The sequence below is a fragment of the Rhodamnia argentea genome, chromosome 8, assembly GCF_020921035.1.
Source record: "Rhodamnia argentea isolate NSW1041297 chromosome 8, ASM2092103v1, whole genome shotgun sequence".
NCBI lineage: Eukaryota > Viridiplantae > Streptophyta > Magnoliopsida > Myrtales > Myrtaceae > Rhodamnia > Rhodamnia argentea.
In genome coordinates, this window is record NC_063157.1 from 14,336,711 (window position 1) to 14,476,979 (window position 140,269).

General features: G+C 41.2%; 6 protein-coding genes, 1 long non-coding RNA gene and 1 pseudogene across 11 annotated transcripts; 2 read left to right on the forward strand and 6 right to left on the reverse strand.

Annotated features, from left to right (window-relative positions):
- Positions 1-39,140: 39,140 nt before the first annotated feature.
- Positions 39,141-40,393, reverse strand: LOC125316291. The gene is made up of 2 exons (XM_048284301.1): positions 39,587-40,393; positions 39,141-39,224 (listed from the first exon to the last, which is right to left on the reverse strand). Exons 1-2 carry the CDS (start codon positions 40,391-40,393, stop codon positions 39,141-39,143), a joined length of 891 nt encoding a protein of 296 aa, XP_048140258.1.
- A 6,964-nt stretch (positions 40,394-47,357) lies between these two features.
- Positions 47,358-48,735, reverse strand: LOC125316292. The gene is made up of 4 exons (XM_048284302.1): positions 48,678-48,735; positions 48,219-48,558; positions 47,775-48,078; positions 47,358-47,441 (listed from the first exon to the last, which is right to left on the reverse strand). The coding sequence occupies exons 1-4, from the start codon at positions 48,733-48,735 to the stop codon at positions 47,358-47,360; spliced, it is 786 nt and encodes a 261-aa protein (XP_048140259.1).
- Positions 48,736-53,733: 4,998 nt separating this feature from the next.
- Positions 53,734-102,372, reverse strand: LOC115756742. 4 transcript variants are annotated; one of them, XM_048283416.1, is made up of 4 exons: positions 102,252-102,372; positions 58,243-58,906; positions 53,963-54,059; positions 53,734-53,905 (listed from the first exon to the last, which is right to left on the reverse strand). In XM_048283416.1, exons 2-3 carry the CDS (start codon positions 58,891-58,893, stop codon positions 53,982-53,984), a joined length of 729 nt encoding a protein of 242 aa, XP_048139373.1. In that variant the 5' UTR covers positions 58,894-58,906; positions 102,252-102,372; the 3' UTR covers positions 53,734-53,905; positions 53,963-53,981. The 4 variants fall into 4 exon arrangements, with proteins under 4 accessions (XP_048139373.1, XP_048139375.1, XP_048139376.1 ...); XM_048283418.1 differs by lacking the exon at positions 58,243-58,906 and adding an exon at positions 54,354-55,011 and having other exon boundaries at positions 53,734-54,059; positions 102,252-102,363; XM_048283419.1 differs by lacking the exons at positions 58,243-58,906; positions 102,252-102,372 and adding exons at positions 54,354-55,011; positions 59,889-60,016 and having other exon boundaries at positions 53,734-54,059.
- Positions 78,171-86,045, reverse strand: LOC125316293. Its single transcript, XM_048284304.1, has 4 exons — positions 85,797-86,045; positions 85,347-85,555; positions 78,951-79,593; positions 78,171-78,254 (listed from the first exon to the last, which is right to left on the reverse strand). Exons 1-4 carry the CDS (start codon positions 86,010-86,012, stop codon positions 78,171-78,173), a joined length of 1,152 nt encoding a protein of 383 aa, XP_048140261.1. The 5' UTR covers positions 86,013-86,045.
- On the forward strand, positions 88,296-89,008 carry LOC125316120 (probable NAD(P)H dehydrogenase (quinone) FQR1-like 1). Its single transcript, XM_048283421.1, has 2 exons — positions 88,296-88,565; positions 88,671-89,008. Exons 1-2 carry the CDS (start codon positions 88,339-88,341, stop codon positions 88,900-88,902), a joined length of 459 nt encoding a protein of 152 aa, XP_048139378.1. The 5' UTR covers positions 88,296-88,338; the 3' UTR covers positions 88,903-89,008.
- On the reverse strand, positions 100,267-101,358 carry LOC125316125. Of its 2 annotated transcripts, none has more exons than XM_048283426.1 (2): positions 101,087-101,358; positions 100,267-100,389 (listed from the first exon to the last, which is right to left on the reverse strand). In XM_048283426.1, exons 1-2 carry the CDS (start codon positions 101,309-101,311, stop codon positions 100,306-100,308), a joined length of 309 nt encoding a protein of 102 aa, XP_048139383.1. In that variant the 5' UTR covers positions 101,312-101,358; the 3' UTR covers positions 100,267-100,305. The 2 variants fall into 2 exon arrangements, with proteins under 2 accessions (XP_048139383.1, XP_048139384.1); XM_048283427.1 differs by lacking the exon at positions 100,267-100,389 and adding an exon at positions 100,913-100,990.
- A 5,169-nt stretch (positions 102,373-107,541) lies between the features above and the next one.
- Positions 107,542-112,760, forward strand: LOC115733615 (annotated as a pseudogene).
- Positions 112,761-113,126: 366 nt separating this feature from the next.
- LOC125316126 lies at positions 113,127-113,710 on the reverse strand. Its single transcript, XR_007199443.1, has 3 exons — positions 113,414-113,710; positions 113,262-113,323; positions 113,127-113,213 (listed from the first exon to the last, which is right to left on the reverse strand). It is a non-coding gene; the product is annotated as an uncharacterized LOC125316126 (long non-coding RNA).
- Between the last annotated feature and the right edge of the window lie 26,559 nt (positions 113,711-140,269).

The following is a 140,269-nucleotide window of genomic DNA, read 5'->3' on the forward strand; positions in this document are numbered from 1 at the left end:
CACTTGCCTTGTTTTTGGCGTTGCCAACCTCCGTGACTTCGGCGGCTGCTTTGGCCTCGCTCTGGCCACTCTAGACCACTCCCAACTATCATCCTCAATCCCTTGTCATCCCTCGAAACCATTGGAAGCCGATCGATGCTTGTGGAGCTCGAAATCGGCCCCGGCCGAACCACTCTTGCTCTAACCCAACTCCCTTGTTTCGTGCCTCGGCTCAGGCCAGGGCCGCTCTAGAGCCTTTCGCCTCCCACCACCGCGGTGGTCGCTACCCTCGACCACCCCTAAAAACCCCTCGACCTTGGCCAACCCTTCCCTCGGCCTTGGATCGCCCAAGACCTCTCAAATCTTCGTCTGATTCCACTGTCCTATTCTATTTTTCCTCTACCCTGCTTTGGCCGCCATTGTTTCGGTCACCGAAGACCACCAACTACCACCCATGAACCCGGTGCCACTATTCCGAGGTGTCACCACATCCTCGCCTAGTCCTTGACCAAGCTTGAAGCTCGAGGAGCTCACGGATTCGAGTGGGTAGCGAGTCGCCATTCATCGTCGTCGCACGTGTTGTGACCGCCCAAGCTAATTCAATTCTAAGTTAGCCCCTAATTCTTGGTTATGATGTTAATTGGATTCAGAGTTAGATTAATTAGTTCATGAGGGTGTTTAATTAAGGTTGAATTAGCTCGAGACTTGGTTTAGGATAAATGACCTTAATTAGTTAAGTTAGTTGATTAGCTAGGCCGTCTGTGGCTAATTGTTGGTTAAAATTAATTGATTGTGGTCGATTGATATCGAGTGAGCGATAGGTTAAAGACGAGCGCACGATTGATTGTTGTTTGAATTTGAAATTGATATCGAAATCGATCGGCTTCAATTGAGTAATCGACTCTTGAACTGTTAGGTTTGAATGTTGGAATTGACTATTAATTATCATGGGTGTCTGATTGGGTGTTAATCACCTCAAATTGCTTGAAATGTTAGTCAATAGAATTGTGCATTCATGTGACCACGTTTGAGATCAATTTGCATGTTTTAGCATAAAAACGGCCTTGAGCCAAGTATTTGAGCATGCGTATATGAGCATTCGACTAAATTCAAAGAAATAAAGTGGCTTGATGTCAAAGTGGTTGAGTGCTCAACTAATCGGGAATTCCAACAATTATTATCTTTGATTGGTCATTCCTAGCAATCATTGTCTTACGTTTGTTCATTTACCGGTTGTAGCTTGTGAATGAATGAAATCATTGGAAAGCGATGGACGCTTGTGGAGCTTGAAACTAGCTTCGGCCGAACCTCTCTTGCTCTGACCCCATTCCTTTGTTTCACGCCCCGGCTCGGCCTAGCGCCGTTCTACGCGCTTTCGCCTCCCACCATTGCGATGGCCGCCACCCTCGACCTTGGCCAAACTTCCCTCGGCCTTGGACCACCCAAGACCTCTCAAATCTTCGTCTGATGCCACTGTCCTGTTCTATTTTTCCTTTGCCTTGCTCCGGCCGCCAGCGACAGGAGACCACCGGCTACCACTCACGAGCCCGGTGCTGCTGTTTCGAGGTGTCGCCACATCCTTGGCTAGTCATTGACCAAGCTTGAAGAACGAGGAGCCCAAGGATTTGAGTAGGTAGCGAATCGCCATTCATCATCGCCACACGTGTTGTGACCGCCCAAGCTAATTCAATTGTGAGTTAGCCCCTAACTATCGGTTAGGATGCTAATTGTGTATGGAATTAGATTAATTAGTTCATTAGGATGTTTAGGTAGTTTAATTACGGTCGGATTAGCTCGAGACTTGGTTTAGGGTAAATGACCTTAATTAGTTAAGTTGGTTAATTAGCTAGGCTGTACGTGGCTAATTGTTGGTTAGAATTGATTGATTGTAGTTGATTGATCGCGAGCGAGCGATAGGTTAGAGACGAGCGTACGATTGATTGTCGTTTGAATTTGAAATTGATATCGAAATCGGCTGGCTTCAATTGAGTAATCGACTCTTGAATTGTTAGGTTTGAATACCGGAATTGACTATTGATTGTCTTGGGTGTCCGATTGGGTGTTAATCACCTCAAATTGTTTGAAATGTCGGTCGATAGAATTGTGCATTCATGTGACCACATATGAGATCAATTTGCATGTTTTAGCATGAAAACGGCCTTAGGCCAAGTATTTGAGCATGCGTGTATGAGCATTCGACTAAATTCAAAGAAATGAAGTGGCTAGATGTCGAAGTGGTTGAGTACTCACATAATCAAGAATTCTAACAATTATTGTCTTCTGATTGGTCATTCCTAGCAATCATTGTCTTCTGATTGCTAGATGCACGTTAGTCATTATCTTATGGCTATTCGTTTCTTGGTTGTAGCTTGTGAAGGATCAAAGCCTTTATAAGGATTATTGTTAGCTTCATGCTGTATCGACAATCATTGTCTTCTAGTTGATCGAGCGGTGTCACGTGGACTATCAAAAGCCGTCGCCGGAAATAAGGGACAATACTTGGTCCTGCCGGGAGAGTACTACCTGACTAGCTTGCTAGACCCGTGGGTCATTTCTAATAATAAATGGACTACGTGTAGTGTCCTGTGAATGAAAGTGATGTGATGCTTTGCCTTTGGATTGGTTGGTTTGATTGTTATGTCGCATTTGCATTGCATTTCGCATGGCTTCTAGAGGGTAAGCATGCATGTGGTTGAGATATCTACTCTATGATGTCGTGAATGCTTGCTAGGATGTTCTAAACGAATCAACGCCCTAGCTAGGCTTAGGCGTTGACTCACCGAGATTTATTTCTCATCCCATTGTTTAATCATTTTAGGTCCCAAATGATGGAGCGTCCGGTCCGATTCAGCGTCCCTCTTGACCAATGGTTCTATATTATCCACCATGAGGAAGTGCTCTCAAGGTGGGTTGGGGAGCGACATGTTACCGAGATATGTGTCGATAAAAGGTTACCGCACCTAGTGCTACATCTCCTCAAGGCCTAGATTACGAATGACCATAGTGTCCCGCATGACCCGTTATGGGGATTTTAGGAATCGCCTAACACGCGCCCTTACGTCTCCTCTTGGGATCCCATGGACTTGGATATGCTGGATGGGGAGGTGGTGGACCCCGAGTCCGATATGGAGGCGAATCCCTCTTTTGATCGGGGTTCTAGGGCTTATATGTGACAGCCCTCTTTTTGGAGCCCCGTAGATGCTAGTGCATGGATGCTAGTATAGTCTTTTGAGAGTAGATGTGAGTTTAACTTTACCCGACCGGTTATCTTTTTGAGATTCTAGTTAGCCGCCTCGAAGAATGGGGTTGTCTATGTCTTTTGTAGCTCCGTAGGGTTAAAACTCATATGCTTTTGTTTAATGAATAAAATTGTCTTTTATGAATGACTATTGTGTTTATCCCCGCTGATCTTGTTGTTTGGGAGAGTTGCACATTCCGCATGCGCCATAAGTTCGTAGGTCGATAGCGCACCTAGAACTCTATCCTTCGTGACCTATGGCGATTTGATAGGGATGTTGTGAGCTTGAGAGTCCGGGCATGACAAAAATCTTCTAGCATTTTATTTTTGAATAGTCATTACTTGGCGCCTCTTTGTCCATAGAGAACTCTTGTTCATGTTGGTATTGTTGAATTAGTCAAAAAGCATGTGTTTGACTTTTTCAATAAAGCCTAATAAGTAGAGTTGTCCTAGTTCATAGGAATCTATTGCAACCGCATACACGTTCAGCATGGTGGGTCAAAAGTAGATGCTATTTTTTGGGTTACCCATTGGCGTAAGGCCCATTTAAAGGCTAAGTTGTTAGTTCACTAAAGGATGAATGCGATAAGCAATTTTCATTGTCGTATACTCTATTTTCTTAACTTTTAGTGCTTGCAAAGCACAGCTAGCTTTCACGGGTTTTCTATAATAGTGATATCAAAGCCACTAAAGGAGGAAGAGCAAGTTTTTTGAGTGTTCTAAGAAGACAAAAGTGAGTCTAAAGTGTTGTTTAAGCACAAGAGGAAAAAATGAAAGTGAAAGGTGGTAGCCAAAATTGAGTTTAAGAGTTGAGACTTAAAACACATGAGGAAAGAGTCTCATTTGCAGTAGTAGTAGGTCACCTCAGTAGTGGTTCTACTTTTACAACAACTGTACGTGAGTTTTTCCTTTATATGCAGCATCGATAATGGCTTCAGAAGCCTTTATCCAACCAGCTATTCCATGCTTTGATGGTCATTATGATCATTGGAGCATGCTGATGGAGAACTTTATGAAGTCGAAGGAATATTGGGATGTTGTTATCTCTGGAATTGCCAAACTAGAAGTAGCAGCTATGTTGACACACACAACAAACGACTCTAAAAGCAACAAGATTGAAGGATCTTAAGGCCAAAAACTATCTTTTTTAGGCTAATGACAAATCTATCTTGGAGACAATTCTCTGCAAGGATACCTCCAAGCATATATGGGATTTCATGAAGGAAAAATATCAAGGCACCGCAACAGCAAAAAGGTAGCAACTTCAAATGCTTCATCGAATCACTAAGAATGAAGTCGGGATAGTCAATCACGGTTTCTTCTCCTGAAAATGGCAATTATCAATAAGATACTGATTCATGGCAACAAGAGTGAGGATGTTAAGAAGATTCTTTGATCTTTGACACCAAAGTTTAACTTTGTTGTTTATTCCATACAAGAAGCCAAGGACATTGAAGAACTCTCAGTTGATGAGTTACAAGGATCACTATTGGTTCATGAATAAAATTTTCTGCAGCAAGAGCCAGAAGAGAAGGCATTGAAGGCAACTACGGACCACTTTTCGTCAATAGCAAGAACGAATAGTCGCAAAGGTAGAGAAAGGGAAACTAATGAATGCTGCAATTTCAATAAAAAATTTGATGGCTTCTTTTCTCGGGGAAAAGTACACTAGAAGTGCTATAACTTTTGTACGGCGTTCACTTGAGTGCCATAACTTTCAAAACGTTCACTTAAGTGCCATAACTTTTAAAAATTGTTCACTTGAGTGCCATGTTGACGTGGCAGCCGGAAAAGCTAATGTGGCAGCCTGAAATGCTACTGTAGATGTTGGAAAAGTTACTGTAGCACACTAGAAAAGTTACTGTAGACGCCGGAAAGATAGCATGGCACACTGGAAAGGCGACGTGGCACGCACGGAAAAGTTACTGTAGCACTCAAGTGAACGATTTTGCTCCGACGTAGCGCTCAAGTGAATGATTTTTGAAAGTTATGGCACTTAAGTAAACATTTTGAAAGTTATAGCACTCAAGTGAACGCCGTATACAAGTTATGGCACTTCTAGTGCACTTTTCCCTCTTTTCTCATGATGGTCAAAGCACGAGGAGGTAGAGGTCGGGACTCAAGTGGTTTGAAACCAAGGTCGGTAGACAAATCTAAGTAGAGTGCTTTAAATGCCACAAGCGGAGGCATTACAATTCTGAATGTCGAACAAATTTAAGTACACAATTTATGGAAAGGACTTACTTTTAGCATAAAAAGAAGAAGCGGTATCTCTCCTAATGGTGCATTAGGAAATGAAGAAAATTTCATCAAAATTCTGGTATGTCCATACTAGTTGTAGTAACCACATGTGAAGAAGGCATTCTCTGCATTAGAAGAGTTGTTTCACACCACGGTAAAATTTGGAGATGACTCAACTATGTCAATCAAGGGTAAAGGGATGGTTGCAATTGTTCCTAAAGGAACTTCAATTCAAACCATCAAAGAAGTGTTCTATGTTCCTGAGTTAAAGACCGACCTCCTAAGTGTTGGACAATTGCAAGAGAAGGTAAATAAATTACAATCAAAAGAGGTGTTTGCAGAATCCGGATGAGAAACAGTGTCGTTTGCTCAAGTTAATGTGATCGCCAATCGAATGTTCCGATCAAAGAATGTAAAGCGGAAGAGATAATTCTTGTATATTTTGATGTGAATAGAAAAGAATAAATGAGCCTATTTATAGGCTTTATTATATGACTATTTAAGGTAATAAATTAAGCATGATATGTACTATCAAATGAAATATATGCACAATCCTAAAAGATATGCGGGAGCGTGTAAAGATCCTAATATGATATCTAAATATCTCTAACATCCTCCCTCAAACTCATGGTGACTAAGTTACTTTGAGTTTGAATCAATGTCTAATAGTGCACCAATATGCCACATGGCATCAAGCTTGGTGGATCTGCAGTGGGGCGGTGTGTGAGGCGATATCTACCAGATTTGGCTCATTTGAGGGTGGCGAATCTAGGGTGATGTTGGTTTCTCAAAACGTGAAGTGAAAAATTGAGAATAAGAGGGATTTGAGCTGAATAACATGGGTTTTTTTTTGCGTTTGACTTTCTGTTGGGACAAGTAATTTAACAATGGTGGCCGATACATCTAGCATGGCTACACTAAGAGGAATATGCTAGGCACCGCTAAGCAAAAGTTATCGTACAAATACACATTTTCGTTGCATAAAAAAGTACGTCCGTGAAAAAGAAAAGCTCAACTTAGCAACACGTTGCCAATGTTGTAACACGACCACCATGGAACTTGATTAGTCGTTAATAAGGCACTCGGGTGAACACCGATGGTGGGAAGGATATATTTTGCTAGGGAATGCATGGGGTGCGGTGGTGCAAGGTGCACTAGGATCTCGGGGTTCACGGGTGCTCATAGTACTGAATGCACAGGGGTTGCATCAAGAACGAATGCTGTGATACCAAGTTAAAGAATGTAAAGCGAAAGAGATAACTCCTGTATATTTTGATGTGAATAGAAAAGAGTACATGTGCATATTTATAGGCTTTATTACGTGACTATCTAAGGTAATAAATTAAGCATGATATCAAATATAATCAATCGATGATATGCACTATCAAACTAGATATATGCACAATCCTGAAAGACATGTAGGATCATGTAAAGATCCTAATATGTTATCTAAATATTTTTAAGAGTTCCTTTTGTCTCTTCATAGCACCTCTAACTCGTGCTTCTCTACAAGATTGAAAGAGGAACCTTGGGTATGGCATTTCAGATATGAACACCTCTACTTCGATGGATTGTGGACACTACATCAAAAGAAAATGGTGGAGGGACATCCCCCAATCACGGCACCACGCGACATATGTGAAGAATGTGTTGTTAGCAAACAACGCCGAGCTCATTTTCCACGAAGCATGGAGAGCTAAGAAGCGCCCGGAACTGGTCCATTCATATATTTGCAAATCAATTTCTCCAATTTCCAATCGAGGTAAAAGATATATCATAACCTTCATCGATGATTTCGGTTGAAAGGTTTGGGTTTATTTTTTGCATGAAAAATATGAAGCCTTTGAGCCTTCGAGAGCTTTGTCACGACCCTCCGTCCGTCCGGCGAAGAGGTTAACGAGCCGATCCTCCTCTTTTATAAATTTTATAGGACCCCCGGTTGTCGGCGGGGTATTTTTTAAGGATCGCGGGTCTCTCCCAAGACCCATTACTCGAATCGCGATGTCGGGTAAAATTTATCAAATATCGAAATTGACCTTGTGTAGTCGGGTGGCATGTGCGAGATGTACATGCAATTTGGAGTCGCCATCGATCGATTTATTGGAAGGTACGATCGGAAAACCTTACCGAGCGGTCGGGAGAAACCGTTCGGTTCCGCGAAAACCAGAGATTTTGGGTCCGGGGACTTGGTTACGCCAAATTTCATATTTGATGCCCTTTCGGTTACCGATGTTGATTGTTTTTCTAACCTAAGAATTCATACGGATGTAATGTCGGGTGAGGTAGGCCCTAACAATTCTAAGTTTTCATGCAGATGGGATTTTACTATTCCTAACAATCACAATCATGAAAATTAAATGCGCAATCAAAATAATCACAAGCAAACAAATCAATCAATCAAGGTTTGATATGTCTAAAATGGCCCTATCGACCCACACAAAAAATCAAATTCGGGTTCCGGGGTGATTTGGTGAAAATTTGGGGCGGAAGGCCCCGGAAGGGTAGAATGGTCATTTTTGGGGGTTCGGGACCCGAAAATCACAAAATCGGGATCGGGCCAGTTGAATGTGGCCATTTCCCATTTTTTGTGATTTTATGGAATTTTTCTAATTTTTTCTATTTTTTTTGGAATTTTTATTTATTTTTCAAAAATATTGGAAATTTTCCGGATCGAAATTAATCGACCCTCGAAGTCTCAAAATTTTCGATTCGGACTTTATGAGTCCCGAATCGATCTAGGAATTTTTTAGAAATTTTTTTGTGAAAATTTGGGAATTTTTATGAATTTTTTAGGTATTTTTACAATTTTTTTGAATTTTTGGAAATTTATTTTTATTTTTTTATTTTTTTTTATTATAAACCGGACCGGGTCAACCCGGTCAACGATCGGTCAACCCGGTCAGACCCAACTCGCAAACCCCCTTGACCTCGAAACGGCACCATATGCTATTTATCTATTTATTTTTGAAATTTCTAAAATTGATTTTCTAATATTTGAATATAAAAGAAAAAGATGGACTAGTGAGATCAATCATGGATCAATCTCGGCCGTCGGGCCTCTACTAAACAAAACGACACTGTATCGCCTTATTCAAAGGGACGGTCAAGATCTACTCTGGAATTCATCTCGACCGCCGACTCGATCTTACTAAAAACGACGCCGCTTCTCAACATCAAATGGGCGGTCGGGATTAAATCTCAAGACTTCATCTCGGCCGTCGAAGCCCACTAATCTAAACGACGCCGCATCCACTAATATATGGACGGCTGCGATTAAACCTGCAGCACGATCCGGACCGTTCATTCCCTCATATGCCTAAACGACGACGCATTTATGTCTTATAATGCAAACGACGCCGTATCAACTATCACTATGGACGGCTACGATTGATCCTGGATTCCATCTAAACCGTCCGTTCCTATTAACCCTAAACGACGACGCTTCTTCAAACAAAAACGGCACCGTTTCACCTGTTTTCGAAATTCTATCTAATATACTAATATCTAAAAATACAAAAATCGGATCCGACGGCCCTAAATCAAATTCATCTATTTTTCCTGGCCGTCGAATCAAAGGCGACTCAGCCTATTCGCGCGCTCGTCCGGGCTGAGTCGGCGACAGCGTGGACCAATCACGGTGTGCCACGTCGGACCTTGACTTTTTGACCGAGCCACGTCGGTCATCTTCTTCCTCGCGACGACACGGGAATGGACGGCCAGAAACGTTCCGGCGCGATCCAATGGCGAGATCTCGCCGGAATGACACCAAACCAACGCCAATACACTCGCCTCTCCTTCTAGATTGACATATCCAAGAATCAAACATTTTCATCCACCAAATCGCAAGAATCGAACTAAGCACAGTCACGGCATCTCGGAGCTTGATCAAGCAAACACTGAGCACGATAACCTAATTCTATCACATGAAGCTCAAAAAGGAGTTGAGGAAACTTACCTCGAGTCCCGATTGGACTCGCGATGGCTAGAAAGGTCGGCCGGTGTTCGGCCCGGACCGAGCTGCAATGGAGGTTCGACTCGGGGTTTCGGGGAAATCGATGCGAAAAAAAGGTACGATCAAGGTTAGAAGTGTTATAGGAGCAAAAGGCACAAATCAATTGCACAAATGAAGTTCGGGAACTCAAGATGCCATGATCGTGCGGTGATGAAGCTCAAGGTTCAACTTACCGTTTTTGGCGGTTGTAGTCCGGTTGAGCTGTGCCGATCGACTCGTCGAGCTTGGAGGAAGTTCCGGTGACGATCCGCCGCGCCGATTTGGCCTAGGCGGCCGAACCGGGCAGTAGCGAAACTCGGTGCCGCAGCTTGAGTTCGGACCTCGCACGGGAGATTCTCTCTCTTCCTCTCTCACTTTCTCTCTCTATTCTGGTGTGTGATGAACCGAATGAGCCTCTTTTTCGTTCGCGAATCTTCTTGGCTTTTATACTTGGTTTTTGAAAAAATGGCGCGTCGGGTGTGAGCTGGCCGGGGGTAATTCACGTGCCACCCACGTGATTTCAGGCCCGCCGGACGGTGACGGAATCACTAGGATTCTGTCCAAGTCCATTAGACGTCCGTTGAGTCCAAACGAGTGTCAATTGCACGCGTTTTTGCCAAGTTTGACTTTTCTATGCAGCCGTGACTTTGACCGGCCATTACGGCGTACGCCGGCGGCCATTGATCGCGCCGCCGGTGGCAATCAATTCCTCTCGACACGCACAACAAAAGCCCCATGTCAATTGCATCAATTACACACGAATTAACCTTCGATTTGGTCGTTGAATCTCAATGTCCAAAGCTGCAACTCGCGGGGTTGATTTGGGGAAGATGACCTTTGTCTTTGGGCCAGGTTCGACCGATTCGGCCGGCGGTTAGACCGGCCTGAATCGGTTCAGGCAGTGCAATTTTCATAAATTTCAAAATTAACTTCAATTTCCTGGGAATTTTTGCAATTAAACTTCAAAATTGCACTTAGGACCCTGAATATTATCTAAGAAAGTGGTTTTGCCCAAAATTTCCCATCAATTTATACAAAAACCCCAAATTTTTCTAAATTGCCAATTTGGGGAAAATTTCAATTGAGTATCAACTTGATAAAATTGGACTATGAGACCCATCCCAATCGATTCAGAATGTGTGAAAACACTAGGGATGGTCGAATTGTATATAGAAAGTTCCTCAATTGAAAGTAATTTCAAAAATTGCAAAATTGAGGGACTTAATTGCAAAATTTTTAAGAATTTCTGTGCAATTCGCGCAATTAAGGGTGCAATCGATCAAATTGAAGTTCAAAGGGACCACAATTGAATGTCTAGACTCTAAATGTGCAAAAATTGCAAATAAAAAGACTCAATTGGTATTTTTCGTGCAAATTCAACCTTAGGTATTATGAAGAAACACCTAAAATTGAACTCAATTTTTGATTTTTCTTGAGGTCAATATGAAAAAGGAATTAAAAGAAAAATATTGAACAATTTTGTATATTTTTGCGACCTCAAAAAGTATTTTTTATGAATTTTGAAGTATTTTCCTATTTTCTGAAAATATTAAAAAAATGTGAAAAATATGAAAAATTATTTTTTGTTCCAAATTGGTTCCTTAAGCTTGGCCAAGGCTTCCAATGTTGATTTTTTAATTTTTTGATTTTTTGTGAATTTTTGGTGAATTTTGGAAAATAAAAATAAAAGAAAAATGATTAAAAATCGAGTGTCAGCATTTGTCCCTCTTTGAAAGTAATCTCGATTAGAGGTTGCTTTCAAAGACAAGGTGACACCTGAATCCTTAATTGACTCTGCTATGGAAAAATCTAAAGAAAATAAGTCTTGACATTCGATTGCTTTACCTCTGTCGTTAAAGCTCGACTACGTGGGAATTATTTCAGTTCATGCTCATTTATATGAAAGAGAGATAAGAAGAGAGACTTACCTGTGGCTCACCTGTATATGGTTTGAGATTTGTTGATCTGAGGTTGAAAGATTCGGTGTATGGAATTACCTTTGGATGAACGGCGAGATTTGCAATGGTCGGCGTTCGTCCAGTGTCGAGTGGTGATTTGAAGACTTAGGAGGGAGGTTCACCCTTGTAACAAAGGGGTTTCACCTATTCAAAATGGGTTTGACTATCCACTGGGGACTCAACATTTTAAAAAAAAAAAGGGGCAGATCGGCTTTCATCTAGGAAGCTACTCACCGTCTAGAAGGGGAGGTTCACCCTTGTAACAAAGAGGTTTCACCTATTTAAAAGAGATTGGCTATCCTCCATGCGGGGACTCACCATCTAAAAAGCAGGTTGGCTTTCGTCTATCCAGCTACTCACCGCCTGAGAGGGGAGGTTCACCCTTGTAACAAAGGGGTTTCACCTATTTAAAAGAGATCGGCTATCCTCCATGCGGGGACTCACCATCTAAAAAGCAGATCGGCTTTCGTCTCTCCAATCTACTCACCGTTCGAGGGGGAGGTTCACCCTTGTAACAAAGGGGTTTCACCTATTTAAAAGAGATTGGCTATCCTCCAAGCGGGGACTCACCATCTAAAAAGCAGATCGGCTTTCGTCTCTCCAGCTACTCACCGTCTGAGGGGGAAGTTCACCCTTGTAACAAAGGGGTTTCACCTATTTAAAAGAGATCGGCTATCCTCTCATGTGTGGGGACTCACCATCTAAAAAGCGGATCGGCTTTCGTCTCTCCAGCTACTCACCGTCCGGGAGAGGGTGCCATGCGAGGACCTAGGTTGACTAGTGTACCTACAGAGCTCAAACCCTATTTCAAATTTTCAAATAAGCATATCGGCTTTCGTCTCTCCAGCTACTCACCGTCGGGAGAGGGTACCATCCGAGGACCTAGGTAGACTAGTGTACCTCGAGCTCAAACCCTATTTCAAATTTTCAAATAAGCAGATCGGTTTTCGTCTCTCCAGCTACTCACCGTGCGAGAGGGTGCCATCCGAGGACCTAGGTTAACTAGTGTACCTACGAGCTCAAACCCTATTTCAAATTTTCAAAGTTGAGAATCGAGGACTCCGGGGATGCCAAAAGACACGCGAGAGAATCCAAGTTAATCAAATTTTAAAATGCAACTTTTACGAGGATTTGGGGTCACTAGGGAACCTGCAGAAAGTTCAATCAAATATCATTAGAATGACAATTTTAAGTTCTTGGGAGAAATTTAAGAATTCCGGACAAATTTTCAAAAATATTTGTGAAGGAAATGTATCCAATCACAAGTTCACATTTTCATCGAGGATGGACTTTGAGTGACACATCCTGAGTGTTCTACAAAAAAAATTGTTTTAAAAGTTTTTCAAAAGAGTTTTCCTTCATCCAAGAGGGCTTCTCACCATTTGGGAAGGCTTTTCTTAATATTCAAATTTGCTCACGGGAAACCTAACCTTGAGGTTTCGGGATCATTCGAGATGCATACAATCTGACTAATCAGAGAAGGCATTTTAGAAAGGACCGTAATTCGGACCAGGTCAAAGGCTTATCAAAGGATATTCAATTTAAGGTTTAGAAATGAATTTTGATCAACAATAGCTTCTTCGGGTCTACAAGTCAAGAACCACGAAGTCATGATAAGACGGATTGTACTTACCTCTTTAAGCGGTAGCTTCTGTATGATTTCTTGCATTAACTTTGAAACACCTCTTAGATCGAGAAAAGTTTTGGTGACGGGTTGTATCTTGGTTTAAGGTGGGCTCTTTAAGAATGGCCATATTTTCAAAGAGGGGTGAACTTTGGTGATCACCTTGATATTTTTCCAGCATTCATTTGTTTTTGCAATAAATTCACGACCGTTTTTTCTTCAATTGACTTTGAGGATTTTCATCTTTTCATCTGGATGATTTTTCCTCAGGATTTTCCCCTTTTCGGGGTGTTCTTTTCGTGGGCTTTGGCCTTGCTTTTACCAGGTACTTTGCTTTTTCTAGCCCTTTCATTCTTTATCATTTTCGCATTGAGTGGCTCTTTTGAGACCAGTATCAAAATTCTTCCGATCATGCTTTTTGACTCATTGCTGGTAATTCCTTTGTTTGCCCCAGTGTAGGGAGGTGATCACCAACAAGGGTTTAGAAATGAACATTCAAAGGCTCAAATTGGCTTTTCAAAGGGTAAGTGTTTGGGATATAGAAATGAAGTGCTTTTCTTCACTTTGAGGTGTTCCAAGTCTTTGCCAGAAATCACCCGAAGCTATCACAAAAAGATTGATACAGGTTAGCACAATAAAGTCTTACCCGATCTTTTCTCCAAGGAATCATCCACTGAACTTCCAAATATGCCCCAGTGTGGGGTGGTTCTTGACAGGGTTATATTCAGAAAATTCTCCCTTTTGGCTCGGATTGGTTGTCAAAGGATATAAATGTGTATGGATAATTTTGAAATGGAAATGCCTTTCATCATTTCAATCCATGTAATCACCGCGAATGATCCCTACGTCCCAAAATTAAGCTCTTTCGCTCTATCACTCTCACTCATCGCTCAAGTGTATTAGGGACGTGTTTGAGGATAATGCTTGCCTCTTTTCATCTGAAGGATCATTCTTTTAAAAAACTTTCAAAGCATGCCCTTTTATAGAAACTCAGGGCGTTTTCATCAAAATTCATCGCTTGCAAAATGTTCTTATCAAAAGATATGTTCGGAAGATGTTTTTGTAATTTGGAAGGGATGCTTCTTTGAAAGGGCTTTGTAGCTTCACGAATCCAAAAAATTTTTAAATTTTTAAGCATGACAGTGTATGAAAATACTTTGTAAAGAAGAGAACCTCAAACTGTCTTCTTCAAATATTGACTTACATCCCTGTAAAAACAAAGGGAAACAATCGTTCAAGACATTTAAAATTTTAAGTTCAAGCGATTTCTTCTTGTCTCCTTCGGACGTTGACTCCCGTTTCTGTAAAAACCAAAGGAAACAAATCAGTTCAAAGATATACGAAATTTTCAAATCCCGGAGCGACTCCTTTCTACCTCCTTCGGATGTCGACTCCCGTTTCCTGTAAAAACAAAAAGAAACAAATCGAGTTAAAGATATTCAAAATTTGTAATCCAAAATACCAGGTAACTTCCTGTCTTGATCGGTTGCTCTGCAAAGTTCTTCATGATTCCCGAGTCCACCTACAAAATACGGACATATGCAAATGCATGTATGCAAATGTCATGCGAATGTAAAATCTTATGTGACTCGAGATCTGCTCATCAATTGCTCTGAAGCTCAATTTTATTTCAAGGATAATATCTCTTCACGGCATCCGAATTCACTGGACTTGCCAATTCTTCTCCATCCATGTTTACAAGTATAAGAGCTCCTCCGGATAAGACCTTCGAATCACGTAAGGGCCTTCATAATTTGGCACGAATTTGCCTCCTGGATGTTGGGCATTTGGGAGCATTTTCTTCACAACTAGCATCCCTGTTTCAAAATTTCTAGGTTTGACCTTCTTGTTAAAAGCTCGGCCACTTTCTTGGTAGCTCGACCATGACGAGATAGCCCTTAATCGCCTTTCATCAATCAAATTTAACTGTTCATGTCTCCGCCGGTTCCACTCCTCTTCGTGAGCTCTACCGAGATAGAATCCTTAAAAAGGGGATTTCCACCTCTACTGGTAGGACTCGCTTCCATACCGTATACCAAAGAGTAGGGAGTTGCCCCGAGTTGAAGTACGTATTGAAGTTCGATAAGCCATAAGAGCATATGGCAATCTTTCGTGCCAATCTCTATACTTCTCGCGAGTCTTGGCCAATATCTTCTTGATGTTCTTGTTTGCCGCTTCACAGCTCCATTCATTTTGCGGGCGGTAAGGTGAAGAATTAAGGTGTCGTACCTTAAATTGCTCCAATAGGTGATCGACTACCTTGTTGTTCGATTGGAGCCATTGTACGTAATGATGGCTCTTGGAATCCTATATCTTGAGATGATATCTCGCTTGATGAATTTGGCCACACTATTCGCAGTGACATTGGTATATGAGCTAGCTTCAATCCATTTGGTGAAATAATCAATAGCCACCAAAATAAAGCAATGTCCGTTGGAGGCCTTCGGGTTGATAGGGCCAATCATATCAATTCCCCACATGCAGAATGGCCATGGTTCGACATTTGATGTAGCTCGGTTGGCGGCGCATTTATCCTGTCGCCGTATACCGACATTGATGACAAGGATCTAACATGCTGGTTGCAATCCGACTCGATAGTCATCCAAGAATACCCGAGCCTCATAATCTTCTTGGCGAGGAGGTGGCCATTCATATGCGGTCCGCATTCTCCTTCATGAATCTCTTTCATAATGAGATTTGCTTCTTTGGAATTCACGCACCTCGGTAAGTCGGAGTCAAAGGATCTCTTGTATAGGATCTGTCCATTGAGGAAAAATTTAGATGCCATCTTGCTTATGTACTTTTTATCCTCTAGTTGAGTGTCTTGTGGGAATTCGCCCTTCGATAGGTAATTTTTAAGGTCATGATACCACGGTTCTTCATCGGGCTCTTCTTCAATGACCATGCGGTATGCGGGTTGCTCCAAGATGTCAATTCTCAACGGTTCTATCTCAAGGCCATCTTGCACTTGTAACATTGCTGATAATGTGGCCGGAGCATCGGCAAAGTGATTCGAGTTCTTGGCGGATATTCGAAAGTGATCTCTTCAAAGTGTTGGATCGGATTTTCTAGGTATTTATGATAAGGAATAAGCTTGGGATCCTTCGTCTTCCACTCTCCTTGAGTTTGTAAAATAATCAGCATGGAATCTCCATATACCAAGTAGCTTCTTCACCTTTAATGATATGGCCAATTGTAACCCAAGAATGCGAGGCTTCATATTCAGAAATATTGTTGGTGCGGGGAATACCAACTTGGTGAAACCGGATAATGTTGATCTTCGGGGGATATCAGAACCGCCCCGATGCACGATCCAGTGAGGTTCACTACGCCGTCGAAATACATTATCCATTTGTCTTGGGATATGTTCAGAATTTGACCTCCTTTGTTTCGCTCTAAAACATCCTTAGGATGATTCTCGGACAGCATGTCAGCAATTGCTCTTCCCTTGACGGACTTTTGGGGAGAGGTTTTGATATCGAACTACGAAAGCAGTATTTGCCATTTAGCCATCTTTCCTAGCAACGTTGGCTTCTCCAAAAGGTACTTGATAGGGTCATTTTCGGTGACCAGCTCTATATGATAATGCAAAGTGTATCTTGCCTCAATCTGTGGAGGACCCAAACCAATGCTACGCAAGTCCTTTCCTTGCTGGGTATTTGACTTCAGATGTTGTGAACTTTTTGCTCAAATAATATATGGCACATTCCTTATGATCCTTGGGGTTAGTTTGGGCAAGTAAAGCTCCCAGTGATTCATCATTGTCTGTCAGATATAGAGTTAGAGGAATGTTAGGGATAGGAGGTACCAACACTGGATGTTGTACCGGGTATTCCTTGATCTTCTCAAATGCTTGTTGGCATTCCGCATCCCACTTTACTTTTGCGCCTTTCTTTAACAGCTTGAAGAAAGGTTTCGCCGTTTCTGATAGTTGAGATATGAATCTGGATATATAATTCAATCTTCCCAGTAGACCCCTTACTTCTTTGACAAAGAGAGGAGTCCCTATTTCCCATATAGCCTTGATCTTGGAAGGGTCGATTTCAATACCACGATTTGCTCACCACAAACCCTAGCAGTTTTCTAGATCTTGCGCCAAATACGCATTTTGCCGGATTCAACTTGAGCTTATACTTTCTCAATCGATCAAATAACTTCTTCAGCACTTTAACATGGTCTTCTCTAGGCTTGGACTTGGCAATCATATCGTCCACATAGACCTCAATTTCCTTATGTATCATGTCATGAAAAAGGGTTACCATAGCCCTTTGATATGTTGCCCCTGCATTTTTCAATCCAAATGGCATTACCTTGTAACTGAAAGTTCCCCATTGCATAGTAAATGAGGTCTTGATCCTATCTTCTTCCTTCAAACATGATCCGATTATATCCCGAAAATCCATCCATAAAGGAGAATAATTCAAAGCCCGCGATATTCGTCGACGAGTACATCAATGTGCGGCAAGGGAAAATCATCTTTCGGACTAGCTTTGTTCAAGTCCCGATAATCCACGCATATTCTAATTCTCCCATCTTTTTTCTTAACTGGTACGATGTTGGCGACCCAATCAGCATATGGGACAGCCTCGATAAATCCAACCTTAAGGAGCTTCATCACCTCTTCCTTGATTTTATCTGCCGGTTCGGGATTCATTCTTCGGGCGATTGATTTACTGGTGTGCAAGAAGGATGCGTGGGCAAGAGCATGCTCCACAATTTCACGATCTAGACCCGGCATGTCGGCATATGACCAGGCGAAGATATCTTGATATTCTTTGAGCAATGCCATCATTCTTAAAACATCGCTCTGACAAGTGCCCTCCTATTTTCACTTCCTTAACGCAATCGGAATCCCCCAAATTAATAGTGATAGGTTCTTCGGAAATAGGAGGCTTAGATTCTTCAAAACAATCCCATTTTTTCTTGATATCGCTCACATCAACCTCGTCTATATCAACTTCGCATGCATAGTCATTGAGTTGATCCGAGTCACATATTAACCTGTTATGTATGGGTGGGATGACATGCCTGAAATGCACCATGAAAGGTTAGTATTCAAAGATGATAAAATTGAAGGATGCATGGTTTTTATCATGAAAACATTTTTCAAATTCCAATTTTTTTAGATAAAGAAAGGAGAACTAGTCAACGATCTTCCGGACATCCTGGTTCTCAAAAATTATTTAAAACCCAAGATCATATGGCGGATCGGGCCTCAAGTTTCATGGTAGAATCAATTGTCATCATCGGACCAATCCGTTGCTCCACATGTCTGTAATCAAATTTGTGATGATTTTCATTAATAGATGCAATTAAGAGCAATACAAGATTGCACTTCCCGGATCACACAAGATGTGACCCAAAGGGTGCTAAAAAGCGAAAAGCTTGAAAACAAATGCAGTAATCAAAATGCATTAAAAGATAAAGTTCGAGAAGAGCCTTTTACTCGGGGGTGGGGAAATCATCGTCCGGCCACTCAATTATCACGTTCACCCGATTATCTAGGAACGGGTTGAATAAGTCCGACTGCATCTTCGGTGATGTCTTCATCTTCCAGCCATTTGCCTCCCTTAGAGAACACTTCAAATAAGGGGTTTAGGAACATCTTCCCTTTGGCCTTCCATGCATCGGTACCTATAAAACGGCCACCTTGGTGTCCACGGCGTCCACGGTCTCCAAAACACTTGTTTCGACCTCGGCCTCGACCTGTATTATTCTTCGCTATTCCATTATAACCCGGACCAACCTTGTGGTCATTTGAGCTCAAGTTCGGAGGGTTAAGGATTCCCCGACCGTGTTTCCCTAATCCAGCACACTGGAATAAATCCATTCGAGAGTAGCACTTTTCCCGCCATAGTCGCGGGTCTCGAAAGCTCTGGGTATAGCCACCTTTGCATCCGCGACACGTGCATGACAGATACAATGTCGAAGGTATGATAACTCAGCTCCTCCTCTTTTGAGGGTTCAATGTATGGAATCATCCCTTTTAAAGCGGCCCGATGTCCTGTCTCGCCATGGACGGTGATCAATCGACCCTTGACCACAAATTTTAACTTTTGATGCGGGGAGGAAGGTACCGCTCCGGACACATGAATCCATGGTCTTCCCAGGAGCAAGGTGAAGGCGCTAGGAATATCCGATTACTTGGAACGGTATAGAGAAAGTCACCGGTCCAATGTCAATGTCCGACTCAATCTCTCCTACCACATTCTTGGAGACTCTGTCAAATGACCGGATGGTGGCTTTGGATGTTTTCACAAAATCTTCATTGATCCCCAAGCTTCTCAAAGTGCTCGAGAGGACATAGGTTAAAAGCGAGCCATTATCAATCGAACATGAGGAACCTCCTTTCCATGACACCTCACGGCGATGTAGAGAGCTGCATTGTGGACTCGCCCTTCTTTCGGGAAATCTTCATTCGAAAAAGATATCGATCTTTTAAGAGGATAGCACCTACGAAGTCCCCAGGTTGTACTTCGTTAATGGTTTCGGAACATGCACCTCATCCAGCACCTTCGGGAGGGCATTCTTATGCTTTTCAGAATTTTTGAAGAGATCTAATAAGGAAATGCTGTGCGGGCATCTTCCTGAGTTGGTCAACGACCTCATATTCACATGGTCCTCACTACCGATTGCAACTTCTCAACCTCTTCCGCAGAGTTGGGTCTTTCTTTTGGAATCCGCCTCTCTCGATGGATAACACCTTCCGGATCTCATTATGGCGTCAATCTCGCCCGTTCCATAATCCCAATGCCTGCCTTCGAGTTGTACTCTTCCACAGGCGGTAACTTAATCTTCATCGGTATGATCTTTTTTGGTGATGACGGTTGTTCCGAACTAGAAGCTTCCAAATCCCGAGTTATCAACTTCGTTCAAATCAATCACGAAACGAATCGGGGTATCTACCATCCCGATCATTTCGTCCTCATGAACATCTTCGGGGTTATGTTCGGACTGGTCTTACCAAAGACGGCATTTTCTTCATCCGGATCCCTCCGCCTTTCCTTTCGACTCTTAGGATAATCCCCTCAATTCTCATACCAATTTCCACCGGATGTTGGAATGAGGAGTAGGTATATGCATACATACGGTCAAAGTATTCTGCCGGAAGTGACTTTAGTACGAACTCCAGCATTTCTCTCTCCGATAGCGGCGGTTGCACCATCACGGCGTGTTTCCTCCACCTCCTAGCGAAGAGTTCAAAACTCTCGTCTTCACCTTTCCTGATATTCAGCAAATTGGCCTTAGTGAAATAACCCCTAATTCCAGCTTCAAAGTGACGTAAGAAGTGCTCCGATAAATCCTCCCAGCTCGGGACCCGGTCTAGGTCAATTAAGCGAAACCATGCTAATGCGGGGCCCGTTAAACTATGTCCGAAATTCCGGATCAGCGTTTCGTCATCTTCATGGTGGCTAACCATTTGGTGAAGATAGTATGATATATGCGCCCGAGGACACCCAGCGCCATTATACTTCGTGCGGAAGACCACTCTTGGGTTCACGCCTTGGGGCGGAACATTTCTTGCTTGGGTGAGTGGCGTAATCAGCTCCTTCAACTCATCCATTTTCCTCTACACATCATCTCCTTGCCCTTGCAATAGGGCGACCTTTCGGTTTTGTGTCTCAATGGCTCGCCGCATTTCCAGAATCTGCATGCTCTCTTCTACCGCCATGGTATTTCTTTTGGTCATCAACTGCGACAAATCCGCCACCATGTTTGTCAAATGACGCATGTGCGTCTCCAGATTAGAAAGTCGCATATCGACCTCTCGATTCTCCTGTTCATTCCGAGGGACCGCCCGGTCCTTAACTTCATCGATTGTTCCTACAAATTCCTCACTTGCGGGGTCATCCATGCCGCCCCACCCATCGGGGACTACATCTCTAGAATCGACAAAGAAACTCGGGGGCGCGGAGTACAGCACTTTAAAGTTATAGCCACCACTATCTTCTCCAAGATTATCCACTATCTCGCCCCTCTCTAGGGCCCTTTGCAAAAACCTTCTATCGCCTCGGCGGGCCTTATCCAGACGGATTTCATATTCGTCTATCTCTTCAATTTCTTGGCCATCTTTGATGTTCATCAAATATCCTGAGGGTATTTTTAAAACAGCTCCCCTCGTAGGTTTCATCGCAAATTCTTCGAATAGCATGTCCACTGCCACGTAGGTCCCCTTGAAAGCGACGTCTTCCATTTTTCCTATGATGCCCAAGTTAATCGGCTTTTCTAAGCAAACCTCCTTTTGCTCCCGGGAAATACTTTCTCCTTCCGGGTATTGCGAGGCCAATGTCAAGACATCCCGCATTTTACTCATGTCCACTATGAACTCCAGAACCTCCTCCTCTTCACCTCCAAAGATCGCGTTCACCTCGCGATGCTCGAGTAGCGGGTTCTGCTGCACATTTGGTTCAGCTTTATCGAACTCTAGAACTTTTCCATCGATCAATGCTTGCACCTTGAACTTCAAAGCGAGACAGGTTGTCCGCGTTATGCCCTCTTTCTCCCATATGGTATATGCACGTCTGGGTCTCATCATACCCGGGAAATCTTGGCGGGTGAGCTCTAGGTGGCTCTTTTGCAACTATGCGGTTTTCCAAAAGCATTGGTAGTAATTTGGATAAGGGTCGGGGTAGTGGGGTGAAAACAATTTGATTCTTTTTCCTGAATTCCGGTGGTTTGGAAGCGGTCCAGGAGGATGTTCCTTGGGTAGGGATTGAAGGCGAGAAATTTCGGGCTTTGGCGGGTTAGGGACAAAAGCTACTTCTCCGGTTGCTCCCTATTATCCCTTCTCAAAGGGTATTGGCGTTTAAAAGGCACCTCGGGTATCTTCTTTTCTCTTAATGCCCACTCGTGGCGCTCTGCCACCTTGATCGGGTGCGCAAATGTCTGACACCCAGAGGTGTTCGGCTTGTCGAAAAATTCAAATGGAAGGGCCTTGAGAAACAGATCTATTAGTTCTTCTTCCGGGACGGGCGGCTTTACTTGCACAGCCGGTGCTCTCCATCTACGGGCGTAGGCGCGAACGGCTTCGCTCTTTCCTTTTGTAGTTCTCGGAAGGTCCTCTCTGGTAAGGGCAGTCAAAGTATTAAACTTGTATTGCCGAAGGAACTCATCTGCCAGCTTGTCCCAATCGGCAAGCCTCTTTGGCTCCAATTCAATGAACCATGCCAGGGCTGCCCCAGATAGGCTCTCCTGGAAGGTGTTAACCAATAGTGGGATGTTATCGGAGAATTGCGACATTCGGCGCAAATAATACTTCAAGTGCGCCTTGGGACACCCGGTCCCATTATATCTCCTTACAAAGTCCGGTTCCTTGTAGTCGGCGGGAACCTCTATCTTCTCAAATGGTGTTACTTTGTCGAACCTCGAGAGTTCATAACCTTGACTCGCTAAACACTCTTCAATCTTAGCAAGCCTTTTGATCTCCTCTTCCATTTTGAGGACCTGTTTCTCCTTCTTTTCCAAATCTATCACAACAGGAGGATCCTTAGGTGGTCTCTCGGGATTCAAAGTGGGATTAGCGGCAGGCGCCAGATTAGCGTTCGCTCCATCGGATGACCCCACGGGGGCTTGGGGATTAGGATCAGCGGGGTATCTCCCCTGGCTTGCAATCATCATTGCCTTCATCTCCGCCACCATTGTGGCGATCACATTCATTTGGTTTTCCGGATTACCCACACGAGGTGCGAGCTCTTCTTGTTCCATCCTTAATTTACGCGTTTTGCTACGAGTCCTCGTATTTGTCACTCACCTGTTTTCAGAATATCAAATCAGTATGGGAAATATTAAGGATTGGAGACATTGATCCGTGGTAATTGACTTTTCTACATGTATGCATGAAATGCTCATAAAAGAAATAACATGTGTTTATTACAAATCAGATTGTTCAAAAGCATCCAAAAGATAACAAATATGTAAAATCTAAATGGGGGAATGGATCTATCCAAGTCGGGGACGCTTCCACTCTTCTTGCTCTTCGATCCATCGGAATCCCACAAGTATGGGTCTTCTCCTTCCGCCGACATCCACTGCTCCTGGATCTTCGGGAATGTACGGTTCTACTCCCGGTACATATGGTACTATGTACTCGGCTCATATGACTCTACTTCTTCAATCCGAGGAAATACGCACTCGGGTACATATGGCTCGACCGTTGATTGGCGATACTCCTTAAACTTCTGGATATACTCCTTGGAGGCCCCGTGAACGTTCATCTCGTCGTCCAAATAGTCCGGCCATTCAACTTGTTGCAGTGGGGAATTCTTCAAAGCGTGAAGAATAAGCTTAATCCGGGCCCGATACAACTCCTTTGTTTCCTTAGTGAGCTTTCCTCGTGTCATATCAAATGAGAAGATGCCGGGACAAACATCCGGTGGTATCTCTTGTAGAACTCCAAATTGCCTCACCACTCGAATGGGGTAATACGCCATAGCGCCGGTACATCCCAATAAGGGAATAGGGTTATCTTCAATACCCGAAATGCGAGCCTTCACAATCTTGGGCCAAGTCAGACGCCACCTAATATGTTCGGGTTTCAAATTGTCCAATAGCTCAACCCACTTTTTAAATGAATATTTAGGTACAAGGGATTGACACTTGAGGAAGGATCTAAGAGGGTGGACGTGCTCATTGATCTCATAGCACCCCACTCGGAGTTGGAAAGTCTTTATATGAGAGGTGAACCACAAGTGGAGTAACCCATTTGGACGCTTGGAAAACAGCCTTTTTGAAGATTTGGAACGATTTAAGGAAAGAAAGGTCTCAGCTAAGATCATGTACGAATAATCCCAGTGACAACATGCTTGTCTGGCTATATGGGTTATGGAGGGGTCAAAAGTGGTCCTAGAAGTTGGGAATAGAACGAATGCAAAGAAAGCCAAGATGAACACCTTTCCCGATTTATAACCGGTTTCGGTGGGTAGAGAGGAATAATTGTCGAAAAGGAACGAGAAGGTGAATTTGTTGGAATTGGATTTGTAAACTTTTTCAATCTCGGAAGTTTTAAGACGGAGAAAACTCGATAACGAACGAGTGGAGTCCATGTCCAAAGGGGGTTGAGCTATTCGTTCTTCAAATTTGGCCCCAATAATAGCGGTATACTCCTCGAGCGTAGGAGTCAACTCTAATCCTCGAAAGTTGAATGTCATCGTGCGTGCGGCCCCATGCCTTGGCTAATGCTTGAATGAGCGCCGGTTGGTATTCCACTTTGATCAAATCTACAAGTCGTCCCAAACGTCCTTCCACATAGGCTTTATTGACGATGTCGAGGCGATCCCACCATATAGCGAGTTCCTTGCGCGGTATTGGGATGACTTTGATGTCTCCATTCCCCATGATCTAAAAATGCAAAAAATGATGATCCTAAAGTCAATTACCACAGCTTAATATGCATATGCATGAAATGTGATGCAAATGTGCTAACCAAATTCCATGTCATCTTTTGGTAACATGAGGGTCAACTACTCCCACTTGACCCAAATAAGATAAATAGGGTAGTTACGGACCTAATCTCACCCAAAGATGGCATGTAATTTGATTAGGATCGTTTAAGCGTAATCGGGGTAGAAAGTCGCTCACAAATTGACAACTCAAGAAATTTACAAGTCTAATACAATAAAGTCGAAATAGATAGAACATGATAATATCTAGAGACGTTCGGACAATAAATGTCAATAAAAGGTATATAATCGACTCAAAATGTAATAAAACCTAGAAAATGCCCCAAAGTCGTACTAATCTAGACAGTTGGAATGGTATCCTCATCGGGTGAAATCTCCACTATCTCGGGAAGCTTGACATCTTCTTCATCATCGGAGGATATGGTAATGACTTCCTTCTTCTTAATTGGGGAGTGCTTTGGGGCCGTTTTGGTCGCACGAGGCTTCTTCGCCAATTTCATGTACAACTCCTAGATTCTCTCCTTTTCACGTTTCATTTCCAAATGGCGTCCACATCGGGTATAATCGCAACTCTCGCTACGGATGCGGTTCCGTCCGTTGAGCTCTCGTCCGTGAACAAATCCGAAAACTCGGAATGTAGCGGGTACTCGGTCTTCGCGTCGAATGGTCCTCCGCTCCCATGTGAATACGTCGGGTACATCAACACGACCTCGGGGCGCCATTTATCGAAAAAGGAAAATTTGACCTTCAACCCCGATCACTTAAACGATCTTACAAATTGTGATGATATGTCGTGAAAATGCATGATATGCAAAATTTAAATTTACAAGTTCAAAATAAAAAGGGTAGAAAGCCTTACCAACCGATGTTACTCTTTTTTTTGTTTTTGGTTTTAGGTTATACCAACCATCCATTTCACATGCACATGAGACAAGTGAGGTTCAACTCTAAAGAAATCAAAAAGGCTCGGGTATGGACCTAAAAAGGCTCCCGCTATACAAACCGATGGGCCGCCCACAAGCGTAATCAAACAACAAGTGGGTAGGACTATCAATCTTGCATAGCGAGCGGGATCAAATATGGTCAACCCGAGTGCAATCAAACACAAGAGCTTCGCATACCGATCCCTATCTATGGCGACCTAAAAGGTGATTTTGCGGCTCGGGTTTAGGCGCTTGTGTGTGCAGTGTCGTGATCCTCTAATATGCAAGACATGCACCACGATTTATATTCAAAACACCGCTTCAAAATTTGCATAAATAAACAAACAATCCAAAACTCCATATCTGTATCAAAAATGGTTAGCATGAGCCGCCGCCCCTTATAACTCCCATCCGCATCAACATTTAACACTTTTTATTAGTGGACGTACCTCATCTTCAAGAGCATCTCGAGAAGACGAGGTTAGAAAACAATCAACATTTTTATTGGCTTAAGTCCTCTTCTATTTCCCCGGTGGAGTCGCCGGTCTATCGCGACCCTCCGTCCGTCCGGCGAAGAGGTTAACGAGCCGATCCTCCTCTTTTATAAATTTTATAGGACCCCCGGTTGTCGGCGGGGTATTTTTTAAGGATCGCGGGTCTCTCCCAAGACCCATTACTCGAATCGCGATGTCGGGTAAAATTTATCAAATATCGAAATTGACCTTGTGTAGTCGGGTGGCATGTGCGAGATGTACATGCAATTTGGAGTCGCCACCGATCGATTTATTGGAAGGTACGATCGGAAAACCTTACCGAGCGGTCGGGAGAAACCGTTCGGTTCCGCGAAAACCGGATATTTTGGGTCCGGGGACTTGGTTACGCCAAATTTCATATTTGACGCCCTTTCGGTTACCGATGTTGATTTTTTTTCTAACCTAAGAATTCATACAGATGTAATGTCGGGTGAGGTAGGCCCTAACAATTCTAAGTTTTTATGCAGATGGGATTTTACTATTCCTAAGAATCACAATCATGAAAATTAAATGCGCAATCAAAATAATCACAAGCAAACAAATCAATCAATCAAGGTTTGATATGTCTAAAATGGCCCTATCGGCCCACACAAAAAATCAAATTCGGGTTCCGGGGTGATTTGGTGAAAATTTGGGGCGGAAGGCCCGGAAGGGTAGAATGGTCATTTTTGGGGGTTCGGGACCCGAAAATCACAAAATCGGGATCGGGCCAGTTGAATGTGGCCATTTCCCATTTTTTGTGATTTTATGGAATTTTTCTAATTTTTTCTATTTTTTTTGGAATTTTTATTTATTTTTCAAAAATATTGGAAATTTTCCGGATCAAAATTAATCGACCCTCGAAGTCTCAAAATTTTCGATCCAGACTTTATGAGTCCCGAATCGATCTAGGAATTTTTTAGAAATTTTTTTGTGAAAATTTGGGAATTTTTATGAATTTTTTAGGTATTTTTACAATTGTTTTGAATTTTTGGAATTTTATTTTTATATTTTTATTTTTTTTATTATAAACCGGACCGGGTCAACCCGGTCAACGACCGGTCAACTCGGTCAGACCCGACTCGCAAACCCCCTTGACCTCGAAACGGCACCATATGCTATTTATCTATTTATTTTTGAAATTTCTAAAATTGATTTTCTAATATTTGAATATAAAAGAAAAAGATGGACGGCCGAGATCAATCTGCAGATCAATCTTAGCCGTCGGGCCTCTACTAAACAAAACGACACCGTATCGCCTTATTCAAACGGACGGTCAAGATCTACTCTGGAATTCATCTCGACCGCTAACTCGATCTTACTAAAAACGACGCCGCTTCTCAACATCAAATGGGCGGTCGGGATTAAATCTCAAGACTTCATCTCGCCCGTCGAAGCCCACTAATCTAAACGACGCCGCATCCACTAATATATGGACGGCTGCGATTAAACCCGTAGCACGATCCGGACCGTTCATTCCCTCATATGCCTAAACGACGACGCATTTATGTCTTATAATGCAAACGACGCCGTATCAACTATCACTATGGACGGCTACGATTGATCCTGGATTCCATCTAAACCGTCCGTTCCTATTAACCCTAAACGACGACGCTTCTTCAAACAAAAACGGCACCGTTTCACCTATTTTCGAAATTCTATCTAATATACTAATATCTAAAAATACAAAAATCAGATCCGACGGCCCTAAATCAAATTCATCTATTTTTCCTGGCCGTCGGATCAAGGCCGACTTCAGCCTATTCGCACGCTCGTCCAGTGAGTCGGCGACAGCGTGGACCAATCACGGTGTGCCACGTCGGACCTTGACTTTTGACCGAGCCACGTCGGTCATCTTCTTCCTCGCGACGACACGGGAATGGACGGCCGTAAACGTTCGGCGAGATCCAACGGCGAGATCTCGCCGGAATGACACCAAACCAACGCCAATACACTCGCCTCTCCTTCTAGATTGACATATCCAAGAATCAAACATTTTCATCCACCAAATCGCGAGAATCGAACTAAGCACGATCACGGCATCTCGGAGCTTGATCAAGCAACACAGAGCACGATAACCTAATTCTATCACACAGAAGCTCAAAAAGGAGTTGAGGAAACTTACCTCGAGTCCCGATTGGACTCGCGATGGCTAGAAAGGTCGGCCGGTGTTCGGCGGACCGAGCTGCAATGGAGGTTCGACTCGGGGTTTTCAGGGGAAATCGATGCAGAAAAAAGGTGCGATCAAGGTTAGAAGTGTTATAGGAGCAAAAGGCACAAATCAATTGCACAAATGAAGTTCGGGAACTCAAGATGCCATGATCGTGCAGTGATGAAGCTCAAGGTTCAACTTACCGTTTTTGGCGGTTGTAGTCCGATTGAGCTGTGCCGATCGACTCGTCCGAGCTTGGAGGAAGTTCCGGTGACGATCCGCCGCGCCGATTTGGCCTAGACTGGCCGGACCGGAGTAGCAGAAACTCGGTCCGCAACTTGAGTTCGGACCTCGCACGGGAGATTCTCTCTCTTCCTCTCTCACTTTCTCTCTCTATTCTGGTGTGTGATGAACCGAATGAGCCTCTTTTTTGTTCGCGAATCTTCTTGGCTTTTATACTTGGTTTTTGAAAAAATGGCGCGTCGGGTGTGAGCTGGCCCGGGGTAATTCACATGCCACCCACGTGATTTCAGGCCCGCCGGATGGTGACGGAATCACTAGGATTCCGTCCAAGTCCATTAGACGTCCGTTGAGTCCAAGCGAGTGTCAATTGCACGCGTTTTTGCCAAGTTTGACTTTTCTGTGCAGCCGTGACTTTGACCGGCGATTACGGCGTACGCCGGCGGCCATTGATCGCGCCGCGGTGGCAATCAATTCCTCTCGACCCTGCACAACAAAAGCCCCATGTCAATTGCATCAATTACACACGAATTAACCTTCAATTTGGTCGTTGAATCTCACTGTCCAAAGCTGCAACTCGCGAGGTTGACTTGGGGAAGATGACATTGTGCTGGACCGGTTCGACCGGTCCGACCGGCGGTCAGACCGGCCCGAACTGGCTCAGACAGTGCAATTTTCATAAATTTCAAAATTAACCTCAATTTCCTGGGAATTTTTGCAATTAAACTTCAAAATTGCACTTCGTACCCTGAATATTATCTAAGAAAGTGGTTTTGCCCAAAATTTCCCATCAATTTATACAAAAACCCCAAATTTTTCTAAATTGCCAATTTGGGGAAAATTTCAATTGAGTATCAACTTGATAAAATTGGACTATGAGACCCATCCCAATCGATTCAGAATGTGTGAAAACACTAGGGATGGTCGAATTGTATATAGAAAGTTCCTCAATTGAAAGTAATTTCAAAAATTGCAAAATTGAGGGACTTAATTGCAAAATTTTTAAGAATTTCTGTGCAATTCGCGCAATTAAGGGTGCAATCGATCAAATTGAAGTTCAAAGGGACCACAATTGAATGTCTAGACTCTAAATGTGCAAAAATTGCAAATAAAAAGACTCAATTGGTATTTTTCGTGCAAATTCAACCTTAGGTATTATGAAGAAACACCTAAAATTGAACTCAATTTTTGATTTTTCTTGAGGTCAATATGAAAAAGGAATTAAAAGAAAAATATTGAACAATTTTGTATATTTTTGCGACCTCAAAAAGTATTTTTTATGAATTTTGAAGTATTTTCCTATTTTCCGAAAATATTAAAAAAATGTGAAAAATATGAAAAATTATTTTTTGTTCCAAATTGGTTCCTTAAGCTTGGCCAAGGCTTCCAATGTTGATTTTTTAATTTTTTGATTTTTTGTGAATTTTTGGTGAATTTTGGAAAATAAAAATAAAATAAAAATGATTAAAAATCGAGTGTCAACAAGCTTCCAAACACTCGTTGAAAAAGATAGCGGAAATCCAATCAAAGTTCTTCGTACGGATCGTGGTGGTGAATACATTTCGACTGCATTTGCATATTTCTATGCAAAGCATGGGATTAAAAGACAGTTCATTGCAACTTATTCACTACAACAAAATGGTGTCTGTGAATGGAAAAACCGCACCATTATGAATATGATGCAAAGCCCCTTGACATCAAATGGAGTTCCAATGAGCTTCTGGCTAAAAGCAGTAAGTTTGAGTGTTCATCTCGTTGAACGAAGCCCCACACTTGTTTTAAATATGACACCTCTAGAAGTTTGGCGAGGACGAAGACTTGCAGTTGATTACTTCTGAATTTTTGGGTGTACTGCATATGCCCGTGTTCCGCACCAAAAGAGAAAGAAGTTAGTTGATAAAGGAGAATGATGTGTTTTTCTTGGCATTAATGTTCATTCAAAAGCCTACAAACTCTATGAATCTTATAGCAGAGAAAATCATCATCAACCGTGATGTGATTTTTGATGAAGAGAGATTTTGGTCATGGAGTAAGCAAGATGGTGGTGAACAAATTCCAGCAAATTTTGAAGATGATATCAAGCTAGAACAGTAGTCCACTACGAGCCAAGTCAACACCAAAAATGCTAGAAATTCCGCAATGCCTATAGCATTTGGAGAATGATCACAACGCGTCCGATGAAGGCTAGCATGGATGGAAGATTATGAAGTGTCCGGAGTTGGGCAAACCATAGACCCATTGATCCATTTTGCTTTGTTTGCAGATAGTGACCCAACCTCTTTTTCAAAGCAATTGAGAAAAATACTATGTGGAAATTGACCGATCTTTCCAATGGGAAAAAACAATCGGATTCAAGTGGGTTTACAAGGCAAAATTGAACAAGAACGACGAAGTTGAAAAATACAAGGCACAATTGGTCGCAAAAGGTTACAAGCAAGAATTTAGAGTGGATTACAAAGAGGTGTTTGCGCCTATTGCAAGACTTGATACAATCTAACTGGTGATTGCATTAGCGATACAGAATTTGTGGCCCCATCTACCAATTAGATGTGAAGTCAACATTAGTCAACATTCTTACGTGGTGATATGCAAGAATAAGTATTTGTTAATCAACCCTCTAGATATGTCAAGCCGCGTAATGAAAATAAAGTATATAAATTGTTAAAGGCTTTACATGGGTAGAAACAAGCTCCAAGAGGTTGGTACAAGAGAATTGATGCTTATTTTTTGAAGGATGGATTTACAAAATGTCCTTATGAGCATACACTATTTATTAAGATTGATCATGGTAGAAAATTGCTTCTGGTATATTTGCATGTGAGGGATCTTATCTTCACATGGAATGGTAGTGTCATGATTTACACATTTAAGAAGTCTATGACGGAGGAATTTGACATGACTGATCTTGGATTGACGCAATATTTTTTGGGCATTGAAGTAATTCAATCTGAAGCTAGAATTTTTGTCTCAAAAGAAATATGTTCAAGAGATTTTAGACAAATTTCAGATGAAGCATTGCAATTCGGTGACCACATCAATTGAGGTTGGATCGAAGCTGTCAAAGGATCCCGATGGAAGAAAGGTAAATAGCACTCTCTACAAACAAATCATGGGGAGATTAATGTATTTAACAGCAACAAAAGCCATATGTCATGCATACTGAAAGCCTTATCAGCAAATATATGGAAAATCCAATCGAAAAACATTTGCTAGCTACAAAGTGAATTCTTCACTACTTGAAAGGGACTGTAACTTTTAGGCTGTTCTACAAGAAGGGAGAAAGATCATACTTGCTTGGTTTCACCGATAGCGATTATGCTGGTGATATGGATGATCGAAAAATCACTTCTGGCTATGTGTTTATGCTTGGTTAAGGGGCTATCTCATGGTGTTGAAAAAAGCGGCCAATTATTACTCTATCAACAAGTGAAGCTGAGTGTGCTTGTCAAGCTATTTGGTTAAGGAAGATTCTTGGAGAACTTCAATATAAATAACAAGAAGCAACCGCAATTTATTGTGACAACAACTCGGTCATTGAACTCTCAAAGAATCCAATTCTACATGGGAGGACCAAATACATAGATGTGAAGCATCATTTCTTGAGGGATCTCACAAAACATAAAGTGATTGACCTTGTTTTTTGCGGGAGTGAAGAGAAGCTTGTTGATTTATTCACCAAGCCTCTTAAATTGTCTACATTTCAGAAGCCGAGAAAGCTTCTTGGTGTTTGTCCGTTGGAAGCTCCAGATTAAGGGAGGGTTTGTTCTTAGTCCTTTAAACCGATTGTCTGCAATATCGGTTTAAGGGAGGGTGTTGAATTAGTCAAAGAACATGTGTTTAATTTTTTCAATAAAGCCTAGTTAGTACAGTTGTCCTAGTTTATAGGAATCAGTTGTAGTATGTTGCTGTACACACGTTTAGCTCAAAAGTAGTTGCTATTTTTCTGGGTTATCTATTGGTGTATGGCTTATTTAAAGGCTAAGTTTTTAGTTCAATAAAGGATGGATGCAGTAAGAATTTTTCACAGCCATATACTCTCTTTTCTTGGCTTTTAGTGCTTGCAAAGCATAGCTAGCTTCCGTAGGTTTTTTGTAACAGCTATTACTAATTTTTCTTAAAAAAGAGAGCCCATAATAGATTTTATGTAAATAGATATCAGAAAACCATGATCGAACTTTTATATAGGCCGGTATGACTAATTTTGAGTCGATGGCATGAATAATTTTGCCAGATTTGTGTATCAAATTATATTTGTTAGAATATGTCACAAATTTCGACTCAAAGCGAAAATCTGAATTTCGAAAATAATTATATGTTGATCGTGAAATTAATGATAAGATAAAAGAGCATGCAAACTTTTGGCTTTTGGATTTGATCAAGAAAATCTAATATGGGAAGTGGGTTGACCGAAATTGTATTCTATATTGGATAAGATTTGTTTTGAATATACAAAAATCTATCATTGGTAGAATTGGTATGATGTTTTCCTAATCCTAGTTAGAGAAGGTTCCCTATTTTGGACCCAAACCTTTCCTATAAATTAGTAGTGGATCTTCATTTTAAATTGTATAAAAAGGAGCTTCCACTAGCGGAATACATCAAGTATTCAAGTGTCGAAGCCGATTAAAACTTGTGGTAAGATTTGCATTAATTTCTTCGTAAGATTGAAATATTATTTCGTGAGAATTGGGGAAATACTGATAGTATTTGAGTGACTCGAATGTGATTTGTAATCTCCGATCGTTGCTGCTCTCCCATTGATGTAAATCTCAATGACCGAACCATGTATATCTGGTTTCCGATTTATCCGCACAACAATATTTATGATGGTTTCAGATATAATTATTCAATAGTACAAAGAAAGTTTAGTGGTGTATGACGGGTAAAGTTGACAATTTCACTTGTTAGGAAATCAGATGTAGAAACTTTAATTCAATAGAAGATTAGAGAAAAACAAATTAACGGCAAAATCGGATCAAACAATGGGTATAGTTTGAAAATGTCACACGTGGACACAAAATGGCCAAGTGGCATTCCATAATAGAGCAACATTCAACCTCATATTGAGAGTTGCGTGGAGCACCACTATATTTATATTAGATTAGATGCATGAAGGAGGTGCAATCGAGTCTAGTTGACGTGCGAGGCCAGGTTGGAGCTCAACCTAATTTGAAAAAGGCGACGAGTTGAGCTACCGTCTTTTTCCCTTTTGTGTCTGAGCTTATGCATTAGAGCTTCAAGGACAACTTATCATGGGTCAAGAGTTCAGTCGGACTGCACCACGGCTCATAGGTGCTAACTCATGAAGGATATTGTTAATTTTACATATGGAGTGTGTACATTTGTTCCACAAACACAACAAATGCTTGACCATTCATTATCTGCTATGAGAACTCTTTCTTCAGCATGTTCACATCGCTGTTTTCACCAAAGCAATGCTGTCACATCATAAAGAGATATGATAAACATTTTAATATTCCCGAAAAGTCTTGCATAACCTGAGTCACAAAATAAGAAAATATCTCTCTACATGCACATATGTATATTCCTATACGTGTATATATCAAGACAAATTGGAATTCTACGGCCTCCACTTGATCACGATCTCTCTCGCTTCACACCGAGGAAGACATCAGTGAGAACATTCTTGGAGTGCAGTGAAGTCCCCAGCAGCTTTACACCCTTCGAAGTTACAAACCAAATAATTGAAAAGGACAGTTACTTTCTTTTATTTTGGATCAAATTATATTGGACTTTATACGCCCTATAATACATGCCAACACAATCTTAGTTTACCCTGTAACCATCTCTAAATGAATCTCAAATTTAAATTTTAATGGATATATACTTACTGTAATTTGCTGAGAGTACTTATGATACAATGCCTATAACACACTTCGATCAGTATTTATTTACAGTTTGTACAGTAAATTGTTGAGTTATAAAGTTTGCATTTCGAAAATCTAAAGACATATTGTGATCGCAAGGAATGGCATGGGCTTACCTCGTCCATTCCCAAGCTGACCACCTTCTCCTCAAGATGCCCAATCTCCGTTATCTTGAACTGGTTGAGCAAAGTAATGCTCGAAATAGTCGACATCGGCCTTACCACCAGATCATCCATCACCATATACATTACTGTCCCTAGTACGAAACCACCCTTACCACCGTCTGATTCAACTGCCGATGCCGCAGCAGAGGCCGCCGGGTTACCAGCCGGGGATTTGACAAGAGTGCATCTAAGATTCATGCGACGCTTGCATCCGGGACAATTTGCATAAGGTTCCTCGGCCACATAGTGGCCACACATACGACTCGCAGGGCTAACCAACAAAGGGCTATACGAAGAGAGATGGCACCTGTAGTAGGTTTTTGGCCTTGAATCTGAAGACAAAGGAGTCTCAGGCAACAGAGATGGGATTCCAGAGAGAGAGGCGGGTGCTTTGGGATTCAAGAGAATGTCTTTCTTGGAAGATTCGATGAACACATCGTCCAGCTCCTCGATGCTGTCGTAGAGATTGCCTAAACTACCCACCATCCCAGTTTTCCCGGTTTTCGTGAGGAGCTGGATCACCTGTCCGACCGGCACCGCGAGGATTTGGAAGAGGAAGTCGACAAAATCTTTGCCTGCCTCGGCAAAGACCACCGTTCGGTTTCTCTTGTCGATCAGAAGCTTCAAGCTCACTCTGTGTGTCGCCATTCTTTGGCTCACACTGCTTGTCGCCATTCAAGCTCGCGGCTGACGGTGTTCAGAACCTCCTCGGTTCGATCAAAGAAAGGGCTCCTGTGCGTCCCTTTGCTTCTGTGTTTGTGCCAGAAAGAAGAAAGAGACCACTGGCAAGACTCTTAAAGACCAAATTTAACGTCCCCGGTTTTGGTAACAAGTACGATTCGTGGATATCCGATCAAATATTGGATGATTGCTTCCTTCGCACGTTCAAATATTTCTGCCCATTCATCTGACAAGTTAATCTTCAAAAGGTAAACAAATCTCAACATATCTACATCCATCTCCCGTTCGAGATAAATTATAATCTATATACAATCTCTGGATTTTTTTTTCCCTAACAGATTCAGTTTAACAAATTTTATCTACATGCTAATTTAACAGCGTTTACACATATTAAAAGTCAAATTGCTTAGAAACGAAGGGAAGGGCAAAGGGGGGCAAGAACAGATGAAGAGTCAAAGGAGGGGGGGCTCGACACTCTCCGACACTCTCCCGATACTCTCTGACACGTGATCGAAAACCAAGCACGCCAGCAACACATGAGTCTAACATCCCGACACGCCGTTTTGAAGCGCACGGGTTAACTTTAAGCATTTTCAATAAATTAGGGGTCAAAAATAAATTTATCAAAAATATATATACTTAAGCCATATACCAAGCCATCCCAAAATTAATCCAGCCCTAAAAAAAAAATCTAATCGCGAATCCCTAACAGAAAAAAAAAGAAGAAATTCAATATAACTTATCACGTATTTAGAAAAATGCAACGTGCCCCAACGTGTCGGAATTCTCTCTTTTTTTAGAATGACGTGTCAGCATGTCGTGCTATGTCGCGTGTTGTGTGTGGGTATCGGTGTCGGTGCTACTTAGCTAATCGGTTGTTACCATCTTGTAGAGATTAGACGTGCTTGATCACAGTGAAACCGGGTCCAAATACAAGAATGGATCGAATATATGCTTTACTAATGAGGAGTCGTTCCAAGTCTGCAATCTTATCAAAGATTTGCTTCTCGCTATTTCATGTAAATATACACCATAAATTACCAATTTGTTGCCTTCCCCTTTGGCTGATTGAGAATATTATCATGGGTTTGCTTCCTACTCGTTCCCATCTCCTCTCCTCTTCTCCTCATTGAGTTCTTTGTAGGCCAATTGCCCTGTTAACCAGGCTGGTAATCACATTATCTATTTTATCTTTGGTGAAGGCCAACAACTTGACAGTCATTGTGAAGGAGTCAGATCTTGGACGAGGAAGGACATGCCGACCTCGCAAGCAAGGTATATATAGCTCCCCTTCACATTATGAAAAAAGAAAATAAGGGTAGAAGTTTAGACGGCTCGGTTCTTCTTGCTTACTCTATGGTACCTCGCTAGAATAACATCCTTGTCTCTATGTCAATTCATAGTAAATCCCTCGATTTCTTGAACCAGACGGATCCATTCATATAGAACACATTCGTCCAACATTACAAGCACATGTACATTAGAAGCAATGCACGTCTTAGACACTATAGTACCACAGATCAATCATCACCCACTAACTAATTCCTTAGTAAGCTAATATAGAGACTAATAGCACATCGCGGATTGAATAGCTTCATCAGCATCTTACAAAGTAGCAGGAGTAAACTACCCCAGCAAGAAACTTCAAACTCATATTCTTGGTTGCTGCCACGGTTGGACTTGGTCTGTGCGGAGAATCAAGCGTACCAATAATCTAGTTTTAATCCATAGTTTCACTACAAAACAAAGTAAAGGAAAACAGAACGTCTATCCGGGAAGAAGGGCGGCCGGCATTCAAGTTAGCCAAAATTGGCCAAATTGAGTCAATTGACTCAATTGGCAAAATTGCAATAAGTTTACGAGTTTTTGGACAATTTTTCTCACAAATAAATCGGGCCATCCATTTATGCCCTGGCTTGGTGGGCCTAAGAGGGCTGGAACGAGTCTCGTGAGCCGCTATACACCTTACAACCTCTAGCAAAATGTGAGAAGTTATTTGTGCTAGCAAAAATGGAACGAATTACAGGAAAGAGACTCAGGAGGCTGTGTAGGGAATACCGATTGGGATATCGGTGTGAAAAATGTGAGCATGTGACGTATCCTCCTCCAGCAAAAGTGATCATTTGGTCGAAGGCTATGCCTGAAATTTTGCTCGAGCACAACGATGATCCGATTTTTATAAAAAGTGCAAGAATCAGCCGAATCGGGCCATCAAGGCTTGGACTAGGCCTCCGAGTCCGGGCACAAGAGTTACGAAACCCACCATTGGTTCTAGTATGCGGTCACCACTCTAAAGCTTTGATCTAAGTTGTTCGCATCGCTTCATGACAAAATTTCAAATGAAGCTGATTTTTTTTTTTTTTTGTCGAAATAAGGATTTCATTCATTAATTAGGATAATACTTGAGAGGTACATATTCACTCAAAATCAGCTGCAGCACATTTTTCACACTCACAAACTCCCAAAACAGAGTGAGAGAGAAAATGAAAGGCAATCCAAGCAAATAAAAAAGCCTTGAACTCCCACATAAGATCTCTAAATATTCGACGTTTGAATTCAGAGGGAGAGAAAATCTCTCTTGGGATTTTCTAGCGGTGGCAGCTGGAGGAAAGAAAAAATCTAACCACTTGGTATAGGGATAATGACCAATAAGTTGCTGAACCTCTTTCAAATTATTTTATCACAATTGTTGAAATATAGAACTTGAGCAGCGTTCATAACCTATTAGTTTAAGTTTTTGAGTTGAACTTTCTTACCCGACTTACACGTGAGAGGAGTTGTTGAATTATCTCGTTTCGCTTTATTATAGTACTTATATGCTCTTTATATATTAAGTTTTTTTTGTTGGATTTTTTAGGGGTGACCTCGAATTGTGCTCCCTTTGATTTATTAGATTCGGAAGCCATATTCTTTTTTGTTTAGTTCGTGTTGCTGTGCTTTCAAAAAGGAAAAAAGGAAATAAAAATTCAAAAAATAGTAAAACATTATTAAACATGTGCCGTCTTCCACATCAAGATAGGCGGGCCAAAGTTGGCCGAAAAGACTGAATTGTTACAAATACAAAAGGTTTAGGACTAAATTGACAAGAAAAAAAAGTTTAAGACTGATATTTGATACAATTGCAACAAGTTTACGATTTTTTTTGTAATTATTTCTATGTTTTTTTGGTTTAGTTCGTGTTGCTCTGCTTTTAAAACGTCTGGTGGTGGCGCCTGCCCACCTATTGACCATTCAGCTCCGTCACCTTGCTCTCTCCTTCATATATTTTCTTCTTCTTTTCTTAGGCGATTTTGACTTTTTTTTATTTATTTTAATTTTGGACTTTATATTTCATAAGTATATAACTATCGACGTTTAAGCTCGCATGAAATCTTTTTCGTAATTCTCAACATGAATTTGAAGACAAATGACATGAGTGTGGAAGCATAGTACAGAGGAGGGTCACACGTAGACATAAAATGGCTATGTGGCATTCCATAATAGATTAGCATTCAACCTAATATGGAGAGTTGCATGGAGCACGACTATGCTTATATTAGATTAGATGTACGAAGGGGTGCAATCGAGCCGAGACAACACAGTGCCAGGCTCGAGCTCAATCCAACTTGAAGCTCAAAATTTGATCAAGTAATTTATTTTCACATGTTCAAACTCAACTCAAATTCGACATACACTAGCTCGACTCAGCTCGACTTGTTTTTAAGTATATTTTCTGAGTCAATCGAGATCTCAACTCGATTTGAAGCACTTGCGCTAGCCTCTTTTGCTTGTGTTTAAAAGTACATTCGAAGGGTGAAAGTGTAATTACATAGCAAGACATATAATTATAAGTATATTAAACATTGTCTGACGCTAAAATAGAAATGAAAAAAAAATTGTACCAAAAATGTGAGATAATCAGTTAGGTTCGTGAGCCGATTGAGCCAAGTCTCTTTAGTCTTTTTTTCCTTTATGTCCGAGCTTATGGATTGAGAGTTGGGCAATCAGTTGGAAAAAAAGAAGAAGAAGAAATTACAAAAATAAAAAAAATACAAACCTTAAAAATTTCAATCTGCACTAAAAGTCTTGCATAACCCCATTCGAAAAGTAAGAAAATATCCCTCCATATATGTGTGTCAAGAGAGATTGAAATTCTGTGGCAACCTCTTGCTCACGATCTCTCTCGCTTCACACCGAGGAAGACATCAGTGAGAACCTTCTGGGAGTGGAGTGAACTCCTCAGCAGCTTGATACCCTTCAAAGTTACAAACCAGATATTTGAAGAGTATGGTTACTTTCTTTCGTTCTGGATCGAATTGTATTGGACTTTATAATCCCTATAATTATCGCAGACATAATCTTAGTTTACCCTATAGGCATCTCTAACTCATTGTACAAAAGCTCAAATTGAAATTTAATCAACTTATACTTACTATATATCCTAAATGATATATACATTTACATATAGTAATGAGCCAGTAACACACGTCGATCAATAATTATTTGCAATTTATATGTCTCTTAAAAATGAATTTTCCACATAACTTGTTGACTTTTGAAGTTTGTGTTTCGAAAGTCGAAAACATATCGTAGTCGCAAGGAATGGCATGGGCTTACCTCGTCCATTCCCAAGCTGACCACCTTCTCCTCAAGATGCTCAATCTCCTCCGCGTTGAACTTCTTGAGCAAAGTAATGCTCGAAATAGTCGACATGGGCTTTACTTCCAGATCATCCGTCACCATGTACATCACCTCCCCGAGCACAAAGCCGGCCTTAGCGTCCAATTCAGCTGCTGGTTTGACAAGAGTGACTGGTTGGCCCATGGAATAACTGCACTGAGGACATATTGCAGAACCTTCCTTAGCCAGATAGTTCGAACAGTTAGCGTGCACACGGTAGGAGCACCCATAGTAGGTCCGGTTACCATACGGAGATTTGACGAGAGTGAATGGTTGGTTCATGGGATTTCTACACTGAGGACACATCGCAGAACGGTCCTCAGCCGCATAGCTCAAGCAGTTCATGCTCAAACGGGAAGAGCACCTGTAGTAGGTACCGGGCGTTGAATCTGAGGAGGAAGTCCCAGGCAACAGATTCGGGATTTCGGCGAGGAAGTCGGGTGCTTTGGGTTTCAAGAGAATTTCCTTCTTGGAATACTTGATGAACACATCGTTCAGCTTCTCGACGCTGCCGTAGAGATTGGCTAAACTGCCCACCATCCCAGTTTTCCCAGATTTCGTGAGAAGCTGGATCACCTGTCCGACCGGCAACGCGAGGATGTGGAGGAGGAAGTCGACAAAATCTTTGCCTGCCTCAGCAAAGACCACCGTTCGGTTTCTCTTGTCGACCAGAAGCTTCAAGCTCACTTTGGCTGTCGTCATTCTTTGGGTCACAGTATGCAGATCTATGTGAGAGTATCGCATCTCGTAATCAAATCAACCCGAAATAACACCAGAGATTTATGTGATCATGTCGGTATTTACTGGTGTTCGATCAGTTTTATTCAAATTATTCACTAAATAATTGGAAAACTACATAGTAACAATCGATCAACACACTTTGTCCAAATCTAAGTAACACGCGATGAGAAAACTCAATGGATGTAAAACTCACCACTCAAAATCCACCGTGTTCAGAACTCCTAAGTGCGAGTGATCAAAGAAAGGGATCCCTGTGCGTCCCTTTCCTAATTGCTTCTGTGTTTGTACCAGAAGAAGAAAGAGACCTCTCGCACTCGCAGGACTTTTAAAGGCCAAAGATATATATATATTTTTTTTTTGGACTATATTTTGGGCCGAATTTAAAGGCCAAAGTTGACGTCCCTTTCCTAATCTTGGATGATTGTTTTCATACTTTCCCTCGCACGTCCAAATCTTTATTCCCATTCATAGGACGAGTTATCTTCAAAAGGAAAACAAATCTCAACATATCTACTTCCATCTCCCGTTCAAGAGAAATTCTAATCCAAGTAGAATCTTTGAATTTTTTTTCCTAGCAGATTTAGTTTGAAAAACTTTAATTTGCTTCATATGGTCGTTCTTATAAACTTTATCTACACACTCCAATCGGATCGGGTTTCGTTGCAAGATAATTTAACAGCGGTTACAAAACGAAGGGAAGTGGAAAAGGGCAGAAACAAATGAAGAGTCAAAGTTATGCAAGTTGATATCCCGTGGCGTATTGTCTACAAGTTATTGGAAAAATATGAGAGGAAATGGAGTAATAATGTAATTGGACTTCGAGAGTCACTCTCTTTTAGGGTCAATTCGCCCCACGAGATTGCTATAGGTTTCTAGTAAAATCTCTTCGTAACACAAAAAAGTCACAATGAGAATATTAGATAATAATTCTAGTAAATCTTCTAAAACTCTCCGTAAACCATTGAAAAGATGGTTGTCTCTCTTTTAAAGAAAAAAAATGAAAATTTAGAACTGCAAAAAATGAACAAGATATAGTACGAATAGAACATACCTCTTGATATCCGAACCGCCCATACGGACACACCCATTTATGTTTGAAAAATTACAATTCAAACATGACTATTCTTGTGAAAAAACCGCCATTCGGACGCAACTGTTCATATCCGAACAATCATAATTAAAAAAATTTAATGAAATAAAATTATAGAATAATTAATTTCGAAATTCAACAATAAAAAATAATTATTGATTAGGGCTTATTTTCTTTCGCGATGCAAGCATGCCAAGGGCTAAGGGCGCCGAATAATTGTGCACCCGCATGCGGGGTATGGTGAACTCTAGTCCACCACCCATTTCTTCATTTGAAAGACTACAATAGTCTTCTCACATTTAAAGTGCCTTGCACTCTCTCATCCCTCTTAGGTGAGATAAGGAAAATGTTATTTACAAATAAACACCAACAATCCCTCACTTTGTATGTAAAATAAATATTTTTAAATTTTTTTTATAAGATACAACCAAGATTCCATAAGATCAGTATACATACATGAAGGTCTCTTTCGAGTTATACCTTCATTTAGTGCAAGTATCTCAAAGTTCTATCCAAGTCACAAGTAGCTACAATTTTCTCCTAATTGAAAGCAATAGCTCTAATGTAGGAGAAGGAAAGCAAACCAAAGGGTTTGTCCAGTAATTAAATTGGTCAAATATCGCCAACGGGACAGAACAAGAACAAAATTTTAGGCTTCATTTATTTGGGAGAAAACTCCATTTCCGTGAAAGCGTTTTTTAGGAAAATGATTAACTTTCCCTTGTTTTGTGATATTTGACCAAAAATGTTTTTTGGTGTTTGGATTTTATTTGGAAAATGATTTCAATTTCAAAATTTTATCTCTAGCCAAAAGAAAATTCAAAAGCTCGGATTTATTATTATTTTACAAATTCATATTTTAATTTATTTTTAAAATTTTTAATTTTTCTTTTTCTTTTCCTTCTTGCTCCCCGAATATAGCGAGGCTCGACGTCGTGTGGCTTGTCACTAGCTGTCGACGAGGTGACCAGTGGAGTAAGAAGGAAAAATAAAATTAAAAAATATTAAGAAATTCTATATAAATAATTCCAAAAAGTGCTTTCATTTCTTTGAATTCACTTTCTTAATTTTATGAATGAACTTTCCATTAATTGAAAAAAAATTTCCATTGACTAAGTCCTTTTCGGTGAACCAAACTAGTGAAAGTCCGGAAAAATAATTTTTAGAAAACATTTTCACTCAAACAAACCACCATTAGTCTTTGTTTATTTCGCAGCAAATGTGACATTTTTTGGAAATGTTTTTCCAAGAAATGATTTTCCAAGAAAATAACTATTTCTTTTTTGTTTGGCTGAAACTTAAAAATGAATTAGAAAATATTTTTCGCCAATTGTTATGGAATATCTGATTTGATTTTCTGGAGGAAAATTACCAAAAAAATGGAGTTTTTAATTTTTATTTTATTTTTGTTTCCTTCCTTGGTCAATAGGCCATAGGAGAGGGACCGGGTCTCCGAAGGTCTACAAGCTCGAGTCTCGCCAAATTAACAATGTCGCTAACCTCGTCTCTCGCTTAGGGTAAGTGACTGGCCAAGGAAGAATGAAAAAAATAAAAAGAAAGAGAATTAAAAAATAAAAAATTACTAGAAAATTGATTTTTTCTAAATATCCTATAAGAACGAACATTTGAATAGCTAAGGACCCGAATCCGAGGGCCAAGGATCCACCGCGACCTTTGTGGATCCGAACCTAAGTGTCGAGGACCCAAGCATTGCCTTTGTGGACTAGGGCTCGGCTGACGGCGCACCGGGCAAAGGCATCAAGGCTTTGGGCCCGACCTCCATAGACCGCCGCATGGGCGTTAGCGGCTACGAAAATGACTAATTTCAACTTGTTGGCATAGATAATTATGCTGGATTTCAGTATGAAATTATAGTTATGAAGATTTTAGATGCAATAAAACAATATTTGTGGCATCCCGAAAATTCGACATTTATAAGATAAATGAATTCGATGGATTTTAATCACGAATTTCGTTCTGGTGAATAAAATGGGATTTTTAAGATTTAAGAGATAATAATTGGATAGTTCTAAGATGTTGATCAGAGAAAGTCATGCTCGGGTAATCGAGTCGTCAGATCGTAGTGCCGAGACCCTTTGCGCTTAAGCTTCATCTTGACCGAACTCTAATTGTGAAATTTTCAATAATGCCCTCAGCTTTAATACCCGTAGATTAATTTACCCTCGATGACCCAAATTACCGTTTTGCCCCTAGATATTATTCGTATATGACGAAAATATTAATGGGGATTTGACCCGTGGGCCCCACCCCTATTAATTCACCTCACCTCACATCACTCTCTCTCTCTCTCTCTCTCTCTCTCTCTCTCTCTCCTCTTCTCTTTCTCTCTTTCTCCTTCCCCTCTCTTCCTCCATTTTTGCTCAACCACCATCACCATCTTCTCCTCCTCCATCCGCCTTCGTCGCCGACTTCCCTCACCATCGGTCGCCGTCACGCCGTCCTTTGTCACCGTGTTGAATCACTGTGGGCTGAGCCGAGCCGAACAGCCGCCGTGCCACCCAAATTCTCCCACGCCCGAGAGCCCATTTTCTCGGATTTTTGTACAAGCTCGAGAAGAAATCGCTCGTTTGAGCTCGTTCGGATGGCGAATTGAGCTCCGTTTTCTCCTACGCGACCGTAAGATAGAGGGATATTTGGATATGAGGGTTGATTGTCTAGAAAGTTGATGAAATTTCGTGGATCCGAGCAGAACAGAGGTTGGTCGGTGGAGACCCGGCTCGTTCGATGCCGATTCAAGCTCTGCCGTTCGTTGTTCATTGATGCGCCGCCGCGAGTTGTCATCGCCTAGCTACACGCCACCCCCCGAGCTCAAGTTGCCAACCACCGTGCCGAGCCGAGAGGCCGAGAGCCACCGAGGATCGTCGTTATAGCGCTCGAGTCATCGCCACCAATCATTATTTGTGAGTTAACCCCTAATCTCCGATTAGATCATTACTTACGTTTAGGGATAGATTAATTTATGTTAATGGTTAGTTAGTTTAGTTAATGATGGTTGAGTTAGGCTAATTGACTACAGTTGGGTTGGTTAAATACGGTCGAGTTAGTCAACCCTAGTTAGTTAAAGTAACCGTAGTTACTTTTCGTTAACCGCATTTACTTTTAGTTAACTATAGTTACTTTTCGTTAATCGTAGTTACTTTATGTTAACCATAGTTACTTTATGTTAATTATGGTTAGGTTAGTTAACCTTGGTTGATAAGCTATCGATTTGGACGACAAGCTATCGAGGTTTGGACAATAAGCTATCGAGATTTTAGACGATAAGTTATCAAGGTTTGGACGATAAGCTATCGAGATTTTGGCGATAAGCTATCGAGGTTTGGACGATAAGCTATCGGGGTTTTAATGATAAGCTATCGAGGTTTGGACGATAAGCTATCAAGGTTTTAGGCGATAAGTTATTGAGGTTTGGATGATAAGCTATCGAGGTTTGGACGATAAGCTGTCGAGGTTTAGACGATAAGCTGTCGATTTATTATTTTACTAATATTTTTTTATAGTTTTAATACTCCTGCGTGATCGTTCTATGCTTGAATTGTGATATCGTTATTGGAAATAGCCATATAAATTGGCTTGTGTAATAAATTGATTGGTAACTTTCAATGTTGGTGATTGAATTGTGTATATGTGATCACGTGCAATTTATTTACCGCATATTTGATCACGTACAATTTATTTATTGCATATTTAGAATGAAAGTTGTGATTAGTGTTCTGATTGTGAGCCTTGATTTGTGTGTGGTTGAATGCCATGTTGTATACCGTATAATATTTGAGCTAAGGTGGGGTAAGTTGACATGTATTTGGTAGTTAAGTGGTGAGTTGCGCCTAATCATGTGATAGCTTTAGCCTTACGAGAGTTGCACGCTATTGATCCGTTATTTGCATTGATCTGTATGTTTAGGTCGCCTTGAGCGAATCAGCACCCTACTCATACTTAGACGTTGATTCACAGAGATTTTATATCTCACCCGTTATTGTTAACCATTTTTCAGGCCCTTAACTGTGGAAAGCTGGAAGTGGACATGGATTTCTATTTGAGTTAGCATAGAGTAGCGTTAACCCTAATCTAAACTTAGTATTTTTTTTTTATGGTTATAGGAAGTGGCCCCGAGGTAGGGTTTGTATATACGTATTTCCCAGGGTTAACGAGATAAATAAATAAAATTATCTTTTGCTTGTTGATTGTCCCTATCGCTTTTAATATTGTCCGGGGAAGTAGCACGTTCTGCATGTGCTTAATTGAAAGATAAAATAAATAGGTCGATGACCCGTCCCGGGACGTCATAACTTAACGACCGAGAAGGGATGTTGGCGTGTCCGTTGGAGACAGGGCGTGACAATATTTATAGAGAAAGTTTAGCGGTATATTTAGCGTAAAGTTGGAAACTTCACTTCTTAGGAAATTAGATGTAGAAACTTTAATTCAATCGAGTGCCGGGTTTCAATATGAAATTATGGTTATGAAGATTTTAGATGCAATAAAACAATATTTATAGAGAAAGTCTAGTGGTATATTTAGTGTAAAGTTTGAAACTTCACTTCTTAGGAAATTAGATGTAGAAACTTTAATTCAAACGAATGCCGCATTTCAGTATGAAATTATGGTTATGAAGATTTTCGATACAATAAAACAATATTTATAGAGAAAATTTAGTGGTACATTTAATGTAAAGTTGGAAACTTCATTTCTTAGGAAATTAGATGTAGAAACTTCAATTCAATCGAAGATTAGATAAAAAGAAACTAACGGCAAAATTGGATTAAACAATGGGCACACGGGGACATATCAAGTGGCATTCCATAGTAGAGCAACATTCAACCTCATATTGAGAGTTGCGTGGAGCACACTATATTTATATTAGATTAGATGCATGAAGGATGTGCAATCGAGTTGAGCTGACGTGCGATGCGAGGTTGGAGATCATCGCGACTTGAAGCTCAAAACTCAGATCAAGTACTTTTTTAACCTACTGAAGCTCAACTCTTTGACAAAAAAAAAAAAAAAAAACTCAACTCGAATTCGACGTACACTAGATTGACTCAGCTTGACTCATTTTTAAGTATAATAAAACTAAACATACTCGATTTTTTTTTTCGTTCGATCTCAACTCGATTCGAAATACTTGCGCTCGCCTATTTTACTTGTGATTAAAAATACATTCAAAGGGTGAAAGTGCAATTCCATAGTAAAAAACATAATTAAAAGTATATTAAACATTATCTGTCGCTAAACTGGAAATGAAAAAACTATACAGAAAATAAGATAATCAATTAGGGTCGTGAGCCGATTGAGTCAAGTATCTTTAGTCTCAAAGGTTATTGGAGTTACTCAAACTCAACTTGAGTTCTAAAGAAATAGAGTCGAGCTACTGTCCTTTTCCTTTTTATGTCCGATCTTATGCATTAGAGCTGCGAGGACAACTTATCATGGATTCAATTGGAGATATTGCTAAATTTACTTCAAAATGAGTCGCCCCACGTTCTCCAGCACAAATTAATTTTACGTACGGCGTGTCTACATTTGTTCCACAATTACGACATATGCTGGAGCATTCATTATCAGCTATAAGAATTCTTTCTTCAGCATGTTCACATCATTTTTGGGTGATGTGGGGACGTTTAGTTTAAGTGTGGGGTTCGACTCACGCTATGCATAGAGGCAGCGTAAAATTCAGAAAGAGGAAAGTTAGAGTTGGACAGACCAAAAAAATATATTTGCCAAAACAAAATTAAAAATTTAAACCGAGCTAAAAGTCTTGCACAACCTTAGTACAACCTTAGTAAATATATATATAATCCTCCATGTGCATGTATGCGTGTCAAGAGAAATTGAAATTCTATGACACACACTTGATCACGATCTCTCTCGCTTCACACCAAGGAAGACATCAGTGAGAACCTTCTGGGAGTGGAGTGAAGTCTTCAACAACTCTATACCCTTCAAAGTTACAAACCAAATAATTGAAAAGGACTTTCTTTCATTTTCGATCAAATTTTACTTTGTAATCCCTATAATAATTGCGAACATAATCTTATTTTACCCCACAAAGCAACTTTATCTCCAAATGATGGCACAAAAGCTCAAATTTAAATTTAATCAATATATACTTACTATAATTAGCTGAGAATACTTATGGTACAGATGCAGATCAACATTTGTTCGCAATTTATATGTCTCTTGAAATGAATTTTCTACATCAATTGAAGTTATAAAGTTTGCATTTCAAAAATCTAAAAAATATCATAATCGCAAGAAATGGCATGGGCTTACCTCGTCCATTCCCAAGCTGACCACCTTCTCCTCAAGATTCCCAATCTCCTTCGCGTTGAACTTTTTTAGCAAAGTAATGCTCGAAGTAATCGGTTTTACCGCCAGATCATCCATCACCATGTACATCACCTCCCCTAGCACGAAACCGCCCTTACCGTCCCATTCAGCCGCTGATGCAGCATTAGCAGATGATGATTTGATAAAAGTGAAGTTCTGGTTCATGGAATTTCTGCACTGAGGACATATTGCCGCAGGTTCCTTAGACACATAGTTCCAACAGTTAGTGTGCGGACATAAAGAGCACCTGTAGTAGGTCAGGTTACCAGCCGATTTTTTTGACAAGAGTGAATGTTTCGTTCATGGGATTTTTTGCACTGAGGACAAATTGCGGAACGGTCCTCAGCCACGTAGTGCCAACAGTTATTGTGCGAACGGGAAGAGCACCTGTAGTAGGTATTGGGTGCTGAAGCTAAGGACGAAGTCTCAGGAAATAGGAATGGGATTCCGGAGAGAAAGGCGGGTGCTTTGGATTTCAAGAGAATGTCTTTCTTGAAAGATTCGATGAACACATCGTTCAGCTTCTCGACGCTGCCGTAGAGGTTGCCTAAAGTGCCCACCATCCCGGTGTTCGTGAGGAGCTGGATCACCTGTCCGACCGGCAATGCGAGGATGTGGAAGAGGAAGTCGACAAAATCTTTGCCTGCCTCCGCAAAGAGCACCGTTCGTTTTCTCTTGTCGACCAGAAGCTTCAAGCTCACTCTGCGTGCAGCCATTCTTTGGGTCACTGTACGCAGAGAGGGGGATGAGACTTATGCAATGATCTATGTGCAGATGGTTGTAAGATAATGCACGAAATGTCGGATCTCGTAATTAAGTCAACACGGAAAAACACCATAGATTTACCTGGTTCAGTCGGTGCCAACGGCGTTCCGTTGGTTTCACTTCCGTCGGCCTTACTCATGAGTCACTAAACAAAATGGAGCAACGTAATAACAATCAATCACACACTCTTTGTCCGAACCTAAATTACACGCAACAAAAACTCAGTTGGATTGAAAACTCACCGTACTGTGTTGAGAGCTCCTCGGTGCGATTGAAAATAAAAAGAAAGTGTCCCTGTGCGTCCCTTTTCTTTTGCTCCTGTGTTTGTGCCAGAAAACGAAAAAGACCACTCGCAAGACTTTTAAAGACTAAAGTTGACGTCCCCGGCTTTGGCAAGAAGTCCGATTCTTGGATATCCGGTCAAATCTTGGATGATTGAATTCCTATTTTCCTCGCACGTTCAAATCTTTCTGCCCATTCATTGGACAAGTTATCTTCAATAGGTAAACAAATCTCAACATATCTTCGTCCATCTCCCGTTTAAAGAAAAATTCTAATCCAAATAGAATCTTCGAATTTTTTTCCTAACAGATTCAGTTTAAAAAACTTTAATTTGCTTCATATGTTCGTTCTTATAAACTTTACCTACTTCGACCAAAAAAAAAAAAAAAAAGACTTTATCTACATACTGCAATTGGACGGGTTTCGTTGCAAGCTAATTTAACAGCGTTTACACATATTAACGGTCAAATTGTTTAGAAATGAAGGGAAGTGAAAAAGGGCAGAAACAAATGAAGAGTCAAAGTCATTCAAGTTGATATCTTGTGGCGTCTTGTCTACAAGTTAGTACTGAGGAGTCGTTCCAAGTCTGCAATTTTCTCCCAGTTGAAAGCAATAGCTCTAATGTAGGAGAAGGAAGCCGAACCAGAGGGTTTGTCCAGTAATTAAATTGGTGCAGTCTGTCTCTTTTATAAATGGGAACTACTAGATTAAATTGGTGTAATCAGAGTACATGCACCTCGCCAACGGGGACGGAACAAGAACAAAATTTTAAGCTCCTTTAGTTTCATGGAAACCAATTTTTAGAAAAATATTTTTTGGATTTTCCGATGTTCGATTCACGGAAAATAAAAGAATCAAGGAAATATTTTCCACCCAGGTAAAAAACGCGTTCGGAAGTGGAAAAAATATTATGGACAATATTTTTCAGTATTCAATTGAAACCAGAAAATGAACTGAAAAATATTTTCCACAATTCGGAATCGAATTTGATTTTTCATAGGAAAATTACCAAAAAAAATTCAAACTTTTTAGATTATTTATTTTTTTGTTTTCATTCCTTGGCCGGTCAGCATAGGTGAGGGACCAACTCGCTAGAGGTTGGGGAGCTCATGCCTCGCCAGGTCGTTGATGTTGGCGAGCTCGTCCCACACCTACGGTAGGTGACTAGCCAAGGAAGAATGAAAAAGAAAAAGAAAGAAAAAATAAAATAAAAATTAAAACCTTGATTTTTTCTAAATATTTTTTGAGGAATGAACATTTCATTAGCTAAGGTCCTGAACCCGAGTGTTGAGGACCTGCGCACGGCCTTTGTGGACCTAAACCTAAGTGTGGGGGAACCAAGCACCGCCTTTATGAACCCGAGTTCAAGTGACGAGGCATTGGGCAAGGGCACCAAGGCTTCGGGCTTGGCCTCAATGGACCTGGGCATGGGTGTTGACGGTTCGAGCCCGGCAACCGCAAGAGGAAGAAGGAAAAAGAAATAAAATAAAATAAATAATTATTTAAAATTTTGATTTATTTAACTATGGAAATTGTCCACATCAGTAATTTCCTTAACAAAAGATGAAAAAAAATTTCCAGTTCATTTTTAGGTCTATGCCAAATACTAGAAATTCTTGGTATTTTCCTAACAAATAACCTCCCTTGAAATATTTTTTCAAAAATATCACGTTTTTCTCGAAACAAACGAAGTCTCAAGGGTACCAAACCGCATAACAGTAAAACAGATAAGTAAGTTGTATACACTTGGGGATAACAAAATAGTAGGCTAAATTACTATCTTGCAAAATAAATGATTTAGCAAAATATATTGATATCCTATGGTAGAATTGTTTTACTGTTTCTCACTATTCAAGGTAAGTATATACCATAAATTACCAATTTGATACCTCCCTGGCTAGACTTGTCAATGGGGTGGGTTGGGTCGGGTTTGGGTCGGGTCATAAATGATTTGACCCAATTTAACCTATTAACCCGTTTATGAACTATTTATACGTAGTGCAAATTTCTTGACTCATACCCGACCCGACCCATATCCAACCCATACCCGATCCGACCCATATTACGAAAATACTTATATCTAATTATTACAGACACTTTCTATGTATTTTATAATTTAAAAAATCTGAATTTTCTTCTTTTTACTAGTTTTAAAATATAATTTTTTAATTTTTATATGAATTTTTTTATTTTTCTTCTTTTAAAAAATCTGACTTTCTTTTTCTTTCTTTTGAAACGGGTGAGGGCTGCTCAATAGACCTATCAAATGGGTGGGTCAGGTCACAAATAGTCCGACTCAAATTGACCCATTAACCTGTTTATGACCCATTTACACATAGTGCCAATTTCTTGACGCGTACCCAACTTATACCCGATCCGACCCATATTACCAAAACACTTCTATATTTAATTCAATATAAGATTATTTATTTCATATAATTTTTGAAAAAGTTATTATTACTAATTGATAACAAATTTTATAATTAAAAAAAAAATCTGAATTTTTGTTATTTAAAAAAATTTGATTATTTTTATTTTTATTTTAAAAAAAATTTCTAATTATTTTTTTATTTGAACTTTTAATTATTTTTCTATTTTTTTCTTTTGTTTCTTTTATTTCTTTTCTATTGGTTCTACCTGCTTCCTCTGCAGTCTCCAGGCCTCAGCAACGGCCAAGAGCCGGCCACCAGCGTGGCCCATCTAGGCAAGCACTTATTCCCCGACCTAGGTGAGCTCGATTCTTGGCAAGATCCGGTGATGCTTTACTATGAAGTTTCGTTTCGTTTTCAACTCATCTTCGATTCTTCTTCGTCTTCGTTCCCTATTTGCGGTAATAGAGAGATGCTTTAGCATGAGGTACTGGAGTGGAAGCTGTGCACAGTGTTCTAGAATTAAAGAAATATATTGAAAAAAAAGAGCTCTTGTATTATGACTCCTCTAGAAGCACACATTAGAATCAGAGGTAAAAATTTATTGGTAGTATACCGCTAATCCGAGTCCGCCTCTGCATCTAGCATTGGATAGACCTCATACAATAAGTGCACTGCGTCAACACTGTCCTGCAAGGCCCCTTTTTCTCTGAATACGATTTGGCCGCCGTCGCCTCCGATCTCGACTGCAAAGAGCACTAGATGATGATGCCGCGAGGAGTCATTGCCCACGGCGCTAGGGTGGAGATTTTTCGAGACGATGGCAGCAAAACGAAGCCGAAGATAGGCAGTAGTGGCAATAGTGACACCGATCAATTGGATCAAAGACGAGGAGGAGGGCAAATGAGTCCCGATCCTTAGGAACAAAGAGGGAGACGGAGTAAAGACCAACATAGAAGGAAGAATAAGATGAGCTGACCTGTTAACTTTACCCTCATGGGTCGAAAGTGGGTTTTAGAGCAAACCCATTTAAACCCATTTATTATGTACTTTTTTTTAAAGAACCCATTATGGACCATATAACATATTTGAACTGATCCATTTGTCACCCACTTTAATGAATATGGGTTAATAACCCATTTTGACAGCGCTACCGCCCGATCATCGCTGACCACTGGTGAGGTCCAGCGTCGCAGGTGAGGCCCTCCGCCCACCCCTCCAAAACCCAACCTCTGCCGCCCACCTGCTGACTACCGTGGCCCGTCCGCAGCGGCCGCCCACCAACTTGCCACCGCCACAGCCGGCCTGCTAATCCCATCGGCACAAACAGCACCATGCATGCAGCCAAAACCCCCAGTTGTACAGCCCCGATCATCACTACTACTCAAGGCTGATTGGTTCGATCAAATGGAGGGAATATCTTTCCTTTTGTGTACAAAAAACTAAAACATCTCCGACGGAAATAAAAGTAAAGCACCTAATTGCATTAGCGATTAACATTACATTTTGATCCCTACTATTCTTCGATCGCTCTCGACGGATAATACCGTATACGATTTGGAGTAATGCATGTCAGGGATGGATAGAAGATTGTCAAAGCTTTGCACAGTTTTAAAAGCACAACGTAGGGCATCCACTACCACTTAATGTAGAGATTAAAGAACCCCTATTCTCTAGATGAATGCCCAGTTCAAGTTGGAGAGAGAATCGGTGAACACTCGCACCTCGAGTGATCCTGATTCAAAACGCTCTGATTCATGCTCTCACCGATTGGAACACTAAACTTGACAGCGGACCATCCCAATCTCGAACACCTCGAGTTGAGAGAATCGCATGTATCGGAAGAAGAGGAGGAGGAGAGCGGCGGGAAGAACAAGGATGGTGGTGCTCAGTTGAAAGGTTCAAAGATCTAGGCTATAAACCAATTAATATAACCACGCAATAAACCAGCGGGCGGCTTCCGACCAAAAAAAAAAAAAAACCCAGCGGGCGGTAGGCGACCGACAAGCGAGAGGCGGCAGCTGTAGGCACGACCCTCGCCGGCTTCGTAAGAAAAAGAAAGCAAAAGAAAAGTAAAAAAAAACAAAAAACAGAAAGCAAAAAAGAAATGAATAAAAAAATAAAAAGAAAAGTTAAAAAAAAAAAGGATAGAGGCCTTTAAATGGATTGTCTTAAGTGGGCTGTAAATAGACCCATTTATAACCTACTTATTTTAGCCTTTTTATTTTAGAGACCTATTATGCTAGCATGCTAAGTTTGTAGTAACTCATTTATAATCCATTTAAATGCTTGTGGGTTATTAAATGGGTGTTAGACCCATTTTGACAAGTTTACCCTTGACTGATTGAGAATATTATCATGAGTTGCTTCCGTTCCGATCTCCTCTTCTCAGACGTTCTTATATTCTTTAGGATGTCAATTCACAGTAAATCTATCGATTTTTTGAACCAGACATATCAATTCATGCGAAACACATTCTTCCAACATTACAAGCGTACGTACATTAGAAGCAACCTCCTTCTTAGACACCATACTACCACATATCAATCATCACTCAGGAACTAATTTCTCAGTAAGCTAATATATAATTAGAGACTAATTTCACATCGTGGATTGAATAGCTTCATCAGCATCTTACAAAGCAGCAGGAACAAACTCCCCTAGCAAGCCAATACGAACGGAGCGTTTCTGAAGTTGGAAGAATAGCGTTTCACTAAGGCCTTCCCCAGCTGAATCAGTCTGTGAGAACCTCGCTGAATATGTCTGTGAGAACCGTTTTGGAGTGCAATGAAGCGCTCAGCAGCTTTATGGCCTGAGTAAAGATCACACAGCACAAGACGAGTTCAAGAAGGGGTACCTGAGAAAACTCTTCTCACTAGTTTAGACACGTACTTCAGTTCAGGTTTCTAGCAGAGTCATAAGCAAATTGATAGGATATATCCCTGTAATTGTTGTGCTCTTAGGTGATGAGTTGACCAAATAGAATAGGTTATTCTCTTATGCTATGGTTCAATCACCAGTTGAAAAATCACCATAAGATTTCATTGCTGAATTTCCAATGCGGTCGAAAATATTTGTAAGAGGCTGCGAATTTTGCGGGCCTTACCTCTTCCAAGCCAAAGTCAATCAACTTCTCTTGGACATGCCCAATTTCATGCACATTGAACTGGTTGAGGAGAGTAATGGAAGAGATGGTGGACATGGGCTTCACAACCAGATCATCCATCACCATGTACGTGACCACCCCCTTCACATAACCACCCTCCCCACCAGGTACCTTGGCCGAGGACGGGGCACCAGCAGCTGGTCCCGCAACCCATGACAGTTTCTTGCTCATCGCATTGTTGCAAACAGGACATCTCGTAGAAGGGGAATCTGTCACACAGCTACGGCATGAAACGCCTGCAAATAAATTATCGCAAGTGTAGCATTCAATCGTTGCTAAAGGTGAAGCTTTGGGCAACAATAAGCGCAGAACATCAGGACCAGAGCTCCGTGCCCTGGGATTCAACAGAGCCTCTTTCTCTCTGTGTTCAATGTATGTGTCGCTGAGATTCTCGACACTTGCATAGAGATTGCGCAAGCCACAGGCCACGCCTGCTCTAGGGAGAAGACTCGCAATAGTTCCAACTGGCAAGGCCAGATAATGGAAAAGGAAATCCACAAAGTCCTTTCCGGCTTCAGCAAAGAGCACGGTCTGGTTTCTCTTGTCGACAAGAAGCTTCAAACTCAACTTCTTGGTTGCTGCCATGCTCGGCCTTGGTCTGTGCAGAGAATCAAGCGTACCGATAGGCCAGTTTTAATCCATAATTTCACTACAAAACGAAGTGAATCGGGCTTGGTCTGATACGCAGGCTAAAAGCTCTCATGCCAGCCCATGAATTAAAGAAAAAAGAAGGGGAAGAAGTCAACTAGCCAGTTTAACTTGCATTTTTCTTCTCAATGGAGTTCTTCGCAACGGTGCAATTGATCCCGGCTCAGGCAACCTGTGTCTTCTGATCACCTGCCTCTAGCAGAAAGTGACAAGTTATTGGTGCGAGCAAAAATGGAACGAATAAAGGGGAAGAGACTCAAGAGGCTCTCTGCGGGCCATACTGATTGGGACATCACTATGAAAAGTGTGAGCTTTTGACGACGCTAGGGTGAGGGAGAGCTCATGAAACTAGACATATGTTCGACAGAAAATGCGATCGTTTGGCGGAAGGTCGAGCCTAAATTCTTGCTCTACCACAACAATGAGGGAGTTCTTATAGAAAAATCTGAGAATCCGCGGGATCAGGCTCTTGCAGCTCGGGCTACGCCCGCGACACGAGAGCTACCAAACCCATCATTGGTTCTACTCAACGGTCACCGCTCTAAAGCTTCAATCCGAGTTAATCGCACCAGATCATCACAAAATTTCGAAATCGAGAAAATACCCAAAGAAGTTCGTCTCTTTCACGAATAAACATCTACGTGATACACTCAAAAAGACAACTCCTACTAGGGAAAGTCATTAGCGAGGCACGTCTATTGTTTACTAACACTAACCATATTAAAACTCACAACAGAGTCAACCAGTTCGCACTAACCAGGAGAAAAATCTCGATCGTGGCTTCGACCTGCAAGCGTAAGAGCTGCCTTCTTCCCGAGTCTTGGTGGAGAGACGGAGAGCTTTGCCTCTTATATTTGGAGTACGGGAAAAGCCTGGGCTGGCTTTTGAAAAAGACGAACAGTTTTTACTTTTGGGTCGGAGGAAATTATTGAGACAAGTTCCTCGTGTCGAAGTTTTCACTTTCGCTGTAGCACAGCACGGGAGGTGGCTTCGCGAGGAAGTTTTCGCAATGAGGTCCTCTCCCGACAATTTTCGATACCTTGTTTGAAAAAGATTTTCGAAAGAAAGCTCTAGTCCAAGATGGCCAACATATTCAGTTGGACCTACCTTTACACAATAGCTTAACCCAACGATTTATGAGCCAACTTGAATATATATTAATCGCTCAACAGCACATCAGGTCTTTAATATGAGACTTCCCCAACACAACTCATGCGGTATCTTTCTGCATCAACTTATCTACCAAACTCGCATTATCTAGAACAGGTTTCTATCATGAGATTTCTTTCTTGAGATATTTACAACATACTAGGACAAATTGGGTACGAGCACCAATCAACCATCTAGACTAAAGAAGCATTTTTGAGTTGTTAATCTAAATTACGATTTTTACGAAGGTTTTGCATAAAGTTTGAGTCTTGCTCCAATTGATAATCACAACCAAGCCGTATACTCCGCGATCAACAAAGCCCACAAGTTGTATCAATTTTATGACAAGTCACAATCTTTTGGAATTCCTTCTATTGAATGCTGATGGCAGCAAAATTAGGACTAAATTATTGCTCTCTCCGTTTCACGGAAAATAAGTGATTTGAAAAGTATTTTTTAAAAAATTAATTATTTGTATCGCTTACAAACATGAATAAAAGAAAATTTATTTCTTCCACAAAAATATTTAGACATAAGTTGTTGTTGGTATGAATAAATTTCATTGACTAATTATCTTAAGCAACATAAAGGATCATTTTATTTTTCGTGAAACAACCGGGACCTACATTTATAAAAATACTTACCACTTGATGGCGGATGCAAATCTACCGATCTCATACTTGGGAGATGCGTTGTTGACGGTCAGCTATATACTTAACCGTGTGCCATCTAAGTCAATTACTTCCACACCTATGTGAAAGATCCCAAGTATCAAAGTTGGACGAATCATATTGGCATAAAGAATAACTTCACTAGAGATGTAATAGCACAGAAAGAAATAGTCCTACAATATATTTCTACGAACATGATGGTTACTAATCCATTCATTAAGGTTTTTCCTAGAGATGAGTTTTTCACCCACTGGATGTCTCTAGGATTGCGTAGAATATAATATGTAACATTGTTGATGATCATTACATTATGTATGTGTATTTGTAGTTGTTTTTTCTTTTAATGAATTGATGTTTCATTATCTCGAACAACTTTTTATGAGACCGGAACAAACACACATATATTGTCGAAACATCTATAAAGGTTAATCAAATTTATCGATGTATAATTCCAACACAAGCAAAGGCGATCACTCAAGGGAAGGTCAAGTCTGCTACAATCCCTCGTGTTACGGACCATTGCTTCTCTAGAGCAATGCAGTGGTTACTAAGGAATTTTGTTTCTACTCAACATTTACTTACTAATTTTGTGTGATTGTCGCACTTATCTCAAAAATATTGTCGTTCTCTTTGGGATATCGGTTCATAGTAAATTGATCAATTTCTTGAACAACACGAATTAATTCACATAAAAACACTTTCGTCCGACATTACAAGCATATATATTAGAGGCAACCAACATCTTGGACACCATAGTACCACAGATCAATCATTACTCAGGAACTAATTTCTTAGAAAGTTAATACATAATAGGGATTAATTTCACATTGCGAGTTGAATAGCTTCACCAGCATCTTACAAAGTAGCAGGAATAAAACTACCCGGGCAACTCCATTCAAACGGGGAGTGGCCGAATTCAGAGAATAACATTTCTCTGAGGTCTTCCACTGTTGTACCTGTCCGCGAGAACCCTGCTGAATATGTCTGTGAGAACAGTCTTGGAGTGCCATGAAGAGCTCAACAGCATTATGGCCTGAGTAAAGATCACATGGCACAAGACAAGTTATACAAAAATTGAGGTGCTTAAGAAAAGACCGCCGTACCGGCTTTTTTCGCGGGTTTAGAATGCATACGTCAAGTTTCTAGCATTGATGTCCTCTTATTTGATGAGTTAAGCAAAGAGTGATGGGATGGATCAATTCCAATTTTAAGCAAAGAGTGATGGGATGGATCAATTCCAATTTCATACAAACATCGCGGTGGCTCTAGAACCATCAGTTGAAAATCACCATCAGGTTTCATTGTTGAATTTCAAATGCGGTCGAAATGTTTTGTGAGTTTGCGACTCTTGCAGGCCTTACCTCGTCCAAGCCGAAGTCGATCACCTTCTCTTGGAGATCCCCGATATCGTGCACATTGAAACTGTTGAGGAGAGCAATGCAAGAGATGGCGGACATGGGCTTCACAACCAGATCGTCCATCACCATGTACGTGACCACGCCCATCGCATAACCACCCAGGGATGCGGCGCCACCAGCTGGTCCAGCAACCCATGACAGTTTCTTGCTCATCATATTGTTGCAACCAGGACATCTCGTAGAAGGGGAATCTGTCACACAGCTATCGCATGAAGCCCCAGACAAATTACTATAGCTGATACACCCACCGGCAGTGCGAGGGCAAGTGTAGTAGTCAATTGGTGCTAAAGACGGGGCTTCAGGAAACAATAAGCGCACAACATCTGGACGGGAGCTCCGTGCTTTGGGATTCAGCAGAGACTCATTCTCCCTACGTCCAACGGATGTGTCGCTGAGATTCTCGACACTTGCATGTAGATTTAGCAAGCCGCCGGCCGCACCTTCTTTGGGGAGAAGACTCACAATAGTTCCAAGCGGCAAAGCCAGACAATGGGAAAGGAAATCCACAAAGTCCTTTCCGGCTTCCGCAAAGAGGACGGTCTGGTTTCTCTTGTTAACGAGAAGCTTCAAACTCATCTTCTTGGTTTCTGCCATGCTCGGCCTAGGTCTGTACAGAGAATCAAACGTAACAATAAGCCAGTTTTAATCCATAATTTCACTTCAACACGAAGTGAATCGGGCTTGGTCCGGTGCAGGCTAAGTCTGATATCGAGCCTAAAAACTCTCATACTAGCTCATGATTTAATTACAGGGTGGAGACTCAAGGCGCTGCGGGGTACCCTGATTGGGACATCACTATGAAAAGGGTGGGCTTGTGACGCTAGGGGTGAGGGACAGCTCATGAAACTGGACATGCTCCACCTGCAAAAGTGACCACTTGGTGGAAGCTCATGCCTAAATTTTTGCTCTAGCACAACAATTTACAGAAAAATCTAAGAATCGGTTGGATTTTCTAAGTATCTACCCCTGTCTAAGCCTATCTAAAAAGTATCTTTGCTTGCATGATAGTGTGACAATATAACAGTGAAATGCCAAGCATAAAATCAGAGCTGAATCGCAACATGATTGCTATATATATTTTTTATTATTCATAACACTTATGATTAATATTGCACCGTCATAACATTGCGCTTTCAGTTTCTCAAATTCCATTAAAAAAAAATGTCTTCGGGTTCCTATGGCTCGTGCTAGGCCTTGCAGGCACCCGAGTTACCAAACCCCTCATGGTTCTACTCGACGGTTACCCTCTAAAGCTTTGACCCATGTCGATGGTACCGGACCATAAAAAAACTATCAAATCAAGCATTCGTGAGGCTGTCCATGGAAACCAAGAGAAAATCGAGAAATACTCAAAGATTTGTCTCTTTTGTTGGATATCTAGATGCACAGGAGTTCCACGAACAATAATCTACGTGATGCACTGAAACGAACAACGACTCCTGTTGGGGAAAATACATCGGCGAGGCATGTCTGACATGCGGAACCCTCGCTCTACAATGATGCGAGTAACGAAAAGACGAGGAGAGCAAAGTCTCAGTTTCCTACTGCCAACACTTGACTCACAAGAGCGTCAATTAGATCGCACTAACCAGGACAATAATCGTCAAACTGGGCTTCACGATCGTGGCTCCGATCCTGCAAGTGCAAGAGCTGCTTTTCTTTACGGGTCTTGGTTAACAGACAGAGAGCTCTGCCTCTTTTATAGTGGAGTTCGGGACTTTTGAAAAAGGCAACAGTTCTTTTTTCTTTTGGTTCAGAGGAAGTTACTAGGATGAATTCTTCGTGGAGAAGTAGTTAGCTGTAGCACAGCCGGGTAGGTGGCTTCTTGAGGAAGTCTTCGCAATAGGGTCTTCTCCCAACAAATATTCGATCTGACTTGTTCCCGGGGGAAATGGATTCCCTAACATTGCTAATTCAATATTAGGAGTGTCATTGATCAAATCGGACTGTTCAAATCAAAATAGATGGCCTGATTTAATCCATGTCATGTTTTCAAAAGGGAGGAAAATTTTGGGCGAAAATTTTTAAAAATTTTGAAGAGGTCACATGGATCAAATCAGGCCATCCATTTTAATTTGGACAACCCGATTTGATCAATGTCACCCCTAACATTGCATGTTAGGGGATCCGGATCCGTTCCCGGGTCTACCCACGAACGCATATATTGTCAAGGGTGATCACTAGACCTATCAAATTAGATCTAAAACTCATTTAATAATCCACAAGCATTTAAATGAATTATAGATGGATCACAACAAATTTAGTATGTTAGTATAATGGGTTTACATAATAAAAAGATCAAAATAAATGGATTATAAGTAGGTCCATCATGAACTCATTTACAACCCACTTAAAACAACCCATTTATAACATAATTAAGATAACCCATTTAAAGCCATCTACTTTTTTTCTTTTTTTTTTAACTTTTCTTTTGCTTTCTTTTTTCTTATGAAGTCAATGGGGGTCGTGCCGCCGGTCACCCGTCGATTTATTGCTTGGCCATATTGATGCGTGATCTACACCTCTAATCCTTTAAACTAAGCCCCACCATTCTTGTTCTTCCCGTCATTCTCCTCCTCTTGAGAAAATATTCAATGGTTATCAAGTGCCACATCATTGGCATGCAATTTTTTACCTTGAATCAATTAGGAGTTGACACAAATATACTGATGTGATTTATTTTAGTGAAATAGAAAATCCTAATCCACCTCGGTTTCCAATTTTCCATCTCCTTTTACCTTTCCTCCTCCATCTCCGGCCGCTTGAACCTAACCTTCCCATCTCTCTCCACTGTCGCCAATGGCGGAGTTGCCGGCGGTGCATCCAAGGCAATAGTGCCAAGTGCCCAACCCTCTCTGTCAACCACCATTGTCGTGGCCATGGACGAGCGGTTCTCGCTTGAGCCATGGTCGCACATCTGGAACACATCACGAGGAACGACTCATGGACTATCAAGCTTCCCTCGGTCATGCTTTCTGTCGGCTCCATCTTCCTCCGTCGTCGCCCGACCTCGGCTCCGGGTCGGCCCTGTCCATGGTCGAGCCACCCCTCCATGTCACAGCGACTCATCGTTGTTACCGGCCCATTTCTGGAATGGAGTTACGCCCCGAGATCTAGTCTCGGTCATGGCCACAAGCCATGGACGGCGACCTTAAACAAAGAAGGAAAAACATAGGAACAAGGTAGACAACTGGAGCTCGAATGCAGTCCATGGCCGGCGACGCCCCTGGTGCAGGTCAGCCTAATCATGGCGCGGGTAACTTCGCCAGTGTTGGCAGCGAGGGAAGAACGAGCAAGCGGCTGTGGGACTCCGTCCAAATGTGAACCCTAGCAAAATTGTAGAAGGGAGAGGAGGGAAGCGGCGAAGGAGAGGGGAGGAAGAGAGAAAAATTTATCTACTGTGTTTCTTTTAATTCCAAGTCATATCCATGTGTCAAGTTATGATTGGATATTGATAAAAATTGCACGCCACGCTAGGATTTGAATCGCCTAACATTAGGATTTCCGCGACATTACTCAAAATTAGGCCGTCCAAATGAAAATGGACGGTTTGATTTGAGCCACGTCATATGTTGAAAGGGAGTAAAAAAATGTGAGCGATAATTTTTTTGGGATTTGAAAAATTTTGAATCTTAAACGTGGCTCAAATCATGCCGTCCATTTTCATTTGGACGGCCTGATTTGAGTAATGTCACACATGCCATGAAAATCCTAATGTTAGGCGATCCGAATTCCGCCACATTAGCAACAGCGCTTGCTAACCACCGAATATTTTTCCGCTCCTCCTCTTCTTATGATATATGCGATTCTCTCAACTCGAGATGTTCGAGATTGGGATGGTCCACCATCAAATTCAACGTTCCGATCAGCGAGAACTTGAATCAATGCATTTTGAATCAAGATCACTAGAGGTGCGACTATTCACCGATTCTCTCTCCAACTTGAACTGGGCATTCATCTAGAGAACTGGGGGTTCTTTGATCTCTGCATTAAGAGGTGGTGGATGCCCTCCGTTGCGCTTTTAAAATTGTGGAAAGCTTCAACAATCTTCTATCCATCCCCGACATGCATTACTCCAAATCGTATATGATATTATCCATGGAGAGCGATCCCAGCACAGTAGGGATCAAAATGCAATGTTAATCACCGATGCAATTGGGTGCTTTACTTTTGTTTCTCTCGGAGAAGTTTTAGGTCTTTGTACGCAAAAAGGAAAGATGTTCCCTCCATTTGATTGAACCTATCGGCCTTGAGTGGTGGTGATGATCGCGGCTGTTCAACTAGGGGTTCTAGCTACATGCGTGGTGCTGTTTGGGCCAATGGGATGGGCAGGCTGGCTGCAGTAGGTGGCCGGCCATGGTGGGCGGCAAAGGTGGGGGTCCTCACCTTTGACACTAGAACTCGTCTGTAGTCAGCAAAGGCTAGGCGGCCCTTGCCAGGTTTAGAAGAAAGAGCTGAAAAGAAGTCATATTTTTTAAAAGAAGAAAAATTTTAAAAAACTCAGATAAAATATTTAAAAAATCATATTTTTAAAGGTAATAAAAAGAAAAAAATCAGATTTTTTTTAAATTATAAAAAAATTATAGAAATTGTCCACAATAATCGGACATAGAAGTGTTTTGGATCAAGAAATTTGCACTATGCATAAATAAGTCATAAATTGGTTAATAGGTCAATTTGGATCATACCATTTATGCTTGACCCAACGCACCCATTTGACAGGCCTAGTGATTGGTTCCAAATAGTCCAGTTTCCACATGGAACCGAGGTGTGGTTCTAGAATCGGAACCGGACCAATGCCTTGAAACTCGATCCAGTTCCGGGTGGGCTAATGGAATATGGCACATAGTCCTAAGAGATGTTCTTCTCCGACGCATGTCTAGGATGACAATATCGGCATCCTCTTTCACCTCGATGAAAGCGTAGAGAAAAGAAGAGAGAGACCTAATGCTTGGCTCGATGAACGAGGGGCGCACACATGAGAGAGAGAGAGAGAACATGTATCTCCAAGCTAAGTTGTGGAGAGAGCAAAAAACTATTGAAATTTGCTTGAAAAACAAACAAAATAATGTCTTTTTTGCATCATACATAGGATGGAAGGTAGAGAGAAAGTCACTTTACTAGTTAAAAAGCTACTATAGTCTTTTAAATAAAGAAACGGGCAAGTGGGCTACACCTCACTATATTCGCATGCAAGAGCATGGTTGCGTGTTCGTGGTCCGGAATTGGCATTATTCAACAATTTTTTAATTTTATTTGTTAATTATTTCAAAATGATTATTCTATAAATAAATTTCGTGACTCATTGGGACATTGTAACATTTCATAGACATAAGACACTCTTACATCTTTTGGAATGTTTCTGTTTGTTCGGACATAACCACTAAATTGACACTCTTATAACCTTTGGAGTGTTTGTGTCCTTTCGGAAATAACTACCGGCTCAGACATGAAAATGTGTAATTGACTATAAAGTTTCGAACATAAAGAGATATGTCTAAACTATTCATTATTAGACAAGCAGAGTTGCATGAGAATTAACTTCTTTTTCGGAGGCGAAAAGGTTTGTTCTTTTCTCATTATATATTCAACTGTTGTGTTCATTTTCGGAACATCTTCACTTTCAATTTTCAATCTTTCCAAACAAGAGAGATACAACCTTCATTTTTTATTGTTTTCTAGAAAGTTCTTGGAGAAATATTAAAATTGCTGTCTAATATTTTCACTTAAGACTCTGTTGTATCCTAGAGGATTTTTGCCAAGAACCATTAACAATGCTTGTGGGGACAAATGATTCCTTAAAGACGGTGCTACCACACCTCGGAGTATGATTCTGTTGTTCATCCCATTCGCTAAATTTTTTAATAGTGACAAGAGAGCACAACAAGGATAGAGAGAGATTTGAGAGAGATCTCTGGTCACAATTGACTGAGCATGAACAAAAAAAAAAAAGAAGAAGAGAAAAGGGGATAAAATTGAAGGTGTTAGCATTAAGTTACAATTTGAGTGCTATATGATATGGTTTGGGTGGTTCCCAATTTGAGCGATTCCTTTTGCTCACTTCTAATTATATGCTTTAGTTATATTTAATAAATAGGTCGGAAATAAATTTCAACATAATTTAAGTGTTAAATGAGTTTAAACATAATTGGAGTGTTATATAATATGGTTTTTATAGAAAAATCTGAGAATCAGTCAAATCGGGCTCTTATGGCTCAGGCTAGGCCTGCGGCACTAGAGTTACCGGACATCATTCGTTCTATTCGACAGTCATCATTCTAAAGTTTTGTCCAAATTGATTACACCAAATCGTTACAAAATTTTCAAATTGAGAAAATACCCAAAAGTCCCTCTTTTGTTGGATAGGTAGACGTGCAAGAGTTTCACGAAGAAACATCTGCGTGATCCACTAATGAAAACAACTCCTAGTGGGGAAAATCATTAGCAAGGCATGTCTAATTTAGTTTCTTTCTGCTAACACCAACTCACAAGAGAGTCAATTGGATTGCACTAACTTGAGGAAAATCGCTGACCACTGGCGAGCTCGACCTCGCGCAATCGGACGAGTTGAAGCCTCGTCGAAATCTGGTGAGCTTGTCCCTTGGTTGTGGCTTGTCTCTTGCCATCGCCGTGGCCGACAACTAACAAAGGAAAAATAAAGTAAAACTTTGGAATTTTTTGTAATTTTCTCCAAAAAATTCAAATCAGATTTTCTCTACCAAAAGCAGAAAATAATTTCCTATTCATTTTAAGGCTGCAGCAAAACACTAAAAAATAAAATGAAGATATTTTATGTTGTTTGGCTACAATCCGAAAATAAATAGGAAATTATTTTATTGCCGTTTTGTATAGAATACATTATTCTAGAGAAAATTACCCAAACAAATCGAATATTTAATTATTTTTTTCTTTCACTCTCCACAAGTTGCTGGCCTAGGAACGAGCTCACCTAAGGCTGACAGGGTCAACCTCGAGTAAGGTAGCTCGCTGCCCTTGGGTGAGCTCCACCTTATCGGATCTCGCGAAGCTAGTTCCTCGCCTATGGCCGGTCGTTGGCTGTCACTATAGCCAACAACCAGTAGAGTAAGAAAGCAAAGAAAAAATAAAATAAAATAAAATAAAAATTATTGAAAAATTCCTATTTTTTTAAATAGTAAAATAAGAAATGAATGTGAAGGTGCGTAGGGAGGACAGATGACACAAAATGATCTCCTCTTTTCAAAAAGAGAAACTTATTTTCCCCACTTTTGGAGGTCTTTTTTATTAGTGAAAAATATTTTCATTAACTAGTTTATTTTTGTGAACTAAATGCTAGAAAATCCGAAAATGTGGCATTTTAAAAAAATATTTTTCAGGAAAATGACGATATTTTTTGGTGTTTGGCTAAAAATTGAAAATAAACTGGAAAATACTTTTCACCGTTTATTATGGAAAATCCAATTTGATTTTTTGCATTGCCAGTCGAAAACCATTGACATAGACTCAACCATCAACATAGACTCAACCATCTTACATGTCATCGATGACGCTAACGTGAACAATTTTTGTAATATAAATTTTTAATAAATTCTAAATTTTAATTTTTTATTTTTTTATTCTTCTTTCTTCTCTTCCTTTTGCCTCTGTCGATCGCCAGCCACGCTAACACTCGGTGAGCTCGACCTTGCAAGAATATTTTCCTCATTTTTCAACGTATGGCCCACTTGGGAAAATGAGTCAAGAAAAAATATTTTTCTAGTCAATGGAAAGAGTTCCCTACCAAAATTTAAATTCAAGAAAATGATTTGCTCTTTCAAATATCAAAAATCAATTTTCCAAATATAACTAGGTATCGGCATTTGACTTAGAAACTCTATGGTTGGGCTTGGGAACCCAACACTTGCTTTTGGGTCCTTGGTAGCAATTTATGGCCCTGCCTCAACGGACCTGGATGTGGGCACTAGTACCAATAGAAAATGGAGACATACACAAACTTTTATCTCTTCTGTTGGATAAGTGAATGTGCAGGAGTTTCACGAGAAACCTCTACGTGATACACTAAAAAAGACGACAGCATGCATAAATTGAGTTTCTTTCTATTAACACTAACTCACGAAAGCGTCAATCAGATCACACTAACCGGAGAAAAATCGAGCTTGCGAAGAGCGGGACTAACGACGGAGTGCGCGCCTCTCGGTCGTGACTTCGACCCAGCAAGTGCAAGAGTTGCTTTCTTCCCAACTCTCGCCTGTCGAGAAAATATTGGGTGAGTTTAATAGTGCACATGAGCAAATTACCACTCCATTCATTGACCTTCACATGTCCAAATTGGGCCCACCTTTCATATTTTTTTCTCTCCTTCGTTACCCACGCTCTCCTCCGTTACTTTTTCTCTCTCCTCTCGCTCATGCCGTCAAACCTCACCTCTTCTTTCCAAAAAAAAAAAAAAAACTCACCTCTTCTTCAGCCTCAACGAGCTTCGGATTTTGAAGCTCGCTTGCACAAGATGAAAATACTTCCAGGCAGAATCGCCGTCATAGAGCTTGCGATCGAAGCTCCAGGCGACTGGACGATGGTCGGCGTCAAGCTCACAGAGCAGGGAGCTGCTGACGTGTGCTTTGGTGATGGTCGCCGAGCCTGGCGATGGCCTTGTCGCGCTTCTTGTTCTCGGGAATGAAAGGAAGGTTCGGGCTTAGGTTTTTATGAGGTGGAGGTGCCTGTGTTTTTTGGAGGTTGGGTGTGAGTTTATGAAGGATTGTGCAATTTGAAAAAGGTTTTGATTTCTCCATTTGTTTCATTCAATAAAACTCGAGGGGTTTTGCTCGTGAATTTTTCCTGCAAATTCGGTCATCATGTCGTGCACATCTTTGTTTGGAGCTTTAATGGCGTGCAAGCATTTTCTATTACATGGTGTGGTGCAGAAGGAAAGTAACGGAGGGGAGAGGGAGGGTAACCGAGCGGCAAAGACAGAGGCCAGGGGACAGAAAAAATCCAAAAGGTAGGCCCAATTCGGACAGATGGCAATCAATGAATGGAGTGGTAATTTGCTTACGTGGACTGTTAAACTCATACAATATTCAGTGGAGTTCAGGAAAAGGCGGGGGCTTTTGAAAAAATATTAACACTTCGTCCTTTTGAGTCAGAGTCAAGATAGAGAGAAAACTATGGAGACTGGGTGGCAACGTTTTCCGCTATAGCACCGTGGGGTAGGCACTTCTTGAGGAAGTTTTTACCAGTCGAGTCTTTCGGCTGCGTTTCGTTCGGCTTTGGAGAAAAATCTTTAAGGAGATGCAAAGACTTTACCTTAGAGAGTTTCCATGAGAAGGTGTCGAAGTTTTCGGCTGTAGCATCATGGGGTAGGCACCACTTGAGGAATTTTTTACCAACCAGGTTGTTCGGGTGCGTTTGGTTCGGCTTTCGAAAAAAATCTTTAAAGAGATGCATAGACTTTACGTTAAAGGATTTTCATGAGAGGCACTCATTTTCATAATTACAGTAGTTGCTAAGAAGTTGTGTCAAGTAATCTCGGAAAATTTCATGATATTTGCCACATTATTATTATTATTCAAATTATTGTCGAATTAATTGAATTAGTGATACGAGGCCTTAATTATAAATATTCATAAGTGAGAGCATTCATCCTATAAAAACAAGTTAAAAGAGCCAATGGGCGAGTGGAACAAGTTATAGTCCATATAGTATAGATGCGGTTGTACAGTGTAGCTATGATGTGCTTTAATAGTGCCACGAAGTATTGTAACTTTTTTGTTTAGTACATGCACTAAAGCTATAGAACTTCGAAGGTCAATTGAAAATTAGTCCCATAGCTTGAAGACGTGCTAAAAGGGATGGGATAGCTTCGTGTCACCTTCTTGCTTGGCTGGTGGGACAGAGCAAGAACTTTGTCGGTAATGGAAAGTATCAATTATCAATAAAATTATTAAAAAAAATTAAAATTCATTATACGACGGTCAATTCAATTTTAAAAAAATTAAAATATAATTTAAAATTGTAAACCCGTCTTTCCATGCACGCCATTAAAATTGTATTTTTAGAAATGCGCGATAAAGAATTTTTAACTTTATGTGCAATCAAGTAACACAAACTTGTAAACCCACTTTTCTCTTATATAAACTTTTTGCAATGATTACAAATTCTCACAACTTATCATAGTCCTAAAATCAACAGACATGAAACATATTTCTCAACTTCTATTTTTGTGCGCAATGTAAGCACTTACCTTTACCTTTATAAACTTTTTGTAGTAATTAAAAATTCTCTTTTGGGAATATATATACAAATAAAAGTTCTCATACATTTATTTTTAGAAATGCGCGATAAGGGAATTTTTAACTAGATTTTTTTTCTTTTATAAACTTTTTGTGTTTATTAGAATTTGTTACTTGAGAACATGTCGCGACCCTTAGTTTTTTTTTTTTTTTTTTTTGGTAAAAATCGTAGCTACAATTGATGCGAATTCATTCACTTTAGTTATTTTGTTGATAATTAATTATAGTAATAAAACCACGATGATTCTTATCACTCTCGATGAGGCTCATTAATAATTCTCTGGTTAAAGATAAGAAATACCATGTAATAAAACTTAAGCTCATAAAAAGAGATTCGAGAACAAAATAGAATTTTTACCCGCCATAGATCTTTGATCATTTATCTACTCGTAACACACACATATATACATATATATGAACAATAAAATGACCATAAAAGTTAAGGCCCGCACGTAAACAATCGATTTAACTTTTACTTTCTGTAGTTTGCCGATGAGGATTAATCACAATCCAAGAAAGATCCAAGTGATATTACTGCTGAATTATAGAACGTTTTCACCCTTTTCGGAATGGAGTTTTTTCTTTTTTTCTTTTTTTTTTTGGTCATATTTCATAATGGAGTAAACCGACCATTAATTTCCCAATTTTGTGCAACCTGTGGATCCAACCATAAACACTGTTCTATTATGTCTCGAGTTTGAGTTCACATATGAGACCCAACTAATTAGAATTTCTTTTAGAGGCATATATATATATATATATATATATATATATATATATATATATATATATATATACACGGCGAGAATTTGGGTTCGATTGAAAAGGAGATATTGATCTCCACGTTTGACCATTGACCAAGTTTTAGTTTTGGGTTATATGTCTTCAACAGAAAAGATTTGTGGTGGGTCCTAGTCTAAATATATAAAAAAAGCAAGTCCTCATTTGAGAGAAAAGAAAGAAGTGCACATGACTTCTTTCTTGTGCAATGGTCGGTCAACAAGGGTTTGATAAAGAGAGAGGGACCCACACGCTTGTATTCTTTTCTCTTCTTATTGTAGCACAGAGAATTTCACAAGAAGAAGAGGATGGCGCTGCAAGAGAAGAACAAGCAAAGAAAAGCCGCGCGAGAAAGAAAGCAAGGGAAGTTCTGGTTTTTTGGCCATGCACGAGCTGTTGCTTGGGCTTGAACACGCGGAGAGATTTTGTGCTTCGTGAGTTTATTATATCCACTTGTGAGTTATTTTATTTGTAAACTTTTAGGGTTTGGGTATAATCTAGGTGCGGGAAACACGAGCGTATTGAGTGATTGTAATTCTGATTCTCCGATTATAGTGAATTCTTCGTGCTGGCTTTCCCATGGATGTAGGTACCGATATTCGGACCGAACCATGTAATCTCCGGTGTCTTTTATCGTTCTTTGTTATTTCTCTATGTTTTGGCATTGACTTATTTGCAAGATCCTAGTTAGTTTCCGCACGTTATAATACAACAATTGGTATCAGAGCACTAGGTTCGGATATTACGGATTGTGATATGGGACTTTTGCTTGTCCGATTATTATCTGGATGTTCCGTGATTGCAATTATGTCCGGAGTGAAAGCTGAAATTGAGAAGTTTAATGGGAGGAACAACTTTGGGTTATGGAGCCTCAAGATAGAGGGGCTATTGACAACTCAAGGTTTAGCAGAAGCATTAGAGGGCAAGGCTGAGTTGCTCGAAACGATGACAGATGTTGAAAAAGATGTGGTAATGAGGAAAGTTAGAAGTTTAATCCTATTGAATTTATCGGATGAAGTGTTAATAGAGGTAGGCAAGAAGAAGGATACCGCAGCATTATGAGCAAAACTTCAGGCGCTCTATGTAATGAAGGGTTCGAACAATCGCTTATATATGTTGAAGATGATGTTCCAGTTCGGATATACTGAAGGTACGTCTATCGAAACCTATCTAGATGAATTTAATAAACTCATGATGGATTTGAAGAACGTCGATAAGACACTTGATGATAAGAGTAGGGCATGATGTTGTTGGCTTCTTTACCAGAGTCATGAGAGCACTTTACTGATTCAGCATTGCGTGGGCGTACTATGATTACTTCGGAAGAGGTAAAGTCCGTCTTATTTTCTAAAGAGTGGCAGAAAAAGTTGCGATATGACAGCCTAGTGCAAGATGTAGCGCAAGGACTAGTGATTTGGGGAAGAGAGCAACATCAAAGGTCCAAGAGTGGCAGAGGTAAAAGCAGATCTAAGTCACGCCATAGAAAGTCTAAGGGACGTGTGAAGTGTTTTGAGTGTCACAAGGAGAGGCATATTAGGAGAGATTGTCCTAAGTTGAGAAATAGAAGTGATAAGCAGAAAGCCGCAACCAGTGTGACGAATATTGCCGAGGAGAGCACTAGTGATGTAGAGGCTGTCTTATGTGTGACTATAGGTTCGTTAGGAGATGAATGGGTGCTAGATTCGGGGTGTTCTTATCATATGACGCCCCATAGTAACCGGTTTACTACTTACCAGATTGCATATGGTGGTAGAGTTTTATTGGGGAATAATGCAGCCTGTAAGATTGTGGGGATATGGACAACTTGAATTCGGATGCATGATGGTGTAGTGTGCACATTGACAAACGTGAGGCATGTACCGGAGCTCAAGAAAAACCTTATTTCTCTAGGGATACTTGATGACATCGGGTGTAAGTACACCGCTAAAGATGGAGTACCGAAGATATCTCGAGGTGCCATGACAATGATGAAAGGAAAGAAAGTAAGTTCTCTCTATCATCTACTAGGAGAGATCGTGACAGGTGATGCTGCAGTTACATCGGGTGAGTCAGATTCCGATTTAACTTGTTTATGGCATATGTGTCTAGGGCACATGAGTGAGGCAGATATGACAATGTTGAGTGATAGAAGGTTGTTAAAGGGTCAGAAGACAAGTTAGACTTATATGAGCACTGCATCTTTAGGAAGTAGCACATGAGTATGTTTGCTATAGGTATTCGTTTGACCAAGCAACCGGTAGTAGACGCGGCCGGTTCGGTGGAACCGCCGGTTCCGGTTCGGGAACCGGCGGTTCCGGTTCCACGAAAAGGTGGAACCGGAACCGGCCGTGAAAAATGGCGGTTCCGGTTCCGAACCGGAACCGCCGGTTCATTCCGATTCATTTTTAATAATAATTTTTAAAATAATAAATAATAAAATAAATATAATAAATTATAAATTATAAAATACAATTAAATTGTACATTGTAATAAAATATGGGAAAAAAAAAAGAAGGAATGGGCTTGAACTTAATGAATTATCATTAAGCGACCTACATATCTTCTTGGGGATAGAAGAATCAAAGCCCATGTAGTTCTTTTTACCTTTGAGAACCCCAACTTACCTCATCGTCAATCGTCGCTACCCGTTGTGGTACCCGTGGCGGTGGTATCTCCAACATCATCGCTAAAAAATTCGTGTTCACGATCTAACTCTTGGTGTCGATATTTCGCCCTCGTCCAATCGCCGACACAAGCTTGAGCTTCCACAGAGTCCGGGCTTAATCTTGAACGGCGAGAGTCCAAAATTAATCCTCCGTAACTAAATGCTTGTTCAACCGCAACCGTTGAAGAAGGGGTTGCTAATATTTGACGAGCGATGAGGGCGAGAACCTGGATACTCGATTTGGTGACTCTTCCACCACTTCGGGATTTCGAAATCGTACTATGTTCCGCATCACGAAACTCAAATTGAGTGGTTAAATATTTTTCTAATTCAGAAATATTACCTGTTGCCCCTTTTTGTTTTTTTTTTGCCTACTCTTAAGCATATTATACCCTCTACTAAGTGAACTACCACCTTCGCTACGTGAGGCAGTAGATTGTAAAGATCCGTAATCACTTAAACCATATCTACTACAAAATTCTCCATATAATGCTACTATAGATTCTTTAACATGTCCTAATATATTTAAAATATCTATTGAATCATCCAAATGTAAACAATCATGATAATACACATTCAAATAATCTTGTAAACCGTCTAATTTAATACGTGGATCAAAAACAATACCAACTAAATAGACAAGAGGAATTTGCAAATAATAATGCAACCATTTTTCTCGCATTACTAAAATAGTTTGACCTAATTCGGTATCTTTTTCATATTCACTAAAAACACTACTAATATTAACACACTCTATTAAAAATAAATGCGTTGTAGGATAATAAATACCAGATAAAGTCTTAGTAGCATCATTAAAAATTTTCAAAATATCTAAAATTTTCTTGCAAACGTCCCAATGTTGAGGAAGTAAAGTAATTTCGGGAATATTTTGTGAAATAAACATACATAATAAATCTTTATATTCAAAAGTTTGCCGAAGCAACTCGTACGTAGAATTCCAACGAGTCGGAATATCTTTTGGAAATCTTCTTGGCCTTCTCCCATTTTGTTTACAAAATTTTCTCCATGATTTCATACATTGGGGACGACTCCATAAAAATTTAATTGCACTTTTTATTGGGGCGAGAGAAGTGTCAAGAGTTCGTAAACCATTTTGTACACATAAATTTAAAACATGACAAGCACATCTAATGTGAAAAAATTGTCCGCCAAAAGTGGGTTTGCAAATATTTTCTAATTCGGGAATAGAAGCGGTATTTGCGGCGGCATTATCAAAACCAATTGAAAATACTTTATTTATTAAATTATATTCTTCTAAAACTTGCCTAATTATTCTATAAATATTATGAGCCGAATGGCTTTCATCAAAAACTCGGAATGCAATAAGTCTTTTTGAATCATCCAATTGTCATCTATCCAATGACACGTGACACCCATATAAGAATGAATTTGCCAAGGATCACTCCAAATATCGCTACCTATATGCACACGTCCATTGAATTCCGCAAAAAAATTTTGCTAAAGATTTTTTTCCTTTTTTATAAAGATGAAAAACTTCCCGTTTAAGAGTATTTTTGGAATAGTTGGCGCTATGCGGAACCAACGCAGTATTTATCAAATATTTCATATTAAAATTTTCACCAAGTATTAAACGGAGCATGATCAAGGGCAACATATTCACCTAATGTTTGTTTATAAAGTGCTTCAATGAAACGAAATAAAGGATGAGGCTTAGAAGTGGCGTACCCGGAAATTTGTTGTTGCGTATTGTCGATCCCCGCTTGCGTTGGATGTTTTTCGTCAAATGCCGACGGAATGTTCCGTAACCGTCTCCTTTCGTGAATTTATAAGTTTGCGAACAATATTTACATTTTACATTATACTTACCTTCGACTTCATCACGTACCTTGTCGAAGTGTAGCCACAAGTCCGATGTATTATCTCGGCCCTTCCGTTCCGGCTCATTTGCCGTTGACGTTTCTTCGACACCGGTGGGAGGATGAAGACTTTCTTGTGTTGGGATGTGCTCGACGTTCGGAATCGGGACATAGTTGATATTATCGTCGTCGTCTTCCCAACTTGCATACTCACGAGGATCGTATTCATGAAAGGGATAGTCGGAATCTCCCATAGCCATCTTGCCCTTGTCAGCATTTCTGCTTCCACTTGCCATTTTTTGAGAGAATTGATCGGGATTGAGAGAATTGGGAGAATTTGAACGATTTGAGAGGATTTCAGAGAGAATTCGAGAGATTGTTCAGAGAATTTGTGACAAAAATGAAAGGGGAAGCATATGTATTTATAGGCAAGAATCATTTTTTTTTTATTATTTTTTTAAAAAAAAAGAAAAGCAACGGCCCAAAGCGGGCGGCCGCGGGGAGGTGGGGGGCCGGGCGCAGAGCCCAACGGCTCTGCGCCCGGGCCCACCATTTTTTTTTTTTTTTTTTTTGCGGTTCGGAACCGGCCGGAACCCGCCGGTTCGGGCCGGTTCGCGTTTCCGAACCGTGGGCCCGGTCAACGGGCCGGTTCCGGGCCGGTCAACGGGCCGGTTCGGGCCGTTCCGGCCCACGGGCCCAAATGGCACTCACTAACCGGTAGAATATATTCATTCAGATGTCCGGGGCCCTTCTCCGGTTCCTTCGAAAGGAGGTGCTCATTATATGTTAACATTTATCGACGACTATTCCAGGAAGGTATGAGTATACTTTCTGAAGAACAAATCCGATGTGTTTGATCGGTTCAAGAAATTTAAGGCATTGATTGAGAAGAAGTCAGATAAACTGATCAAGTGCTTGAAAATCGATAACGGCATGGAGTTCTATGGTAAAGATTTCACCGAGTTCTATGAGAGAGAAGGGATTGTGAGACACCACACAAGACCTAAGACACCACAACAGAATGGCGTGGCAAAATGGAAGAACGAAACTTTACTTGAGCGGGCTCGGAGCAGGCTTTCGCATGCTGGAATAGGCAAGGAATTTTGGGCTCAAGCAGTGAACATGGCATGTTACCCGATTAATCGATCTCCATCATCTGCTATCGAGTGGAAAACTCCTGAGGAAGTATGGTGGGAGAAACCCGTTGATTATTCCGGATTACAAGTATTCGGATGTCTTGCATATGCTCATACGAGTGACGTTAAGCTTGAGCCGAGGTCAGAGAAATGCATATTTCCAAGTTATCCACATGGGGTGAAAGACTACCGGTTGTGGTGCATCGATCCTAGATCACCCGATTTTCCGATCAGTAGAGATGTGATCTTCGACAAGACTACAATGCTTCAAAGAGGAGTTCGAGACACAACCAAGCAGAGCAGATAGATCATAATGTCAATAGTGAGGTGGAGCTTCAGGTGGAGACTCCGGAGACCTCGGAGGTTACGGATGTTGAGACCGTAGATGAGGCCGCAGCTTCTGAAATCGGTGATAGTGAACAACTTGTATAGCTGCAGCATAGCATAACCACATGCAGACAAAGAAGGCAGATTAAACCACCGGTACATTATGGTTATACAGATATTGTTTATGCTTTGACCGTAGGAGATGAGGTGGAGACAGATGTGCCTTCATCTTACTCTGAGGCGATGGCTAGTTCCGAGTTGTTGCAGTGGCTATGGGCTATGAGTGAAGATATGGAATCACTCTATCGAAATTAGACATGAGAGCTAGTTAAAGTACCCAAGAGCCAAAAGATTGTCGGAAGTAAATAGGTCTACAAACGGAAAGAGGGCATTCCTAGTGTCGAGGCAATGATGTATAAGGCGAAACTTGTTGTGAAGAGATATACCCAACGAGAGGGCATTAACTACAATGAGGTGTTTTCTCCTGTGGTAATGCATACTTCTATTCGTGTTTTACTTGCCTTAGTTGCTGCACAAGATCTCGAGTTGGAACAGCTTGGTGTGAAAATGTCGTTTCTTCATGATGAGTTGGAAAAGTAGATTTACATGAGGCAGCTAGATAGATTTGCTATTCCGGGTAAGGAAGACCATGTTTGCTTGTTAAAGAAATCATTATATGGGCTGAAATAATCTCCCAGGCAGTGGTATAAACGTTTTGACGCTTTTATGGCTAATCGGGACTATTCGAAAAGTCAAATGGATAGTTGCGTTTATTTTAGGAGATTGGAGGATGGGTCTTTGATATATTTGCTGTTATACGTAGATGATATGTTGATAGCAGCGAAAAATATGTCTGATATTTATATGCTGAAGAGGCAGTTGAGTGCTGAGTTTGAGATGAAAGATTTAGGTGCTGTAAAGAAAATATTGGGTATGAATATTTTGCTTGACAAAACTGCGCAGATTATTACGTCTGTCTCAAAAGAAATATATTGAGAAAATTGTAGCACGTTTTAATATATAGTCGGCGAAGTCTGTGAGTACACCATTAGCGAAGTACTTTAAACTTTCAGCTAAGTTATCACCGCAGATCGAGGAGGAGGAGGAACATATGTCTCGTGTTCCTTATTCTAGTACCGTGGGTAGTATTATGTATGCTATGGTATGCACTAGGCCCGATATTTCACAAGCGATCGGTGTAGTTTGTCGTTATATGAAGCGTTCAGGTAAAACTCATTGGGAAGCTATGAAATGAATGCTCAGATATTTGAAGGGAACAGCAGACGTTGGTATAGTATACTAGAGGGACGGTAATGGCGGTGCAACCACTAGTTTTGTGGATTTCGATCATGCATGTGACTTGGATGAGTACGGGCCTTTAGCGAGGGTACATATTTATGCTTGCGGGTGGTGCAGTTAGTTGGAAGGCGTCCTTACGTGCTACGTAGCCCTATCGTCGACCGAGGCGGAGTATATGGCATTGACCTTATAGCGAAAGAGGCGATATGGTTACAAGGTTTGCTCTTGGACTTTAGGTTAGAACAGAAAAATATTGACATACACTGTGATAACCAAGGTGCGATTTATTTGGCATATCATTCGGCTTATCACGAGCGAATGAAGCATATCGATATCAGGTACCACTTTCATCCAAGATGTCTTAACGAAGGGTAAGGTTGTCGTAAAAAAGATTGCTTTTCGAGATGATAGGAGAGTAGTGTGGATGATGAGCACTATTAACTTGGTTTCAAACATCGAGCTAAGATGGAGAATTGTTATATTATGTCTCGAGTTTGAGTTCATATACGAGACCCAACTAATTAGAATTTCTTTTAGAGGCATATATATACATATATGTATACGGTGAGAATTTGGATTCGGTTTAAAAGGAGATATTGATCTCTACGTTTGACCATTGACCAAGTTTTAGTTTTGGGGTATATGTCTTCAACAGAAAAGATTTGTGGTGGATCCTAGTCTAAATAAAAAAAAGCAAGTCCTCATCTGAGAGAAAAGAAAGTAGTGCACATGACTTCTTTCTTATGTCTTCAGCAGAAAAGATATGTGGTGGGTCCTAGTCTAAAAAAAAAAAAAGCAAGTCCTCATATGAGAGAAAAGAAAGAAGTGCACATGACTTCTTTCCTGTGCAATGGTCGGTCAACAAGGGTTTGATAAAGAGAGAGGGACCCACACACTTGTACTCTTTTCTCTTCTTATTGTCGCATAGAGAATTTCACAAGAAGAAGAGGACAGCACCGCACGAGAAGAAGAAGCAGAGAAAAGCCGCGTGAGAAAGAAAGCAAGGACGTTCTGGTTTTTTGGCCGTGCGCAAGCTGGTGCTTGGGCATGAACACGCGGAGAGATTTTGTGCTTCGTGAGTTTATTATATCCACCTGTGAGTTATTTTATTTATAAACACTTAGGGTTTGGGTATAATCTAGATGCGAGAAACACGAGCGTATTAAGCGATTGTAATTCTGATTTTACGATTATAGTGTATTTTTCGTGCTGGCTCTCTCGTGGATAAATGTACCGATATTCGGACCGAACCACTTAATCTCTGGTGTCTTTTTATCGTTTTTTCATTATTTCTCTATGCTTTTGCATTGACTTATTTGCAAAATCCTGATTAGTTTCCGCGCGTTATAATACGACAAACACAACCATTGCAGCTTGACAAAGGATAGACACATTTAAAGATGACATTCTCATAAACCAAAGCACCACACGCTGATAATAACTGAAAGAAAAAGCGTAATTGGCAACCGTACTACTACAATTGGAATCAGTGGACTCGCCGAAATCTCACGCAAATGGAAATAAAATAGATAAAGCCGTTAATAGAGAAATAGAAGAAGCAGTATCTTCAAATGGATCATCACGCAGATGCTTCCTTCTTACTGAAGAATATGTCTGTGAACACCTTCTTGGAGTGCAAAGAAGCATCCAACAGCTTTATGGCCTACAAACCAGATAACAGGAGTATCAGAAGCTTTCACTGAACATTTCGCAGCCATGGGTAATGAATTGTCACGGTGCTAAAATAGCATGGAGAATTAAGTCGTCAAATTCAATTTAGTAACAATCCAGACCTTATCAGCTATCTTTAACTTAAGAAACTAACAAGTCGTGAAGACTTATTTAGGAAAAGTGCTGATGCACACTATTCCTTAACTATGAATTATCATCCTTGTCATGAAGATGTGATTTTATCAAACGATGGATCTTGTTCTTTTTCTAAGCCCAACCCCTTGTTTGTGTAGGGGTAGAATATCACTAAACCTTTTTTGCAATGTTAGCAGCGCGGCCGTAACAGAAGAGAGACTCGTAGCGCAAGTTGGAATGCATAAATCTGACATATAGAGTCAATGGCAACACTACTACCATCCATATCCCAGCAATGACTCACTGAAATCTCTTAACTATCATTAGAAATGCTCTAACTGACATCACTTCTACGTGTTATTCAATGATCCTCCAATTTTCACTAACATCGCTCCTACGTGTTATTCAATAATCCTCCAATTTTCACTAACATCTACATGAATAAAAGGCTTAATATGTCCTGGAGCATGACGAAAAAGCAACTAACAATTTTAAGCCTGGAAACAAAAAAAAAAAAGATATAGGATATTAGAAAGGGGTTGCAGGCCCTTACCTCATCCGTCCCAAAATCTACCACCTTCTCTTCAAGATCCCGAAGTTCCTGCACATTGAACTTGTTGATGAGAGTAACACAAGAAATGGTGGACATAGGCTTCACGACCAGATCATCCATCACCATGTATGTCACAACGCCTTGCACATAACCACCCTCACTGCCGGATGTCTCAGACGAGGATGACACAGCTGGCCCAACAACCCATGAAAGTTTGGTACTCATATTGTAACCGCAATTTGGGCATCTTGCCGAGGGGGCATCGGTGACATAGTTACATCTCCAAGAAGAATTAGAGCATCTGTAGTAGTCGGTTGGCGCGGAAGCTGAAGCTTCAGGTAATAACAAGGGAAGCTCTGGACCACTGCTCGGTAACTTGGGCTTCAACGTAGTCTCTTTCTGGTTAGTTTTTAAATATATTTCACTGAGATTCTCAATACTCTTGTAGACGTTGCCTAAGCTAGCAGCTGTGCCTCCGCTGGTGAGGAAACTAATAACAGTTCCAACTGGTAAAGCCAAACAATGGAAAAGGAAATCCACAAAGTCCTTTCCAGCTTCAGCAAAAAGCACCGTGTGGCTTCTCCGGTCAACAAGAAGCTTCAATCTCATCTTAGTCGCCGCCATGGCTGTTTTTGTTCTTGACCTGTCAAGAGAATTAGACCAATCTGAAAAATAGCCTTCCTTCCTATGTTACTGAGATAAAAGCCAAATTAAATCTCAACGTGCTTGGTTGTTTTTTGCCATTTTATAACACTTGCTCTTGAGTTTGTAATGTTATACTGTTGTAATATCAGCTTCTCAAATCTCATAAAATGAAAACTGTCTATAGGTTCTCATGGCTGGGGCTAGGCCTTGCAGGCACCGGAGTTACCCAGACCATCATGCATCTATTTGGCAGTCACCCCTCTAAAGCTTTGATCAATGTCGATCGTACCGGACCATAAAAAAACTATCAAATCAAGTAATCGGGAGACGGTGTCCACAGAAACCGAGAGAAAATCAAGAACTACTCAAAGATTTGTCTCTTTTGTTGGATAAGCCGATGCGCAAGAGTTTCATGAACCAACATCTACGTGATACAACCGACTCCTGTTGGGGAAAATACGAACCCTTGCTCTACAATGATGCGAGTAACGAAAAGGCGAGAGCAAGTCTACTTCAGTTTCGCACTAACCAGGAGAAATAGTCAAACTGGGCTTCTCAATTGTGGTGTGGCTTCGACCCTGCAAGTGCAAGAGCTGCCTCCTTCACGGGTCATGGTCAACAGACGGAGAGCTTTGCCTTTCTTATAGTGGAGTTTGGGATAAGGCCGGGGCCCGGGGCTTTTGGAAAAGGCACCAGCTTTTTTTCTTTTGGGTCAGAGGAAATTATTAACACAGGTTCTTCGGGGAGAATTTTTTTAGCTGGAGCACCTTCTTGAGGAAGTTTTCGCAGTGGGGTCTTCTCCTGACACATATTCGACGTGACTTGATCGCAGGTAGACCTGGGAACATGCATATATACGAGGGTGATCGGTTCCCAATAGTTAGGAATGGAGAGGACGGTTCTCGAATTGGGAACTGGACCAATGCCCTGAAACGTTATCCCGTTCCGAGTGAACCAATGAAACGGTGGCACATAACCCGGAGAGATGTTCTTCTCCGACGCATCTCGGGGACCGACAATATTGGCGTCCTCTTTCATCCTGACAAAAGTGCCAAGAAAAAGGAAGAAGAGTGAGACCTAATGCTTGGCTCGATGATTGAAAATAGTTTGGAGCGACCGAGCGAGAGAGAAAAGTACAGTAGGTATCTCCAAGCTAAGGGCGCGCATGGCAACACTTCTACTTCAAAAATTAATTTCTAGTCAGAAGTTGATTTTTCTATTTTTACTTTTGAGCAGAAGTTGATTTATGATTAGAGAAAAACTTTTGATAACATGACAAAATTTCAGCTTTTGAAACACAAATTCGTTTGCTAATAATTGAAAATTTCTACTTTTATAACATTATTAACATAAAATCTTCTACGAAAAATTATTGTCGTCGACCGAAAAATCTGTTCTTCATTTTTAATTTTTTTTAATTTTTTTAAAGAATAATTTTTATTATAAAAAAATCTTATTTACTTTTTAAAACTAAAAAAAATATTATTTGCATATGTGTGGCGAGCGAGAGCGGCAACGGGCAATGGTCGGCAGCTGGCAGGGGTGGGTGGTAGCGAACAATGATCGGCGGCGAGCAGTGGCCACGGCAGGTGATGGTCGGAGGCGATGGGCGGCAGCGGTTCGACGGTGGGCGGGTGGCGGTCGGCGGTCAATGTATGTCGATGGTGGGCGGCGATTGGCATCAACGGCGGAGCCATTGTTGGGAGAGAGGCGTTGAAAGTGAAAAGAGGCTGAAACGAGAGAGATATTGATATTGAAGAATTGGGTGGAAACCACATTATCTATTTTATTTATGGCAAAGGCTAACTACTTAACAGAGTTGACAAGGATGCACAAAGTTATTCCGAAGTCATTGCAAAGAGTTAGATTTTGGATGGGAAAGGACATGTCATGTCCATCCCGTGAGCAACGTATGTACAGCTCCCCCTCTCATTATGAAAAAATAAAATAAGTGTCGAAGTTTAGACAATCCTTTCTTCTTGCTTATTTTATGACACCTCCCGAGCATTGAATATTGTTATCTTGTCTTTGGTGTCCCTTTTTCTGTTGGATTTTTTTATTTCTATCTTTTTGCCTAGGCCGTCCTTTTATCCTTTGGGCTTGGGGAGCCTAACGACTCCCAGTCAGTTCATAGTAAATTTATCGATGGTCGGTTCATAGTAAATCTATTGATTGCTTGAACCACATGGATTAGTTCACATAAAACACATTCATCCCGCCGTTACAAGCATATATACATTCAAGAACTTGTTTTCTTAGCAAGCTAACATGTAATAGAGACTAATTTTACATTGCGGATCGAATAGTTTCATCAGCATTTCACAAAGTAGCAAGAGCGAACTACCCCAGCAAGCCAATACGAATGGAGAGTTTTTGAAATTGAAGAACAACATTTCACTTGAGATCTTCCCTTGTTGAATCGGTCCGTGAGAACCGTTTTGGAATGCAATGAAGCGCTCAACAGCTTTATGGCCTGAGTAAAGATCGCACGGCACAAGACAAGTCATTAAAAATGGGTGCTTGAGAAAAGGCAAGTTATACAAACAGGGGTGCTTCCGGTTTCTAGCAAACAATAGCTCACATAATCTGAACTTGATCATGAAGTCGTATGGCTTCTAACGTCCTTGTTGACACCTAAATTTTGATTAACATTTTTTAGTCATTTTTGCATAAGAAAAAATTAGAACTAATTTTAGTTCTAAACAAAAATAATCAAATCAGTTTTCATATTTATTTTAGCATACATTGCATACACATTTTCTTCAAACGCGCAGTGAATGGATTTAATTCAAGGTTTTAAACTCAATTGAATTATCTGAATTGTTCTTGTGCCGAAATTTTTAAGGAGTATGGGTGATTAAGTCCTTCGGGGCTTAATTAAAAAAGGTCTTGAGATTCGGGGTCTATTTCATAAAGAGTCATAGGTTAGAGCCCCTAAGTTGACCTAATTTTCCCTATAAAAGCATGCTTATGCTTCACAAGCAAGGGGAGGCCACAATATTACAATACACGGCAGATCCTTCGTATTAAAAGCAGCGTGAGAAGGGTGGAGAGAAAAAGGGTCGTCTTCTTCCTCTAGTGGGCATCTCCAGGGCCACAATGAGGCGACCATAAACCTTCTTCAAGAAAAGAAAGTGGAGGTGGCGGAGATTGAGGAGGAAAAAGGGAGTGGATCTTTCATCAATCTTAGATAACTGCATCTTTCTTGCTCTTGATTTTTATTGACTTTTTCAGGTTCTACTTGTGGGTTCTGTTTGCAGGAAAATACGAAGAGAATAGAATACAAGGCCGATTCATTGACATACATAGCAAAAGAATTCGCAGGAAAAGAAGAGGAGAAATAAGAAAAAAAAAAAAAAAGCGAAACATTGTCTTATTCCCCGGGAGATTTCACCTAAGCTTGCAGGTCCACCGAGCAACAGTCAAGCCGTCTTTTTTTATCATCCAGCCTATGATCTATAGCTGTTCTCCGTTTAAGCTTGGAGAAATCACCTCGTGCAGAACAACTCAATTGACCAGTGAGAGATCATTCATCTATGAAGAAAAGGAAAGAATAGAGATGGGCCTTTGAGTCTTCATAAAAGTTTCATCTCGAACATCCCATCATCATCTTTTCTTATTTATTTCTTTTCTTCTTCTCATGCACAAATGTTACGTTACTCCACAGGAGCACTTGCAGCTTATTGTGATGTTTAATCTTTCATGGGCATGTGAATTAGATAGTCCAAGCGGTGGTCAACAAAGGACATCCACGAAGACTTATTCTCTCAGTTTCCATGCCTCCACCGAGCGAACTTGCATATGTATTTTTGGCCTACCATTAAGCTACAACGGATTCGTTGCCTTGATCATCACTGTCGGCCCAAGCCAGTTTCGTCCACAAATTGGTACGTATTCGAATTAGGAAAGCTTATCCTTGGAGATTAGGTACAATTTCTTATCTCGAAATAAGATATTCAATTGCTTTGTTTGAAAAATTTTAAGTATATTGTGTATCTTGTAGTATGCTTTACACATTGCATCAAAGTGGATATCTTTTAAAAATACAGGTTGATTAGGAAGATTTTCTTTCCTAATCGGCAACTTGACATACAATCGAGAAAGTTCATCTTTAAGTTTATTGATGGAATACTCGATTAGGCAAGAATTTAGGTTCAATCGTTAATCGTGGGATTACGAATTAAAGATTGACTCAAATATTTACGAAATATTCCAAAACTTGATTGATATATCCACTTTCTTGATTGACATTGATTAGCATATTCACTTTCCTAATTTGATTTGAGTTGTTTGATTGTCATATTTTTTAGAATATATCCGTCACGCGATCTAATCTCGAAAATTCTAAAAGATTTGCATTCATTCACTTTCCATATTTGAAAATTGCATGTCTTTCCAAAAATAGCATCATGTAGACAATTGCATATCTAATCCTTTTTGTAAATAATCAGATTAGATTGCATTTTAGGATAAAAATTGCATGTTTAAATAGAATTTTATGCCTAAAATAATCTATCTTAATGTATTAGGGTTTAGGTCAATTTAAACTCTAAAATATGCAAGATAAATATTGTTTTGGCATAGTTCTATTTTAGGAAATTAATTCATCCGAAAATATATTAAAAAAAAATCATTCACCCCTACCATGTCATCCTTGCCAGGTCATCCATGCCATGTCATCCTTGCAATGTCATCTTTGCCACGTCATCCATGCCACGTGATTCATCTTTGCTATGTCACCTCATACCATGTCATATAGGTTGCAAGTTAGTTTGCATTCCATGTAGAATTGTATGCTTAGGTCAATTTAATTGATTCCAACATCACATAATCAATCTAATTAAACTATAAGCATATCTTTATACATTAGTTTAAAATTGCATATTTAAAATTTTAATTAATTCATATGTCACGAAGTTAATTTTCCTTTGCATGTCATATTTTGCACGTCATTTAGCTTAGTCTTGCATTTGCATCACGACATTGCATCATATATAGTATAGTCTTTTATGCATTCATATAAAAATCGAAAATAAAAAAAAAATTGTGTGGCGCATGCTCCCTTGATTATATTGACTTCTGGATGTTCATTAATTGATTGTGCACCCGCATGATAACCTTTGTTAGTGACTTAGGTTAAAATCAATTAATATTGCCTTCTCAAATGATTTTTCATGAAATAAAATGGTACCAAAAGGGCGATAAAGCAATCCGGCGTAATTAAGTCCCCGAACTCTTAATGTCTGGTTCATAGGAATAAAATAGTTCTCTCGCTATTTTATTTAGGTTTCTAATCGACCTACCATAAATGATTAGTGGCGGCTCCAATATTAAAATATATTGCATGTTAATCAATTGAACATTAAGTTGCGATTTGGTATGGACTTGAGAGAGTCTGAGTTAGGTTAGTTAAATAATTAACTTGATGATCCATTAGCCTGGAAATTTCTCGAATTTTTTAGGTCGCGACAGTCCTAAACACCATAATTAGATTGGAATGTTTAGTTTCTTCTTCCAAATGCTGAGCATTGATGTGCTCTTAGTTGATGAGTTGACCACATATTGATGGGATGGATCAAGCCTTGTAATCTCATACGAACATCATAGTTAGCTCTAGAACTGGTTGGTTATTCTCTTATGCCATGTTCCCGACCAGACGTACAACTACCAGTTGAAAATCAACCTTCGGATTTCATTGTTTTATCCTAAATGGGGTCGAAATATTTGTAAGAGGTTGCGACTTTTGCGGACCTTACCTCGTCCATGCCAAAGTCGATCACCTTCTCTTGGAGATCCCCGATTTCGTGCGCATTGTACCGGTTGAGGAGAGTAATGCAAGAGATGCTAGACATGGGCTTCATGACCGGACCGTCCATCGCCATGCTTGTGACCATGCCTCTCACGTAGCCGCCCTCCCCACCAGGTACCCTTGGCCGAGGATGCGGCACCCGCAGCCGGCCCTAGGACCCATGACAGTTTCTTGCTCATCGTATTGTTGCAACCAGGACATCATGTAGAAGGGGCATCCGTCACACAGCTATCGCATGAAGCGCCTGCGTAGCGAAAACCATTGGCAGCACGAGGGCAAATATAGTAGTTAAATGGTGCTGAAGGTGGAGCTTCAGGCAACAATCAGCGCATAACATCCGGATCGGAGCTCCGTGCTTTGGGATTCAACTGAGCCTCTTTCTATCTAAGTTCGATAGATGGGTCGCTGAGATTCTCGACACTCGTATAAAGATTGCACAAGCCACCCACCATGCCCGCTTTGGGGAGAAGACTCACAATAGTTCCAACCGGCAAAGCCAGAAAATGGAAAAGGAAATCCACAAAGTCCTTTCCGGCTTCGGCAAAGAGGACGGTCTGGTTTCTCTTATCAACAAGAAGCTTCAAACTCATCCTCTTGGTTTTCGCCATGCTCGGCCTTTGTCTGTGCAGAGAATCAAGCGTAACCATAAGCCGCTTATCCATGATTTCAGCTACAACACGAAGTGAATCGGGCTTAGTGCGGGCAGGCTAAGTCCGACATCGAGCCTAAAAACTCTCATGCCAGCCCATAATTGAAAAAAGGAAAAAGTCAACTAGTCTGTTTAACTTGCACTTTACTTTTCAATCGAGCCCATTTAATCGGCACAATTGATCCTCGCTCCCGCAACTTGGGCCATGGAATCATTAATTTCTCGCTAAATACCCTTGTCCGAGCCTATCCAAAAATGTCTCCTGGCTCTTGTGGCTCGGGCTAGGCACGTGGGCACGTGAGTTACCGGACCCATCATTTATTCTATTCGACGGTCACCACTCTAAAGCTTTGATCAAGTTGATCGCACTGTGGATCATCGCAACATTTCCAAATCAAGCTGGACTTAGAGAGAGCAATCTTGAGGCGGTGTCCATGGAAACCAAGAGAAAATCGAGAAATACCCAAGAGTTTGTCTTACTTTTGTTAGATAAGTACATGTGCAGGAGTTTCCCCAAGAAACATATACGTGATACACTAGAAAAGTTTTTACCAGTCAAGTCTTTCGGCTGCAATTCGCTCGGCTTTGTAGAAAAATCTTTAAGGAGATGCAAAGACTTTACGTTAGAGAGTTTTCATGAGAAGGTGGCGAAGTTTTCAGCTGTAGCACCATGGGGTAGGCGCCGCTTGAGGAATTTTTTACCAGTCGGGTCGTTCAGGTGAGTTTGGTTCGGCTTTCGAAAAAAATCTTTAAAGAGATGCAAAGACTTTATGTTAAAAGATTTTCATGAGAGGCACTCATTTTCATAATTACAATAGTTGCTAAGAAGTTGTGTCAAGTAATCTTGAAAATTTTCATGATAGGTGCCACATTATTATTATTCCAATTATTGTCGAATTAATTGAATTAGTGATACGAGGCCTTAATTATAAATATTCATAAGTGAAGATTCATCCTATAAAAACAAGTTAAAAGAACCAACAGGCGAGTGGAACAAGTTATAGTCCATATAGTATAGATGCGGTTGTACAGTGTAGCTATGATGTGCTTTAATAGTGCCACGACGTATTGTAACTTTTTTGTTTAGTACACGCACTAAAGCTATAGAACTTCGAAGGTCAATTGAAAATTGGTACCATAGCTTGAAGACATGCTAAAAGGGATGGGATAGCTTCGTGTCACCTTCTTGCTTGGCTGGTGGGACAGAGCAAGAACTTTGTCGGTAATGGAAAGTATCGGTTATCAATAAAATTATTAAAAAATATATTAAATTTATTATACAACGGTCAATTCAATCTGAAAAAATATTAAAATATAATTTAAAATTTTAAACCCGCCTTTCCATGCACGCCACTAAAATTGTAATTTTAGAAATGCGTGATAAGGTAACACAAACTTATAAACCCACTTTTCTCTTATATAAACTTTTTGCAATGGTTAAAAATTCTCACAACTTATCAGAGTCCTAAAATCAACAGCTATGAAAAATTATTTCTGAACTTTTATTTTTGTGCGCAATGTAAGCACTTATGTTTTCTTTTATAAACTTTTTTGTAGGAATTAAAAATTCTCTTTTGGGAATACATATACGAATATAAATTCTCATACATTTATTTTTAGAAATGCGCGATAAGGGAATTTTTAACTAGATTTTTTCCTTTCCACCAAAAAAAAAAACTAGATTTTTTCCTTTTATGAAATTTTTGTGATTATTAGAATTTATTACTTGAGAATTTATCATGACCCTTAGCTTCTTGTTTTTTTTTTTTTTTTGGGTAAAAATCGTAGCCCTTAGTTCAACAGCTATAAGTGATGCGATTTCATTCACTTTATTATTTTGTTGATAATTAATTATAGTAATAAAAGCACGATGATTCTTATCACTATCGATGAAACTCATTGTATAATTCTCTTCTTAAAGATGAGAAGTACCATGCAGTAAAACTAAAGCTCATAAAAAGAGATTTGAGAACAAAATAGAATTTTTGCGTGCCATAGATCTTTGATCATTTATCTACTTAGAACACACACACACATCAATTTAATTACCATGAATATATTTTTTTTGTCCATCGTTCAGAGATTGATTACCAAATATCGCATAAGAATTAGAGATTTTTTCTTCTAAAATGACCATAAAAGGTAAAGCTCGCACGTAAACAGTCGATTTAACTTTTACTTTTCTGTGATCTCAAGGAAGCATTTTCAACTGCAGTTGCGTGACTGAATGGTTTTGGCGAAAATGGCAGGTTCCGGAGACATTGCCTGAGGAGGTTCTGGGCAAGATGGGTGCTCCGGCGAAGAGCGATGTGCCGATAATCACTCCGAATGAGCTCGTGGAGGCCGATGGCATTATGTTCGGCTTCCCGACCCGGTTCGGGATGATGGCTGCGCAATTCAAGGCCTTCATGGACGCAACCGGCGGCCTCTGGGGCTCGCAGAAGCTGGCAGGCAAGCCCGCGGGGATCTTCTACAGCACCGGGTCTCAAGGAGGTGGACGGGAGACCACTCTGTAAGTTGCCGATTCACCGATCGAGTTTGCGAACATCATTCAATTTCGATTTTGTTCATAGACTCATTGCCCGATTTCTCCGTGGACGTGCCTTGGTTCGATCAGATTGACCGCGATCACCCAGCTGACCCACCACAGCATGATCTTCATCCCCGTCGGGTACACCTTCAGGGCCGGCATGTTCGAGATGGAGAAGGTGAAGGGGGGGAGCCCATACGGCGCGGGGACTTTTGCCGGCGACAGCTCAAGGCAGCCTTCAGAGCTGGAGCTCGGGCTTGCGTTCCACCAGGGCAAGTACTTCGCCGACACCGCAAAGAAGCTTAGGGCCTCTGCTTAAAATTTCTGCTCCGATGATATGGAAACTCCGTGTATCTGTTCTCTTCAAATTGCCTCGGCTTGCTACATCCACATTGTAATAAGTGCTTTTCAAGATGATGAAATATTTTGACTGTTACATATTTTTTGGTCTACAGTTTATTTTGATTACACAGTATTTAGCCATTTACTGATGAGGAAGAATGCGGCTGGAGGATTCATCACAGTCAAAGAAAGACCCAAGTGATATTGCCGCTGCATTACAGAACGCTTTGATCCTTACAGAACGGAGTTTTTTCTTCATTTTTTTGGGTCAGATTTCAGAATGGAGTAAACCGACCATTGATTTCTCAAATATGTGCAACCTAAGGATCCAATCATAAACACAACCATTGCAGCTTGACAAGGATAGACACATCTAAAGATGACATTCTCATAAACCACAGCACCACACACCGATAATAACTGAAAGAAAAAGCGTAATTCACGACCATACTACTACAACTGGAATCAGTGGACTCGCCGAAATACCACTCAAATGGAAATAAAATAGATAAAGCTATTAATAGAGAAATAGCAGAAGCAGTTATCTTGAAATGGATCATCATGCAGATGCTTCCTTCTCATTGAAGAATATGTCTGTGAACACCTTCTTGGAGTGCAAAGAAACATTCAACAGCTTTATGGCCTACAAACCAGATGACAAGAGAATCAGAAGCTTTCACTGAACATTTCGCAGCCATGGGTAATGAATTGTCATGAGGCTAAAATAGCATAGAGAATTAAGTCCTCAAATTCAATTTAGTAACAATCCAGACCTTATCAGCTATCTTTAACTTAAGAAACTAACAAGTCGTGAAGACTTATTTAGGAAAAGTGCTGATGCACACTATTCCATAACTATGAATTATCATCCTTGTCATGAAGATGTGATTTTATCAAACGATGGATCTTGTTCTTTTTCTAAACCCAAGCCCATTTTTGTGTCGGGGTAGGATATCACTAAACCTTTTGCAATGTCAGCAGCGCGGCCGTAACAGAAGAGAGACTCGTAGCGCAAGTTGGAATGCATAAATCTGACATGTAGTCAATGGCGACACTACTACCATCCATATCCCAGCAATGGCTCACTGAAATCTCTTAACTATCATTAGAAATGCTCTAACTAACATCACTTCTATGTGTTATTCAATGATCCTCCAATTTTCACTAACATCGCTCCTACGTGTTATTCAATAATCCTCCAATTTTCACTAACATCTACATGAATAAAAGGCTTAATATGTCCTGGAGCATGACGAAAAAGCAACTAATAATTTTAAGCCTGGAAACAAAAAAAAATATATATATATATATATAGGATATTAGAAAGGGGTTGCAGGCCTTACCTCATCCATCCCAAAATCTACCACCTTCTCTTCAACATCCCCAAGTTCCTGCACATTGAACTTGTTGATGAGCGTAACACAAGAAATGGTGGACATAGGCTTCACGACCAGATCATCCATCACCATGTATGTCACAACGCCTTTCACATAACCACCCTCACCGCCAGATGTCTCGGACGAGGATGACACGGCTGGCCTAACAACCCATGAAAGTTTGGCACTCATATTGTTACCGCAATATGGGCATTTTGCCGAGGGGGCATCGGTGACATAGTGATCACATCCGGAAGGGCACCCGTAGTAGTCGGTTGGCGCGGAAGCTGAAGCTTGAGGTAATAACAAGGGAAGCTCCGGACCACCGCTCGGTAACTTGGGCCTCAACAGAGTCTCTTTCTGGTTAGTTTTTAAATATATTTCACTGAGATTCTCAATACTCTTGTAGACGTTGCCTAAGCTAGCAGCTGTGCCTCCACCGGTGAGGAAACTAATAACAGTTCCAACCGGTAAAGCCAAACAATGGAAAAGGAAATCCACAAAGTCCTTTCCAGCTTCAGCAAAAAGCACCGTGTGGCTTCTCCGGTCGACAAGAAGCTTCAAGCTCATCTTAGTCGCTGCCATGGTTGTTTTTGTTCTTGACCTGTCAAGAGAATTAGACCAATCTGAAAAATATCCTTCCTTCCTATGTTACCGACATAAAAGCCAAATTAAATCTCAACGTGCTTGGTTGTTTTTTGCCATTTTATAACACTTGCGCTTGAGTTTGTAATGTTATACTGTTGTAATATCAGCTTCTCAAATCTCATAAAATGAAAAATGTCTAGAGGTTCTCATGGCTGGCACTAGGCCTTGCAGGCACCGGAGTTACCCAGACCATCATGCATCTATTTGGCAGTCACCCCTCTAAAGCTTTGATCGATGTCGATCATACCGGACCATAAAAAAACTATCAAATCAAGCAATCGGGAGGCGGTGTCCACAGAAACCGAGAGAAAATCAAGAACTACTCAAAGATTTGTCTCTTTTGTTGGATAAGCAGATGCGCAAGAGTTTCACGAACCAACGTGTCCGTGATACAACCGACTCCTGTTGGGGAAAATACGAACCCTTGCTCTACAATGATGCGAGTAACGAAAAGGCGAGAGCAAGTCTACTTCAGTTTCGCACTAACCAGGAGAAATAGTCAAACTGGGCTTCTCAATTGTGGTGTGGCTTCGACCCTGCAAGTGCAAGAGCTGCTTCCTTCACGGGTCATGGTCAACAGACGGAGAGCTTTGCCTTTCTTATAGTGGAGTTTGGGACAACGCCGGGGCCCGGGGCTTTTGGAAAAGGCACCAGCTTTTTTTCTTTTGGGTCAGAGGAAATTATTAACACAGGTTCTTCGGGGAGAATTTTTTTAGCTGGAGCACCTTCTTGAGGAAGTTTTCGCAGTGGGGTCTTCTCCTGACAAATATTCGACGTGACTTGATCGCAGGTAGAGCTGGGAGCATGCATATATACGAGGGTGATCGGCTCCCAATAGTTAGGAATGGAGAGGACGGTTCTCGAATTGGGAACTGGACCAATGCCCTGAAACGTTATCCGGTTCCGAGTGAACCAATGAAACGGTGGTACATAACCCGGAGAGATGTTCTTCTCTGACGCATCTCGGGGACCGACAATATCGGCGTCCTCTTTCATCCCGACAAAAGTGCCAAGAAAAAGGAAGAAGAGTGAGACCTAATGCTTGGCTCGATGATTGAAAATAGTTTGGAGCGACCGAGCGAGAGAGAAAAGTACAGTAGGCATGTCACGTCCCGACTCTCGAGCTCGCGACATCCCTACCTTACTCGCCTCAGGTCATGAATGATAGCGTCCCAAGTAAGCCATCGACCTACGAAATTACGGCGCATGCGGAACGTACAATTCTCCCGGACAAGTAAAACAGCGGGATAGCATAGCAGGAGATACATACCAAGGCAAATAATCAAAAGGTAACATGTACAGTTACAAGACGACAGATGAGTCTTAACCCTTCTGTGCTACAGAAATATATACAACCCCATACTTCGGGCAAACTCACTAAGACCTCAAAGGTTATCGGGTCAAATAAGGTTAACTTCTCATCTACTCCAAAAGACTACCATCAACTTGGCCTTGGTATCCGCAAAGCTCATCACTTGGGACCCGAAAGTGGTTCCCACAACGGGGTGAGATATAAATCTCGGTGAATCAAGCCTAAGCTCGGTTAGGACACCGATTCACCTGAATCTCCTATACACGAGGATTATAAAAATCACGATATAGACATATATCCAGCCATCATATCACATGGCAATAATCACCCACATGCATACTTACCGACCTTCAGCCACACATAATGCAATGCTTGACTTCACTCAACAGCCACATCGGACAACCAGCTGAACACGCATCACACTCACAAGTATGCACTGGACACCACACAAGTCCATTTATTAACGATGATCGCGCCCTTGGCGCCACAGTGATGAGGATCCACGCGACCGGTGTGATCGACTCTCGCAATTAATGCGATCCCGCATTCTTCCGGCAGGAACGGGCTACGTTCCTTTTCCCTCTCGGCAACGGCTACTACAAGCGGTGTATCCAAAGTGCACTCGCACGGCACGGCAAGTAGGCATCCCTATACGGGGCTTCGGTCCATCACAAGCTGCGACCGGCATCCGATAATCCCTTAAAACCGTACGTACCATACGGGGCATGAATTATCGTGCTTCTGGCAAGTCGTGTGGTTCCATAAAAATGGTACGGTGTGTACTACGTGTACAAGACGAACTTGCCAGGAAAACCCATCATCGTTCCTTCATATGACCATACAGCACACCCGACACATCAATCAATTTATTCTCTTTGATTTAGGCCGGATGCTCACACAAACGTGCTCAAAGACTCGGCCCAAGGCCATTTTCATGCTAAAGTATGTCTTTGATCTTGCACACGGTCATATGCATATGTAGGTTACCAAATAGACACCGCAAAGACACACAGAACAATCAATTCCCAAGCGGACGCCAATTCACTCAACGAGCATCTAGGATACTCAAATTAATATTTCAACGCGGCGATCCGCCCAAACAAAGTCATCAATTCAACACGAATAAACCAATTCGATTAGGCCACATAAAGGCTCAATTTCGTGCCAGAGTCATTAATTAGCCAGTTTGATTTAAAATTGCCAATCGATCGCTCGTCCTTAACCTATCGCTCGCTCGCGATCAAATCACAACATACGGTTAAGTTCGCCTAACATCAATTAGCCACGCACAATTCTAATTTAATCGATTATGGCCATTTACCCTAAACCGGGTTTCTAACTAATCCGACCATAATCAAATCTACCTAAATGTCATACCGACTAACTAACTAATTCTAGGCGCAATTAGCGCCCTAACCAAGGATTAGGGTCAACTCACAGTTTTAACTAGCTCGGGCGGTCTCAACTCGAGCGGCGGACACACGAACTCGGCCCCGCCCGCGACGATTATTGGCGATCCTTGAAAATTTCTCGGCACGAACTTTGAGACCGATGTCGAAAATTACTGTTCACCGACGGAGTTACTGTTCACGGCCGGCCGACGGCACTATTCACGCGGTTACTATTCACGAGCACTGTTCACCAGGTACTGTTCACTGTCACTGTTCACGAAATACTGTTCATCCGAACACTGTTCACGGCACTGTTCACCCGAACGGAAAATCTTGGCTCCACGCTCTCGGGACGACGACGAGGCTGCGATTCCGGTGGCGGAACACCCAGATCTAGTGGGTCTCGGGCGAGAAACAAAGGAGGCCGAGGTTAGGGGGCTCGGTCGGCGTCGGGTGAGGTCTCGGGTCCTCGGATCTCGCGGCTTGAGTGATGGTGGCGGCTCACGGTGGGACGGTCGATGACGACGCGGTGCGGTGGAGGAGCGGCGTGAAGCTACGAGGCCGAGAGGGAGGGATGAAGTCGCGGGGTCTCGGCGATTTGGCCGTCGCGGCGTCGAGCTTGGTTGCTGGTGGGGCGGCGACGCAAGGCGGAGCTGCGGTGGTGGCTGGTGGGCGACGAAGTGGCGCGGCGATGGAGTTGGCCGAGCGAAGCAGCTGCAGCTTCGGTTCTTGGTGGGGGGCGTCGCACAAAAACCAGAGAAGAAGAGGAGGAAGAAAGTGAACAGGAGGAGGGGGTGGTCTGGTCGTGTCAAAAAGAGAGGGAGAGAGAGAGAAGAGAGGGGAGGGAAAATGCACGTGGGAGAGAGAGGGTGAGGGGAGGAAAAAAAAAAGAAGAGAGAGAGAGGATGATGGTGATGGGTTGGTGGGAGTGGATGGGATGGAGAACAAGTGGGTCCCACAATCCACTCACCAATTAAAGCTTTTGTCCACAAGTGAATAATTGAAGGGCAAGATGGTAATTTGACATTTTAGGACTGAACGAATTTTTGGCTCAACCGATCGGGAATAAAATTTGGGTTTTCACGGGCTAGGTTCTGTCCGGAAAAGTTTAGGCGTGAGGATTAAAATCCTAAGTCGCGTCTACGATTTCGAGACTCAATCGAAACCGAACGACAAATCGGGAAACGTCCAAAAATCGTCACTTACGTCCTTTTGATCCGAAATTTTATACCAACTAGAATTCAACAATAATCCTTTTTATTGAACTCGGTCTCTTAACAAACTACGAAATTCCGGAGCGTCACAAGGCATCTCCAAGTTAAAGGTGCGCATGACAACACTTCTACTTCAAAAATTAATTTCTAGTCAGAAGTTGATTTTTCTATTTTTACTTTTGAGCAGAAGTTGATTCTTCTACTTCTATTCTATAAGTTGATTTATGATTAGAGAAAAACTTTTGATAACAAGACAAAATTTCAGCTTACAAAACACAAATTCGTTTGGTAATGGTTGAAAATTTCTACTTTTAGAATATTATTAACACAAAATCTTCTACGAAAAATTAATGTGGTCGACCAAAAAATCTGTTCTTCATTTTTAATTTTTTTTTAAATTTTTTTAAAGAATAATTTTTATTATAAAAAAAATCTTATTTAATTTTTAAAACTAAAAAAAATATTATTTGCATATGTGTGGCGAGCGAGAGAATGCAAACGTGCAATGGTCGGTCGGCAAAGGGGGTGGGTGGTAGCGAACAATGATTGGCGGCGGGCGGTGGCCACTACGAGTGATGGTCTGGAGGCGATGGGCAAGCAGTCGATCGTGGGTGGGTGACGGTTGGCGGTCAATGTATGTCAATGGTGGGCGGCGATTGGCGGCATCATCAGCTGAGCCGTTGTTGGGAGAGATGCGTTGAAAGTGAAAAGAGGTTGAAACGAGAGAGATATTAATATTGAAGAATTGGATGGAAACCACATTATCTATTTTATTTATGGCAAAGGCTAACTACTTAACAGAGTTGACAAGGATGCACAAAGCTATTCCGAAGTCATTGCAAAGAGTTAGATTTTGGACGGGAAAGGACCTGTCATGTCGATCCTGCGAGCAACGTATGTATAGCTCCCCTTCACATTATGAAAGAATAAAATAAGTGTCAAAGTTTAGACAATAATTTCTTCTTGCTTATTTTATGGCACCTCGCGAACATTGAATATTGTTATCTTGTCTTTGGTGTCCCTTTTTCTGCTGGATTTTTTTATTTCTATCTTTTTGCCTAGGCCATCCTTTTATCCTTTGGGCTTGGGGAGCCTAACGACTCCCGATCAGTTCATAGTAAATTTATCGAGGGTCAGTTCATAGTAAATCTATTGATTGCTTGAACCACATGGATCGATTCACATAAAACACATTCATCCCGACGTTACAAGCATATACACATTCAAGAACTTGTTTTCTTAGCAAGCTAACATAGAGTAGAGACTAATTTCACATCGCGGATCAAATAGTTTCATCAGCATTTCACAAAGTAGCAAGAGCAAACTACCCTAGCAAGCCAATACGAATGGAGAGTTTTTGAAATTGAAGAATAGCATTTCACTTGAGATCTTCCCCTGTTGAATCGGTCCGTGAGAACCGTTTTGGAATGCAATGAAGCGCTCAACAGCTTTATGGCCCGAGTAAAGATCGCACGGCACAAGACAAGTCATTAAAAATGGGTGCTTGAGAAAAGGCAAGTTATACAAACAGGGGTGCTTCCGGTTTCTAGCAAACAATAGCTCACATAATCTGAACTTGATCATGAAGCTGTATGGCTTCTAAAAAATCTACGTCCTAAACACCATAATTAGATTGGAATCTTTAGTTTCTTCTTCCAAATGCTGAGCATTGATGTGCTCTTAGTTGACGAGTTGACCACATATTGATGGGATGGATCAAGCCTTGTAATCTCATACGAACATCGTAGTTAGCTCTAGAACTGGTTGGTTATTCTCTTATGCCATGTTCCCGACCGGACATACGACTACCAGTTGAAAATCAACCTTCAGATTTCAGTGTTTTATCCTAAATTGGGTCCAAATATTTGTAAGAGGTTGCGACTTTTGTGGGCCTTACCTCGTCCATGCCAAAGTCGATCACCTTCTCTTGGAGATCCCCGATTTCGTGCGCATTGTACCGGTTGAGGAGAGTAATGCAAGAGATGCTGGACATGGGCTTCATGACCAGACCGTCCATCGCCATGTATGTGACCATGCCTCTCACGTAACCGCCCTCCCCACCGGGTACCTTGGCCGAGGATGCGGCACCAGCCAGTAGCCCTGGGATCCATGATGAGTTTCTTGCTCATCGTATTGTTGCAACCAGGACATCTTGTAGAAGGGGAATCCGTCACCACTACTCTTGCATGACGCGCTGCGTAGCGAAAACCATTAGCGATACGAGGGCAAATGTAGTAGTTAAATGGTGCTGAAGGTGGAGCTTCGGGCAACAACTAGCGCGTAACATCCGGATTGGAGCTCTGTGCTTTGGGACTCAACAGAGCCTCTTTCTATCTAAGTTCGATAGATGGATATCTGAGATTCTCGACACTCGTATAAAGATTATACAAGCCACCCACCATGCCCGCTTTGGGGAGAAGACTCACAATAGTTCCAATCGGCAAAGCCAGAAAATGGAAAAGGAAATCCACAAAGTCCTTTCTGGCTTCGACAAAGAGGACGGTGTGGTTTCTCTTATCAACAAGAAGCTTCAAACTCATTTTCTTGGTTTCTGCCATGCTCGGCCTTGGTCTGTGCAGAGAATCAAGCATAACCATAAGCCGGTTATCCATGATTTCAGCTGCAACACGAAGGGAATCGGGCTTGGTCCAGGCAGGCTAAGTCTAACATCGAGCCTAAAAACTCTCATGCCAGCCCATAATTGGAAAAAGGGAAAAAGTCAACTAGTCCGTTTAACTTGCATTTTACTTTTCAATCGAGCTCATTTAATCGGTGCAATTGATCCTAACTCGTGCAACTTGTGCCATGGAATCATTAATTTCTCGCTAAATACCCTTGTCCGAGCCTGTCCAAAAATGCCTCCGGGCTATTGTGGCTCGGGCTAGGCCTGTGGGCACACGAGTTGCTGGACCCATCATTGGTTCTATTAGACGGTCACCACTCTAAAGCTTTGATCAAGTTGATCGCACTGTGGATCATCGCAACATTTCCAAATCAAGCTGGACTTAGAGAGCAATCTTGAGGCGGTGCCATGGATACCAAGAGAAAATCGAGAAATACCCAAGAGTTTGTCTAACTTTTGTTAGATAAGTACATGTGCAGGAGTTTCCCCAAGAAACATATACGTGATACACTAGAAAAGACGAGAGCATGTATAATTAAGTTTTTTTCTATTAACAGTAACTCGCAAGAGCGTCAATCATATCACACTAACCGGAGAAAAATCGAGTTCACGGTAGTGGAGTTCGGGAAAAGGCAGGGGCTTTTGAAAAAAGACTAACACTTTATACTTTTGAGTCGTAGACAAGATAGAGAAAAACTATGGAGACTAGGTGGCAACGTTTTCCGCTATAGCAATGTGGGGTAGGCACTTCTTGAGGAAGTTTTTACCAGTCAAGTCTTTCGGCTGCGTTTCGTTCGGCTTCGTAGAAAAATCTTTAAGGAGATGCAAAGACTTTATGTTAGAGGGTTTTCATGAGAAGGTGGCGAAATTTTCGGCTGTAGCACCATGGGGTAGGCGCCGCTTGAGGAATGTTTTACCAACCGGGTCGTTCAGGTGCGTTTGGTTCGGCTTTCAAAAAAAAATCTTTAAAGAGATGCAAAGACTTTATGTTAAAGGATTTTCATGAGAGGCACTCATTTTCATAATTACAGTAGTTGCTAAGAAGTTGTGTCAAGTAATCTTGGAAAATTTCATGATAGTTGCCACGTTATTATTATTCCAATTATTGTCGAATTAATTGAATTAATGATACGAGGCCTTAATTATAAATATTCATAAGTGAGAGGATTCATCCTATAAAAACAAGTTAAAAGAGCCAATGGGCGAGTGGAACAAGTTATATTCCATATAGTATAGATGCGGTTGTACAGTGTAGCTATGATGTGCTTTAATAGTGCCACGAAGTATTGTAACTTTTTTGTTTAGTACATGCACTAAAGCTATAGAACTTCGAAGGTCAAATGAAAATTAGTCCCATAGCTTGAAGACGTGCTAAAAGCGATGGGATAGCTTCGTGTCACCTTCTTGCTTGGCTGGTGGGACAGAGCAAGAACTTTGTCGGTAATGGAAAGTATCAATTATCAATAAAATTATTTAAAAAAAATCTTAAATTCATTATACAACAGTCAATTCAATCTAAAATAATATTAAAATATAATTTAAAATTGTAAACCCGCATTTCCATGCGTGCCACTAAAATTGTATTTTTAAAAATGCGTGATAAGGTAACACAAACTTATAAACCCACTTTTCTCTTGTATAAACTTTTTGCAATGGTTAAAAATTCTCACAATTTATCATAGTCCTAAAATCAACAGCTATGAAAAATTATTTTTGAACTTTTATTTTTGTGTGCGATGTAAGCACTTATGTTTTCTTTTATAAACTTTTTTGTAGGAATTAAAAATTCTCTTTTGGGAATATATATATGACTATAAATTCTCATACAATTATTTTTAGAAATGAGCGAAAAGGGAATTTTTAACTAGATTTTTTCCTTTCAAACAAAAAAAAAAAAAACTAGATTTTTTCCTTTTATGAAACTTTTGTGATTATTAGAATTTATGACCTGAGAATTTATCGTGACCCTTAGCTTCTTGTTTTTTTTTTTTTTTTTTGCGGGTAAAAATCGTAGCCCTTAGTTCAACAGCTATAAGTGATGCGATTTCATTTACTTTATTATTTTTTTGATAATTAATTATAGTAATAAAACCACGATGATTCTTATCACTATCGAAGAAGCTCATTGTGTAATTCTCTTCTTAAAGATGACAAGTACCATGTAATAAAACTAAAGCTCATAAAAAGCTATTTGAGAACAAAATAGAATATTTACGTGCCACAGATCTTTGATCATGTATCTACTTAGAACACACACACACATCAATTTAATTACCATGAATATATTATTTTTGTCCATCGTTCAGAGATTAATTACCAAATATCGCATAAGACTTAGAGATTTGTTCTTCTAAAATGACCACGAAAGGTAAAGCTCGCACGTAAACAGTCGATTTAAATTTTACTTTCTGCAGTTTACTGATGAGGAAGAATGCGGCTGGAGGATTCATCACAGTCAAAGAAAGACCCAAGTGATATTGCCGCTGCATTACAGAACGCTTTGATCCTTACAGAACGGAGTTTTTTCTTCTTTTTTTGGGTCAGATTTCAGAATGGATTAAACCGACCATTGATTTCTCAAATTTGTGCAACCTATGAAACACAACCATCGCAGCTTGACAAGGATAGACACATCTAAAGATGACATTCTCATAAACCACAGCACCACACACTGATAACAACTGAAAGAAAAAGCGTAATTCACGACCATACTACTACAACTGGAATCAGTGGACTCCCCGAAATACCACTCAAATGGAAATAAAATAGATAAAGCCATAGAGAAACAGCAGACGCAGTTATCTTGAAATGGATCATCATGCAGATGCTTCCTTCTCACTGAAGAATATGTCTGTGAACACCTTCTTGGAGTGCAAAGAAGCATCCAACAGCTTTATGGCCTACAAACCAGATAACAAGAGAATCAGAAGCTTTCACTGAACATTTCGCAGCCATGGGTAATGAATTGTCATGGTGCTAAAATATCATAGAGAATTAAGTCCTCAAATTCGATTTAGTAACAATCCAGACCTTATCAGTTATCTTTAACTAAGAAACTAACAAGTCGTGAAGATTTGTTTAGAAAAAGTGCTGATGCACACTACTCCTTAACTATGAATTATCATCCTTGTCATGAATATGTGATTTTACCCAACAATGGATCTTGTTCCTTTTCTAAACCCAAGCCCTTTTTTGTGTCGGGGTAGGATATCACTAAACCTTTTGCAATGTCAGCAGCGCGGCCGTAACAGAAGAGAGACTTGTAGCGCAAGTTGGAATGCATAAATCTGACATATAGTCAATGGCGACACTACTACCATCCATATCCCAGCAATGGCTCACTGAAATCTCTTAACTATCATTAGAAATGCTCTAACTAACAACATCACTTCTATGTGTTATTCAATGATCCTCCAATTTTCACTAACATCGCTCCTACGTGTTATTCAATGATCCTTCAATTTTCACTAACATCTACATGAATAAAAGGCTTAATATGTCCTGGAGCATGACGAAAAAGCAACTAATAATTTTAAGCCTGAAACGAAAAAAAAAAAAAAAAGATATAGGATATTAGAAAGGGGTTGCAGGCCTAACCTCATCCATCCCAAAATCTACCACCTTCTCTTCAAGATCCCCAAGTTCCTGCACATTGAACTTGTTGATGAGAGTAACACAAGAAATGGTGGACATAGGCTTCACGACCGGATCATCCATCACCATGTATGTCACAACCCCTTTCACATAACCACCCTCACTGCCAGATGTCTCGGACGAGGATGACACAGCTGGCCCAACAACCCATGAAAGTTTGGTACTCATATTGTTACGGCAATATGGGCATTTTGCCGTGGGGGCATTAGTGACATTGTTACTACATCTTGAAGGGCACCCGTAGTAGTCAGTTGGCGCGGAAGCTGAAGCTTCAGGTAATAACAAGGGAAGCTCTGGACCATTGCTCGGTAACTTGGGCCTCAACAGAGTCTCTTTCTGGTTAGTTTTTAAATATATTTCACCGAGATTGTCAATACTCTTGTAGACGTTGCCTAAGCTAGCAGCTGGGCCTCCACTGGTGAGGAAACTAATAACAGTTCCAACTGGTAAAGCCAAACAATGGAAAAGGAAATCCACAAAGTCCTTTCCAGCTTCAGCAAAAAGAACCGTGTGGCTTCTCCGGTCAACAAGAAGCTTCAAGCTCATCTTAGTCGCTGCCATGGCTGTTTTTGTTCTTGACCTGTCAAGAGAATTAGACCAATCTGAAAAATAGCCTTCCTATGTTACTGAGATAAAAGCCAAATTTAATCTCAACGTGCTTGGTTGTTTTTTGCCATTTTATAACACTTGCGCTTGAGTTTGTAATGTTATACTGTTGTAATATCAGCTTCTCAAATCTCATAAAATGAAAAATGTCTACAGGTTCTCATGGCTGGGGCTAGGCCTTGCAGGCACCGGAGTTACCCAGACCATCATGCATCTATTTGGCAGTCACCCCTCTAAAGCTTTTGATCGATGTCGATCGTACCGGACCATAAAAAAACTATCAAATCAAGCAATCGGGAGGCGGTGTCCACGGAAACCGAGAGAAAATCAAGAAATACCCCAATATTTGTCTCTTTTGTCGGATAAGCAGATGCGCAAGAGTTTCACGAACCAACATCTACATGATACAACCGACTCCTGTTGCGGAAAATACGAACCCTTGCTCTACAATGATGCGAGTAACGAAAAGGCGAGATCAAGTCTACTTCAGTTTCGCACTAACCAGGAGAAAATCGTGAAACTGGGCTTCTCGATTGTGGCTTCGACCCTGCAAGTGCAAGAGCTGCTTCCTTCACGGGTCATGGTCAACAGACGGAGAGCTTTGCCTTTCTTATAGGGGAGTTTGGGAAAAGGCTGGGGCTTTTGGAAAAGACAACAGCTTTTTTTCTTTTGGATCAGAGGAAATTATTAACACAGGTTCTTCGGGGAGAAGTTTTCTAGCTGGAGCACCTTCTTGAGGAAGTTTTCGCAATGGGGTCTTCTCCTGACAAATATTCGACGTGACTTGATCGCAGGTACACCTGGGAACATGCATACATACAAGGGTGATCGGTTCCCAATAGTTAGAAATGGAGAGGACGGTTCTCGAATTGGGAACTGGACCAATGCCCTGAAACGTTATCCAGTTCCGAGTGAGCCAATGAAACGGTGGCACATAACCCGTGGAGATGTTCTTCTCCGACGCATCTCGGGGACCGACAATATCGGCGTCGTCTTTCATCCCGATGAAAGCGCCGAGAAAAAGGAAGAAGAGCGAAACCTAATGCTTGGCTCGATGATTGAAAATAGTTCAGAGCGAACGAGTGAGAAAAGTACAGTAGGTATCTCCAAGCTAAGGGCGCGCATGGCAACACTTCTGTTTCAAAAATTAATTTCTGATCAGAAATTGATTTTTCTATTTTTACTTTTGAGCATAAGTTGATTTTTCTACTTCTACTCTAGAAGTTGATTTTTGATCGGAGAAAAACTTTTGATAACGGGACAAAATTTCTGCTTCTGAAACACAAATTCGTTTGGTAATGGTTGAAAATTTCTACTTTTAGAATATTATTAACACAAAATTTTCTACGAAAAATTATTGTTGCCGAAAAATCTGTACCTCATTTTTAATTTTTTTTTAATTTTTTTAAAGAATAATTTTTATTATAAAAAAATCTTATTTACTTTTTAAAACTAAAAAAAATATTATTTCCATATGTGTGGCAAGGGAGGGCGACAATGAGCAATGGTCGACGACTAGCAAGGGTGGGTGGTAGCGGGCAATGATCGGTGGTGGCCGCAGCGAATGATGGTCGGCGGCGGTGGGTGGCGGAAGTTCAACGGTGGGCGGGTGGCGTATGTCAATGGTGGGCGGCGATTGGCATCAACAGCGGAGGCGTCATTGGGAGAGAGGCCTTGAAAGTGAAAAGAGGTTGAAACAAGAGAGATATTGATATTGAAGAATTGGGTGGAAACCACGTTATCTATTTTATTTATGGCAAAGGCTAACTACTTAACAGAGTTGACAAGGATGCACAAAGTTATTCCGAAGTCATTGCAAAGAGTCAGCTTTTGGACGGGCAAGGACATGTCATGTCAATCCCGCAAGCAATGTATATATAGCTTCCCTTCACATTATGAAAAAATAAAATAAGTGTCGAAGTTTAGACAATCATTTCTTCTTGCTTATTTTATGGCACCTCGCGAACATTGAATATTGTTATCTTGTCTTTGGTGTCCCTTTTTCTGTTGGATTTTTTTATTTCTATCTTTTTGCCTAGGCCGTCCTTTTATCCTTTGGGCTTGGGGAGCCTAACAACTCCCAATCAGTTCATAGTAAATTTATCGATGGTCAGTTCATAGTAAATCTATTGATTGCTTGAACCACATGGATCGGTTCACATAAAACACAATCATCCCGACGTTACAAGCATATACACATTCAAGAACTTGTTTTCTTAGCAAGCTAACATATAGTAGAGACTAATTTCACATCGCGGATCGAATAGTTTCATCAGCATTTCACAAAGTAGCAAGAGCAAACTACCCCAGCAAGCCAATACGAGTGGAGAGTTTTTGAAATTGAAGAACAGCATTTCACTTGAGATCTTCCCCTGTTGAATCGGTCCGTGAGAACCGTTTTGGAATGCAATGAAGCGCTCAACAGCTTTATGGCCTGAGTAAAGATCGCACGGCACAAGACAAGTCATTAAAAATGGGTGCTTGAGAAAAGGCAAGTTATACAAACAGGGGTGCTTCCGGTTTCTAGCAAACAATAGCTCACATAATCTGAACTTGATCATCAAGCTGTATGGCTTCTAAAAAATCTACGTCCTAAGCACCATAATTAGATTGGAATCTTTAGTTTCTTCTTCCAAATGCTGAGCATTGATGTGCTCTTAGTTGACAAGTTGACCACATATTGATGGGATGGATCAAGCCTTGTAATCTCATACGAACATCATAGTTAGCTCTAGAACTAGTTGGTTATTCTCTTGTGCCATGTTCCCGACCAGACATACAACTACCAGTTGAAAATCAACCTTCAGATTTCATTGTTTTATCCTAAATGGGGTCGAAATATTTGTAAGAGGTTGTGACTTTTGTGGGCCTTACCTCGTCCATGCCAAAATCGATCACCTTCTCTTGGAGATCCCCGATTTCGTGCGCATTGTACCGGTTGAGGAGAGTAATGCAAGAGATGCTGGACATGGGCTTCATGACCAGACCGTCCATCGCCATGTATGTGACCATGCCTCTCATGTAACCGCCCTCCCCACCGGGTACCTTGGCCAAGGATGCGGCACCAGCAGCTAGCCCTGGGACCCATGACAGTTTCTTGCTCATCGTATTGTTGCAACCAGGACATCTTGTAGAAGGGGAATCCGTCACACAGCTCTTGCATGAAGCGCCTACGTAGCGAAAACCATTGGCAATACGAGGGCAAATGTAGTAGTTAAATGGTGCTGAAGGTGGAGCTTCGGGCAACAATTAGCGCGTAACATCTGGATCGGAGCTCCGTGCTTTGGGATTCAATAGAGCCTCTTTCTATCTAAGTTCAATATATGGGTCGCTGAGATTCTCGACACTCGCATAAAGACTGCACAAGCCACCCGCCACGCCTGCTTTGGGGAGAAGACTCACAATAGGTCCAACCGGCAAAGCCAGGCAATGGAAAAGGAAATCCACAAAGTCCTTTCCGGCTTCGGCAAAGAGGACGGTCCCGTTTCTGTTGTCAACAAGAAGCTTTGAACTCATCTTCTTGGTTTTTGCCGTGCTCAGTCTTGGTCTGTGCAGAGAATCAAGCGTACCATTAAGCCAGCTTTAGTCCATAATTTCACCACAACACAAAGTGAATCGGGCTTGGTCTGGCCAGGCTAAGTCTGACATCGAGCCTAAAAGCTCTCATGCTAGCCCATGATTGAAAAAAGGAAAGGTAAACTAGTCCATTTAACTTGCATTTTACTTTTTGGTCGAGTCCTTTTGATCGATCTAAAAGGAGAAAAAATAAAGCCTAATTTTCTTTTCTCTAGTGCAACAGTGGTACGATTTTTATAAAAAAAATCTGAGAATCGACCGGTTCATATTTTCTCACTAAATATCCTTGTCCAAACCTGTCCAAAAAATGACTTCAGGCCCTTGAGGCTCAGGCTAGGCCTGCGAGCAAGTGCGTTGCCAGACCCATCATTGGTTCTCTTCGACGGTTACCACTCTAAAGCTTTGGTCCAAGTTGATCGCACCGGATCTATCACAAAATTTTCCCAAATTAAGCTGGACTTGGAGAGAGCAATCGTGAGGCGATGTCCATGGAAATCAATAGAAAATGGAGACATACCCAAAAGTTTATCTCTTCTTTTGGATAAGTAAATGTGCGGGAGTTTCACGAAGAAACCTCTACGTGATACACTGAAAAAGACGAGAACATGTATAAATTGAGTTTCTTTCTATTAACACTAGCTCACAAGACCGTCAATCAGATCACACTAACCGGAGAAAAATCGAGCTCGCAAAGAGCAGGACTGACGAGGGAATGCGCGCCTCTCGGTCGTGGATTCGACCCAGCAAGTGCAAGAGCTGCTTTCTTCATAACTCTCGAGTCACAGTAGTGGAGTTTGGGAAAAGGCCGGGGCTTTTGGAAAGAAGATTAACACTTTGTACTTTTGGGTCAAAGACGAGATAGAGAGGAAATTATGGAGACAGGGTGGCGAAGTTTTCCGTTGTAGCACAGTCTCGAGGAAGGTTTTACCAGTCAAGTCTTTCGGGTGGGTCCGTTTTGGTTCGGTTTTCGAGAAAAATCTCTAAGGAGATGCAAAAACTTTAGGTTAAAGGGTTTTCATAAGAGCATGGCGAAGTTTTCCACCGTAGCACCGTGGGTTAGGCACTTCTTAACGAAGTTTTTACCGGTCTGGTCTTCTAAGTGCGTTTGGTTTCGACTTTCAAGAAAAATCTTTAAGGAGATGCAAAGACTTTACGTTAAAGGGTTTTCATGAGAGACACTCATTTTCATAAGCACAGTAGTTGCTAAGAAGTTGTGTCTAAGTAATCTCGAAAAATTTCTCGATAGTTGCCACTTTATTATTATTCAAATTATTGTCAAATCAATTGAATTAGTGATACGAGGCCTTAGTTACAAATATTCATAAGTGAGAGGATTCATCCTATAAAAACGAGTTAACAGAGCCAATGGGCGAGTGGAACAAGTTATAGTCCATATAGTATAGATGTGGTTGTACTGTTTAGCTTTGTTTAGTACATGCACTAAAGCTATAGAACTTCCAAGGTCAATTGAAGATTGATACAACAGCTTAAAGGCATGCTATAAAAGATGCTTTGTGTCACCTTCTTGCTCGGCTGGTAGGATAGAGCAAGAACTTTGTCGGTAATGGAAAGTATCAATTGTCAAGAAAATTATCAAAAAAAAAAAATCTTAAATTTATCATACGACGGTTAATTCAGTCTAAAAAAAATATTAAAATATTATTTAAAATTATAACCCCGCCTTTCCATGTACGCCATTAAAATTATATTTTCAGAAATGCGCGATAAGGGAATTTTTAACTTTATGTGCAATTAAGTAACACAAACTTGTAAACCTACTTTTCTCTTATATAAACCTTTTGCAATTATTAAAAACTCTCACAACCTATCATAGTCCTAAAATCAACAGCTATGAAAAATTATTTCTGAATTTTCATTTTTGTGCGCAATGTAAACACTTATCTTTTCTTTTATAAATTTTTTGTAGGAATTAAAAATTCTCTTTTGGGAATTTATATATGCAAATGTAGATTCTCAGACATTTATTTTTAGACATGCGCGATAAGAAAATTTTTAACTTTGATTTTTTTTCTTTTATAAACTTTTTGTGATTATTAGAAATTGTTACTTGAGAACTTACCGTGGCCCTTAGTTTTTTTTTTTTTTTGGGTCGGAAAAATCGTGGCCCTTAGTTCAACAGCTACAAGCCTACAAGTGATGCGAATTCATTCACTTTAGTTATTTTGTTGATAGTTAATTATAGTAATAAAACCACGATGATTCTTATCGCCGTCGATGAGGCTCATTTTATAATTCTTAAAGATGAGAAATACCATGTAATTAAACTTAAGCTCATAAAAAGAGATTTGAGAACAAAATAGAATTTTTACCTGCCATAGATCTTTGATCATTTATCTACTTAGAACACACACCCATATATATATATATATATATATGAACAATTATCTTTGAATGTTTATCACCACACGATGTAACTCTATTATTTCTTGTACACCAATTAAAGGTTACTACTGAATACACATAAAGAATTGGAGATTTGCTAGAAATTTATTGCCAGAATAACCATGAACATATTATTTGTTGCCCATCGTTCAGATATTAATTACCAAATAGCACATAAGAATTAGAGATTTGTTCTTCTAAAATGAACATAAAAGGTAAAGCTCGCACGTAAACGGTCGATTTAACTTTTACTCTGTAGTTTACTGATGAGGAAGAATGCTGCTGGAGGATTCATCACGGTCCAAGAAAGACCCAACTCTACAAAAAAATACGGATTTAGTCACGAAAAATTTTGCGACGGAAAAAATTCATCGCTAATTTCCGATGAAGATAGCGACAAAATGAAGATTCGTCACTATTTGCGACGAAATTAGCGACGAAAAAATTCGTCACTCATTAGCGACGAATATAGCGATGAAAAATAATTCGTTGCTAATTTGCGACGAAAATGCCCATGAAAAATATTTCGTCACACATTAGTGACGAAAATAGCCACGAAAAATATTCATCGCAAATTAGCGACGAAAATGACCATGAAAATATTATTCGTCGCTATATCTTTGCAACGAAAATGAGCTTCGTCGCCAATTAGCGACAAACGTCTTTTTTCGTCGCAAATTCTTTTCTTAAAAGTTAGCGACGAAAATCAACGTTTGTTACTAATTAGCGATGAAAATAAACATCCGTCGCTAATTAGCAATAAACGTTGATTTTTGTCGCAAAATTAGCATTATGAATAAAAATAACAAAGAAAATATTGAAATTAGCGACGAATCATTATTTTCATCGCTAATATGATGGAAATAAAAATAAAAAAGAAAATGTTCAATTTAGCGACGATTTAGCTTTTTTGTCGCTACGTTAGCGCTTTTCCCTTTCTTCCTCCCACCTTCCAAACACAACTCAAAGTATCTCTCACCTCCGTCTTCATTCATCAACCTCACCTCACTCTCTCTCTGCGACCCTACTGGCTCTCGTCAACAGGCTCGCTTCCTCCGTAGCTTCACCTCGTCTTCGACCGACCTCCTCCCCCGCTTAACCCCGAATCTGCTCCCTCCGCTACACCCCCTCCTCCACTCCTTCTTCGCCGTTCACCGAGAAACACTCGCCGGAGAGGTAGCACCACGACGGTGGCTCTACAGCGACTCCCTCTGCCAGACCCCTCTCCCCTCCTCCTCCGGCTCCGATCCGGACTCCCTCAGGGGGGACGACATCGCCCTCCAGCTACCGGAGCTGAAGAACCTGCTCCGGGTGCTCAAGGACAAGAGGGAACGCTCCTGCGGCTGTGACGGTGAGAAATGCGGGCTCGGGAATGTCTACTTGGTGGGGACGGGGCCGGGCGATCCCGATCTGTTGACTCTGAAGGCGGCCAGGGTCATCAAGGGCGCCGATTTGTTGTTCTACGACCAACTGGTGTCAAACGACTTGCTGGACTTGGTTGGCCCTGACGCGAGGCTACTCTACGTGGGGAAGACTGCTGGGTACCATAGCCGCACTCAGGTAAATTAATTTAGCGTTCTCATCGCTCTGTTCTGTGTTCTATCAGGTTTTGAGGAATTAGGCTGGTGTTTTTGCTTTGATTAGTGTTGTTTGGAAGTGAGTTATTATGGTGGTTGATGGCATTATTTTTTGTCCACCACGTGTTTGAGTTTTGGTGAATGTATTGTTGGGTTGTGAAAGGTGGTGTGATCTTTTCGGTACTTGAGTGGGCAGGAGGAGATCCACGAGTTGCTTCTCAATTTCGCGGAGGCAGGGCTACTGCTGTTAGACTCAAAGGAGGTGATCCTCTGGTGAGGAAATTTTAGATTTAACATTCTATTAATCTGCAGTTCTTCCAATGTCGACTTGGAATGCGCTTTCGTTCCGGTTTATATGTGGATTTTGAACATGGTTTCTGTAGGTATTTGGGAGAGATGGGGAGGAGATGGACTTTCTGCAATAGCAAGGCATTCAAGTACAAGTTATACCATGTAAAGATGAGCTTCATTCACATGCGTACTCATCTTAAACAGGAAAGGAATTTGCTAGCCGTGACATTAGAGCTGCAACTTAACTTCCATTTGATCCTTATTTGTAACTGTACTGATGATAAGAGCTTACATACACACGTGAGAAAATATTGCATCAATCCTGGGTTGGTTTCTTGCCAAATGCTTGTGATTTTGGGGGTCTTGTATACTCCGTTTCGATTCTGGAGGCTGCCTAATGGTGTTAATTTAATGTGATTCTAGGTCCTTTAGGCTTGATTTCATCGTTCCTTTACTCATTCATGATTAAGGGTTGACATGTGGTCAATTCCATAGACTTCTTATCAAGATTCAAGAGTACACCGGTTCATATTTTTCATTGTTCATTTGTTGGACATTCTCTGTAGTTCTTCCCGACTGGGCAAAGGTATGTTGTCAATGTGCGAGAACTCGAAGATTTTCTTATCAACGAGTGCATGTATGCGGTAAGTTCTCCGTTGACTTCATCAAATATATCCTTGCATCACCATGATTTAGATCTTGCCGTCTGAACTTTGGCTTTCCTTGTCATTGAGATATTTCTCTTGCTAAAAAAGTAAAAATAATACAAATCTGCAAATCCTCATGTTCAGTTGAGCATCTACTTTCTGTATGGCAGCTGTCTTTCCTTTGGGTAGAAGAGAAGCGAAAATATTACAGAAGTTGCGAACTTCTTGTTGCATAATGAGCGATTGAGGTACAATGAATGTGCTTATATTTGTTATTTGTCTTTTCAAGGTATAGTTAGAGGAAAGCTTGATTAGTTGAGAAAATGCTTCGAGGTATGAAATTCTTACAATGTTGGAATTTGTTTTTCTCCTTAATCTTACTGATAGGAATTTAAGTCGATCAACTGTTTACCAGGGGAGGTCAAAACTTGGATCCTCTTCTTCTTGATTATTACTCCATGTTCAAAATTTTGATATGATTCCATCCACTAGTTCATGATGCATTCAGTTTGAATGCCATATTGGTATGTTGAAAACAAAAATGACATGCAATTGGTATAGAAATTGCGAAAGTCAGCTGTGAGACCAGTTTTAGTCTATTTCTTGAGCTGACCCACATTGTGCTCATATTCAGTATAGTTACAATAAGAGAATAGTTATCATTTTTGCTGCAGTCCTTTTATGCGACATGGAGTTTTGCTGACAATGTTCATGTATGGATGCAAAGCTGATAAATATTGGGTAGAAGCAAGGTGCTTTGCAAGAACTTCACGATCTTATTACCTCGAAGGGATCCCGAGCATGGCAAAATACCCTTTGAGAGGATTATGTTTAAGTACATTGACCTACGTGTTGATATGCGGAGGGGGAGATTTGCCAAGGATGGTCTGATTCAGTATGGCATTGTATATCAACAAGTGAATGTCACCTCTATGGAGGAGCTACTGTAATACGAGGAACTAATTATGTGTAGATTCCTTAAAGAAAAATATTTATGTCATTCTTGTGAAAAATGTAAATGAATGTATCTCATTTTCATATTATTATAAAATTTTGATATTATTAAGTGCTTAATCAATGTTAATATAAATTGTAGAAATTAATTTTGCTTTTAATTAAATTTAAGATCGAAAAGTAAAAGAAATGATTTTATCATGAAAAAAATAAATTTCGTCGCTAAATTCGTTCCTAAACAATATTCATCGGAGAGCTCGTCTTTAAAAAATTAATAAAATTTCGTTGCTAAATTATTTTAAATTTCATCACTAAATACTTTTCGTGGCTATTTTCCTTGCAAATGACGATGCTAAACTTTCAAATTCGTAATCAGCGATGACTTTTGCCACGAATTCGGACAAATTAGCAATGAATTTTGCCACGAATATGTTCGTGGCAAATTAGCGATGAATAATATTTTCGTGGCTAAATTTGATTCGTGCTAATTAGTGATGGAAAAAATTGGTCGGAAACTTCGTCCAAAAGTAAATCAAATTTAGTGACGAAATTGTGATTTCGTCGCTAATTTTGCCACAAAAAATTCTGAAAAATTCGTTGCTAATTGGGTTTTGCGACGAATTTTCCCACAAAAAAAAATTCATGGCTAATCTAGCGTCGCAAAATTTAGCAACGAAACATTATTTTTTCGTCGCTAAATTTAGCGACGAATAGAAAGTTCGTCACTAAATTCGTCGCTAAATTTAGCGACGACATTTATTTTCGTGGCTAATTTAGTGACGAAAAATTTTTGTCACTGATTTGCCACGGAGAGTAATTGGTCGCAAAATTCATGGCTAATTTGCAACGCAACTTATTTGTCGCTAATTAGCCACGGATAAGTAGTCGTCGCAAAATTCGTCGCTAATTATCGACGAACTTTATTTTTTCGTTGCTAAATTTTGCGACGCCGAATTGGCTACGAATATTTTTCCGTCGCTAATTTTCGTTGCAAATGAGTTTAGCAACGAATTTTGGTCAATTTTTCATGGCAAAATCCGTGTCTAAATCCTTATTTTTTTGTAGTGCAAGTGATATTGCCACCGCATTACAGAACGCTTTGATCCTTACAGAATGGATTGATTTCTTTTTTTCTTTTTTTTTTGGTCAGATTTCAGAATGGAGTAAACCGACCATTGATTTCTCAATTTTGTGCAACCTATGAATCCAATCATAAACACAACCATTACAGCTTGATAAGGATAGACACATCTAAAGATGACATTCTCATAAACCAAAGCACCGCGCACTGATAATTACTGAAAAAACAGAAGCATAATTGGCGACCTTACTACTACAATTGGAATCAATGGACTCGCCGAAATCTCACGCAAATGGAAATAAAATAGTTAAAGCCATTAATAGAGAAATAGCAGAAGCAGTTATCTTGAAATGGATCATCATGCAGATGCTTCCTTCTTACTGAAGAATATGTCTGTGAACACCTTCTTGGAGTGCACAGAAGCATCCAACAGCTTTATGGCCTACAAACCAGATAACAGGAGTATCAGAAGCTTTCACTGAACATTTCGCAGCCATGGGTAATGAATTGTCACGGTGCTAAAATAGGATGGAGAATTAAGTCCTCAAATTCGATTTAGTAACAATCCAGACCTTATCAGCTATCTTTAACTTAAGAAACTAACAAGTCGTGAAGACTTATTTAGGAAAAGTGCTGATGCACACTATTCCTTAACTATGAATTATCATCCTTGTCATGAAGATGTGATTTTATCAAACGATGGATCTTGTTCTTTTTCTGAGCCCAACCCCTTGTTTGTGTAGGGGTAGAATATCACTAAACCTTTTTTGCAATGTTAGCAGCGCGGCCGTAACAGAAGAGAGACTCGTAGCGCAAGTTGGAATGCATAAATCTGACATATAGAGTCGATGGCAACACTACTACCATCCATATCCCAGCAATGGCTCACTGAAATCTCTTAACTATCATTAGAAATGCTCTAACTAACATCGCTCCTACGTGTTATTCAATGATCCTCCAATTTTCACTAACATTGCTCCTACGTGTTATTCAATAATCCTCCAATTTTCACTAACATCTACATGAATAAAAGGCTTAATATGTCCTGGAGCATGACGAAAAAGCAACTAATAATTTTAAGCCTGGAAACAAAAAAAAAAGATATAGGATATTAGAAAGGGGTTGCAGGCCTTACCTCATCCGTCCCAAAATCTACCACCTTCTCTTCAAGATCCCGAAGTTCCTGCACATTGAACTTGTTGATGAGAGTAACACAAGAAATGGTGGACATAGGCTTCACGACCAGATCATCCATCACCATGTATGTCACAACGCCTTGCACATAACCACCCTCACTGCCGGATGTCTCGGACGAGGATGACACAGCTGGCCCAACAACCCATGAAAGTTTGGTACTCATACTGCTACCGCAAATTGGGCATCTTGCCGAGGGGGCATCGGTGACATAGTTACATCTCCAAGAACCAGAGCATATGTAGTAGTCAGCTGGCGCGGAAGCTGAAGCTTCAGGTAATAACAAGGGAAGCTCCGGACCACTGCTCGGTAACTTGGGCCTCAACAGAGTCTCTTCTGGTTAGTTTTTAAATATATTTCACTGAGATTCTCAATACTCTTGTAGACGTTGCATAAGCTAGCAGCTGTGCCTCCACCGGTGAGGAAACTAATAACAGTTCCAAATGGTAAAGCCAAACAACGGAAAAGGAAATCCACAAAGTCCTTTCCAGCTTCAGCAAAAAGCACCGTGTGGCTTCTCCGGTCAACAAGAAGCTTCAATCTCATCTTAGTCGCTGCCATGGCTGTTTTTGTTCTTGACCTGTCAAGAGAATTAGACCAATCTGAAAAATAGTCTTCCTTCCTATGTTACTGAGATAAAAGCCAAATTAAATCTCAACGTGCTTGGTTGTTTTTTGCCATTTTATAACACTTGCGCTTGAGTTTGTAATGTTATACTGTTGTAATATCAGCTTCTCAAATCTCATAAAATGAGAACTGTCTACAGGTTCTCATGGCTGGGACTAGGCCTTGCAGGCACCGGAGTTACCCAGACCATCATGCATCTATTTGGCAGTCACCCCTCTAAAGCTTTGAGCGATGTCAATCGTACCGGACCATAAAAAAACTATCAAATCAAGCAATCGGGAGGCGGTGTCCACAGAAACCGAGAGAAAATCAAGAAATACTCAAAGATTTGTCTCTTTTGTTGGATAACCAGATGCGCAAGAGTTTCACGAACCAACATGTCCGTGATACAACCGACTCCTGTTGGGGAAAATACGAACCCTTGCTCTACAATGATGCGAGTAACGAAAAGGCGAGAGCAAGTCTACTTCAGTTTCGCACTAACCAGGAGAAAATCGTCAAACTGGGCTTCTCAATTGTGGCTTCGACCCAACAAGTGCAAGAGCTGCTTACTTCACGGGTCATGGTCAACAGACGGAGAGCTTTGCCTTTCTTATAGTGGAGTTTGGGACAAGGCCGGGGCCCGGGGCTTTTGGAAAAGGCACCAGCTTTTTATCTTTTTGGTCCGAGGAAATTATTAACACAGGTTCTTCGGGGAGAAGTTTTTAGCTGTAGCACCTTCTCGAGGAAGTTTTCGCAATGGGGTCTTCTCCTGACAAATATTCGACGTGACTTGATCGCAGGTACACCTGGGAACATGCATATATACAAGGGTGATCGGTTCCCAATAGTTAGGAATGGAGAGGACGGTTCCGAATTGGAAACTGGACCAATGCCCTGAAACGTTATCCGGTTCCAGGTGAGCCAATGAAACGGTGGCACATAACCCGGAGAGATGTTCTTCTCCGACGCATCTCGGGGACTGACAATATCGGCGTCCTCTTTCATCTTGATGAAAGCGTCGAGAAAAAGGAAGAAGAGTGACACCTAGTGCTTGGTTCAATCATTGAAAATAGTTCAGAGCGAGTGAGTGAGAAAAGCATAGTTTGTATCTCCAAGCCAAGGGCATGCATAGCAATACTTCTGCTTCAAAAATTAATTTCTGATCAGAAGTCAATTTTTTTATTTTTACTTTTGAGCAGAGTTGATTTTTCTACTTCTATTTTAGAAGTTGATTTATGATTAGAGAAAAATTTTTGACAATAGGACAAAATTTCTGCTGCTGAAATACGAATTCATTTGGTAATTGTTGAAAATTTCTACTTTTCGAACATTATTAACACAAAATCTTCTACAAAAAATTATTGTCAAGAACCGAAAAATCTATACCTTATTTTTAATTTTTTAATTTTTTTAAAGTATAATTTTTATTATAAAAAAATCTTATTTACTTTTTAAAACTAAAAAAATATTATTTGCATATGTCGGTTTTGGGGGGGGGGAGGGCGGCAACGGGCAATGGTCGGTGGCAGCGGGCGGTGGCCGCGGCGGTGGGCGGCAGCAGGTTGATGGTGGGCAAGTGGCGGTTGGCATCAACGGCATATGTCAATGGTGGGTGGCAATTGGCATCGACAGCGGAGGCATCGTTGGGAGAGAAGTGCTAAAAGTGAAAAGAGGCTAAAATGAGAGAGATATTGATATTGAAGAATTGGGTGGAAACCACATTATCTATTTTATTTATGGCAAAGGCTAACTACTTAACAAAGTTAACAAGGATGCACAAAGTTATTCCAAAGTCATTGCAAAGAGTCAGATTTTGGACGGGAAAGGACGTGTCATGTCTATCCCGCGAGCAATGTATATATAGCTCTCCTTCACATTATGAAAAAATAAAATAAGTGTCGAAGTTTAGACAATCATTTCTTCTTGCTTATTTTATGGCTCCTCCCGAGAATTGAATATTGTTATCTTGTCTTTGGTGTCCCTTTTTCTGTTGGATTTTTTTATTTCTATCTTTTTGCCTAGGCCGTCCTTTTATCCTTTGGGCTTGGGGAGACTAACGACTCCCAGTCAGTTCATAGTAAATTTATCGAGGGTCAATTCATAGTAAATCTATTGATTGCTTGAACCACATGGATCAGTTGACATAAAACACATTCAACCCGACGTTACAAGCATATACACATTCAAGAACTTGTTTTCTTAGCAAGCTAACATGTAGTAGAGACTAATTTCACATCGTGGATCGAATAGTTTCATCAGCATTTCACAAAGTAGCAAGAGCAAACAACCCCAGCAAGCCAATACGAATGGAGAGTTTTTGAAATTGAAGAATAGCATTTCACTTGAGATCTTCCCCTGTTGAATTAGTCTGTGAGAACCGTTTTGGAATGCAATGAAGCGCTCAACAGCTTTATGGCCTGAGTAAAGATCGCACGGCACAAGACAAGTTATTAAAAATGGGCGCTTGAGAAAAGGCAAGTTATAAAAACAGGGGTGCTTCCGGTTTCTAGCAAACAATAGCTCACATAATCTGAACTTGATCATGAAGTTGCATGGCTTCTAACGTCCTTGTTGACACCTAAATTTTGATTAACCTTTTTCAATCATTTTAGCATAAGAAAAAATTAGAACTAATTTTAGTTCTAAACAAAAATAATCAAATCAGTTTTCATATTTATTTTAGCATACATTGCATACACATTTTCATCGAACCGGCAATGAATGGATTTAATTCAAGGTTTTAAACTCAATTGAATTATCTGAATTGTTCTTGTGCCGAAGTTTTTAAGGAATATGGGTGATTAAGTCCTTCGGGGCTTCATTAAAAAAGGTCTTGAGATTCGGGATCTATTTCATAAAGAGTCATAGGTTAGAGCCCCTAAGTTGACCTAATTTTCCCTATAAAAGCATGCTTATGCTTCACAAGCAAGGGGAGGCCACAATATTGCAATACACGGCAGATCCTTCATATTAAAAGCAGCGTGAGAAGGGTGGAGAGAAAAAGGGTCGTCTTCTCTAGGGCCACAATGAGGCGACCATAAACCTTCTTCAAGAAAAGAAAGTGGAGGTGGCGGAGATTGAGGAGGAAAAAGGGAGTGGATCTTTCATCAATCTTAGATAACTGCATCTTTCTTGCTCTTGATTTTTATTGGCTTTTTCAGGTTCTACTTGTGGGTTCTGTTTGCAGGAAAATACGAAGAGAATAGAATACGAGGCCGATTCATTGACATACATAGCAAAAGAATTCGCAGGAAAAGAAGAGGAGAGATAAGTAAAAAAAAAAAAGAGCGAAACATTGTCTTATTCCCTGGGAGATTTCACCTAAGCTTGCAGGTCCACCGAGCAACAGCCAAGCCGTCTTTTTTTATCATCCAGCCTAGGATCTATAGCTGTTCTCCATTTAAGCTTGGAGAAATCACCCCGTGCAGAACAGCTCAATTGACCAGTGAGAGATCATTCATCTATGAAGAAAAGGAAAGAATAGAGATGGGCCTTTGAGTCTTCATAAAAGTTTCATCTCGAACATCCCATCATCATCTTTTCTTATTTATTTCTTTTCTTCTTCTCATGCACAAATGTTACGTTACTCCACAGGAGCACTTGCAGCTTATTGTGATGTTTAATCTTTCATGGGCATGTGAATTAGATAGTCCAAGCGGTGGTCAACGAAGGACATCGACGAAGACTTATTCTCTCAGTTTCCATTCCTCCACCGAGCAAACTTGCATATGTATTTGTGGCCTACTATTAAGCTACAACGGATTCGTTGCCTTGATCATCACTATCGGCCCAAGCCAGTTTCGTCCACAAATTGGTACGTATTCGAATTAGGAAAGCTTATCCTTGGAGATTAGGTACAATTTCTTATCTCGAAATAAGATATTCAATTGCTTTGTTTGAAAATTTTTAAGTATATTGTGTATCTTGTAGTATGCTTTACACATTGCATCAAAGTGGATATCTTTTAAAAATACAGGTTGATTAGGAAGATTTTCTTTCCTAATCGGCAACTTGACATACGGCCGAGAAAGTTCATCTTTAAGATTATTGATGGAGTACTCGATTAGGCAAGAATTTGGGTTCATTCGTTAATCGTGGGATTACAAATTAAAGATTGACTCAAATATTTACGAAATATTCCGAAACTTGATTGATATATCCACTTTCTTGATTGACATTGATTGGCATATTCACTTTCCTAATTTGATTTGAGTTGTTTGATTGTCATATTTTTTAGAATATATCCGTCACGTGATCTAATATTGAAAATTCTAAAAGATTTGCATTCATTCACTTTTCATATTTGAAAATTGCATGTCTTTCCAAAAATAGCATCATGTAGACAATTGCATATCTAATCCTTTTTGTAAATAATCAAATTAGATTGCATTTTAGGATAAAAATTGCATGTTTAAATAGAATTTTATGCCTAAAATAATCTATCTTAATGTATTAAGGTTCGGGTCAATTTAAACTCTAAAATATGCAAAATAAATATTGTTTTGGCATAGTTCTATTTTAGGAAATTAATTCATCCGAAAATATAAAAAAAAAATCATTCATCCCCGCCATGTCATTCTTGCCACGTCATTCGTGCCATGTCATCCTTGCCATGTCATCTTTGCCACATCATCCATGCCACGTGATTCATCTTTGCTATGTCACCTCATACCATGTCATATAGGTTGCATGTTAGTTTTTATTCCATGTAGAATTGTATGCTTAGGTCAATTTAATTGATTCCAACATCACATAATCAATCTAATTAAACTATAAGCATATCTTTATACATTAGTTTAAAATTGCATATTTAAAATTTTAATTAATTCATATGTCACGAAGTTAATTTTCCTTTGCATGTCATATTTTGCACGTCATTTAGCTTAGTCTTGCATTTGCATCACAACATTGCATCATATATAGTATAGTCTTTCATGCATTCATATAAAAATTGAAAATAAAAAAAAAAATTGTGTGGCGCATGCTCCCTTAATTATATTGACTTCTGGATGTTCATTAATTAATTGTGCACCTGCATGATAACCTTTGTTAGTGACTTAGGTTAAAATCAATTAATAGTGCCTTCTCAAATGATTTTTCATGAAATAAAATGGTACCAAAAGGGCGATAGAGTAATCCGGCATAATCAAGTCCCCGAACTCTTAATCTCCGGTTCGTAGGAATAAATTAGTTCTCCCGCTATTTTATTTAGATTTCTAATCGACCTACCATAAATGATTAGTGGCGGCTCCAATATTAAAATATATTGCATGTTAATCAATTGAACCTTAAGTTGCGATTTGGTATGGACTTGGGAGAGTCTAAGTTAGGTTAGCTAAATAATTAACTTGATAATCCATTAGCCTGGAAATTTCTCAAATTTTTTAGGTCGCGACAGTCCTAAACACGGCTTAAGTACACCCCAAGTGCCATAAGTTGTGTACGGCGCTCACTTTAGTGCCAAAACTTTCAAATCGATCACTTTAGTGCTAAGTTTTTGTAACTTCGATCACTTCGGTGCCAAAACTTTCAAAACGATCACTTTAGTGCTAAGTTTTTGTAACTTCGATCACTTAAGTGCCAACTTCTTTTAAAATCGATCACTTTAGTGTCAAATTCACAGAGCCACGTCATCTCAAATATTAATAAAAAATAACACGTGTCGAATTTTCGGCAAGCCACATCAGCTTTGGCACTAAAGTGATCGTTTTTAAAAGAAGTTGGCACTTAAGTGATCGAAGTTACAAAAGCTTAGCACTAAAGTGATCGATTTGAAAGTTTTGGCACTAAAGTGAGCGCCGTACACAACTTATGGCACTTGTGGTGTACTTAAGCCTCCTAAACACCATAATTAGATTGGAATCTTTAGTTTCTTCTTCCAAATGCTGAGCACCGATGTGCTCTTAGTTGATGAGTTGACCACATATTGATGGGATGGATCAAGCCTTGTAATCTCATACGAACATCGTAGTTAGCTCTAGAACCGGTTGGTTATTCTCTTATGCCATGTTCCCGACCGGACGTACAACTACCAATTGAAAATCAACCTTCAGATTTCATTGTTTTATCCTAAATGGGGTCGAAATATTTGTAAGAGGTTGCGACTTTTGCGGGCCTTACCTCGTCCATGCCAAAGTCGATCACCTTCTCTTGGAGATCCCCGATTTCGTGCGCATTATACCGGTTAAGGAGAGTAATGCAGGAGATGCTAGACATGGGCTTCATGACCAGACCGTCCATCGCCATGTATGTGACCATGCCTCTCACGTAACCGCCCTCCCCACCAGGTACCCTTGGCCGAGGATGCGGCACCAGCAGCTGGCCCCGGGACCCATGACAGTTTCTTGCTCATCGTATTGTTGCAACCGGGACATCTTGTAGAAGGGGCATCCGTCACATAGCTATCGCAAGAAGCGCCTGCGTAGCGAAAACCATTAGCAGTACGAGGACAAATATAGTAGTTAAATGGTGCTGAAGGTGGAGCTTCGGGCAACAATCAGCGCATAACATCCGGACCGGAGCTCCGTGCTTTGGGATTCAACAGAGCTTCTTTCTATCTAAGTTCGATAGATGAGTCGCTGAGATTCTCGACACTCGTATAAAGATTGCACAAGCCACCCACCATGCCTGCTTTGGGGAGAAGACTCACAATAGTTCAAACCGGCAAAGCCAGAAAATGGAAAAGGAAATCCACAAAGTCCTTTCTGGCTTCGACAAAGAGGACGGTCCGGTTTCTCTTATCAACAAGAAGCTTCAAACTCATCCTCTTTGTTTTCGCCATGCTCGGCCTTCGTGCGTGCAGAGAATCAAGCGTAACCATAAGCCAGTTATCCATGATTTTAGCTACAACACGAAGTGAATCGGGCTTAGTCAGGGCGGGTTAAGTCTGACATCGAGCCTAAAAAATCTCATGCCAGCCCATAATTGAAAAAAGGAAAAAGTCAACTTGTTCGTTTAACTTGCATTTTACTTTTCAATCGAGCCCATTTAATCGGTACAATTGATCCTCGCTCCTGCAACTTGGGCCATGGAATCATTAATTTCTCGCTAAATACCCTTGTCCGAGCTTGTCCAAAAATGTCTCCCGGCTCTTGTGGCTCAGGCTAGGCTCGTGGGCACGCGAGTTACCGGACCCATCATTGGTTCTATTCGACGGTCGCCACTCTAAAGCTTTGATCAAGTTGATCGCACCGTGGATCATCGCAACATTTCCGAATCAAGCTAGACTTAGAGAGAGCAATCTTGAGGCGGTGTCCATGGAAACCAAGAGAAAATCAAGAAATACCCAAGAGTTTGTCTAACTTTTGTTAGATAAGTACATGTGCAGGAGTTTCCCCAAGAAACATATACGTGATACACTAGAAAAGATGAGAGCATGTATAATTAAGTTTTTTTCTATTAACACTAACTCACAAGAGCGTTAATCATATCACACTAACCGGAGAAAAATCGAGTTCACGGTAGTGGAGTTCGGGAAAAGCGCGGGACTTTTGAAAAAAGATTAGCGCTTTATACTTTTGAGTCAGAGACAAGATAGAGAAAAAACTATGGAGACCGGGTGGCAACGTTTTCCGCTATAGCAATGTGGGGTAGGCACTTCTTGAGGAAGTTTTTACCAATCAAGTCTTTCGACCGTGTTTCGTTCGGCTTTGTAGAAAAATCTTTAAGGAGATGCAAAGACTTTACGTTGGAGGGTTTTCATGAGAAGGTGGCGAAATTTTCGGCTTTAACACCATGGGGTAGGCGCCGCTTGAGGAATGTTTTACCAACCGGGTCGTTCGGGTGCGTTTGGTTCGGCTTTCGAAAAAAAATCTTTAAAGCGATGCAAAGACTTTATGTTAAAGGATTTTCATGAGAGGCACTCATTTTCATAATTACAGTAGTTACTAAGAAGTTGTGTCAAGTAATTTTGGAAAATTTCATGATAGTTGCCACGTTATTATTATTCCAATTATTGTCGAATTAATTGAATTGGTGATACGAGGCCTTAATTATAAATATTCATAAGTGAGGGGATTCATCCTATAAAAACAAGTTAAAAGAGCCAATGGGCGAGTGGAACAAGTTATATTCCATATAGTATAGATGCGGTTGTACGGTGTAGCTATGATGTGCTTTAATAGTGCCACGAAGTATTGTAACTTTTTTGTTTAGTACATGCACTAAAGCTATAGAACTTCGAAGGTCAATTGAAAATTGGTCCCATAGCTTGAAGACGTGCTAAAAGGGATGGGATAGCTTCGTGTCACCTTCTTGCTTGGCTGGTGGGACAGAGCAAGAACTTTGTCGGTAATGGAAAGTATCAATTACCAATAAAATTATTTTAAAAAATCTTAAATTCATTATACAACGGTCAATTCAATTTAAAAAAAATATTAAAATATAATTTAAAATTGTCAACCCGCCTTTCCATGAACGCCATTAAAATTGTATTTTTAGAAATACATGATAAGAGAATTTTTAACTTTATGTGCAATCAAGTAACACAAACTTGTAAATCCACTTTTCTCTTATATAAACTTTTTGCAATGATTAAAAATTCTCACAACTTATCATAGTCCTAAAATCAACAGCTGTCACGCCCCGACTCTCGAGCCCGCGACATCCCTACCAAATCGCCACGAGGTCACGAAGGATAACGTCCCAGACGCGTTATCGACCTATCAACTATATACGCATGCGGAAACGGTTTACTCCCAAATAACATATAAACAAATAGGGATAGCCTAGCAAGAGATACATACCAAGGCAAATAATCAAAAAGTAACATATACAGTTACAAGATAGCAGATTAGTCTTAACCCTACCGAGCTACCGAAATAAATACAACCCCATACTTTGGGGCGGCTCACTAAGACCTCAAAAGGTTACCGGGTCAAATAATGTTAACTTCTCATCTACTCCAAAAGACTACCCTCATAACCTAGCCTTCGTATCCGTAAAGCTCCATCAATTGGGACCTGAAAGTGGTTCCCACAACAAGGTGAGATATAAATCTCGGTGAATCAAGCCTAAGCTCGGTTAGGATACCGATTCGCCTATAACATCATAAGCACGAGGATTATAAAAACCACGATATAAACATATATCCAACAATCATATCACATGACAATAATCATCCACATGCATACTTACCAGCCTTCAGCCACACATAATGCAATGCTTGACTCAACTCAGCAGTCACATCGGACAACCAAACGAACAAAGGATCACACACACAAGTATGCCTTGGACACCACACAAGTCCATTTATTAACGATGATCACGCTCTTGGCGCCACAGTGATGAGGATCCACGCGATCGGCGTGATCGACTCTCACAATTAATGTGATCCCGCACTATTCCGGTAGGATCGGGCTACGTTTCTTTTCCCTCTCGGCAACGGCTACTACAAGCGGTGTATCCAGTGCACCTTGCATGGCACGGCAAGTAGGCATCCCTATATGGGGCTTCGGTCCATCACAAGTTGCGACCGGCATCCGATAATCCCTTAAAACCGTACGTACCATACGGGGCATGAATTATCGTGCTTCTAGCAAGTCGTGTGGTTCCATAAAAATGGTACAGTGTGTACTAGGTGTACAGTACAAACTTGCCATAAAAACCCATCATCGTTCCTTCATATGACCATACAGCACACCCGACACATCAATCAATTTATTCTCTTTGATTTAGGCCGGATGCTCACACAAACATGCTCAAAGACTCGGCCCAAGGCCATTTTCATGATAAAATATATCTTTGATCCTGTACACGGTCATATGCATATGCGGACTACCAAATAGACGCCGCAAAGACACACGGGACAATTAATTCCCAAACGAACGCCAAATCACTCAACGAACATTCAAGGTACTCAAATCGACATTTCGGCGAGGTGATCCACCCAAACAAAGTCATCAATTCAACACGAATAAACAAATTCGATTAGGCCACATAAAGGCTCAATTTTGTACCAGAGTCATTGATTAGCCGGTTTGATTTATAATCGCCAATCGATCGCTCGTCCTTAACCTATCGCTCGTTCACGATCAAATCACAACATACAGTCACATTCGTCTAACATCAATTAGCCACAGACAATTCTAATTTAATCGATTATGGCTATTTACCCTAAACCGGGGTTTCTAACTAATCCGACCATAATTAAATCTACCTAACGCCCTATCAACTAGCTAATTAATCCTAGGCGCAATTAGCACCATAACCAAGGATTATGGTCAACTCACAAATTTAACTAGCTCGGGCGGTTTCAACTCGAGCGGCGGCGACACGAACTCGGCCCGGCCCGACGATGACGACGATTCGCGACCCGACTTAAACTCCGAGCTTCCAACTCGATCCAGGATGACTCGAAAACTTGGCGACACCTCGGGACAGCGGCGCGGGACTTGAGGGTGGCGGCCGATGGCGGGAGCCGGCCGAAACAGTAGCTAGCTAGCGTGAACGGTACTCGAGCAGAGAGAAACAGGGCGGAACGGTGGGCGTCGGGGGCTGTTTTGTGGGGTTTCGGGCCGTACAAGGCCGGGGGAAGGGTCGGCCAAGATCGGGGGTCTCGGGAGGAGCTTTGGGTGGCGGTGACGGCGTCGGTAGACAGTCGGAGGCGGCCAAGTAGGGTGGCTAGAACCAACGCAGCAAAATAGGGGTTCGGGTTAAAATGGGGGACGTCCGGCCGGGGCTCAAATTGGGCTCTACGGGCGACGATCGACTTCCGGTGACCTTGGGGGATGATGAGGGGAGGTTGGTGGTTGCTCGGGGTGGTCGGCGAGCGGTGGGTCCCGGCGGAGCAAGCTAGAACAGCGGTGGTGGCTTGGGTGACGGGAAACGGGGCGTGCGGGTTGCCGGGGCTGTTCACGGCTTCCGGGGCGGCGCGTGGCGATGGGACGGCGTCCGGAGGTCGAGGGGAAGATGGTGTGGTGTTGGGTGGTGGTCGGAAATGGCTCGGGGTGGCTGGAGCATCTTGGGCAGCCCTGGATGCAAAACGGACTCGCCTGGCGCCGGAGCTATTTTGGGGTTCTCACGGTGGCCGGCGATCGCGGCGCGTGGCGGACGGAGGAGGTTGGTGATCCGTAGTGGTGGCTTGGGGGCGAGGTCGCGTAAAGAAGGCTGGAGGAAGGAGGAATCGTGCGGGTGGGGGCTGGTTTCGCGCGAAACAGAGGAGGGAGGGGCGGACGGGAGAGAGAGAGGAGGGAGGAGAGAGAGAAGGTCACGTGGGCGGCCGGAGAATTGACCCGATTTGACTAGGGAGGGGCCCAAGGGCGAAACGGTCTTTTCATAAATCGTGACCGATTGGATTTTTGGCTCAACCGATTGGGAATGAAATTTGGATTTTCACAGGCTAGGTTTGGTCCGGAAAAAGTCTAGACGCGAGGATTAAAAATCCTAAGTCGCGGCAACCACGATTTCGAGACCCAATCAAAATCGAACGACATTTTGGGACTTGTCCAAAATTCGTCACTTTCGTTCTTGCGATTCGAAATTTGCACCGACTAAAATTCAATTCTCTTCCTTTTATTGAATTCGGGAAAATTACTAAAATTCGAATTTCCCCGACGTCACAACTCTCCCCACTTTAGGAAATTTCGTCCCCGAAATTACGAAGCGATCACGATTCTTCATAAAGATACGGATAACTACTTTTCATAACTTCCTCGTTCTCCCATGTAGCTCCTTCGGTCCCCCGGTGTTGCCAAACCACCTTGACTAACCGAATCTTCTTGCTCCAGAGCACTCGCTCTTTCCTATCCACGGTCCCGATTGGCCGTTCCACATACGTAGCTCGCTCATGTAGCTCGATTTCTTCATAACTCAATACATGAGCGGGGTCCGGTTCATACTTTCTTAGTATCGGTACGTGGAACACATTATGTACTTGGGCTAGTCTTGGCGGCAACGCAAGACGATATGCCAAATTTCCTATCCGCTACAAAATCTCAAAAGGCTCGACATATCTAGGGCTCAACTTTCCTTTCTTGCCAAAACGAGATGTCCCTCTCATAGGCGACACCTTCGTAAAGACATGATCGCCCACTTGAAACTCCAAAGGCCTGCGCCTCCTATCTGCATAGCTCTTCTGGCGACTACGAGCGGTCCTTAGTCTATCTCTGATAACTTTGACAGCTTCCATAGACCGCTATACTAACTCGGGACCGGTGATTTTCCTTTCACCTACTTCATCCCAACAGACTGGCGTTCGGCACGCTCTACCATACAACGCTTCAAATGGTGCCATCTTGATACTCTGCTGAAAACCGTTGTTGTAAACGAACTCAACCAAATGCAACCGCTCTTCCCAATTGCCTTTGAAATCCAATACACATGCCCTTAACATATCCTCCAAAGTCTGAATCGTCCTTTCGGATCGGCTATCTGTCTACGGGTGATAGGCCGTAATGAACTGCAGTTTCGTTCCTAAAGCGATCTGCAGACTCTTCCAAAATGTGGCGGTGAACTTAGGGTCACGATCCGAGGTGATCGTCACCGGCACTCCATGCGGTCTCACAATATGCCTAACATAAAGCTCTGCATATCTATCCAAAGCAAAGTCCTTTCTTATCGGAATGAAATGCGCCGACTTCATCAACCCGCCGACTACAACCCAGATTGAATCATGTCCTCTCTGATTTCTAGGCAATCCCATCACGAAGTTCATCGTGATATGCTCCCATTTCCACTCTGGAATCTCTAAAGGCTGCAGCAGTCCTCCAGGTTTACAGGTCTGCGCTTTGACTTGTTGATAGGTCAAACACTTAGCTACATACTTGGCTATATCTGCCTTTATACCATTCCACCAGTAGTGTTGCTTCCGATTCTGATACATCTTCGTACTACCGGGATTGATACTATAATTGCTACGATGTGCCTCCGATAAGATATCCTCCCTTAGATTTTCATCGACCGGCACAACTAGACGTCCTCCGAACTTCAGTATCCCATCCTCGGCCACTTGAAAGTCAACCCTTCGTTTAGCTGAATCCTCTTGAATGATCTTCTGAATAGTGGGGTCCATCGACTACGGGGTCTTAATTCCGGTCCGTACATTCGGCTTAATTCTCAATGTAGCCACTAGACTCGACATGCGACTTACTTCCAATTTGAAGTCTGAGTCTCTCACTTGCTCAAGTAAATGCCATTCACTCACACATAATTGAGCAATCGTTGATTTTCTACTCGGGGCATCTGCAACCTTATTTGCCTTACTCGGATGATACAAGATCTCGCAATCATAATCCTTGAGCAGCTCCATCCATTAACGCAGCTTCATGTTCAACTCTTTCTGAGAGAACAAGTACTTGAAGCTCTAATGATCCGTATACACTTGAAAACTTTCTTCGATCAAATAATGCATCCAGATCTTTAAGGCGAATACGACCGCAGCCAACTCTAGGTCGTGCGTCGGATAGTTCAACTCGTGGGGTCTCAATCGTCGAGACGCATACGCTATTACCCTTCCATGTTGCATCAGCACGCAACCCGCACCTCTGAGAGATGCGTCACTGTAGAACTTGAAACCTCTAGAGCCGGACAGAATCATCAACATCGGAGCCGTAGTTAGCTTATGCTTAAGCTCTTGAAAACTACGCTCACACTTGTCCGTCCATTCAAACTTCATGCCCTTCTTCAATAGCTTAGTTAAAGGTGAGGCTATAGCTGAAAATCTTTCCACGAAACGTCTATAATAGCTCGCCAAACCCAAGAAGCTTCTGATCTCCGTCACTATCTTCGGTCTTAGCCAATCCATAACCGCCTCGATCTTTGATGGATCTACTTCAATTCCTTCTCCGGAAACCATGTGGCCTAGGAACGCCACACGAGCCAACCAAAACTCACACTTACTAAACTTTGCATAAAGCCGATGTACCCTCACAGTTTCCAAAACTACCCTCGGATGTTGCTCGTGCTCCTCTAGGCTCTTTGAGTACACTAGAATGTCGTCTATAAATACGAAGACAAAGAGATCTAAGAACTCTTTGAACACCATGTTCATCAAATCCATAAAAGCAGCAGGAGCATTCGTCAGACCAAACGGCATCACTGTAAACTCATAGTGTCCATAGCTCGTCCTGAATGCCATCTTCGGTATATCTTCTTTCCCGATCCTCAATTGATGGTAGCCCGTCCGTAGGTCAATCTTAGAAAACACCAATGCTCCCTTCAAGCGATCGAACGGATCATCAATCCTAGGCAGTGGGTACTTATTCTTGATCGTCACTTGATTCAACTATCTGTAGTCTACTCACAACCTCACTGACCCGTCCTTCTTCTTGACGAACAACATCGATGCTCCCCATGGCGACGCATTGGGGCGGATAAATCCTTTATCCAACAGTTCTTGCATTTGCACATTCAGTTCCTTCAATTCTGACAACGCCATCCTATACGGCGCTTTAGAGATTGGCTCCGTCCCTAGAGCTAACTCTATCACGAACTCTATTTCTCTATCCAGCGGTAGTCCAGACAGTTCTTCGGGAAAAATGTCCGGAAACTCACATACTACAGTAATATCCTCCAACTTAGTTTCCCCAACAGATGTATCCACTACCGCAGTCAAATAACCTTGGCAACCACTTTCCAACAAACGAGTCGCCTCTAGCGACGAGATCACTACAACCAAGGTTCCTCCTTGATTCCCCACAAATTCAAAATTGGCCCCATCCAACGGCGTAAATTGAATCGCCTTACGATAGCAATCCATCGTGGCCCTTTGCTTCGTTAACTAATCCATTCCCATGATCGGATCAAAGTCATACATTTCCAGCACAATCAAGTCTATTCTACCCTCATGTCCATCTATAACCAGCCTACAGTTAGGACATCCATTTGCAGCCACTACGCTATCCTTTAAAGGTGTAGAAACCTTAAAAACTACATCCAATGGTACTATACTCAAATCAGCCGGTTTAACAAATCTATCAAGAACAAAGGAATGCGTAGCACCCGGATCAAACAAAGCATAGGCGACTTGATTATGTAAGAGGATCGTACCGTGAACGGCCGGCGAATCCTTCGCCTCCTCCCGGGTGACAGCAAACACCCTTCCTTAAGCCCGTGGACGATCTCGGAAGTTTTGTGATGCGGCTCCCCTTAGTGGTTCGCTCGGTTGTAGCGCCTGCCTTCCTTGCTGCCTTTGCGAGCAGTCCTTCACCTGATGGCCTAGTTGGCCACATCCAAAGCAGGTTCCATTCCTATACGAGCACGGACCAAGTCCATGTCTTTGGTGACACGGATTGCACACCTCACTCTGGTGAAAAACAGGCTTATTGATCGCTCTTCTGCGATTGGGTGGGATGTGATCTCTGCCTCCATATATAGGCTTCTTCCCTTGCCTCTTCTCAAATCTATTTGAGAATGTAAACCGCGGCCCGGATGCGGCAGTCCTCTCGCCTAAGTCCTGCTCCACTATCGGCGCACTCTTATAAAGATCATCATAGTCCCGAAGGTTGAACGACGCTAGTATACTCTTAATCTTGGGCTTCAGCCTGTCCCTAAACCTTCTAGCCCTATCCTCGGGGTCCTCAATCAATCTCGGGGCATACTTAGACAATTCCGAGAACTTGGCTTCATATTGGTCGACAGTTATCCGATTCTCGCGGAGGCGAAAGAACTCAGCTATCTTCTGCTCTCTAGCTGTCCTTGAGAAATACTTGTTATTAAAACCCTCCACAAAGGTATCCCATATCGAGGCCGTACCTTCCGGGAAAGTTCTATCCTTGATGACTCTCTACCAAGTACCGGCGTTACCCTCAAGTTGATAGACGGCGGGACCACCTTATCCTCATTCGAACTTCTAAGCAAGTTGAACACTTTCTCCAATCCTTCAATCCATTGGGTAGCAGCCTCGGGGTCTCCGCTTCCAAAGAAGCGTGGTGGTTTCAACTTGAGAAACTATTCCACCAGCTTTTGAGCCCTACGATCCTCAATTACAGCCACAGGTGGCACATCCACAGGTGGCACATCCACTAGTGGAATTACGGGTGGAACTACGGGTGGGGCTCCAACGGCGGTGGCGGCAAAAGCATTTTGATTCCTTATCTGCTGCCCTAACAACTCCCCCATAGCTCTTAAAGCTTGCATAACTTCTGCCATAGTCGGCTCTTGCCGAGCGGGACCAGCTACGGGAGGTGCAACGGGAGGTGTCGCTCCAACATCAGCGATCTCATCTACCGGCCTCACAGGCCTCCTTCGATGTGCTCGAGGTGCTCTTCTACCACGCCCGCTCATTATGCAGAAATGATGCGGAGTCCCGCTTACCCCAAAGCAAAACGCGGTCAGAAGGCAACCCCAAAAACTTAACACACAAATAACAATCACATGCATAGCGATAAAAGTCATACTAACTATCCCATATCCCATCGCTCCTTATTACTCCAGGCCAATGACCAAACGAATAAGGCTAACCTTGCTCTGATACCACCTTTGGCGGGGATGTCACGTCCCGACTCTCGAGCCCGTGACATCCATATCAAATCACCACGAGGTCATGAAGGATAACGTCTCGGGCGTGTTATCGACCTATCAACTATATACGAATGCGAAAACGGTTTACTCCCCAATAACATATAAACAAACGAGGGATAGCCTAGCAGAGATACATACCAAGGCAAATAATCAAAAAGTAACATATACGGTTACAAGATAGCATATGAGTTTTAACCCTACTGAGCTACAGAAATAAATACAACCCCATACTTCGGGGCGGCTCACTAAGACCTCTAAAGCTTACCGCGTCAAACAAGGTTAACTTCTCATCTACTCCAAAAGACTACCCTCATAACCCGGCCTTCGTATCCGTAAAGCTCCATCACTTGGGACTTGAAAGTGGTTCCCACAACATGGTGAGATATAAATCTCGGTGAATCAATCCTAAGCTCGGTTAGGACACTGATTCGCCTATAACATCCTAAGCACGAGGATTATAAAAACCAGGATATAAACATATATCCAGCAATCATATCACATGACAATAATCATGTACATGGGCTTAAGTACACCCCAAGTGCCATAAGTTGTGTACAGCGCTCACTTTAGTGCCAAAACTTTCAAATCGATCACTTTAGTGCTAAGTTTTTGTAACTTCGATCACTTCAATGCCAAAACTTTCAAAACGATCACTTTAGTGCTAAGTTTTTGTAACTTCGATCACTTAAGTGCCAATTTTTTTTAAAAACGATCACTTTAGTGTCAAATTGATCGAGCCACGTCATCTCAAATATTAATAAAAAATAACACGTGTTGAATTTTCGGCAAGCCACGTCGGCTTTGGCATTGAAGTGATCGTTTTTAAAAGAAGTTGGCACTTAAGTGATCGAAGTTACAAAAACTTAGCACTAAAGTGATCGATTTGAAAGTTTTCGCACTAAAGTGAGCGCTGTACACAACTTATGGCACTTGGGGTGTACTTAAGCCCATGTACATGCATACTTACCAGCCTTCAGCTACACATAATGCAATGCTTAACTCAACTCAACAATCACATCGGACAACCAACTGAACAAAGCATCACACTCACAAGTATGCACCGAACACCGCACAAGTCCATTAATCAAAGATGATCACGCTCTTGGTGCTACAGTGATGAGGATCCATACGATCGGCGTGATCGACTCTCACAATTAATGCGATCCTGTACTCTTCCGGCGGGACCGGGCTACGTTCCTTTTCCCTCTCGGCAACGGCTACTACAAGCAGTGTATCCAATGCACCTTGCACGGCACGGCAAGTAGGCATCCCTATACGGGGCTTCGGTCCATCACAAGCTATGATCGGCATCCGATAATCCCTTAAAACAGTACATACCATACGGGCCATGAATTATCGTGCTTTTGGCAAGTCGTATGGTTCCATAAAAATGGTATAGTGTGTACTAGGTGTACAGTACAAAATTGCAAGGAAAACCCATCATCGTTCCTTCATATGACCATGCAGCACACCCAACACATCAATCAATTTATTCTCTTTGATTTAGGCCGGAGTTTCACACAAACGTGCTCAAAGACTCGGCTCAAGGCCATTTTCATGATAAAATATGTCTTTGATCCCGCACACGGTCATATGCATATGTAGACTACCAAATAAACGTTGCAAAGAGACGCGGGACAATTAACTCCCAAACGAACGCCAAATCACTCAACGAGCATTCAAGGTACTTAAATCGACATTTCAACAAGGCGATCTGCCCAAACAAAGTCATCAGTTCAATACGAATAAACAAATTCGATTAGGCCACATAAAAGCTCAATTTCGTGCCGTAGTCATTGATTAGCCGGTTTGATTTATACTCGCCAATCGATTGCTCGTCCTTAACCTATCGCTCGCTTGCGATCAAATCACAACATACAGTCACATTCATCTAACATCAATTAGCCACAGACAATTTTAATTTAATCGATTATGGCCATTTACCCTAAACCGGGGTTTCTAACTAATCCGACCATAATCAAATCTACCTAACGCCCTATCGACTAGCTAACTAATCCTAGGCGCAATTAGCGCCCTAACTAAGGATTAGGGTCAACTAAAAAATTTAACTAGCTCGGACGGTCTCAACTCAAGCGGCGGCGACACGAACTTGACCTGGCTCGACGACGACGACGACTCGCAGCCCGACTTAAACTCCGGGGCTTCCAACTCGATCCGGGATGGCCCGAAGACTTGGCGACACCTTGGGACAACGGCATGAGACTCGGGGGTGGCGGCCGGTGGCCGGAGCTAGTCGAAACAGTAGCTGGCCGGCGTGAACAGTACTCGAGCAAGGAGAAACAAGGGCGAACAGTGGGCGTCGAGGGCTGTTTTATGAGGTTTCGGGCTATACAAGGCCGGAGGAAGGGTCGGCCAAGATCGGGGGTCTTCGGGGGAGCTTTGGGTGGCTGTGACTGCGTCGGTAGATGGTCGGAGGAAGGCAAGCGGCGGCGGCCAGAACCAGCGCATCAAAATACGGGTTCGGGTCAAAACGGGTGACGTTTGGTAGGGGCTCAAATCGGGCTTTACGGGCGGCGATCGACTTCCGGTGACCTTAGATGATGAGGAGAGGTTGGTGGTTGCTCGGGGTGGTCGGCGAGCGGTGGGTCCTGGCGGAGCAAGCTAGAACAACGGCGGTAGCTTGGGGGACAGGAAACGGGGCAGGCGGGTCGCCGGGGTTGTTCGCGGCTTCCGGGGCGGCACACGGCGGTGGGACGGCATCCGGAGGTCGAGGGGAAGATGGTGTGGTGGTGGGTGGTGGTTGGAAATGGCTTGGGGTGGCTGGAGCAGCTCGGGCGATCCCGGACGCAAAACAGAGCGATCGGGCGCCGGGGCTGTTCAGGGGGTCTCACGGCGGCTCACGGCGGCCGGCGACTACGGGCAGTAGCGGACGGAGGAGGTTGGTGATCTGTGGTGGTGGCTTGGGTTGAGGTCGTGCCAAGAAGGCCGGAGGAAGGAGGAACCGTGCGGGTGGGGGCGGGTCTCGCGCGAAACAAAGGAGGGAGGGGCGGACGGGAGAGAGAGAGGAGGCAGTAGAGAGAGAAGGTCATGTGGGCAGTTGGAGAATTGACCAGATTTGAATGGGGTGGGGCCCACAGGTCACTTCCAAAATTAATGGTTTTCATCTCAACCGCATAATATCCAAGGGCGAAACAGTCTTTTCATAAGTCGGGACTAGTTAGATTTTTGGCTCAACCGATTGGGAATGAAATTTGGATTTTCACGGGCTAGGTTCGGTTCGGAAAAAGTCCAAGCGCGAGGATTAAAAATCCTAAGTTGCGGCGACCATAATTTCGAGACCCAATCGAAATCGAACGACATTTCGGGACTCGTCCAAAATTCGTCACTTTCGTCCTTGCGATCCGAAATTTACACTGACTAAAATTCAATTCTCTTCCTTTTATTGAATTCGGGCAAATTACTAAAATTTGAATTTCCCGGGCATCACAACAGCCATGAAACATATTTCTCAACTTCTATTTTTGTGCGCAATGTAAGCACTTACCTTTTCCTTTATAAACTTTTTGTAGTAATTGAAAATTCTCTTTTGGGAATATAAATACAAATAAAAGTTCTCATACATTTATTTTTAGAAATGCGCGATAAGGGAATTTTTAACTAGATTTTTTTCTTTTATAAACTTTTTGTGTTTATTAGAATTTGTTACTTGAGAACATGTCGCGACCCTTAGTTTTTTTTTTTTGGGGGGGGGGTAAAAATCGTAGCTACAAGTGATGCGAATCATTCACTTTAGTTATTTTGTTGATAATTAATTATAGTAATAAAACCACGATGGTTCTTATCACTCTCGATGAGGCTCATTAATAATTCTCTGGTTAAAGATAAGAAATACCATGTAATAAAACTTAAGCTCATAAAGCGAGATTTGAGATCAAAATAGAATTTTTACCTACCATAGATCTTTGATCATTTATCTACTTAGAACACACACATATATACATATATATGAACAATAAAATGACCATAAAAGTTAAGGCTCGCACGTAAACAGTCGATTTAACTTTTACTTTCCGTAGTTTGCCGATGAGGATTAATCACGGACCAAGAAAGATCCAAGTGATATTACCGCTGAATTACGGAACATTTTCACCCTTTTCGGAATGGAGTTTTTTTTTTTTTTCCAGAATAGAGTAAATCGACCATTAATTTCCCAATTTTGTGCAACCTGTGGATCCAACCATAAACACTATTCTGTTATGTCTCGAGTTTGAGTTCATATACGAGACCCAACTAATTAGAACTTCTTTTATAGGCATATATATACATATATGTATACGGCGAGAATTTGGATTCGCTTGAAAAGGAGATATTGATCTTCACGTTTGACCATTGACCAAGTTTTAGTTTTGGGGTATATGTCTTCAACAGAAAAGATTTGTGGTGGGTCCTAGTTTAAATAAAAAAAAGCAAGTCCTCGTATGAGAGAAAAGAAAGAAGTGCACATGACTTCTTTCTTGTGTAATGGTAGGTCAACAAGGGTTTTATAAAGAGAGAGGGACCCATACGCTTGTATTCTTTTCTCTTCTTATTGTCACACAGAGAATTTCACAAGAAGAAGAGGACGGCACCGCACGAGAAGAAGAAGCAGAGAAAAGCCGCGCGAGAAAGAAAGCAAGAGACGTTCTGGTTTTTTTGCCGTGCGCGAGCCGTTGCTTGGGCTTGAACACACCGAGAGATTTTGTGTTTCATGAGTTTATTATATCCACTTGTGAGTTGTTTTTTTTGTAAACACTTAGGGTTTGGGTATAATCTAGGTGGGGGAAACACGTGCGTATTGAGCGATTGTAATTCCGATTCTCCGATTATAGTGGATTCTTCGTGCTGGCTCTCCCGTGGATGTAGGTACCGATATTCGAACCGAACTACGTAATCTATGGTGTCATTTATTATTCTTCGTTATTTCTCTGTGCTTTCGCATTGACTTATTTGCAAGATCCTAGTTAGTTTTCGCTCGTTATAATACAACAATTGGGATCAGAGCACTAGGTTCGGATATTCTGGATTGTGATTTGGGGCTTTTGCTTGTCTAATTATTATCTGGATATTATGTGATTGCAATTATGTCTGGAATGAAAGCTGAAATTAAGAAGTTTAACGAGAGGAATAACTTTGGGTTATGGAGCCTCAAGATGGAGGCGTTATTGACAACTCAAGGTTTAGCAGAAGCATTGGAGGGCAAGGCCGAGTTGCCCAAAACGATAATGTATGCTGAAAAGGATGTGGTAATGAGGAAGCTAGAAGTTTAATCCTATTGAACTTATCGAATGAAGTGTTAATAGAGGTAGGCAAGGAGAAGGATACCACAGCATTTTGGGCAAAACTTTAGGTGCTCTATGTAACGAAGGGTTTGAATAATCGCTTGTATATGTTGAAGAGGATGTTCCAGTTTAGATATACTGAAGGTACATCTATCAGAACCCATCTAGATGAATTTAATGAACTCATGATGGATTTGAAGAACGACGGTAAGACACTTGATGATGAAGAGCAGGGTATGATGTTGTTGGCTTCTTTATCAAAGTCATGTGAGCACTTTACTGATTCACTATTGCAGGGGCGTACTACGATTACTTCGGAAGAGGTAAAGTTCACTTTATTTTCTAAAGAGTGGCAGATAAAGTTGTGAGATGACAGTCTAGCGCGGGATGTAGCGCAAGGACTAGTGATTCGGGGTAGAGAGCAACGACGAGGGTCCAAGAGAAGTAGAGGTAAAAGCAGATCTAAGTCATGTCATAGAAAGTCTAAGGGACGCGTGAAGTGTTTTGAGTGTTACGAGGAGGGGCATATTAGGAGAGATTATCCTAAATTGAGAAACAGAGGTGATAAGCGTAAAGCCACAACCGGTGTGACGAACATTACCGAGGAGAGCACTAGTGATGTAGATGCTATCTTATGTGTGACTACATGTTCGTTAGGAGACGAATGGGTGCTAGATTCGGGGTGTTCTTATCATATGACGCCCCATAGGAACCGGTTTACTACTTACCGGATCGCAGATGGTGGTAGAGTTACGTTGGGGAATAACGCAGCCTGTAAGGTTGTGGGGATAAGGACAATTTGAATTCAAATGCACGATGGTGTAGTGTGCACATTAACAGATGTGAGGCATGTACCAAAGCTCATGAAGAACCTTATTTCTCCGGGGACACTCAATGATATCGGGTGTAAGTATATCGCTGAAGATGGAGTACCGAAGATCTCTCGAGGTGCCATAACGGTGATGAAAGGAAAGAAAGTAAGTTCTCTCTATCATCTCTTGGAAGAGACCGTGACGTGTGCTACTGCAGTTTCATCGGGTGAGTTAGATTGTGATTTAACTCGTTTATGGCATATGCGTCTAGGGCACATGAGTGAGGCAGGTATGATGATACCGAGTGATAGAAGGTTGTTTAAAGGGTCAGAAGACAAGTAAGTTAAACTTATGTGAGCACTGCATCTTTGGGAAGCAAGACAGGATTAAGTTTGCTCCAGATATTCATTCGACCAAGTAACCGGTAGAATATATTCATACAGATGTCCGGGGCCCGTTTCCGGTCCCTTCGAAAGGAGGTGCTCGTTATATGCTGACATTTATCGACGACTATTCCAAGAAGGTATGGGTATACTTTCTCGAAGAACAAATCGATGTGTTTGATCGGTTCAAAAAATTTGAGGCATTAATTGAGAAGAAGTCAGATAAACGGATCAAGTGATTGAGAACCGATAACGGCATGGAGTTCTGTGGTAAATATTTTACCGAGTTTTGCGAGAGAGAAGGGGTTGTGAGACATCACACAGCACCTGGGACACCACAACAGAATGACGTGGTAGAACGGAAGAACAGAGCTTTACTTGAGCGGGCTCGGAGTATGCTTTCACATGTTGGAATAGGCAAGGAATTTTGGGCCGAAGCAGTGAACATGGCATGTTACCCGATTAATCGATCTCCAACATCTGCTATCGAGTGGAAGACTCCGGAGGAAGTATGGTCAGGAAAACCTGTTGATTATTCCGGATTACAAGTATTCGAATGTCCCGCATATGCTCATGCGAGTGACGGTAAGCTTGACCCGATGTCAAAGAAATGCATATTTCTAGGTTATGCACATGAGGTGAAAGGCTATCGGTTGTGGTGCACTGATCCCGCATCACCCGATTTTCTGATCGGCAGAGATGTGATCTTCGAAGAGACTACAATGCTTCAACAGAGGAGTTCTGAGACACAACCAGCAGAGGAGACATATCATGATATCAGTAGCGAGGTGGAGCTTTAGGTGGAGACTCCGGAGACCTCAGAGGTAACATATGTTGAGACTGCGGCTGAGGCCGCAGTTCCTAAAGTCGGTGATAGTGAACAACCCGTATAGCCGCAGCATAAAATAGCCGCAGACAAACAGAGAAGGCAAATTAAACCATCGGTACGTTATGGTTATACGTATATTGCTTATGCTTTGATTGTAAGAAACGAGGTAGAGACAGATGAGCCTTCGTCTTACTTTGAAACGGTGGCTAGTTCCGAGTCGTCGCAGTGGCTATGGGCTATGAGTAAAGAAATGGAATCACTTTGTCGAAATCAGACATGGGAGCTAGTTAAAGTACCCAAGAGCTAGAAGATTTTCGAAAGTAAATGGGTCTACAAAAGGAAATAAGGCATTCCTGGTGTCGAGACAACGAGGTATAAGGCGAGACTTGTTGCGAAGAGATATACCCATCATGAGGGCATTAACTACAATGAGGTGTTTTCTCCTGTGGTAAGGCATACTTCTATTCGTGTTTTACTTGCCTTAGTTGTTGCACAGGATCTCGAGTTGGAGCAACTTGATGTGAAAACGATGTTTCTTCATGGTGAGTTGGAGGAGCAGATTCACATGAGGCAGCCGGATGGATTTGCTATTCCGGATAAGGAAGACCATGTTTGCTTGTTAAAGAAATCATTATATGGGCTAAAACAATCTCCAAAGCAGTGGTATAAACGTTTTGACGCTTTCATGGCTAGTCAAACTATTCGAAAAGTCAAATGGATAGCTGTGTTTATTTTAGGAGATTGGAGGACGGATCTTTGATATATTTGCTGTTATACGTAGATGATATGTTGATAGCAGCGAAAAATATGTCTGATATTGATATGCTAAAGAGGCAGTTGAGTGTTGAGTTTGAGATGAAAGATTTAGGTGCTGCAAAGAAAATATTGGGTATGAAGATTTTACGTGACAAGACCTCAGGATTATTACGTCTGTCTCAAAAGAAATATATTGAGAAGATTGTAGCACGTTTTAATATGCAATCGGCGAAGTCCGTGAGTACACCATTAGCGAAGCACTTTAAACTTTCAGTTAAGTTATCACCGCAGACCGAGGAGGAGGAGGAACATATGTCTTGTGCTCCTTATTCTAGTGCCGTAGGTAGTATTATATATGATATGGTATGCACTAGGCCTGATATTTCACAAGCTGTCAGTGTAGTTAGTCGTTATATGAAGTGTCCAGGTAAAATTCATTGGGAAGTTGTGAAATGGATCCTCGGATATTTGAAGGGGACATCAGACGTTGGTATAGTATACCGTAGGGGCAGTAATGGCAGTGAGACCACTAGTTTTGTGGATTATGATCATGCAGGTGACTTGGATGAGTGCAGGTCTTCAGCAGGGTACGTATTTATGCTTGCGGGTGGTGCGGTTAGTTGGAAGGCGTCCTTACGGGACCACGTAGCCCTGTCGTCGACCGAGGCGGAGTACATGGCACCGACCTTTATAGCGAAAGAGGCGATATGGTTACAAGGTTTGCTCTTGGACTTGGGGTTAGAACAGAAAAATGTTGACATACACTGTGATAACCAAGGTGCGATTTATTTGGCATATAATCCGATTTATCACGAGCGAACGAAGCATATCAATATTAGTATCACTTCATTCGAGATGTCTTAGCGAAGGATAAGATTGTTATAAAAAAGATTGCTACAGCAGATAACCCAGCAGACATGATAACTAAGCATGTTCCTTTGGTGAAGCTCAAGCTCTGCTTGAGCACTATTGGCGTCTGTAGAGAGTAATCACCTTTCGAGGCAATAGGAGAGCAACGTGGATGATGAGTACTATTAACTTGGTTTCAAACATCGAGCCAATGTGGAGAATTGTTATATTATGTCTCGAGTTTGAGTTCATATACGAGACCCAACTAATTAGAATTTCTTTTAGAGGCATATTTATACATATATGTATACGGTGAGAATTTGGATTCGGTTGAAAAGGAGATATTGATCTCCACGTTTGACCATTGACCAAGTTTTAGTTTTGGGGTAAATGTCTTCAACAGAAAAGATTTGTGGTGGGTCATAGTCTAAATTAAAAAAAAGCAAGTCCTCATCTGAGAGAAAAGAAAGAAGTGCACATAACTTCTTTCTTGTGCAATGGTCTGTCAACAAGGGTTTGATAAAGAGAGAGGGACCCACACACTTGTATTCTTTTCTCTTCTTATTGTCGCACAGAGAATTTCACAAAAAGAAGAGGACGGCGCCGCACGAGAAGAAGAAGCAGAGAAAAGCCGCGCGAGAAAGAAAGCAAGGGACGTTCTGGTTTTTTGGTCGTGCACATGCTGGTGCTTGGGCTTGAACACGCGAAGAGATTTTGTGCTTCGTAAGTTTATTATATCTACTTGTGAGTTGTTTTATTTGTAAACACTTAGGATTTGAGTATAATCTAGGTGTGGGAAACATGAGCGTATTGAGCGATTAT

Excerpts from the sequence above, each read along its gene's own strand:
- LOC125316291 (XM_048284301.1), bottom strand. The coding sequence starts at position 40,393 with ATGCGATACTCTCACATAGATCTGCATACTGTGACCCAAAGAATGACG. Across the intron at positions 39,225-39,586 it reads TCAGCTTGGGAATGGACGAG|GGTATCAAGCTGCTGAGGAG; the intron begins GTAAGCCCATGC and ends GTAACTTTGAAG.
- LOC125316292 (XM_048284302.1), bottom strand. The coding sequence starts at position 48,735 with ATGAGTAAGGCCGACGGAAGTGAAACCAACGGAACGCCGTTGGCACCG. Across the intron at positions 48,559-48,677 it reads GTTGGCACCGACTGAACCAG|TGACCCAAAGAATGGCTGCA; the intron begins GTAAATCTATGG and ends CTCTGCGTACAG. Across the intron at positions 47,442-47,774 it reads TCAGCTTGGGAATGGACGAG|GGTATAGAGTTGTTGAAGAC; the intron begins GTAAGCCCATGC and ends GTAACTTTGAAG.
- LOC115756742 (XM_048283416.1), bottom strand. The coding sequence starts at position 58,893 with ATGGCAGAAACCAAGAAGATGAGTTTGAAGCTTCTCGTTAACAAGAGA. Across the intron at positions 54,060-58,242 it reads TCGACTTCGGCTTGGACGAG|GCCATAAAGCTGCTGAGCGC; the intron begins GTAAGGCCTGCA and ends ATCTTTACTCAG.
- LOC125316293 (XM_048284304.1), bottom strand. The coding sequence starts at position 86,012 with ATGGCGAAAACCAAGAGGATGAGTTTGAAGCTTCTTGTTGATAAGAGA. Across the intron at positions 85,556-85,796 it reads ATCTCAGCGACCCATCTATC|GGCCGGCTGCGGGTGCCGCA; the intron begins GAACTTAGATAG and ends CATGGGTCCTAG. Across the intron at positions 78,255-78,950 it reads TAGATTTTGGGACGGATGAG|GCCATAAAGCTGTTGGATGC; the intron begins GTAAGGGCCTGC and ends TCTGGTTTGTAG.
- LOC125316120 (XM_048283421.1), top strand. The coding sequence starts at position 88,339 with ATGGGTGCTCCGGCGAAGAGCGATGTGCCGATAATCACTCCGAATGAG. Across the intron at positions 88,566-88,670 it reads GGTGGACGGGAGACCACTCT|ATTGACCGCGATCACCCAGC; the intron begins GTAAGTTGCCGA and ends TGGTTCGATCAG.
- LOC125316125 (XM_048283426.1), bottom strand. The coding sequence starts at position 101,311 with ATGAGTACCAAACTTTCATGGGTTGTTGGGCCAGCTGTGTCATCCTCG. Across the intron at positions 100,390-101,086 it reads TAGATTTTGGGATGGATGAG|GCCATAAAGCTGTTGGATGC; the intron begins GTTAGGCCTGCA and ends TCTGGTTTGTAG.